General features: G+C 48.9%; 2 protein-coding genes across 6 annotated transcripts in view; both read left to right on the forward strand.

Annotated features, from left to right (window-relative positions):
- Positions 1–26,672: 26,672 nt before the first annotated feature.
- On the forward strand, positions 26,673–105,915 carry LOC139230088 (glycogen [starch] synthase, muscle-like). 5 transcript variants are annotated; one of them, XM_070861897.1, is made up of 16 exons: positions 26,673–26,782; positions 28,179–28,360; positions 40,840–41,031; positions 47,184–47,372; positions 55,578–55,722; positions 56,558–56,675; positions 60,578–60,698; positions 61,289–61,395; positions 73,541–73,600; positions 79,133–79,211; positions 82,115–82,228; positions 86,140–86,266; positions 98,001–98,096; positions 98,426–98,589; positions 101,470–101,550; positions 102,387–105,915. In XM_070861897.1, exons 2-16 carry the CDS (start codon positions 28,253–28,255, stop codon positions 103,002–103,004), a joined length of 2,319 nt encoding a protein of 772 aa, XP_070717998.1. In that variant the 5' UTR covers positions 26,673–26,782; positions 28,179–28,252; the 3' UTR covers positions 103,005–105,915. The 5 variants fall into 5 exon arrangements, with proteins under 5 accessions (XP_070717998.1, XP_070717997.1, XP_070717999.1 ...); XM_070861896.1 differs by lacking the exon at positions 26,673–26,782 and adding an exon at positions 27,267–27,539; XM_070861898.1 differs by lacking the exons at positions 26,673–26,782; positions 47,184–47,372 and adding an exon at positions 27,267–27,539.
- Positions 105,916–118,159: 12,244 nt separating this feature from the next.
- The window catches only part of LOC139230552 (circularly permutated Ras protein 1-like), a 189,922-nt gene continuing 163,902 nt past the window's right edge, over positions 118,160–144,179 (forward strand). Inside the window, exon 1 of the mRNA XM_070862386.1 lies at positions 118,160–118,417. The gene's annotated coding sequence lies outside the window, so the exon portion shown is untranslated. The remainder of the gene's footprint in view (positions 118,418–144,179) is intronic.

Consider the following 144,179-nt stretch of genomic DNA (forward strand, 5'->3'; position numbering starts at 1 on the left):
GGACAAAAGCCCAGATTTGTCATACTGGGCTGAGCCCAAGGTTTGGTGCCATATAAATGACTCGACCCTTAACGAGCTGAGAGTTAACACTAACTTGCTCCTGTTACTGGCTCACTCTGGTTAGTCAAGCTGTTGAGGTGACATGCTTTCCAATGTCCAATATCTAAGCTCTCACCACTGAGGTGTATGTTAATAAAATCCCAGCTTTAACTAACTGATTCCACTTCCTTTAGCAGACAATCGAACTTTTATCTTGACCCAGAAGTACTCTGTACCCCCCTGCACCTACTTCTCCCCTGGGCCAGCAGAACATGCCTATCAAATGGGACCCAGCATTGCTTGCAAGAATGGCAGCTGTATTGAACATGTGTTGCCAGGACAGAGCTTCAGGTAAGTGTTTCTAGCCAAAGAAGAAAAGATACATTCTGTGCCATGGTGTTTCCCCACCAAAAGGACTGATGCAAGTTGGCTTCTTGCTGCCATAGTGTGGGGAATTGATCTATTTTCTTGAACAACTTTTAACTTTGTAATACCTGTTATTTTTGATTTATTTATTCCTAGGTTGCTTTTTTTAGTGAAGGAATTGAATCAGATACAATATAGAGGGCAGTGACCTCTCGGTCTTGCCAATAAAACGTGTCTTTGGTCACCTCCACTGTCTTTTTTCAGGATTCGCTACACCCTTTTGGACTTGTCTGAGAAACCCCTGGTGATGACCCGGTGGTCTGGCTCCATTGCAACGAGAGGTGAGGTGGTTCCATTCTGGGATCGAGGTGACCATATCCCTTGTGGCCAGTCTCTTCAGTTTTAGATAAAGTCACTAAGCTGGGAGATATTAAAAGGGATACTTGGTCTTGTAACCTAACCTGCAAAGTCCGAAATCTGATTTGGGTTTATTAAATTAATTTAATTGTACTTGAAAGAGGTTGAAGGAAACTCCTGCACAAGTCTGGAGTTCAGCACCTTTCTCCTCCACCCTTGAACTCTGAACTGGGGCACCAGCTGAACTTTATTTCTTTTCCCCCACAGATGACCCTCCAACCTATCTCTCTATCCTAGTTTGGGATGCTGGGATGCGATCTGGGAACATGATTGTAATCACCGTGATCCTGATGGTGGCACTTTCCCTCTTGCTTGTTGCATTTGCTGCCATGGTGACAGTCAGTTAATGGACTCAATTAATGGTGTTAGTAGTGATATTGTGTATTCATCTGACTTCATTCAACTTCAAGAATAAAATCTGCAACAAGTGGCTGTACTGTAAGTTTACGTGGTGTCTCCATCATTTACTCGTGGAGCAGACACTGAGCAAAGCTGCTAGTCTCTGTTAGCACTCTGATAGCTAATTTGATGCTCTGTCCTAATGGCATCAGTGTGTTATGATCAAAACCCAATCCCCATTTGTTCTTTGAATTTTATATGAACAATAACTATTTCAGTAGAAAGTAGGGTTCTATTGTACAGCTGTTGAAATTTGCCCACATTTATAGTCCTGTTGACCAGATATATATCACCGGGTGGTCATTAGCTGGTCACAAACTACAATGACCTTTGGGCTGGTGCCATGTTCATCATTTGAGCATTTCAATCTATAAATTGAAAATTTAATTGTATTTATCAAATCTGTTTAAAATCACTTGTATTAATCATGGTGAGCAGTTGCTCCGAGTGGGAGAACAGTTTGGTAAGTGGGGCAGGAGATGTTGCTTTGCCTTGTATTTCCTAACTCTTTCCGCAGAGCGGTGGTATACCTGAGCGGGAGCAGACAGAGGCCCGAGAGTGGGGATAAGCCACAGCACGCGGCCTGTGACCTACTCGACTAGTTTCAATTGCCTTGTTTGGTCGGTGAGGAATTTTCCCAGATTTTTCCCCAATTGGCCTGGGTTTTTAATCTGGTTTTTGCTTCTCCCAGGAGATCGCACTGCTCTGGGAGGGGAGAACTCTGCTGTGAGATCACAGGTAAGGCAGGTAAATGATTGGTAGTGATTGTGGGCTAAGTTTTTCTTTTAAATTAAAATATAGCATATAACTAAATTCTTAAACCTTTTTTTGTTTAACTAATTTAATAAACTATATAACATAGAAACATAGAAAATAGGTGCAGGAGTAGGCCATTCGGCCCTTCTAGCCTGCACCGCCATTCAATGAGTTCATGGCTGAACATTCAACTTCAGTACCCCATTCCTGCTTTCTCGCCATACCCCTTGATCCCCCTAGCAGTAAGGACCTCATCTAACTCCTTTTTGAATATATTTAGTGAATTGGCCTCAACAACTTTCTGTGGTAGAGAATTCCACAGGTTCACCACTCTCTGGGTGAAGAAGTTCCTCCGCATCTCGGTCCTAAATGGCTTACCCCTTATCCTTAGACTGTGACCCCTGGTTCTGGACTTCCCCAACATTGGGAACATTCTTCCTGCATCTAACCTGTCTAACCCTGTCAGAATTTTATATGTTTCTATGAGGTCCCCTCTCATTCTTCTGAACTCCAGTGAATACAAGCCCAGTTGATCCAGTCTTTCTTGATGGGTCAGTCCCGCCATCCCGGGAATCAGTCTGGTGAACCTTCGCTGCACTCCCTCAATAGCAAGAATGTCCTTCCTCAGGTGAGGAGACCAAAACTGTACACAATACTCCAGGTGTGGCGTCACCAATGCCCTGTACAACTGTAGCAACACCTCCCTGCCCCTGAAATCAAATCCCCTTGCTATGAAGGCCAACATGCCATTTGCTTTCTTAACCGCCTGCTGCACCTGCATGCCAACCTTCAATGACTGATGTACCATGACACCCAGGTCTCTTTGCACCTCCCCTTTTCCTAATCTGTCACCATTCAGATAATAGTCTGTCTCTCTGTTTTTACCACCAAAGTGGATAACCTCACATTTATCCACATTATACTTCATCTGCCATGCATTTGCCCACTCACCTAACCTATCCAAGTCGCTCTGCAGCCTCACAGCATCCTCCTCGCAGCTCACACTGCCACCCAACTTAGTGTCATCCGCAAATTTGGAGATACTACATTTAATCCCCTCATCTAAATCATTAATGTACAGTGTAAACAGCTGGGGCCCCAGCACAGAACCTTGCGGTACCCCACTAGTCACTGCCTGCCATTCTGAAAAGTACCCATTTACTCCTACTCTTTGCTTCCTGTCTGACAACCAGTTCTCAATCCATGTCAGTACACTACCCCCAATCCCATGTGCTCTAACTTTGCACATCAATCTCTTGTGTGGAACCTTGTCGAACGCCTTCTGAAAGTCCAAATATACCACATCAACTGGTTCTCCCTTATCCACTCTACTGGAAACATCCAGTAAATTAACTAAAAATAATGGGAAAACAGGATGTGTTGCTGCTGCAATATGTGGGAGCTTCTGTACGTTTTGGTCCAGGGTGACTACATCTGCAGTAAGTGTCTGTAGCACGACGAACTTTGGCTCAGTTGAGGAGCTGGAGTCTGAGCTGCAGACATTGCGAGATATCCGGGAGGGAGAAAGTGACCTGGACCTTTTGCTCCAGGAAAGAGCCACACCCTCTAGATTAAACACTTTAGAATTGACACGTGGTCAGGAATGGGAGGGTGTGACACCGAGTGAGGTGGTGTGTGTGTGTATATTTGCTATTTAGGAAGGACAGGCAAAAAGGAAGAGGGTGTGGTGTGGTGTTAGTAAAGGATGAAATCAGAGCAATAGTGAGAGGATATTGGCTCAAAGTCAAGATGTAGAATCAGTCTGGGTGGAGCTAAGGAGCACCAAGGGGCACATTGGTGGGAGTTGTCTATAGGCCTCCAAACAGTAGTGGTAGTGTAGGGGATGGCATCAAACAGGAAATTAGAGATGTGGCAAGGTACTACAGTAATTGTAGGTGACTTTAATCAACATGTAGACTGGTCAAACCAAATTAGTAATAATACTGTGGCATATGAATTCCTGGAGTGTGTATGAGATGGTTTTTTAGACCAGTATGTTGAGGAGCCTGCTAGGGAACAGGCAATCCTAGATTGGGTATTGTGTAATGAGAAGGGGTTATTTAACAGTCTTGTTGTGCAGGGTCCTTTAGGGAAGAGTGACCATAACATTATTGCATTCTTGAGATGGAAAGTGAAGTAGTCCAATCCAAAACTAGGGTTCTAAAATCTAAACTAAGGAAACTACGAAGGTATGAGGAATTAATTGGCTGATTGATTGGGAAAATGCATTAAAAGACATGACGGTGGATAGGCAATGGCCATCATTTAAGGAACGAATGCATGAATTGCAACAGTTATACATCCCTTTCTGGTGTAAAAGCAAAAGTGGCCCAACCATGGTTAACAAAAGAAATTAAGGATAGTATTAGATTCAAAGAGGAGTTGTACAAAGTCGTCAGAAAAAGCCTGAGGATTGGAGCAGTTTAGAATTCAACAAAAAAGGACTGATTGATTGAGGGGGGAAAAAAGAGTATGAGAATAAACTTGTACAAACTTGCAGTTTTTTATGTTCTTTGCAAGTATGGAAAAAGAAAAAGATTAGTAAAGACAAATGTAAGTCCTTTACAGACAATTGGGAGAATTTGTAATGGGGAACAAGGAAATGGCAGAACAGTTAAATAAATACTTTGGTTCTGTCTTCACAGAAGAGGACACAAAGTCCTAGGAATGCTAGGGAACCAAGGGTTGAGAGAACAAGAGGAATTAAAGGAACTTATTATTGGTAAGAAAATAGTGCTGGAGAAACTAATGGGACTGAAGGATGATAAATCCTCAGGGCTTGATGATTCTGCATCCCAGAGTACTAAGGTAGCCACATAAATAGTGGACTCATTGGTTGTCATCTTCCCAAATTCTATAGATTATGGAACAGTTTCTGTGGATTGGAGGGTGGCAAATGTAACCCCACTATTTAAAACATAGAAACATAGAAAATAGGTGCAGGAGTGGGCCATTCGGCCCTTCAAGCCTGCACCACCATTCAATGAGTTCATGGCTGAACATGCAACTTCAGTACCCCATTCCTGCTTTCTCGCCATACCCCTTGATCCCCCGAGTAGTAAGGACTTCATCTAACTCCTTTTTGAATATATTTAGTGAATTGGCCTCAACAACTTTCTGTGGTAAAGAATTCCACAGGTTCACCACTCTCTGGTTGAAGAAGTTTCTCCTCATCTCGGTCCTAAATGGCTTACTCCTTAGACTGTGACCCCTGGTTCTGGACTTTCCCAACATTGGGAACATTCTTCCTGCATCTAACCTGTCTAAACCCGTCAGAATTTTAAACGTTTCTATGAAATCCCCCCTCATTTTTCTAAACTCCAGTAAATAAAAGCTCAGTTGATCCAGTCTTTCTTGATAGGTCAGTCCTGCCATCCTGGGAATCAGTCTGGTGAACCTTTGCTGCACTCTCTCAATAGCAAGAATGATTCTGTTTCTATAGAATCAGGGGAAGTCATAATGGGGAACAAAGAAATGGCAGACCAATTGAACAAGTACTTTGGTTCGGTATTCACTAAGGAGGACACAAACAACCTTCCGGATATAAAAGGGGTCCGAGGGTCTAATAAGGAGGAACTGAGGGAAATCCTTATTGGTCGGGAAATTGATTGGATTGAAGGCCGATAAATCCCCAGGGCCTGATGGACTGCATCCCAGAGTACTTGGCCTTGGAAATAGCGGATGCATTGACAGTCATTTTCCAACATTCCATAGACTCTGGATCAATTCCTATCGAGTGGAGGGTAGCCAGTGTAACCCCACTTTTTAAAAAAGGAGGGAGAGAGAAAACAGGGATATTGGACCGGTCAGCCTGACATCAGTAGTGGGTAAAATGATGGAATCAATTATTAAGGATGTCATAGCAGCGCATTTGGAAAGAGGTGACATGAGAGGTCCAAGTCAGCATAGATTTGTGAAAGGGAAATCATGCTTGACAGATCTTCTGGAATTTTTTGAGGATGTTTCCAGTAGAGTGGACAAGGGAGAACCAGTTGATGTGGTATACTTGGACTTTCAGAAGGCTTTCGACAAGGTCCCACATAAGAGATTAATGTGCAAAGTTAAAGCACATGGGATTGGGGGTAGTGTGCTGACATGGATTGAGAACTGGTTGTCAGGCAGGAAGCAGAGTAGGAGTAAATGGGTACTTTTCAGAATGGCAGGCAGTGACTAGTGGGGTACCGCAAGGTTCTGTGCTGGGGCCCCAGCTGTTTACATTGTACATTAATGATTTGGACGAGGGGATTAAATGTAGTATCTCCAAATTTGCGGATGACACTAAGCTGGGTGGCAGTGTGAGCTGCGAGGAGGATGCTATGAGGCTGCAGAGTGACTTGGATAGGTTAGGTGAGTGGGAAAATGCATGGCAAATGAAGTATAAAATGGATAAATGTGAGTTTATCCATTGGTGGTAAAAACAGAGAGACAGACTATTATCTGAATGGTGACAGATTAGGAAAAGGGGAGGTGCAACGAGACCTGGGTGTCATGGTACATCAGTCATTGAAGGTTGGCATGCAGGTACAGCAGGCGGTTAAGAAAGCAAATTGCATGTTGGCCTTCATAGCGAGGGGATTTGAGTACAGGGGCAGAGAGGTATTGCTACAGTTGTACAGGGCCTTGATGAGGCCACACCTGGTGTATTGTGTACAGTTTTGGTCTCCTAACTTGAGGAAGGACATTCTTGCTATTGAGGGAGTGCAGCGAAGGTCCACCAGACTGATTCCCGGGATGGCGGGACTGACATATCAAAGACTGGATCAACTGGGCTTGTATTCACTGGAGTTCAGAAGAATGATAGGGGATCTCATTGAAATGTTTAAAATTCTGACAGGTTTAGACAGGTTAGATGCAGGAAGAATGTTCCCAATGTTGGGGAAGTCCAGAACCAGGGGTCACAGTCGAAGGATAAGGGGTAAGCCATTTAGGACCGAGATGAGGAGAAACTTCTTCACCCAGAGAGTGGTGAACCTGTGGAATTCTCTGCCACAGAAAGTTGTTGAGGCCAATTCACTAAATATATTCAAAAAGGAGTTGGATATAGTCCTTACTACTAGGGGATCAAGGGGTATGGTGAGAAAGCAGGAATGGGGTACTGAGGTTGCATGTTCAGCCATGAACTAATTGAATGGTGGTGCAGGCTCGAAGGGCCGAATGGCCTACTCCACCTATTTTCTATGTTTCCTCAAGTTAGGAGACCAAAACTGTACACTATACTCCAGGTGTGGCCTCACCAAGGCCCTGTACAACTGTAGTAACACCTCCCTGCCCCTGTACTCTAATCCCCTCGCTATGAAGGCCAACATGCCATTTGCTTTCTTAACTGCATGCCAACCTTCAATGACTGATGTACCAAGACACCCAGGTCTCGTTGCACCTCCCCTTTTCCTAATCTGTCACCATTCAGATAATAGTCTGTCTCTCTGTTTTTACCACCAAAGTGGATAACCTCACATTTATCCATAGAAACATAGAAACATAGAAAATAGGTGCAGGAGTAGGCCATTCGGCCCTTCTAGCCTGCACCGCCATTCAATGAGTTCATAGCTGAACATGCAACTTCAGTACCCCATTCCTGCTTTCTCACCATATCCCTTGATTCCCCTAGTAGTAAGGACTTCATCTAACTCTTTTGAATATATTTAGTGAATTGGCCTCAACAACTTTCTGTGGTAGAGAATTCTACAGGTTCACCACTCTCTGGGTGAAGAAATTCCTCCTCATCTTGGTCCTAAATGGCTTCCCCCTTATCCTTAGACTGTGTCCCCTGGTTCTGGACTTCCCCAACATTGGGAACATTCTTCCTGCATCTAACCTGTCTAAACCTGTCAGAATTTTAAACGTTTCTATGAGGTCCCCTCTCATTCTTCTGAACTCCAGTGAATACAAGCCCAGTTGATCCAGTCTTTCTTGATAGGTCAGTCCCGCCATCCCGGGAATCAGTCTGGTGAACCTTCGCTGCACTCCCTCAATAGCAAGAATGTCCTTCCTCAAGTTAGGAGACCAAAACTGCACACAATACTCCAGGTGTGGCCTCACCAACGCCCTGTACAACTGTAGCAACACCTCCCTGCCCCTGTACTCAAATCCCCTCGCTATGAAGGCCAACATGCCATTTGCTTTCTTAACCGCCTGCTGTACCTGCATGCCAACCTTCAATGACTGATGTACCATGACACCCAGGTCTTGTTGCATCTCCCCTTTTCCTAATCTGTCACCATTCAGATAATAGTCTGTCTCTCTGTTTTTACGACCAAAGTGGATAACCTCACATTTATCCACATTATACTTCATCTGCCATGCATTTGCCCACTCACCTAACCTATCCAAGTCGCTCTGCAGCCTCATAGCATCCTCCTCGCAGCTCACACTGCCACCCAACTTAGTGTCATCCGCAAATTTGGAGATACTACATTTAATCCCCTCGTCTAAATCATTAATGTACAGTGTAAACAGCTAGGGCCCCAGCACAGAACCTTGTGGTACCCCACTAGTCACTGCCTGCCATTCTGAAAAGTCCCCATTTACTCCTACTCTTTGCTTCCTGTCTGACAACCAGTTCTCAATCCATGTCAGCACACTACCCCCAATCCCATGTGCTTTAACTTTGCACATTAATCTCTTGTGTGGTACCTTGTCGAAAGCCTTCTGAAAGTCCAAATATACCACATCAACTGGTTCTCCCTTGTCCACTCTACTGGAAACATCCTCAAAAAATTCCAGAAGATTTGTCAAGCATGATTTCCCTTTCACAAATCCATGCTGACCTATCATATCACCTCTTTCCAAATGCACTGCTATGACATCCTTAATAATTGATTCCATCATTTTACCCACTACCGATGTCAGGCTGACCGGTCTATAATTCCCTGTTTTCTCTGTCCCTCCTTTTTTTAAAAAGTGGGGTTACATTGGCTACCCTCCACTCCATAGGAACTGATCCAGAGTCAATGGAATGTTGGAAAATGACTGTCAATGCATCCACTATTTCCAAGGCCACCTCCTTAAGTACTCTGGGATGCAGTCCATCAGGCCCTGGGGATTTATCGGCCTTCAATCCCATCAATTTCCCCAACACAATTTCCCGACTAATAAGGATTTCCCTCAGTTCCTCCTCCTTACTAGACCCTCCGACCCCTTTTATATCCGGAAGGTTGTTTGTGTCCTCCTCAGTGAATACCGAACCAAAGTACTTGTTCAATTGGTCCGCCATTTCTTTGTTCCCCGTTATGACTTCCCCTGATTCTGACTGCAGGGGACTTACGTTTGTCTTTACTAACCTTTTTCTCTTTACATATCTAGAAACATTTGCAATCCGTCTTAATGTTCCCTGCAAGCTTCTTCTCGTACTCCATTTTCCCTGCCCTAATCAAACCCGTTGTCCTCCTCTGCTGAGTTCTAAATTTCTCCCAGTCCCTGGGTTCGCTGCTATTTCTGGCCAATTTGTATGCCACTTCCTTGGCTTTAATACTATCCCTGATTTCCCTTGATCGCCACGGTTGAGCCACCTTCCTTTTTTTATTTTTACGCCAGTCAGGAATGTACAATTGTTGTAGTTCATCCATGCGGTCTCTAAATGTCTGCCATTGCCCATCCACCGTCAACCCCTTCAGTATTATTCGCCAATCTATCCTAGCCAATTCACGCCTCATGCCTTCAAAGTTACCCTTCTTTAAGTTCTGGACCATGGTCTCTGAATTAACTGTTTCATTCTCCATCCTAATGCAGAATTCCACCATATTATGGTCACTCTTCCCCCAAGGGGCCTCGCACAACGAGATTGCTAATTAATCCTCTCTCATTACACAACACCCAGTCTAAGATGGCCTCCCCCCTAGTTGGTTCCTCGACATATTGGTCTAAAAAACCATCCCTTATGCACTCCAGGAAATCCTCCTCCACCGTATTGCTTCCAGTTTGGTTAACCCAATCTATGTGCATATTAAAGTCACCCATTATAACTGCTGCACCTTTATTGCACGCACCCCTAATTTCCTGTTTGATGCCCTCCCCAACATCACTACTACTGTTTGGAGGTCTGTACACAACTCCCACTAACGTTTTTTGCCCTTTGGTATTCTGCAGCTCTACCCATATAGATTCCACATCATCCAAGCTAATGTCCTTCCGAACTATTGCTTTAATTTGCTCCTTAACCAGCAATGCTACCCCACCTCCTTTTCCTTTTTATTCTATCTTTCCTGAATGTTGAATACCCCTGGATGTTGAGTTCCCAGCCCTGATCATCCTGGAGCCACGTCTCCGTAATCCCAATCACATCATATTTGTTAACATCTATTTACACAGTTAATTCATCTACCTTATTGCGGATACTCCTTGCATTAAGACACAAAGCCTTCAGGCTTGTTTTTTTTAACACCCTTTGTCCTTTTAGAATGTTGCTGTACAGTGGCCCTTTTTGTTCTTTGCCTTGGGTTTCTCTGCCCTCCACTTTTCCTCATCTCCTTTCTGTCTTTTGCTTTTGCCTCCTTTTTTGTTTCCCTCTGTCTCCCTGCATTGGTTCCCATCCCCCTGCCATATTAGTTTAAATCCTCCCCAACAGCACTAGCAAACACTCCCCCTAGGACATTGGTTCCAGTCCTGCCCGGTTTGTACTGGTCCCACCTCCCCCAGAACTGGTTCTAATGCCCCTGGAATTTGAATCCCTCCCTGCTACACCACTGCTTAAGCCATGTATTCATCTGCGCTATCCTGCGATTCCTACTCTGACTATCACGTGGCACTGGTAGCAATCCCGAGATTACTACTTTTGAGGTCCTACTTTTTAATTTAGCTCCTAGCTCCTTAAATTCGTTTCGTAGGACCTCATCCCTTTTTCTTACCTATGTCATTGGTACCAATGTGCACCACGACAACTGGCTGATCTCCCTTCCTTTTTAGAATGTCCTGCACCTGCTCCGAGACATCCTTGACCCTTGCACCAGGGAGGCAACATACCATCCTGGAGTCTCGGTTGCGGCCGCAGAAACGCCTATCTATTCCCCTCACCATTGAATCCCCTATCACTATTGCTCTCCCACTCTTTTTTTTTTTTTTTTCCTGCCCTCCTGTGCAGCAGAGCCAGCCACGGTGCCATGAACTTGGCTGCTGCTGCCCTCCCCTGATGAGTCATCCCCCTCAACAGTACCCAAAGCAGTGTATCTGTTTTGCAGGGGGATGACCACAGGGGACTCCTGCACTACCTTCCTTGCACTACTCTTCCTGTTGGTCTTCCATTCCCTATCTGGCTGTGGACCCTTTCCCTGCGGTATGACCAACTCGCTACACGTGATACCCACGTCATTCTCCGCATCGTGGATGCTCCAGAGTGAATCCACCCTCAGCTCCAACTCCACAACGCGGACCGTCAGGAGCTGGAGGTGGATACACTTCCTGCACACATAGTCGACAGAGACACTGGAGTCATCCCTGAGTTCCCACATGGCACAGGAGGAGCATAACACCCGACCGAGCCGTCCTGCCATGACTTAACCCTTAGATACACTTAAATTGGCAACAACAATGTTAAAAGTTACTCACTGATATAGAAGAGAAAAAAGAAAAAGTACTCACCAATCACTTACCCTCTTGGCTGTGATGTCACCTTTTGATTTATTTCTACTTTTTTGCCTTCTCCCTGTAGCTGCACAAGTCCCGCCTTTTATAGGCCTCTCCACGCACCTCCTCGACGCTGCTCCCGACTGCCATATTATACTTCATCTGCCATGCATTTGCCCATTCACCTAACCTATCCAAGTCACTCTGCAGCCTCATAGCCTCCTCCTTGCAGCTCTCACTGCCACCCAATTTAGTGTCCTCTGCAAATTTGGAGATCCTACATTTAATCCCCTCGTCTAAATCATTAATGTACAATGTAAACAGCTGGGGCCCCAGCACAGAACCTTGCAGTACCCCACTAGTCACTGCCTGCCATTCTGAAAAGTACCCATTTACTCCTACTCTTTTTGCTTCCTGTCTGCCAACCAGTTCTCAATCCACATCAGCACACTACCCCCAATCCCATGTGCTTTAACTTTGCACATTAATCTCTTGTGTGGGACCTTGTTGAAAGCCTTCTGAAAGTCCAAATACACCACATCAACTGGTTCTCCCTTGACCACTCTACTGGAAACATCCTCAAAAAATTCCAGAAGATTTGTCAAGCATGGTTTCCCTTTCACAAATCCATGCTGACTTGGACCTATCATGTCACCTCTTTCCAAATGCGCTGCTATGGCATCCTTAATAATTGATTCCATCATTTTACCCACTACCGATGTCAGGCTGACCTATCTATAATTCCCTATTTTTTTCTCTCCCTCCACTCCATAGGAACCGATCCAGAGTCTATGGAATGTTGGAAAATGACTCTCAATGCATCTGCTATTTCCAAGGCCACCTCAAGTAGTCTGGGATGCAGTCCATCAGGGCCTGGGGGAAAAAAAGGGAGAAAATGGGGAATTACATCAGCCTAACATCAGTAGTAGGGAAAATGCTAGAGTCTATTATAAAGGATGGGATTAGATCAAGCCAACATGGATTTGTGAAAGGAAAATCATGTTTGACAAACCTACTGGAGTTTTTTTTGAGAATAGATAAGGGAGAACCAGTGGATTTAATGTATTTGGATTTTCAGAAGGCCTTTGATAAAGTCCCACATGAGGTTAGTGTGCAAAATTAAAGCACATAGGATTGGGGGGTAATGTCCTGGTATGGATTGAAAATTTATTTACTGACAAATAGGAATAAACAAGTCTTTTTTGGGGTGGTAGGCAGTGATTAGTGGGGCACCACAAAGATCAGTGCCCAGCTATTCACATATATAATTTCCAAGTTTGCTGACAACTGGTAGGAAAATAAGGACAAAGTATTTAAATGGTGATCTCTTGGGTGATTGATGTACAGAGGGACCTGGGTGTCCTTGTACACCAGGCAGTGAAAGCAGTTAGGGGCAAATGGTATGTTGGCCTTCATTGCAAGAGGATTTGAGTACAGGAGCAAGGATGTCTTACTACAATTATACAGGGCCTTGGTGAGACTGCACCTGGAGTATTGTTTGCCATTTTGGTCTCCTTGCCTAAAAGGATATACTTGCCATAGATGGAGTGCATCAAAATTTCACCAGACTGATTCCTAGGATGGCAGGACTGTTGTATGAGGAGAGATTGGGTCGACTAGGCCTGTATTCACTGGAGTTTAGAAGAATGAGAGGGGACTTCATTGAAATGTGTAAAATTCTGACGGGGTTGGACAGACTGGATGCGGGGAGGATATTTCCCCGGGGCTGGGAAGTCTAGAACAAGGGGTCACAGTCTCAGGATATGGGGTAGGAAATTTAGGACCGAGATGAGGAGAAACTTTTTCACTCCGTGTGCTGAACTTGTGGAATTCTCTACCACAGAAGGCTGTGGAGGCCAAGTCACTGAATATATTTAAGAAGGAGATTGATAGATTTGTAGACACATGGGATTAAAGGGTTATAGGGGAAAAAGCAGGAATGTAGTGTTGAGATAGAGGATCAACCATGATATTGAATGGTGGTGCTGGCTTGAAGGACCAAATGGCTGACTTACTGCTCCTATTTTCTATGTTTCTATGATTGGAATCAGTGAGCGGTCTCTTGGGCTGTACAACTCCATCTGCGATAGGGAGCAAAATGTTCCTCCAGGAATGGAAGAGGCCAACATCAGTACATCTTTAAACCCTTCTCCTTATTGCACTCAATCTTACAATGACTGAGTGTGACAGAACCTCTAGTCACTGAGCGTGTCCTGTATAAGTATAATGTGTATCACCATCGGTGTACACCCACCCCAACCAAAACCATGTGATCTCCTGGCACAGTCAAAAATTCGCAGGCCCATTTTAAAGGGGAAAATTCCGCTCCGATCTAGCTAGGTGATCGAAGTTAGTTTAGGGCATCTCTGTGGCCCTGCATTACCTTCCTTCTGCAAGTCTGCATTCACCACACGATGGCTTCCTGTTCTAGAGGTTCACCATTCTCCTGATATCTAACCTAGATCTAGCTTTGTACAACTTAAATTTGTGAGCACTGGTCCTCCCTAACCTCCTTTAATTGAAACAAACTGTTAACTAGAAAGCCATCTATTTCCTTCATTATCTTAAACCTCGATCAGACCAGCCTCAATATCCCCCACTGAGAGCAGACTAAAATTGGACAAAATATTCCAAGTGCAGCCTGACTAAGGTCTTGTATAAAGATAAAACAGTATGCCTTGTCTTGTACACAATTATCCTACCCTATTTGCTCTAGCTACACAGCATTACTCGTGTACCGTAAGGATGTATGCACTAGAACTACCAAATCTCTTTCTACCTCCACCATCCTTAATGCCTTTCCCTGAAGGGTGTATGAATGAGCATGTGACCTGCCCACATGTGTAACACTGCACTTATCTAAGTTATACATAATTTCCCAATCATGAAACCAATATCCAACACTGATCTGCCTGAAGCAGACAAGCAGCATTTACAATCCTAATACACATCGTTAACATCTGGAAATTTGCAGATTGCACTCAACACTTGCATCCAGAACATTAATAAAAATAGTTGAGTTCCAACAGTGATTCCTGCGGGACACCACTGGTGACCGGTCTCCAACCGATCCGAATCCATCTATAACTATTCTTTGCCTATGTCTTGCCAGCCAGTTCTCAATTCAGCTCAATATATTATCACTGATATCAAAGGCTTCCAATTAATAGAGAAGCCTCTTATGCTGTACATTATCACAAGCTTTTTGGAAATCTAAGTAGACAATGTCTACTGGACTTCCCTCATCCACCAACTTTGCTTCAAAACATACAATTAGATTGGTAAGACATGACCTTTTAATGAAGCCATGATGGGTGTCCCAAGTCTCAAGTACAATATACTTAGCTGACTACAATGAAATAAACCCTATGTAGATTCAGCTGATAAGTGGTTGGAAAACTCCTACAGCTACTCTAGTACATTTACACTTGCCGATTAGTCACCAGTAGATAAGTGGCAGTGTTTAAATGGCTAAAGTTTCTGTTGGGAATGGGGTTTGTAATAATGAGCATTTCTGCTGCCCGCTGTGGCAGTTAATGCTTACAGAAGGTAAAATACTTTACAACTTTGAGAATTCCATTTAAAAAAAAAAAAATGAAAATATGTATTGTGTAAGGAAGGGGCGAGCGATTGGGGATGGGGTATACTCTGAGATGGGGTATACTCTGGGCACGGGTGCTGGGTGAGCACCAGACTATGGGGGTCATTTTGACTGGGTGCTATCAATTCTTCCTGTTAATGTCTTTTATAATAAAAAAAAATAAAAACATTTTTTTTTTAATTTTTCATGGGATGTGGGTGTTATTGGCAAGGCCGGCATTTATTGCCCATCCCTAATTGCCCCGTGAGACGGTAATGATGAGCTGCCGCCTTGAACCGCTGCAGTCCGTGTGGTGAAGGTGCTCCCACAGTGCTGTTAGGGAGGGAGTTCCAAGATTTTGACCCAGCGACGATGAAGGAATGGCCGATATATTTCCCAGTCGGGATGGTGTGTGACTGGGAGGGGAACGTGGAGGTGGTGGTGTTCCCATTGCTGCTCTTGTCCTTCTAGGTGGTAGAGGTCGTGGGTTTGGGAGGTGCTGCCGAAGAAGCCTTGGCGAGTTGCTGCAGTGCATCTTGTAGATGGTGCACACTGCAGCCAGGGGGCGCCGGTGGTGGAGGGAGTGAATGTTGAAGGTGGGGGATGGGGAGCCGATCAAGTGGCCTACTTTGTTGAGTTTCTTGAATGTTGTTGGAGCTGTCATCCAGGCAAGTGAAGAGTATTCCATCACACTCCTGACTTGTGACATGTAGATGGTAGAAAGGCTTTGGGGAGTCAGGAGGTGAGACACTCATTGCAGAATACTCAGCCTCTGACCTGCTCTTGTTGCCATAGGACCTATGTGGCTGGTCCAGTTAAGTTTCTGGTCAATTGTGACCCCCAGGATGTTGCTGGTGGGGAATTGGGCGATGGTATTGCAATTGAATGTCAAGGAGCAGTGGTTAGACTCTCACTTGTTGGAGATGGTCATTGCCTGGCACTTGTGTGGTGCGAATGTTACTTGCCACTTATCAACTCCAGCTTGAATGTTGTCCAGGTCTTGCTGCATGTGGGCACGGACTGTTCCATTATCTGAGTCGTCGCGAATGGAACTGAACACTGCAGTCATCCGCGAACATCCCCACTTCTGCCCTTCTGATGGAGGGAAGGCCTTTTGATGAAGCAGCTGAAGATGGTGTGGCCTAGGACACTGCCCTGAGCAACTCCTGCAGTGATGGGCTGGGGTGATTGACCTCCAACCACCACAACCAACAATATTTCTCTGTGCTAGGTATGGCTCCAGCCAGTGGAGAGTTTTCCCCCTGATTCCCATTGACCAGTTTAGTCGGGCTCCTTGGTGCCTCACTCCATCAAATGCTGCCTTGATGTCAAGGGCAGTCACATTACAACAGTGACTACACTCCAAAAGTACTTCATTGGCTGTAAAGTGCTTTGAGACGTCCAGTAGTCATGAAAGGCGCTATATAAATGCTTTTCTTTTTTTCTCTTTCTGCTAAACATTTTATAAATCACTGGAGTGCCACAGGGATCGAATGCCTTCTGGAAATCCAAATACACCACATCCCGCAGTTCTCCTTTATCCACCCTGATCATTACATCCTCAAAAAACTCCAGAAAATTTGTCAAACATGATTTCCCTTTCATAAAACCATGCTTGATTAAATTATGCTTTTCCAAATGTCCTGCTATTGCCTCTTTAATAATGGACTTTAACATTTCCCAACAACTGATGTTAGCCTAACTGGTCTATAGTTTCCTGCTTTCTGTCTGCCTTCTTATTTAAAAAGGTTTCTTATGTTCTTCTTCTAGGCACCACACTTTGAGAAGAATGTGAAGGCCTTTAGGGAGGGTACAGAAGAGATTTACAAGTATCATACCAGGGATGAGGGACTTCAGTGATGTGGAGATTAGAACTGGGATTATTGTCTTTAAAGCAACAGCACCTTTAATGTAGTAAAACATCCCAAGGTGCTTCTCAGGAGTGTTGTAATACAAACATTTTATACCAAGCTACATAAGAAATTATGGTAGATGACCAAAAGCTTGGTAAGAGGTAGGTTTTAAAAAACGCCTTGAAGGGGGAAAGAGAGCTGGAGAGGTTTAAGCAGGGAGTGCGAGAGCTTGGGGCCCAGATAGCTAAGGCACAGCCACCAATGGTTGAGCGATTATAATCAGGGATGCTCCAAGAGGGTAGAATTAAAGGAGTGCAGCTATTTTCAGGGGTTGTGAAGTTGAAGGAGATTAGAGATGGGGAGGGGCAAGGCCATGGAGGGATTTGAAAATACGGATGAGAATTTTGAAATCGAGGCGTTCGGACACGGGTCAGCGAGCACAGGGGGTGATGGGTGAGTGGGACTGGGTGCGAGTTAGGACACGGGGTAAGTGAGCACAGGGGGTGATGGGTGAGTGGGACTCGGTGCGAGTTAGGACACGGGGCAGTGAGCACAAGGGGTGATGGGTGAGCGGGACTGGTCAGCGAGCACAGGGTGATGGGTGAGCGGGACTCGGTGCGAGTTAGGACACGGGGCAGTGAGCACAGGGGGTGATGGGTGAGTGGGACTCGGTGTGAGTTAGGACACTGGTCAGCGAGCACAGGGGGTGATGGGTGAGTGGGACTAGGTGTGAGTTAGGGCACAGGCCGAGGTTTGGATGAGCTTAAGTTTATGTTGGGTGCAATGTGCCAGGAGTGTGTTGGAATAGTCGTCTCGAGGTAACAAAGAATAAAGCCGAGAAAGTTAAAGGTAGATTTAAGAGATGGTCAATATTGAAGAGTTGCGGTGGAGAGAAAGTGTTCCCAATGAAAGGAGGCTTGATATTCAGAAGACACAGATTTAAGGTCATTGATTAAAAAACCAGAGGGGAGATTTTTTACGCAACGAGTTCTGATCTGGAATGAGCTGCCGGGAAGGGTGGAACAGTAAAAATTTATGGGGAAAGGGCAGGGGAGTGGGAATCATTCGATAGTCTTTTGTACTGGGGTGTGGAGCTGAATCCTGTAAAGGGCTCCGGCTTATTCTGCACCTGGTGGGACGGAGCGCGGGTGCGAGACGTGCAGTTTTTGGGGGGGCGGGGAGCTGATCGCAGAGTAGCGAGTGATGGAGGTTCTCCCAGGTAGGATTTGTCCGATTCTGACTGCTCTGTTGGCAGGTTCAGGGCTGGCGCAGGGGTAATTGGTTCACCTGGCACCCCGCCATCCCCCTCCACCTCAGCTCAAGTTATCCCCATGTACTGGTCCTCGTCCATGGCTCTCTCGGAGGCGGACAGGGAAAGCAAGCTGCTCGATCGCCGGGACCAGGATCCCTGCAACCGAACTCTGCACAAGACCTGACCAAACCAAGTGGCACTGCCTAGGGCAAGTGCTTTTCGCTCAGCGATCTGTTCACAAAGGATGTGATCGGCTGACAGTGGAGAGACGCTGGCGGGGATGGAGCGAGTGGGCTTGGCAGGTCCCTGCTGGACCTGGATGTGATTGCTGCAGAGCGGGGTCTCACCCCGGGTCTCTTTTCCTCTCTAACCACACCCAGTGGGATCCCCGCTCCCACATCAGCGGCCTGGTTATTGATTGATTTTAAGGGCAGGTATGTTCCGATGGCTTTTTATAAGGTAGGGCCTCTGCTAGCCGACTGGCTGAGCTCATCTCCATATGTGTACTATAATGCGTGAAAGGCGGGAATTAAATAACCTGCCAAAGGGGGATTAATTCATCAATGGGAACTTCCACTCAACATAAACCCCCATTCTCAATATCACAGGACGTCTGTGTTAGGTACCTTTCCGGCCAAATTAATCCGGGTAACTTGACATTTGACATTTTAATAATGGATCGCAATACTAATATGGCAGGGGAATGGGAACCAATGCAGGGAGACAGAGGGAAACAAAATGGAGACAAAAGCAAAAGACAGAAAGGAGATGAGTAAAAGTGGAGGGCAGAGAAACCCAAGGCAAAAAACAAAAAGGGCCAATGTACAGCAAAATTCTAAAGGGTCAAAGTGTAATAAAAAGGCAAGCCTGAAAGCTCGGTGCCTCAATGCAAGGAGTATTCGAAACCCAGGAGAGGGCTCTGAGCTAGTTAGAGTGGGTGAGAGCTCAGATGAACAGGACCCCAAGAAAGAATGCAAAAGGCAGGAGGCAACAGAGCAGAGTAGCACTGGGGTAAGTGTAAACCACAAGGTGATAGGAAGGGACAATATGTATGAAGAAAAAGGGGCTGCAGGAGGGGTCAAAACTAAAAATCATGGTTTAAAAACTAGTATTAAAACACTCCACCTAAACGCACGCTGCATTCGAAATAAAGTAAATGAGTTGACGGCACAAATCATTACAAATGGTTATGATTTGGTGGCCATTACAGAAATGTGGTTTCAGGGTGGCCAAGACAGGGAATTAAACATACAGGGGTATCTGACAATTCGGAAGGATAGACAAGAAGGGAAAGGAGGTGGGGTAGCTCTGTTAATAAAGAATGATATCAGGGCAGTTGTGAGAGATGATATTGGCTCTAATGAACAAAATGTTGAATCATTGTGGGAGGAGATTAGAGATAGTAAAGGGAAAAAGTCACTGGTAGGCGTAGTTTATAGGCCCCCAAATAATAACTTCACGGTAGGGCGGACAATAATCAAGGGAATAATAGAGGCACGTGAACAAGGAACGGCAGTAATCATGGGGGATTTTAACCTACATATCGATTGGTCAAATCAAATCGCACGGGGTAGCCTGGAGGAGGAATTCATAGAATGCATACGGGATTGTTTCTTAGAAAGTATGTTACAGAACCTACAAGGGAGCAAGCTATCTTGGATCTGGTACTGTGTAATGAGACAGGAATAATAAACAATCTCCTAGTAAAAGATCCTCTCGGAATGAGTGATCACAGTATGGTTGAATTTGTAATACAGATTGAGGGTGAGGAAGTAGTGTCTCAAACGAGCGTACTATGCTTAAACAAAGGGGACTACAGTGGGATGAGGGCAGAGTTGGCTAAAGTAGACTGGGAACACAGACTAAACGGTGGCACAATTGAGGAAGAGTGGAGGACTTTTAAGGAGCTCTTTCATAGTGCTCAACAAAAATCTATTCCAGTGAAAAAGAAGGGCGGTAAGAGAAGGGATAACCAGCCGTGGATAACCAAGGAAATAAAGGAGAGTATCAAATTAAAAACCAATGCGTATAAGGTGGCCAAGCTTAGTGGGAAACTAGAAGATTGGGAAAATTTAAAACGACAGCAAAGAAAGACTAAGAAAGCAATAAAGAAAGGAAAGATAGATTACGAAAGTAAACTTGCGCAAAACATAACAGCAGATAGTAAAAGCTTTTCCGTTTTATATATCGGTAAGAGAGTGACTAAAGTGAATGTTGGTCCCTTAGAAGATGAGAAGGGGGATTTAATAATGGGAAATGTGGAAATGGCTGAGACCTTAAACAATTATCTTGCTTCGGTCTTCACAGTGGAAGACACAAAAACCATGCCAAAAATTGCTGGTCATGGGAATGTGGGAAGGGAGGACCTTGAGACAATCACTATCACTAGGGGGGTAGTGCTGGACAGGCTAATGGGACTCCAGGTAGACAAGTCCCCTGGTCCTGATGAAATGCATCCAGGGTATTAAAAGCGATGGCGGAAGTTATAGCAGATGCATTCGTTATAATCTACCAAAATTCTCTGGACTCTGGGGAGGTACCAGTGGATTGGAAAGCAGCTAATGTAACACCTCTGTTTAAAAAAGGGGGCAGACAAAAGGCAGGTAACTATAGGCCGGTTAGTTTAACATCTGTAGTGGGGAAAATGCTTGATGCTATCATTAAGGAAGAAATACCGGGACATCTAGATAGGAATAGTGCAATCAAGCAGATGCAGCATGGATTCATGAAGGGGAAATCATGTTTAACTAATTTACTGGAATTCTTTGAGGATATAACGAGCATGGTGGATAGAGGTGTACCGATGGATGTGGTGTATTTAGATTTCAAAAAGGCAATATATAAGGTGCCACACAAAAGGTTACTGCAGAAAATAAAGGTACGCGGAGTCAGAGGAAATGTATTAGCATAGATCGAGAATTGGCTGGCGAACAGAAAGCAGAGAGTCGGGATAAATGGGTCCTTTTCGGGTTGGAAATCGGTGGTTAGTGGTGTGCCACAGGGATCGGTGCTGGGACCACAACTGTTTACAATATACATAGATGACCTGGAAGAGGGGACAGAGTATAGTGTAACAACATTTGCAGATGACACAAAGATTAGTGGGAAAGCGGTTTGTGTAGAGGACACGGAGAGGCTGCAAAGAGATTTAGATAGGTTAAGCGAATGGGCTCAGGTTTGGCAGATGGAATACAATGTCGGAAAATGTGAGGTCATCCACCTTGGAAAAAATCAGTAAAAGGGAATATTATTTGAATGGGGAGAAATTACAACATGCTGCGGTGCAGAGGGACCTGGGGGTCCTTGTGCATGAATCCCAAAAAGTTAGTTTGCAGGTGCAGCAGGTAATCAGGAAGGCGAATGGAATGTTGGCCTTCATTACGAGAGGGATGGAGTACAAAAGCAGGGAGGTCCTGCTGCAACTGTACAGGGTATTGGTGAGGCCGCACCTGGAGTACTGCGTGCAGTTTTGGTCACCTTACTTAAGTAATGATATACTAGCTTTGGAGGGGGTACAGAGACGATTCACTAGGCTGATTCCGGAGATGAGGGGGTTACCTTATGATGATAGATTGAGTAGACTGGGTCTTTACTCCTTGGAGTTCAGAAGGATGAGGGGTGATAGAAACATTTAAAATAATGAAAGGGATAGACAAGATAGAGGCAGAGAGGTTGTTTCCACTGGTCGGGGAGACTAGAACTAGGGGGCACAGCCTCAAAATACGGGGGAGACAATTTAAAACCGAGTTGAGAAGGAATTTCTTCTCCCACAGGGTTGTGAATGTGTGGAATTCTCTGCCTAAGGAAGCAGTTGAGGCTAGCTCATTGAATGTATTCAAATCACAGATAGATAGATTTTTAACCAATAAGGGAATTAAGGGTTACGGGGAGCGGGCGGGTAAGTGGAACTGAGTCCACGGCCAGATCAGCCATGATCTTGTTGAGTGGTGGAGCAGGCTCGAGGGGCTAAATGGCCTATGATACGTCCTTACTATACAGTATAAATGCACACGAGGCCCATGCTTGAGAGAAGGTCAGTCTGTGACCTGTCCTTTATTCCTTAGCACTCAAGTGATGGAAGTGGGTGGAGCTTCCCCTTTTTTATATCTGAAGGTTTAGGTTAGGAGTGTCTCCCCAAGTTCACCACCTAGTGGTCAGTGTTCTCACGGTGTACAACTTAGGTCAGATTATACATGGGTTACAATGCTGGTTGAATACATGACATCACCTCCCCCCCCCCCAAAGTCTTATTGGGATCACAGGTTGAGTCTCTCTGGTGGTTTACGCTCCCTTGTAGAGCGCCTGAGTTGGGGCTCCGGTTGTTGGGTGCTGGCCTGAGTGTCTGCTGTTTGCGGTGCCTCAGGCCTGTCCGGACTGCCCACAGTGACTGGGCTCTCCTCCCTTTGGCTCCGGTGTTCGGTCACCTGTGGTGGAGTGAACTCTACATCGTGTTCTTCCTCTGCTTCTTCTATGGGGTTGCTGAACCTCCTTTTTGTTTGATCCACATGTTTGCGGCAGATTTGTCCATTGGTAAGTTTAACTACCAGAATCCTCTTTGGCAACCACAGTGCCTGCGAGCCATTTGGGCCCTGTAGCGTAATTGAGGACAAAAACAGGGTCATTTACATCATCACATCTCGCCCTCGCATTCCCATGGTAGTGATATTGTGACTGGCGTCTGCTCTCGACAATTTCTTTCATGGTGGGGTGTATAAGGGATAACCGGGTTTTGCGCGTCCTTTTCATTAGCAGCTCTGCGGGTGGAACCCCTGTGAGCGAGTGTGGTCGGGATCTGTAGGCCAACAGGAGGCGTGATAAGCGGGTTTGTAGGGAACCCCCTTGGATTCTGAGCATCCCCTGTTTGATTATCTGCACTGCTCGTTCTGCCTGGCCGTTTGAGGCCGGCTTGAACGGTGCCGTTCTAACATGGTTAATTCCATTGCCTGCCATGAAGTCCTAGAATTCAGTGCTTGTGAAGCATGGGCCATTGTCGCTGACCAAGATGTCTGGTAGACCGTGGGCGGCGAACATTGCCCGTAGACTTTCTACCGTGGCAGAGGATGTGCTTGAATTTAAAATGTCACACTCGATCCATTTGGAGTAGGCGTCTACTACAACCAAAAAAAATTTCCCATGAAAGGACCTGCGTAGTCCACATGAATGCGTGACCAAAGCTTGGCGGGCCATGGCCAGGGGCTAAGGGGGGCTTCCCTGGGCGCATTGCCCAGCTGGGCACTCGTGTTGCACCTGCGAACACAAAGTTCCAGATCTGCGTCTATCCCTGGCCACCAAACGTGTGACCTGGCAATTGCCTTCATCGTGACAATGCCCGGTTGCTCATTGTGGAGTTCTCTGATGAACACCTCTCAAGCCCATCTGGGGCATGACAACGCGGTTTCCCCATAGTAGACAATCGGCCTGAATCGAGAGTTCATCCTTGCGCCTGTGAAATGGTTTAAATTTCTCAGGGCATGCCCTGTACGTGGCTGCCCAGTCCCCATTCAGGACACATTTCTTGACTAGAGACAATAGCGGGTCTTTATTTGTCCAGACTTTAATCTGACGGGCTGTCACGGGTGAGCCTTCGCTTCTGAAAGCTTCAACAGCCATGACCATCTGAGCAGCATGCTCGGTAGCCCCCTCAGTGGTGGCTAGTGGGAGCCTGCTGAGTGCATCGGCGCAGTTTTCGGTGCCCGGTCTGTGCCGAATTGTGTATTCATAGGCGGCTAACGTGAGTGCCCACCTCTGTATGCGGGCCGATGCGTTTGCATTTATGGCCTTGTTGTCGGCCAAAAGGGACGTTAGGGGTTTGTGATCTGTCTCCAGCTCAAATTTCCTGCCAAACAGGTACTGGTGCATTTTCTTTACCGCAGAAACACATGTGAGCGCCTCCTTTTCTACCATCCCGGGATAGACTTCTGGAGGCATAAGCTACCGGCTGTAACTGACCCTTGGCATTGACATGCTGCAACACACAGCCGACACCATAGGACGACGCATCGCTCGTTAACACAAGTTTCTTACATGGGTCATATAGCGTTAACAGAGTGTTGGAACATAACAAATTGCGTGCTCTATTAAAAGCCCTTTCCTGGCTGTCCCCCCAGACCCATTCGCGACCTTTGCATAGGAGCACGTGTAGCGGCTCTAGCAGCGTGCTCAATTTGGGAAGAAAGTTATCAAAATAGTTCAGGAGCCCCAGGAATAAACGCAGCTCCGTCGTGTTACGGAGTCTGGGTGCTCTCTAGATCGCTTCCGTCTTGGACGCAGTAGGGCTGATCCCATCTGCTGCTATCCTCATCCCCAGGAATTCTACGTCTGGAGCTAGGAAGACGCACTTCGCCTTTTTCAGTCGCAGCCCTACCCGGTCCAGTCTGCGTAGCACCTCCTCCAGGTTGTGGAGGTGTTCTTCAGTATCGTAACCCGTAATGAGGATGTCGTCCTGAAAAACCACAGTCCCTGGAATCGACTTGAGGAGGCTTTCCATATTTCGTTGGAAGATCGCGGCGGCCAAGCGAATCCCGAACGGACATCTGTTGTACTCAAACAACCCCTTGTGTGTCGTGATGGTGGTCAGCTTCTTCGACTCACTCACCAGCTCCTGGGTCATGTAAGCTGAGGTCAGATCCAATTTTGAAAAAAGTTTGCCACCGGATAGCGTCGCAAAGAGGTCCTCCGCTCTCGGTAGCGGGTACTGGTCTTGGAGTGACACCCGATTGATGGTGGCCTTGTAATCGCCACATATCCTGACCGACCCATCCGCCTTGAGCACCGGCACAATCTGGCTCGCCCAGTCACTGAATTCGACTGGCGAGATGATGCCTTCCCTCAGCAGGCGGTCCAATTCGCCTTCTATCTTTTCCTGCATCACGTACGGCACCGCTCTGGCCTTGTGGTGTACTGGCCTGGCGTTCGGGTTTATGTGAATCACTACCTTGGCCCCCATGAAAGTGCCAATGCCGGATTGAAATAATGAGTTAAATTTGTCCAGGATCTGTGAGCATGATACTCGCTCCACAGAAGAAATTGCATTGACATCGCTCCATTTCCAGTTCATGACAGCAAGCCAACTCCTCCCCAGTAGTGCGGGACCGTCCCCTGGGATAATTCAGAGTGGCAACCTGTTCCCCGAATCTTTGTGGGTCACGACTACCGTGGCGCTGCCGAGCACCGGAATGATCTGCTTTGTGTAAGTCTGTCGCTGTGCGTCAATCGGCGATAATTTTGGCCTCCTGGCCTTGGACGCCCACAACTTTTTGAACTGTTTGATACCCATCAGGGACTGGCTGGCCCCCGTGTCTCACTCCATTGAGGAGCACTTTCATCATTATCGGTGACGTCCTGGTGTATGAACTGTATACGTGCTCCACATGAACTCGCTGAACTTCAGCTTCCAGCGATTTCCCCCAGCTTTCATTTCTGCAATTTCTGCAGGTATTTTGCTCATCTCTGCAAACTCCGGCTGAGTGTATGCCTCCACGCCTCCAGCATGAGCTGCTGTTTGAAACAAAAGGTCCCTTGCCAGTCGATTGTCCCTGACTGCCCCTGTTATTGCCCTTGAGTGCACCATTAACAGGTGTTGATGGCCCCATTACTGGCCGCATTGTCCCTTGCAATGGCTTGAATCGCTGTTCAGCTTGCCATTGTCTCTGTCGAACTCCCCCTCTGGGTTCGACTACATGTTGGGGCATGCCTGACTGCCCTTGTCTGCCTAGAGAACTGTGTGCTGCTTTAACAATGTTGAATCTCTGTCCCAACCATTCCTTAACACAGTACTTCTCGTCTGTTCTGCTAGTGGCCATGCTCACGTGGTTTAAATCCCAGTTTCTTGTCGCCATTGATAGGTCCTTACTACACAGTATAAATGCACACGAGGCCCATGCTTGAGAGAAGGTCAGTCTGTGACCTGTCTTTTATTCCTTAGCACTCAAGTGATGAAGGTGGGTGGAACTTCCCCTTTTATATCTGAAGGTCCAGGTTAGGAGTGTCTCCCACCTAGTGGTCAGTGTTCTCACGGTGTACAATTTAGGTCAGATTATACATGGGTTACAATGCTGGTTGAATACATGACAGCCTACTCCTGTTCCTAATTCTTATGTTCTTATAACTGTTTTCTTTCGGTTTTATTTCTGTGTATATGTTTTACTGTGTGCTCACTGTTGTATCTCTTTTCATGGCTTGCTTGTGAGTTTCGGGCTATATGTGGTTTCCTCAAAAGTTCCTCTATAAAAGCATAGCCAGGTAGTAAAGCGGCTGGTTACACTGAGCACCCTGATTACTGAGCACAAGGTGTCCCTTTCCTCACACGTGGGACGGTGCGGGGATGGCCCTTTATTGAAACACCTGTGAACTCATCCCTTTTTGGCAAGCAAGTTATCCTCGCTTCGAGGAACCGCCTATGAATGACAGACCCCCGGCGCCAAGAATCCTCAGCTAAATGATCATTCTGCAACCAACATCGGCAGGATATTCAACTGTGGAGGAAGCCCCAGACGAGCCCAGTGCCCATGTCCACACACAGCATCTCCAGCCTGGGGCAGCAACACGGTTAAAAGGGACGAGGTGAATCAGAAGTAATATATAAAATATATATCTATCAGGTCCGGCCAAGCTTGGGTCTTAAATATTTGTGGATTATTGGAGGAAGGTAATTAAGGGACGTGACCAATTCTCCCGTTTCCTTGGCCAGGAAGAATTTCAGTTTTGAAGTTTATCTTGTTTCCATCTATTGGGAGATTGCCAGAAACTTTACTAAAGTTAATGATGGCCGACGAAGCCTCCGGTTTCAGCCCAGCGGCAAACTTCCGCTCAGTCCATTATTATTGCCACATCAAATATCATTGCACAACTAAAAATGAGCCTTGAAGAGATATTCACCTCCCGCCGGGTTTTATGAGGGCATCTGATTGACATGAGTATCAGCCACTCACATTAGTGGTCCCGCCCCTCACATGGACTTGATTGGTTAGGCATTCTCCCTCAGGTCAGTGATTGGTCTCGGGCTCTGTCAGTCACAATGATGAGGAGTTCCTGATTGTCAGTAACATAGTCGCCAGTGCCGGTGTGAAAGTGTCGCCCCCTCCGTACTACAGTGTAACATTGCCCAGGACTTGCTCTCGTTCTGTGCAAGGTCAGCCCCTGGTCCGAGGGCTTCTGCTTAGCGCCGCTTCCACCTCCTTTCCAGTGTTGTTCTGATGCATTTTGATTACTCTTCCCAGTGTCTCGAAGATGTCCTCAATCAGTCTGCTGGAGGACTACGAGGCACTGCCTCATGACAATGTGGTCCTGATTGAGGTGGCCTGGGAAGTGGCGAACAAAGGTAAGGAGCTACCCAGGCAAGACTAACCTGGGTCTGTCTGTGGGACAGTCTAACAGTACCTGGGTCTGTGGGACAGTCTAACAGTACCTGGGTCTGTGGGACAGTCTAACAGTACCTGGGTCTGTGGGACAGTCTAACAGTTCCTGGGTCTATGAGACAGTCTAACAGTTCCTGGGTCTGTCTAACAGTTCCTGGGTCTGTGAGACAGTCTAACAGTACCCGGGTCTGTGAGACAGTCTAACAGTACCCGGGTCTGTGAGACAGTCTAACAGTTCCCGGGTCTGTGAGACAGTCTAACAGTTCCCTTGTCTGTGAGACAGTCTAACAGTACCCGGGTCTGTGAGACAGTCTAACAGTTCCCGGGTCTGTGAGACAGTCTAACAGTTCCTGGGTCTGATAATGAGACAGTCTAACAGTTCCCGGGTCTGTGAGACAGTCTAACAGTTCCCGGGTCTGTGAGACAGTCTAACAGTTCCCGGGTCTGTGAGACAGTCTAACAGTTCCCGGGTCTGTGAGACAGTCTAACAGTTCCCGGGTCTGTCTATGAGACAGTCTAACAGTTCCTGGGTCTGATAATGAGACAGTCGAACAGTTTGTGGGTCTGAGACAATTTAACCGTTACTGTGTCTGTCTCTTTAGTTGGAGGCATCTACACTGTGATTCAAACCAAGGCGAAGATCACAACTGATGAATGGGGCGAGAACTATGTACTGATGGGCCCGTATTTTGAGCAGAATGTCAGGACACAGGTGGAGCTGGTTGAACCTATGAACCCTGCTATCAAACGGACCATTGATTTGATGAACTCCAAAGGCTGTAAGGTACCACACTGGGAGAGGTGTGAAACTACAACTCATAGGGTTTAATCACATCAGACACTGAGACTCACAACTTCCATTCGCATTTTCAATCATAATTGCATGTTATAGAAACCACATGATCTTAATTTTCATCATTTCTATAACAGGTGGGCAGGCAACTCAAAATTAGATATTAGCCTGACCCCCGTTAGCCTGGTGCCCAGGGCACTGGCCCCCATCAGCCTGGCCAGTCTGTAGTTACCTACTTTATTCCTCTTACTCTTTTTGAACAGACTGAGACACTGTCAAACCTCCAGTTCTCTGGTACAGCATCCATTTCCAAAGGACTTTTGACAGATTATAGTCGGTGTTATGTATGCAAATCTCACCAATGTGGAACACTTGCCACCAGGGGGCACACCTGTGGGAGACCTAAGGGTCACCTGTGCACCCTGGGCAAGCAGGTATAAAAGGCAATCCACCATGCTGCTTCCTCACTTTGGCATTACATTAAAGAGACCAAGGTCACAATGATTTGAGCTTACAACACAGTCTTGCGGAGTTATTCTGAACATAACAATTGGCGACGAGTTACAGATCACGAACTTTCACGTGGTAATGGCTGCCGTTGGTATTGAGAGATTTGTTGAGGGTGATAAGAACATAAGAACATAAGAATTAGGAACAGGAGTAGGCCATCTAGCCCCTCCAGCCTGCTCCGCCATTCAATAAGATCATGGCTGATCTGGCCGTGGACTCAGCTCCACTTACCCGCCCGCTGCCCGTAACCCTTAATTCCCTTATTGGTTAAAAATCTATCTATCTGTGACTTGAATACATTCAATGAGCTAGCCTCAACTGCTTCCTTGGGCAGAGAATTCCACAGATTCACAACCCTCTTGGAGAAGAAATTCCTTCTCAACTCGGTTTTAAATTGTCTCCCCCGTATTTTGAGGCCGTGTCCCCTAGTTCTAGTCTCCCCGACCAGTGGAAACAACCTCTCTGCCTCTATCTTGTCTATCTATTTCATGATTTTAAATGTTTCTATGAGATCACCCCTCATCCTTCTGAACTCCAACGAGTAAAGACCCAGTCTACTTAATCTATCACCATAAGGTAACCCCTTCATCTCCAGAATCAGCCTAGTGAATCGTCTCTGTACCCCCTCCAAAGCCAGTATATCCTTCCTTAAGTAAGGTGACCAAAACTGCACACAGTACTCCAGGTGCGGCCTTACCAATACCCTATATAGAAACATAGAAAATAGGTACAGGAGTAGGCCATTCAGCCCTTCTAGCCTGCACCGCCATTCAATGAGTTCATGGCTGAACATGAAACTTCAGTACTCCATTCCTGCTTTCTCACCATACCCCTTGATCCCCCGAGTAGTAAGGACTTCATCTAACTCCCTTTTGAATATATTTAGTGAATTGGCCTCAACTACTTTCTGTGGTAGAGAATTCCACAGGTTCACCACTCTCTGGGTGAAGAAGTTTCTCCTCATCTCGGTCCTAAATGGCTTACCCCTTATCCTTAGACTGTGACCCCTGGTTCTGGACTTCCCCAACATTGGGAACATTCTTCCTGCATCTAACCTGTCTAAACCCTTCAGAATTTTAAACGTTTCTATGAGGTCCCCTCTCATTCATCTGAACTCCAGTGAATACAAGCCCAGTTGATCCAGTCTTTCTTGATAGGTCAGTCCCACCATCCCGGGAATCAGTCTGGTGAATCTTCGCTGCACTCCCTCAATAGCAAGAATGTCCTTCCTCAAGTTAGGAGACCAAAACTGTACACAATACTCCAGGTGTGGCCTCACCAACGCCCTGTTGCAGCAGGACCACCCTGCTTTTGTACTCCATCCCTCTCGCAATGAAGGCCAACATTCCATTCGCCTTCCTGATTACCTGCTGCACCTGCAAACTAACTTTTTGGGATTCCCGTACGGGGAGGCAGTTGCTTCAAAATGTTGATCTTTACTTCTGGTTCTTGGTAGAGATACATATTAAAAATTCCAGAGCTATATCGAACTGTAAAAATACAGGTGGAGGAGTTTGCCTCTTCCAGATTTTCCAAAAGAGTTTCATGCACAAGGACCCCCAGGTCCCTCTGCACCACAGCATGTTGTAATTTCTCCCCATTCAAATAATATTCCCTTTTACTGTTTTTTTTCCCCAAGGTGGATGACCTCACACTTTCCGACATTGTATTCCATCTGCCAAACTTTAGCCCATTCGCTTAACCTATCCAAATCTCTTTGCAGCCTTTCTGTGTCCTCTACACAACCCGCTTTCCCACTAATCTTAGTGTCATCTGCAAATTTTGTTACACTACACTCTGTCCCCTCTTCCAGGTCATCTATGTATATTGTAAACAGTTGTGGTCCCAGCACCGATCCCTGTGGCACACCACTAACCACCGATTTCCAACCCGAAAAGGACCCATTTATCCCGACTCTCTGCTTTCTGTTCGCCAGCCAATTCTCGATCCATGCTAATACATTTCCTCTGACTCTGCGTACCTCTATCTTCTGCAGTAACCTTTTGTGTGGCACCTTAACGAATGCCTTTTGAAAATCTAAATACACCACATCCATCGGTACACCTCTATCCACCATGCTCGTTATATCCTCAAAGAATTCCAGTAAATTAGTTAAACATGATTTTCCCTTCATGAATCCATGCTGCGTCTGCTTGATTGCACTATTCCTATCTAGATGTCCCGCTATTTCTTCCTTAATGATAGCAGCAAGCATTTTCCCCACTACAGATGTTAAACTAACCGGCCTATAGTTACCTGCCTTTTGTCTGCCCCCTTTTTTAAACAGAGGCGTTACATTAGCTGCTTTCCAATCCGCTGGTACCTCCCCAGAGTCCAGAGAATTTTGGTGGATTATAACGAATGCATCTGCTATAACTTCCGCCATCTCTTTTAATACCCTGGGATGCATTTCATCAGGACCAGGGGACTTGTCTACCTTGAGTCCCATTAGCCTGTCCAGCACTACCCCCCTAGTGATAGTGATTGTCTCAAGGTCCTCCCTTCCCACATTCCTGTGACCAGCAATTTTTGGCATGGTTTTTGTGTCTTCCACTGTGAAGACCGAAGCAAAATAATTGTTTAAGGTCTCAGCCATTTCCACATTTCCCATCATCTTCTAAGGGACCAACATTTACTTTCCGTTTTATATATCTGTAAAAGCTTTTACTATCTGTTTTTATGTTTTGCGCAAGTTTACCTTCATAATCTATCTTTCCTTTCTTTATTGCTTTCCTAGTCATTCTTTGCTGTTGTTTAAAATTTTCCCAATCCTCTAGTTTCCCACTAACCTTAGCCACCTTATACACATTGGTCTTTGATTTGATACTCTCCTTTATTTCCTTGGTTATCCACGGCTGGTTATCCCTTCTCTTACCGCCCTTCTTTTTCATTGGAATATATTTTTGTTGAGCACTATGAAAGAGCTCCTTAAAAGTCCTCCACTCTTCCTCAATTGTGCCACCGTTTAGTCTGTGTTCCCAGTCTACTTTAGCCAACTCTGCCCTCATCCCACTGTAGTCCCCTTTGTTTAAGCATAGTACGTTCGTTTCTGACACAACTTCCTCATCCTCAATCTGTATTACAAATTCAACCATACTGTGATCACTCATTCCGAGAGGATCTTTTACTCGGAGATCGTTTATTTTTCCTGTCTCATTACAGGACCAGATCTAAGATAGCTTGCTCCCTTGTAGGTTCTGTTATATACTGTTCTAAGAAACAATCCTGTATGCATTCTATGAATTCCTCCTCCAGGCTACCCCGTGCGATTTGAGTTGACCAATTGATATGTAGGTTAAAATCCCCCATGACTAATGCCGTTCCTTTTTCACATGCCTCCATTATTCTCTTGAGTCTTGGCCACCCTGCAACCATGTTTCTGTAATGGCCACCAAATCATACTCATTTGTAATAATTTGTGCCGTCAACTCATTTACTTTATTTCGAATGCTGTGTGCATTTAGGTAGAGTGTTTTAATCCTAGTTTTTAAGCCATGATTTTTAGTTTTGACCCCTCCTGCAGCCCCTTTATATTCAGTGGCCCTTTTTGTTTTTTGCCTTGGGTTTCTCTGCCCTCCACTTTTACTCATCTCCTTTCTGTCTTTTGCTTTTGTCTCCTTTTTGTTTCCCTCTGTCTCCCTGCATTGGTTCCCATCCCCCTGCCATATTAGTTTAACTCCTCCCCAACAGCACTCGTTAACACTCCCCCAAGGACATTGGTTCCGGTCCTGCCCAGGTGCAGACCGCCCGGTTTGTACTGGTCCCACCTCCCCCAGAACCGGTTCCAATGCCCCAGGAATTTGAATCCCTCCCTGCTGCACCACTGTACCACTGATGATTGGAAAGCCTTCGCTGAGCGCCTCAACCAGCACTTCATGGCCAATGAGCTGGACACGGCTGAGACGGCGATCAAGCACAGAGCGATTCTCCTCACCATATGTGGGTCTTCGATATATAGCCTCGTCAAAAATCTGCTGGCACCGGTCAAGCCAATGGACAAGACTTACACAGGGCTGTGTACGCTGGTTCGGGAACACCTCAAGCCGAAGGAGAGCATCCTAATGGCCAGGTATCGCTTTTACACGCACCATCGCTCCGAGGGCCAGCACATGGCGAGCTTTGTCGCCGACCTAAGACGCCTTGCGGGACAGTGCGAATTTGCCGGATCTTTGGGGGAAATATTGCGGGACTTTTTCGTGCTTGGAATCGGCCACAAGGTCATTCTTCGCAAACTGCTGTCTGCCGAATCCCTAGATCTGAGCAAGGCCATCACAATAGCCCAGGCTTTCATATCCACGAGCGACAACACGAAACAGATATCTTCACAGCATCGAAGCTCACCGGCAAGTACTGTGCATAAAATAAAGCCTTCAGCAGGAGGAACTGTACATGGCAGGGCCTACACGACCGCAGAGGCCAGGCCTAGGGTGACTCAGAGGCCGCTGTGGGGTGTGAATGCTTATCCATTAACATCATGTTGGCGCTGCGGGGACAGTCATAGAGCCCATCAATGTCGATTCAAGCACTATGCATGCAAGGGCTGTGGAACAATGGGGCACCTTCGCCTCCATAGAAACATAAAATTCTGATGGGACTGGACAGTTAGATGCAGGAAGAATGTTCTCGATGTTGGGGAAGTCCAGAACCAGGGAACACAGTCTAAGGATAAGGGGTAAGCCATTTAGGACTGAGATGAGGAGAAACTTCTTCACTCAGAGAGTTGGTAACCTGTGGAATTCTCCACCGCAGAGAGTTGTTGATGCCAGTTCATTGGATATATTCAAGACGGAGTTAGATTATGGCCCTTATGGCTAAAAGGATCAAGGAGTATGGAGATTAAGCAGGAAAGGAGTACTGAGGTGAATGATCAGCCATGATCTTATTGAATGATGGTGCAGGCTTGAAGGGCCGAATGGCCTACTCCTGCACCTATTTTCTATGTTTCTATGAATGTGCAAAGAACCTCTGACTCACCATGTGGCAGAGTCAGCAGAGGACGACCGATCCAGTGCGGATCACGTTGAACAAGCAGGAGAGGCTACTCAACCTAAGGATGAAGAGGAAATGTATGGGGTACACACCTTCACCATCAAAAGCCCTCCGATAATGTTAAGTTTAACTATTAACGGCATTCTAGTCTCCATGGAATTGGACACGGGCAAATCAATCAATCATGAGCCCGAAGGCTTTTGAGAAACTGTGGGGCAACAAGGCACAGAGGCCAAAACTGAGCCCGATTCACACAACGCTGTGCACTTACACCAAAGAGCTCATACCTGTTATCGGCAGTGTGGCAGTGAAAGGATCGTACGATGGAATGGTGCATGATCTACCACTATGGATTGTACCAGGCGATGGCCCAATGCTGTTCGGCAGAAGCTGGCTAGGAAAGATCCGATGGAACTGGGACGACATCAAAGCACTGTCTTCGGTGGATGACTTCTCATGCGCCCACCGCTAAACAAATTCCCGGCGTTATTTGAGCCAGGCATCGGCAACTTCACAGGCGCCAAGGTGCAGATCCATCTTGTTCCTGGGGCACGGCCCGTTCATCACAAGGCCCGAGCAGTCCTATATATGATGCGAGAGAAAGTCGAGATAGAGCTGGACAGACTTCAACGAGAGGGAATCATATCGCCAGTCGAGTTCAACGAGTGGGCCAGTCCAATCGTGCCGGTGCTAAAGAGCGATGAGACGGTCAGAATCTGCGGGGACTACAAGGTAACGATCAACCGAGTCTCGTTACAGGACCTATTCACAATGCTAGCAAGGGGAAAGTCGTTCACCAAGCCAGATCTAACTTCTGCTCCATGACAGGAGCTGGCTGAACTGTCAAAGAAATTGACGTGCATTAACATGCACAAAGGACTGTTCGTGTACCACAGGTGCCCCTTTGGGATTCGCTCTGCTGCGGCCATCTTCCAGAGGAACATGGAGAGTCTGCTGAAATCGGTTCCATGCACCGTGGTGTTCCAAGATGACAACTTGATCACTGGTTGCAACATCACCGAACACTTGCACAATTTGGAAGAGGTTCTAAAGCGACTGGACAGAGTGGGACTCAGGCTGAAACGCTCCAAGTGTGTTTTCCTGGTGCCAGAGGTCGAATTTCTGGGGAGAAAGATTGCGGCAGACGGCATCAGACCCACGGACTCCAAGACAGATGCCATTAAGAATGCATCCAGACCACAGAATGTGATGGAGCTGTGTTCATTCCTGGGACTCCAACTATTTTGGTAACTTTCTACTGGGATTGAGCACTTTGCTGGAACCCTTGCATTTATTGCTACGCAAGGGTGATGACTGGGTTTGGGGTAAATCTCAAGAGATAGCCTTCCCGGGGAAATGTAAGATGAAATTAAGCCGTTCCACCGACGTAAGGATGAATTGTCCATCCAATCGGATTGTCTCCTATGGGGGAATCGCGTGGTTTTGCCAAAAAAAGGCAGGGAAACGTTTATACACGACCTACACAGTATCCACCCAGGCTTAGTCATGATGAAGGCTATCGCCAGGTCGCACGTTTGGTGGCCTGGCATTGACTACAAATTGGAGTCATGCATACACCAATGCAACACTTGCTCACAGTTGAGCAATGCACCCAGGGAGGCCCCACTGAGCCTGTGGTCATGGCCCTCCAAACCATGGTCCAGGGTCCACGTAGATTTTGCTGGCCCTTTTCTAGGAAAGATGTTTCTAGTAGCAGTGGACACTTACTCTAAATGGATTGAATGTATAATAATGTCATCATGTACGTCCACTGCCAGCATTGAAAGCCTCAGGGCCATGTTCACCACCCATGGTTTGCCCGACGTCCTTGTTAGTGACAATGCCACCAGCTCGGAATTCAACAAGTTCATGACCCGCAATGGCATTAAGCATGTCCGGTCTGCCCCATTTAAACCCGCATCCAATGGTCAAACGAAATGGGCAGTCCAAACCATCAAGCAAAGCTTGAAACGCGTAATGGACGGCTCCTTGCAGACCCGGTTATCTCGGGTCCTGCTCAGTTACTGGACGCGCTCCCACTCGCTCACCGGGGTTCCCCCTGCAGAATTGTTAATGAAGAGAGCACTCAAAACCAGGCTCTCCTTCATCCACCTGGATCTCAATGATCATGTGGAAACCCGGCGTCACTGGCATAACGCGTACCACGATCGCACGGCTGTATCGCGTGACATTGAGGTTAATGATCCTGTGTTTGTTCTCAATTACGGTCATGGTCCCAAATGGATTGCTGGCACTGTTTTAGCCAAGGAGAGAAATAGAGTGTTTGTTGTTAAACTGTTGAATGGACAAACGTGCAGAAAGCACTTGGATCAGACCAACCTGCGATTCACTGACAACCAAGAATAGTTTGAAGAAGACTTTACCATCTATGATCCACCAACACATACCCAACCAGCAATTGACCTCGCGGTCAACCTCGAGGGTGAACCTATCATGCCCGACAGTCTGATTAGACCAGCCGCGCTGCCGTACAGCAATGATCCGACCAACACACCCAGGCCAGGACTTCAACTCAGGCCATTGACCCGGGAACGCAGAGCGCCAGATCGCCTCAACCTGTAAATAACTTGTACATAAGACTTGGGGGTTGGGGGGGGGGGCGGGGGTTAGTGATGTTATGTATGCAAACCTCACCAATGAGTAAGACTTGCCACCAGGGGGCACACCTATGGGAGACCTAAGAGTCATCTGTGCACCCTGGGCAAGCAGGTATAAAAGGCAGTCTATCATGCTGCTTCCTCACTCTGGAGTTACATTAAAGAGACCAAGGTCACAATGGTTTGAGCTTACAACAAGTCTTGTGGAGTTATTCTGAACATAACAGTTGGAGCTTGCACTCTTCCCGCTCTGACGTCCCTTATTATTCTGGGATGCAGCCTGGGTCCTTTTCTACTTTGAGTTCAGTTTTTATCAGTAAAGTTACTCAGGACATTCTCTGTAACTGCCCATGGTGCTTTATCCCTCCTTGACCTCCTTAACCTCTCTGAAGCCTTTAACATGATTGACCCCACCATCCTGCATTGTCTCCCTCCATTGTCCAACTGTCCTTATATTTACATTTCTTGTGTTCCAGTGCTTTTTAATGTGTTGATCTACCTGCGAGTCCTGGTACATAAAGCCATTAACTGGCCAACAGCATTTTGGATTTTATAAATAAAGGCGTAGAGTACAAGAGTAAGGAAGTTATTTTAAATCTGTACAAAACATTGGCCAAACTACAGTTATGTTCTGTGTGCAGTTTGAGGAATCTCATTGTAGAAAGGACATTAAAACTGAGAGTGTACAGTGCAGCTTCCCGGGTTGATGTATAGCTGGCCAAAGGTGGACGCTACTGCTGGTATACAGGGCTGGAAGATGGGTTGAGATGCTGGAGGGATTTCTAAACCAGGATTAGGATGAGTACTTTGCACTTGTCTTCACCAAGGAAGAAGATGCTGCCATAGACATAGTGGAGACACTTGATAGGATAAAAATTGATCAAGAAGAGGTATTAGAAAGGCTGGCTGTACTTAAAGTAGATAAATCACCAGGAGCGGATGGGATACATCCGAAGATACTGAGGGAATTGAGGGCGTAAATCGTGGAGGTGCTGGCCACAATCTCCCAATCCTCCATAGATATGGACGGGATGGTGCTAGAAGACTGGAGAATTGCAAATGTTACACATTGTTCAAAAAAGGGTGTAAAGATAAACCCAGCAGCTACAGGCCGGTCAGTTTAACCTCGGTAATGGGGAAGCTTTTAGAAACAATAATCAGGGACAACACTAACAGTCAGCTGGACAAGTGTGGATTAATTAAGGAAAGCCAGCCCGGATTTGTTAAAGGTAAATCGTGTTTATCCAACTTGATCGAGTTTTTTGATGAGGTAACAGAGAGGGTTGATGAGGGCAATGCAGATGACGTGGTGTACATGGATTTCCAAAAAGTGTTTGATAAAGTGCCACATAATAGGCTTGCCAGCAAAGTTGAAGCCCATGGAATAAAAGGGACATGGAGAGGGAATTGTCTCAGTGACAGGAAACAGAGAGTAGGGGTGAACGGTTGTTTCTCGGACCAGAGGGAGGTATACAGTGGTGTTCCCCAGGGGTCAGTACTGGGACCACTGCTTTTCTTGATATATATTAATGACTTGAATGTGGGTGTACAGGGCACAATTTCAACATTTGCAGAGGACACAAGACTTGGAAGTGAGGAGGAGAGTGATCGACTTCAAGAGGACATAGAAAGGCTGTTGGAATGGGCGAACACGTGGCAGATGGAATTTAACGCAGAAAAGTGTGAAATTATACATTTTCGTAGAAAGAATGAGGAGACGAAATATAAACTAAAGGGTACAATCCTAAAGGGGGTGCATGAACAGAGAGATCTGGGGGTATATGTGCACAAATTGTTGAAGGTGGCAGGGCAGGTTGAGAAAGCCGTTAAAAAGGTTTACAGGATCCTCGGCTTCATAAATAGAGGCAGACACAAAAGTGTGGAAATGATGATGAACCTTTTATAAAACACGGGTTCAACTCCAACTGGAGTATTATGTCCAATTCTGGGCACCGCACTTTAGGAAGGAAGTGAAGGCCTTAAAGAGGGTGCAGAGGGAGATTTACCAGAATGGTTCCAGGGATGAGTTACGTGGATAGACTGGAGAAGCTGGGTTTGTTCTCCTTGGAGCAGAGAAGGTTGAGAGGAGATTTGATCGAGGTGTTCAACATCATGAGGGGTCTGGACAGAGTAGATAGAGAGAGACTGTTCCCATTGGTGGAAGGGTGGAGAACCAGAGGACACAGATTTAAGGCAATCGGCAGAAGGCCCAAAGGCGACACAAGAAAAACGTTTTTACGCAGCGAGTGGTTAGGATCTGGAATGCACGGCCTGAGAGGTAGGTGGAGGTAGTCTCAATCACTACTTTCAAAAGAGAGTTGGATAAGTACCCGAAGGAAAAAAAATTGCTGGGCTACGGAGAAAGGGCGGTGGAGTGGGACGGAGTAAGAATTGGCACGTGCTTTAACCATTCTATGATTCTGTTGTATTGGGTGATGGGGAGCCAGTGAAGACTGGTGAGAATAAGGGTGATAGGTGAATAGGACAGGTTGTGGGAATCAGTGTTTTGAACAGATTGGAGTTGAGTTGGCTGGTTGAGAGGGTGTTTCACAAGCCAAGCACAAAGGTAACTAAAACGTGGTTCCTGATTTCAGTAGCAGTGGGGGCTGAGGTAATAGCAGTGTTGGGAGATGTTGCTGGGGTGGAGGTTGTCTGCCTTGGTGATGGATAGAATATGGGGATTGAAACTTAGTCCAGGATCAAATAATAAACCAAGGCTCCACGCAGGCTGGTTCAACCGCTGGCCAGCCAGGGATAAGGATCAAGTCAGGGGTAAAGGTACTAGAGTTTGAATCAATTTTAAATTGGAGCACATTCTGTTCATCTACGACTTAATAGCAGACAAGAAATCTGACCTCACAGTGGTGTTCATGCAGTCTAGGCATGGAGTCCAGAACTAATTCCACTCGGTAACCAACAATAAGCCTGGCGATTGAAGGTCCTGAGGGTTGCGAGATACAATATGGCAGTAGAAAGGCCTGGATTCATCTTCAATGCATTTATTTATTTTTAATTTATTTTTTATTTCTCTAGGAAGAACTTGCATTTATAATCACGCATTTCACATCCTTGGAATGTTCAAAAGTGCTTCATAACCAATAAATTATTTTTGAAGTGCAGTCACTCTTATTTTAGCAGCTAATTTGCGCACAGCAGGGTCTGACAGTAATGAAATAAATGACCAGTTAATCTGTTTTGGTGGTGTTGGTTGAGGTCACCTGGAGAACTCCTTGCTCTTTGAAAAAGTCCCATGGAATCTTTTACATCCATCTGAGCGGGCATACGTTTATCGTCTCATCCAGACAGTGTAGCACTCCCTCAGTACTGTCCCTCAGACAGTGCGGCACTCCCTCAGTATAGTCCTTCTGACAGTGCAGCGCTCCCTCAGTCATCATCATCATAGCCTCGAAATTGAAGAAGACTTGCTTCCACTCTAAAAGTGAGTTCTCAGGTGGCTGTAGAGCTGTACACAGGAATTACAATCTCTGTCACAGGTGGGACAGACAGTGGTTGAGGAAAGGGAGGGTGGGACTGGTTTGCCGCACGCTCCTTCCGCTGTCTGCGCTTGGTTTCTGCATGCTCTCGGCGATGAGACTCGAGGTGCTCAGCGCCCTCTCAGATACTCTTCCTCCACTTAGGACGGTCTTTGGCCAGGGACTCCCAGGTACCAATGGGGATGTTGCACTTTATCAAGGAGGCTTTGAGGGTGTCCTTGAAATGTTTCCTCTGCCCACCTGGGGCTCGCCTGCTGTGCAGGAGTTCCGAGTAGAGCTCCCTCAGTACTGCCCCTCACACAATGCAGCACTCCCTCAGTACTGCCCCTCCGACAGTGCAGCGCTCCCTCAGTACTGCCCCTCCGACAGTGCAGCGCTCCCTCAGTATTCCCCTTCCGACAGTGCAGCGGAAAGCTCCCTCTGTACTGCCCCTCCGACAGTGCAGCGCTCCCTCAGTACGGCCCCTCCGACAGTGCAGCACTCCCTCTGTACTGCCCCTCCGATAGTGCAGCGCTCACTCAGTACGGCCCCTCCGACAGTGCGGCGCTCCATCAGCACTGCCCCTCCGACAGTGCAGCACTCCCTCAGTACTGCCCCTCAGACAGTGCAGCACTCCCTCAGTACTGCCCCTCAGACAGTGCAGCTCTGCACTGGGAGTGTCAGCCAGGATTACATGTTTAAACCCTGGGCTGGGATTTGAATTTGCAACCTTTTGACTCGGAATCAAGTGCTGGCACTGAGCCATGGCTGAAACCTCTTTCCCTGGATAATACAAGATCAAACAGGAATAGAGATGTGATGTAGCTTGAAGTTTCAGTACAATAATCCGAGCTGTTTTACAATGTGTTTTTGTGTGCAGGTGTACTTTGGGCGCTGGTTGATCGAGGGGAATCCTTGTGTTATCCTATTCGATGTTGCAGCTACATCTTGGAACTTGGACCATTGGAAGGCGGAACTGTGGGAGTGTTGTTCTATCGGGATCCCCTGGTATGACCGAGAGGCAAATGATGCTGTTCTCTTTGGCTTTCTCATCACCTGGTTCCTGGGAGAGGTCAGTGAAATCCACGTGGGATCACTCCTAGCTCTGGGCTTTCACATCAGCTTTGTAAACTTGGTGTGATGTACCTTATTTCCAAAAGACTTTTGTTAAAATTCCAGCTGAAAGCTGGAGGTAGTGAGTCCCCAGGTAAATAAGGCAAAAGGCAATGGTCATGGGAAAGGTTGGTCTGGGAATGTGCACTGAGTGGGCTGTCCAGGACTCGGTGCCAGTATCTCTACCGTTTCTAATCTTAGAGCACTGCCATATTATAAAAAGGCACTGAGAGGGTGCAGAGAAGATTTACAAGGGTGATACCAGAAATGTGAGGGTATACATACCAGGAAAGGATGAACAGGCTGGGTCTCTCTTCTCGAACAAAGAAAGCTGAGGGGGTGACCTAATAGAGGTCTTTAAAATTATGAAAGATTTTGATAGAGTGAATACAGAGAATGTTTCCACTTGTGGGGAAGAGCATAACTAGAGGCCATCAATATAAGATAGTCACCCAGAAATCCAATAGGGAATTCAGAAGAAACTTCCTTACCCAGAGAGTGGTGGGAATGTGGAACTCAGGAAGTGGTTGAAGTGAATAGTATCGATGCATTTAAGGGGAGGCTGGACAAGTATATGGGGGAGAAGGGAATAGAGGGTTATGCTGATAGAGTTAGATGAGGAAAGATGGGAGGAGGCTCGAGTGGAGCATAAACGCCGGCATGGACTGGTTGGGCTGAATGACCTGTTTCTGTGCTGTATATCCTGTGTAATCTACATAACATCATCAAAATACCTTAAACAGGTGATGTAGCACTGATCAAAGCCTGTCTGGTGGTGGTGGGGAGTTTGATTGACAGCTGTATCAGATGGCCGGTGGGGGGGGTGATTGACAGCTGTATCAGATGGGGCGTGGGGGTCGGGGGGGGGTGATTGACAGCTGTGGCGAGAAGCCTCTGATTGGAGGTTTATGTACATTTGCATGCCGTGTTCAAGGTGCTATATTAATAAATGTTGAGTCTTCGGGCAACAGAAGGTCTGGGTTAGTTTCAGTTGTTGGTTTTGTTTCACCACGAAAGAAATGAGCAAATATTTTCATGGATTTAGTACCATGAAAGGTAGCTCATAGATCCTTCTTTTGATGTATTATGATGGGAGGAGATTTACCAGAGTGGTACCAGAGATGTGGAAAGACTGGGGTGGTTCTCCTTAGAGAGAGAAGGTTGAGAGGAGATTAGATCAAGGTGCTCAAAATCATGAGGGGTCTTGATAGAGTGAATAAGGAACTGTTTCCAGTGGCAGAAGAGTCGGTAACCTGAGGGACACAGATTTAAAGTGACAAACGACCCAGAGGCAGCGAGTTGTTGTGATCTCGAACACGCTGCCTGAAAGGGCGGTGGGAGCAGATTCAAAGTAACATTCCAAAGGAAATTGGATAAATACTTGAAGTGAACATTTTTATAGGGCTATGGGAAAGAGCAGGGAGTGGGATTAATTGGATCGCTCTGTCACAGAGCCGACACAGGGCCGAATGGCCAGCCTCTTTCTGTGCTGTGTCATTCTATGGATAAGCAGAGTGCACAATAATGCAAATGCACTGAGTACTGTTCATTTATTGTAAATAAATTGTTTGGCTTGGAGCCTAAGTCTTGGACTGATAGACTGTTCACACAATGTGAGGTGCATGTGGTATTGAGGGATATGGAGTTAAAATACAAATCAACCATGATGTAATTGAATTACGGGACAAACTTGGGGGGCTGAATGGCCTCCTCCTGTTCCCATGATACATTCAGTAAGCTGGTGAACATTGACAAGACTCCTTGCTATTGCTTATCTGGATATTGGACAGGTAAATAGGGTCCACAGAATCTGCTTCTGGGAGTTCCTGGTGATACGGAACCCAGGTAGAATATCTAGCATAAACTCTTAAATAACAGGGACGTTAGAAGAAATGTTTGTGTCATCATCATAGGTGGTCCCTTGAACGAGGATGACTTGCTTCCACATGAGTTCACTGATGTTTCAATGAAGGACCCAGTATTCCAGTCCTGAACTCCAGGGGTGGAAGATGCCTGTGGGTGGATTTTTTTAACGTGTGGTGACCGTTGCACACCAGCCACCACACGGGCTTGACAGAGCTAGGCCTTTATCCAGGGGCAAGGGTTAACCAGGACGACTGGTGACCTGCTCTGCTGCACGGACCTAGTGCGCGCACATATCGCAGTGTGGGCTGGGCCGTGGGCCTTGTGTCTTCTGGGCCCCGTACCCTCATTCGCCACACCTCCGCCACGATCCCTCACTGCTCCTCCGCCACAAACACTCGCCGCTCCTCCGCCACAAACACTCACCGCTCCTCCGCCTCAAACACTCGCTACACCTCCGCCACAAACACTCGCCGCTCCTCCGCCACAAACACTCGCCGCTCCTCCGCCACAAACACTCGCTACACCTCCGTCACAAACACTCACCGCACCACCGCCACAAACACTCGCCGCTCCTCCGCCACAAACACTCGCTACACCTCCGCCACAAACACTCGCCGCTCCTCCGCCACAAACACTCGCCGCTCCTCCGTCACAAACACTCGCTACACCTCCGCCACAAACACTCACCGCACCTCCGCCTCAAACACTCGCTACACCTCCACCACAAACACTCACCGCACCTCCACCACAAACACTCACCGCACCTCCGCCACAAACACTCACCGCACCTCCGCCACAAACACTCACCGCACCTCCGCCACAAACACTCGCCACACCTCCGCCACAAACACTCACCGCACCTCCGCACCAAACACTCACCGCACCTCCGCCACAAACACTCGCTACACCTCCGCCACAAACACTCGCCGCTCCTCCGCCACAAACACTCCGCACCTCCGCCACGATCCCTCCCTGCTCCTCCGCCACAAACACTCACCGCACCTCCGCCTCAAACACTCGCCGCTCCTCCGCCACAAACACTCCGCACCTCCGCCACGATCCCTCCCTGCTCCTCCGCCTCAAACACTCGCCGCTCCTCCGCCACGATCCCTCCCTGCACCTCCGCCACAAACACTCGCCGCTCCTCCGCCTCAAACACTCGCCGCTCCTCCGCCTCAAACACTCGCCGCTCCTCCGCCACGATCCCTCACCGCTCCTCCGCCACAAACACTCGCCCCACCTCCGTCACAAACACTCACCGCACCTCCACCACAAACACTCACCGCACCTCCACCACAAACACTCGCCGCACCTCCGTCACAAACACTCGCCCCACCTCCGTCACAAACACTCGCCCCACCTCCGTCACAAACACTCGCCGCTCCTCCACCTCAAACACTCGCCGCACCTCCGCCACGATCCCTCACCGCACCTCCGTCACAAACACTCGCCCCACCTCCGTCACAAACACTCGCCCCACCTCCGCCACAAACACTCACCGCACCTCCACCACAAACACTCACCGCACCTCCACCACAAACACTCGCCCCACCTCCGTCACAAACACTCGCCCCACCTCCGTCACAAACACTCACCGCACCTCCACCACAAACACTCGCCGCACCTCCACCACAAACACTCGCCCCACCTCCGTCACAAACACTCACCCCACCTCCGTCACAAACACTCGCCCCACCTCCGTCACAAACACTCGCCCCACCTCCACCACAAACACTCGCCCCACCTCCGTCACAAACACTCGCCCCACCTCCGTCACAAACACTCACCCCACCTCCGTCACAAACACTCGCCCCACCTCCGTCACAAACACTCGCCCCACCTCCACCACAAACACTCGCCCCACCTCCGTCACAAACACTCGCCCCACCTCCGTCACAAACACTCGCCCCACCTCCGCCACAAACACTCGCCGCTCCTCCGCCTCAAACACTCGCCGCACCTCCACCACAAACACTCGCCCCACCTCCGTCACAAACACTCGCCCCACCTCCGTCACAAACACTCGCCCCACCTCCGTCACAAACACTCGCCCCACCTCCGTCACAAACACTCGCCGCTCCTCCACCACAAAGACTCACCGCACCTCCACCACAAACACTCACTGCTCCTCCGCCACAAACACTCGCCACACCTCCGCACCAAACACTCACCGCACCTCCACCACAAACACTCACCGCACCTCCACCACAAACACTCACTGCTCCTCCGCCACGATCCCTCACTGCTCCTCCGCCACAAACACTCGCCGCTCCTCCGCCACAAACACTCGCCATACCTCCGCCACAAACACTCGCCGCTCCTCCGCCACAAACACTCGCCACACCTCCGCCACGATCCCTCACTGCTCCTCCGCCACAAACACTCGCCGCTCCTCCGCCACAAACACTCGCCGCTCCTCCGCCACGATCCCTCACCGCTCCTCCGCCACAAACACTCGCCACACCTCCGCCACAAACACTCGCCGCTCCTCCGCCACGATCCCTCACTGCTCCTCCGCCACAAACACTCGCCGCTCCTCCGCCACGATCCCTCACTGCTCCTCCGCCACAAACACTCGCCGCTCCTCCGCCACAAACACTCGCCACACCTCCGCCACAAACACTCGCCGCTCCTCCGCCACGATCCCTCACTGCTCCTCCGCCACAAACACTCACCGCACCTCCGCCACAAACACTCGCCGCTCCTCCGTCACAAACACTCACCGCACCTCCGCCACAAACACTCGCCGCACCTCCGCCACAAACACTCGCCGCTCCTCCGCCTCAAACACTCGCCGCTCCTCCGCCTCAAACACTCGTCGCTCCTCCGCCTCAAACACTCGCCGCTCCTCCGCCACGATCCCTCACTGCTCCTCCTCCACAAACACTCGCCGCTCCTCCGCCACAAACACTCACCGCACCTCCACCACAAACACTCACTGCTCCTCCGCCACGATCCCTCACTGCTCCTCCTCCACAAACACTCGCCGCTCCTCCGCCACAAACACTCACCGCACCTCCACCACAAACACTCACTGCTCCTCCGCCACGATCCCTCACTGCTCCTCCGCCACAAACACTCGCCGCTCCTCCGCCACAAACACTCACCGCACCTCCGCCACAAACACTCACCGCACCTCCGCCACAAACACTCGCCGCTCCTCCGCCACGATCCCTCACTGCTCCTCCGCCACGATCCCTCACTGCTCCTCCGCCACAAACACTCGCCACACCTCCGCCACAAACACTCACCGCACCTCCGCCACAAACACTCACCGCACCTCCGCCACAAACACTCGCCGCTCCTCCGCCACGATCCCTCACTGCTCCTCTGCCACAAAAACACTCGCCGCACCTCCGCCACAAACACTCACCGCACCTCCGCCACAAACACTCGCCGCACCTCCGCCACAAACACTCACCGCACCTCCACCACGATCCCTCACTGCTCCTCTGCCACAAAAACACTCGCCGCACCTCCGCTACGATATCCTGCCACACCTCCGCACCAAACACTCATCGAACCTCCATCACAAACACCCACCAAATCTCAGCCACGATCCCTCATCATTCCTCCTCCCGAGTCACTCGTCGCAAGACCTTCCCGTTCCCCTGCATTACCAGGGCCCCGCCGATGTTCCTGCCCACGCTCCAAATGACGACCTGGGTCCTGATGACGTCACCCAGTCGCCCACCTTGAAGGACCACATTTCCTGTGGGTTTTTTGTGCCTTAATGGAATGTATGTTTGTTGTAAATGATGTATTCTTTAAATACATTGTGGGCCACCCTGACCTGCGAGAGAACATCGCCCGGGTTATAAATACAGCTGGACACCAAGCCCTGGAACGTGTTTATGTAATGGGCTAATAGGATGAGGAATAAATCTCTATATTGCACACTAATCTCTAGGTTTCACAGAACTGGATGAGCAGTTGCAGAAACATATGAAAGGGTTGAGGGAAAGAGCAGGAAATGAGAGGAGTTGGTAGTTGAGCTGCTAATCTCGCTGTGAGCTGACAGACTCCTGTACTTGATTCTATTTACCCAGTCTGTACTGTGCATGTGTTGGAAATCATTCTGAGACATACATGAGCCACACAATACCAGTGCAGAGTAAAGTATTCCCTTTTGCCTGCTAGGTGCTAACACTGAGATGCATATATGATATATAAGACTTGATAAGATTGAATATTTAGAGAGCTACGTTTTCTGTCCTTGTCTAATCAGGTTTCTTTCCTGTTTAGTTTGTTGTTCAGTGTAAGGGGGACTGCCCGTTTATCATCACTCACTTCCACGAATGGCTGTCTGGTGTTGGTTTGATTATGTGCAGAAACCGCAAGATTCCTGTTGCCACAATCTTTACGACACACGCCACATTATTGGGACGCTATCTCTGTGCTGGAAACGTCGATTTCTACAACAACCTTTCACACGTGCGTACACATTCTTCCCAGTTCATTCAGTTAACAACAGCTATAAACTTTCCCAAATATCCTTAGTATACAATCCCTCTTTGGTTTAAATGGTCCTAAATGTAGAAGTATAGCCCGCACTGAACTAAGGCTGACTTTTTAAAGTCCCATTTTTGTGCTTGGTCCCTTTTATATTTTACTAAGTAACAATCGAGTACCTTTCTGCAATCAATCAATCACCACTTGTGGCAAAGCATTGCACATTCCAGTAACATTTCACATTGTGAAAGTTTCACCGACTCTCCCTCTTTATATCTGGAATTTCTCCGGTGTGGTCCCAAGGGAAACAGCCAAAGCTCAGAGTGAGGACATAAATAGCAATGTACACTTGTTCTGGGAGCCCCACAAAACCTGCTGAAGATACAACACGATATTCGGGGCCCAGATGTTCCATTGCAATCACGCTCTCTTGACTTTCATTTCCTTAAATACTATGTCTATCTGTTTTAATACCTCCAGCCAAGCTCCCTCAATGTACCATTGTGAGAATACAACATTATCACCTTCCTCCTCTCTGTGAATCTATGCTGCACTTTCTCCAACTATTGCATTCCTTCAAAAGTAAGGAGTCTACAACTGTTTTGTGTTGTATAGTCATTATGACTTTGCTTTTTTTTCACTCCCTCTCAATCGAAATCCCAAATCTCATTTGCCTTGTTAATGGCCATTTGTTAATCTGTGGATCCAGCTGTGACTGGGACCCTTTCCTCACTCACTACATTGACGATTTACCATTTTAAGTATATTTTCATTCTTTATTCTTGTTCCCAAAATATATTACCTCATATTTTCTTATATGAAATTGTATAACAATAAGTTGTATTTATATAGCACCTTTAACGTAGGAAACGTCCCAAGGTGCTTCACAGGAACAATTATCAAACAACATTTGACACGAGCCACATAAAGAGATAATAGGGCAGGTGATTAAAAGCTTGGACAAAGAGGTAGGTTTTAAGGAGCGTCTTAAAGGAGGAGTGAGAGATAGAGAGGTTTCGGGTGGGAATTCCAGAGATTGGGATTCAGGGCTCCTCCTCCAATGGTGGTGCAAGAGGTCAGAATTATAGGGCTGGAGGGGCGAGGCCAAAGAGGGAGAGAATTTTAAACTCGAGGCTTTGCCAGACTGGGAACCAATGTATGTCAGTGAGCACAGAGTTGATGTGTGAATGGTACTTAGTACGAAGTAGGATACGGCAGAATTTTGGATGAGCTCAAGTTTACAGAGGGAACAAGGTAGGGGCCGGCTAGGAAAATATTGGAACAGTTGTGTCTAGAGGTAACAGAGGCATGGATGAGGGTTTCAACAGCAGATGAGCTGAGACAGAGGAGGAGACGATGATGAGCTGAGACAGAGGAGGAGACGATGATGAGCTGAGACAGAGGAGGAGACGATGATGAGCTGAGACAGAGGAGGAGACGATGATGAGTTGAGACAGGGGAGGAGACGATGATGAGTTGAGACAGAGGAGGAGACGATGATGAGTTGAGACAGATGAGGAGACGATGATGAGTTGAGACAGATGAGGAGACGATGATGAGTTGAGACAGAGGAGGAGACGATGATGAGCTGAGACAGGGGAGGAGACGATGATGAGTTGAGACAGAGGAGGAGACGATGATGAGTTGAGACAGATGAGGAGACGATGATGAGTTGAGACAGAGGAGGAGACGATGATGAGTTGAGACAGGGGAGGAGATGATGATGAGTTGAGACAGGGGAGGAGATGATGATGAGTTGAGACAGAGGAGGAGACGATGATGAGTTGAGACAGAGGAGGAGACGATGATGAGTTGAGGCAGAGGAGGAGACGATGATGAGTTGAGACAGAGGAGGAGACGATGATGAGTTGAGGCAGAGGAGGAGACGATGATGAGTTGAGGCAGAGGAGGAGACGATGATGAGTTGAGACAGAGGAGGAGACGATGATGAGTTGAGGCAGAGGAGGAGACGATGATGAGTTGAGGCAGAGGAGGAGACGATGATGAGTTGAGACAGAGGAGGAGACGATGATGAGTTGAGACAGAGGAGGAGACGATGATGAGTTGAGGCAGAGGAGGAGACGATGATGAGTTGAGGCAGAGGAGGAGACGATGATGAGTTGAGGCAGAGGAGGAGACGATGATGAGTTGAGACGGAGGAGGAGACGATGATGAGTTGAGACAGAGGAGGAGACGATGATGAGCTGAGACAGAGGAGGAGACGATGATGAGTTGAGACGGAGGAGGAGACGATGATGAGTTGAGACAGAGGAGGAGACGATGATGAGTTGAGACAGGGGAGGAGACGATGATGAGTTGAGACGGAGGAGGAGACGATGATGAGTTGAGACAGAGGAGGAGACGATGATGAGTTGAGACAGAGGAGGAGACGATGATGAGCTGAGACAGGGGAGGAGACGGGTGATGTTACGGAGGTGGAAGTAGGCAGCCTTGATGACGGGGAGGACATCAGGTTGGAAGCTCAGCTCAGGGTCAAATAAAATGCCAAGCTTGCGAACAGTCTTGTTCAGCCTCAGACAGTGTGCAGGGAGAGGGATGGAGTTGGTGGCTAGGGAAATGAGATTATATCTTCCACCTATCAACGTTCTCCCAGTTTATCTATATCCTCTGGGCATCTGTATTTTTCTTGGCAGTTTGCTACTTCCAATTTGGTATCATTATCGAGCGTTGACAGCCAGCCTTTATCTGTAAATACAGTTTTTATATATATATATATATATAAAATATCAAAAGTCGTCCATACACCAATCCTTGGAAAAGCTGCCAGTTTAAGAGGCATCCATTAATTGCAACCATTTGCTGTCTCTTCTACCACACTCCCTTTTATGCCATGAATTCTACTCTCAACCAATTTCTAATGAGCACTTTATCAAATGTGTTATATATGTGGACTTGTATTTACTCTGTACAGCCACCAGAGGGCTCATCCCCTGGAGTCTCAAGAATCCCATAATCCCTTGGGAGCACAGGTATTTAAGGAAACCTCACAGGTTGGAGAGGCACTCTGGAGACCTGCAATAAAAGACTACGATCACACTTTACTTTGAGCTCACAATGTTCAGGCTAACTCTTTCTCCATACACAACAACTGGCGACGAGATACAGATAGTGAACCCAAAGATGCAGAGAACAGTGGGCAACCGGGAGACATTTTCAGAGGGAGATGATTGAGAGCTAGATGGGGAAGAGAGCGCTGCCAAATGAAGGGCGATCCTCACCATCTGTGGGGCACCAACGTATGGCCTCATGAAGAATCTGTTCACTCCAGTGAAACCCACTGAGAAATCGTACGACAATTTGTGCACACTGGTCCGAGAGAATTTGAATCCGAAGGAAAGCGTTCTGATAGCGAGACACCGGTTCTACACCTACAAAAGGTCTGAGGCCAGGAAGTGGCGAGTTATGTCGCCGAGCTAAGACACCTTGCAGGACATTGCGAATTTGGAGCACATGCTTAGAGACTTTTTCATACTTGGCATTGGCCACGAAACCATACTTCGCGAACTTTTGACTGTAGAGACCCCAACCTTGAGTAAGGCTATAGCGATAGCCCAGGCGCTCATTGCCACCAGTGACAATACGAAGCAAATCTCTCAGCACACAAGTGCTGCTAGAAGTACTGTGAACAAAGTGATGTGTTTTCGAATCGTAACGTAAAGGGCAGGTCACACATACCTGCAGCTGTACGTCCGCAGATGACTGAGTCCACCATCAAGGGTGATGAATGCAAGGCCACTATCACCTTGTTGGAGCTGCGGGGCAGATCATCGTTTCCATTCATGCCGATACAAAGAGTACGTTTGCAAGGGCTGTGGAACAATGGGACACCTCCAACGAGTGTGCAGATGAGCTGCAAAGCCTGTTAAACCTGCAAACCACCATGTTGCAGAGGAGGACAGATCCACGGAGGATCACGACGAACCAGAGCCTCTCATAGAGGAGGCAGAGGTACATGGGGTGCACCCATTCACCATGAATTGTCCCCCGATAATGCTGAATGTTGAACTAAATGGACTCCTGGTGTCAATGGAGCTGGACACGGGCGTGAGCCAGTCCATCATGGGCAAAAAGACTTTCGAAAGGTTGTGGTGCAACAAGGCCTCAAGGTCAGTCTTAACTCCAGTTCGCACGAGACTAAGAACTTACACTAAAGAACTGATCCCTGTAATTGGCAGTGCTACCGTAAAGGTCTCCTACGATCAAGTGGTGCACAAGCTACCACTCTGGGTGGTGCCGGGTGATGGTCCCATGCTGCTCGGCAGGAGCTGGCTGGGAAAGATACGCTGGAACTGAGATGACGTCTGAGCGCTGACGGCACTTCATGTGCCCAGGTCTTAAACAAATTTCCTTCACTTTCGAACCAGGCATCGGGAAATTCCAAGGAGCAAAAGTGCAGATCCACCTAATTCCGAGGGCGTGACCCATCCATCACAAGGCGAGAGCAGTATCGTACATGATGAGAGAAAGGGTAGAGATCGAGCTAGACCGGCTGCAAAGAGAGGGCATCATTTCACCGATCGATTTCAGCGAGTGGGCCAGTCATATTGTCCCAGTCCTCAAGGGAGACGGCACTGTCAGAATCTGTGGCGATGACAAAATAACTATCAATCGTTTCTCCCTGCAGGACCAATACCTACTACCAAAGGCTGACGATGACTTTGTAACGCTGGTGGGAGGAAAGACGTTCACGAAGCTGGATCTGACCTCAGCCTACATGACGCAGGAACTGGAGGAATCATCGAAGGCCCTCACCTGCATCAACACGCACAAAGATCTTTTTGTTTATAACAGATGCCCGTTTGGAATCCGATCAGTGGCGGCGATATTCCAGAGAAACATGGAAAGTTTACTGAAGTCGGTCCCCCACACCGTGGTCTTCCAGGACGACGTCTTGGTCACAGGTCGGGACACAGTCGAGCATCTGCAGAACCTGGAGGAGGTTCTTAGTCGACTCAACCGCGTGGGGCTCAGGTTAAAACGCTCGAATTTTGCATTTTCCTGGTGCCTGAAGTGGAGTTCTTGGGAAGGAGGATTGCGGCGGACGGCATCAGACCCACCAGCGCGAAGACGGAGGCAATCAAGAACGCACCGAGGCCACAGAACGTGACGGAGCTGCGGTCATTCCTGGGACTCTTGAACTACTTTTGTAACTTCTTACCGGGTCTCGGCACACTGTTAGAACCACTACATGTGTTATTACGAAAAGGGGCCGAATGGGTTTGGGGCAAAAGCCAAGAAAATGTCTTTGTACAAGCGAGAAAATTGTTATGCTCAAACAAATTACTTGTGTTGTATGATCCATGTAAGTGTTTGGTACTAGCATGTGATGCGTCGTCATATGGCGTCGGGTGTGTATTGCAACAAGCTAATGATTTCAGGAAACTTATTCATCCAGGAGTCTGTCTAAGGCTGAGAGAGCTTACAGCATGATTGAGAAAGAAGCATTAGCGTGTGTCTATGGGGTAAAGAAAATGCATCACTACCTGTTTAGGCTAAAATTCGAATTGGAAACTGACCATAAGCCACTGATATCCCTGTTCTCCGAGAATAAAGGGATAAATACAATGCACCGGCCCGCATCCAGAGATGGGCGCTCACGTTGTCCGCATAAAACTACGCCATCCGCCACAGGCCAGGCACAGAAAACTGCGCCGATGCTCTCAGTAGGCTGCCATTGCCCACCACGGGGTGGAAATATTGCAGCCCGCAGATCTAGCCATGGTTATGGAAGCATTTGAGAGTGAGCAATCACCCGTCACTGCCCGGCAGATCAAAACCTGGACAAGCCAGGATCCCTTATTATCTCTAGTCAAAAGCTGTTTGCTTCACGGGAGCTGGTCCAGTGTCCCAGTGGAAACGCAGGAAGAGATAAAGCCGTTCTTGCGGCGCAAAGCTGAAATGTCTATACAGGCAGACTGCCTTCTGTGGGGCAATCGAGTAGTGGTCCCCAAGAAGGGCATAGACACCTTCATCAATGACCTCCACAGTACCCACCCAGGCATCGTAATGATGAAAGCGATAGCCAGATCCCCCCGTGTGGTGGCCCGGTATCGATGCGGACACAGATGTTCACAGATGTAATACTGCTCGCAGTTAAGCAATGTACCCAAGGAGGCACCGCTAAGTTTATGGTCTTGACCCTCCAAACCGTGGTCTAGGGTACACGTCGACTATGCAGGCCCGTTCTTGGGTAAAATGTTCCTTGTAGTTGTAGACGCGTACTCCAAGTGGATTGAATGTGAGATAATGTCGGCTAGCACGTCCGCTGCCACCACTGAAAGCCTGCGGGCCATGTTCACCACACATGGCTTACCCGATGTCCTGGTGAGCAACAACGGGCCATGTTTTACCAGTGCTGAGTTCAAAGAATTCATGACCCGTAACGGGATCAAACATGTCACATCTGCCCCGTTTAAACCAGCGTCCAATGGTCAGGCAGAGAGAGCAGTGCAAACCATCAAGTTTGAAGAGGGTAACTGAAGGCTCACTGCAGACTCGCCTATCCCGAGTCCTGCTTAGCTACCGCACGAGACCCCACTCACTCATCGGGATCCCACCTGCTGTTCATGAAAAGAGCACTTAAGACAAGGCTCTCGTTAGTTTACCCTGATCTACATGAACAAGTAGAGAGCAGGCGGCTTCAACAAAGTGCATACCATGATAGCGCAAATGTGTCACGTGAGATTGAAATCAATGATCCTGTATTTGTATTAAATTATGGACAAGGTCCCAAGTGGCTTCCCGGCACTGTCGTGGCCAAAGAGGGGAGCAGGGTATTTCAGGTCAAACTTTCAAATGGACTCATTCATCGGAAACACTTGGACCAAATCAAGCTCAGATTCACGGACTACCCTGAGCAACCCACCTTGGACCCTACCTTTTTAGATCCCCCAACACACACACCAGTGGCAACCGGCACTACAGTTGACCACGAAGCAGAACCCATCATCCACAGCAGCCCTGCAGGGCCCAACATACCAGGCAGCCCAGCAAGGCCAGCTGCACCGCAGCCCAGCGAGGGCCCAACAAATGATTCAACACCACCAGCTTTCACACCGAGACGATCAACCAGGGCAAGAAGGGCCCCAGATCGACTCGCGTTGTAAATAGTTACACCATTGACTTTGGGGTGGGGGGTGGGGGGTTGTGGGGTTGGTGGAGTGTTCTATATGTGGACTTGTATTTACTCTGTATAGCCACCAGAGGGCTCATCCCCTGAAGTCCCAAGGGATCCCGTAATCCCTTGGGAGCACAGGTATTTAAGGAGGCTTCACAGGTTGGAGAGGCACTCTGGAGACCTGCAATAAAAGACTACGGTCACACTTTACTTTGAGCTCACAGTGTTCAGTCTGACTCTTTCTCCATACACTACAAAATGCTTTCCTGAAATCCATATAAACTACTTCTATACATAGAATATTTAGAGAAAATAATAAAATCATGTTAGTCCTACATAACTAACCCATCATAAATCTTTGCCAGTTATATCAGGTCCAACGCGAACCCTACAATTTCCTTGTAGGTATTTGTTTATCTTACCTGTAATACAGTTTAATGATGCTCCTGCCAGTCGTTGCCTGCCTTTATCCCTTTCCCGGTTTTGAACAGATGTGCAGCATTTACCTCCCCTTTGCCTCTAATAAACTTCTAAAAAGTAGTTTGTCCCTCCGCTATTCATTGGGTGATTGAGGGTGTGTGTCACATGGTCACATGGTGATTGAGGGTGTGTGTCACATGGTCACATGGTGATTGAGGGTGTGTGTCACATGGTCACATGGTGATTGAGGGTGTGTGTCACATGGTCACATGGTGATTGAGGGTGTGTGTCACATGGTCACATGGTGATTGAGGGTGTGTGTCACATGGTTTTGGAGCTTGACCAATTTTTTAGGGCCCTCAACCCTATAAGATCCGATTCTTAATGGATTTGTTGGTTGCCTTTCTGCGTCCTTGTTCGCAAGCCTTGGAAGATTTCCTTCACGCTCTCCTGTAAATACTGAAGGAAACAAATCTGAGAGCCCAGCAGGAGTCCATTGGAACCCTTCAGGAAATCCAGGGCCAAGGAAGTCATGTCTACACTTCAAGGAACTCGCTAGTGACCATTTGTTGGGTGTTTGGACACTGCTGGGACCCATGTGATGGCGATACTGATGGTCTCTGTTTCAGTTTGATGTAGATCGCGAGGCAGGAGAGAGGCAGATCTACCATCGGTACTGCATGGAACGTGCTGCTGTTCATTGTACTCACGTCTTTACTACAGTGTCAGAAATCACAGCGGTAGAGGCAGAACATCTACTGAAATCTAAACCTGGTGAGTCCAGCTAATTATTGCAAATTAATTAGGGGAACATCAGATGTATCCTTAAATTATCTCAGTTACAGGTTGTGTTATACAAGGGCCCTGTAATCCTTTGTGAATCTCAGCTTCAGGACAACCCTAATCAAAACCACAAACCATATTCTCTGATTCTGCTGCATTATCCCTCCTCATCTTCCTCAACCTCACTTAGCCTTTGACACTGACAACCACATCATCCTCCTCCTTTCCCCCATTGTCCAGTTCCATTAGACAGTCTTCACTTGGTTCCACTCTTATCCGGTGCGCGGGTTGGGCCAATGTGTGCTGGAACGGCTCTGGGGCAGGGGTTGAGCGGGGGGCGGGGTTTGGGCGTGGGGCGGGGGTTGAGGGTGGGGCAGGGGTTGGGCACGGGACGGGTGGGGGTTGACTGGGGCGGGGGTTGGGCACAGAGCGGGGGTTGGACATGGGGCGGGGGTTGGGCATGGTTTGGACACCGGGCGGGGGTTGGACACTGGGCGGGGGTTCGGGACGGGTGGGGGTTGACTGGGGCATGGGTTGGGGCAGGGGTTGGGCACGGGTTGGCGTGGTTTAGGCAAGGGGCGGGGGTTGGGCGTGGTTTAGGCACGGGTTGGGTTTGGGCATGGGTTGGGCGTGGCTTGTCTGCAGGGCTCGGGTTGTCTGTGGTGCCCATTAAGTTGTGGAATCTAAGCTGTAAATTCAGGCAAGAGCTGCGACCTTGAATTGTGAAGTCCATCACGAGTTTGCTAAGCTAACAGTTCCTCTCACAGTTATTTATTCCTCCATGTTCCTCTCCTCTCCATAATCCAGTTCCATCTTCTTTCCACAGATGTAGTGACTCCAAATGGACTGAACTTGAAGAAATTCTCTGTAATGCATGAGTTCCAGAATTTACACTCCAGGAGCAAGATGCGCATTCAGGAGTTTATCAGAGGCCATTTCTATGGGTAAGACAAGAAGTTTCTTTTGTCAGACTGATCTTAGATATCTCGAGACCTGGAGACAAAGATGCTTTGTGCTGTTAGTGGCTGTGCTCCCTCATATGGCTAGCATCGAATCTCATTTTCCTGCTCTCACTCCGTATCTTTTAATACTTTTCTCTACGTATTTATTGAATTCTCTGAAATTATTCAACTTTAGTTGTCATTATGGTAATGCAGTCCATATTCTAATTATGTGAAAAATTTGAACCTCGCCATCCTAATATGTTTTGAGTATTGATTTAGGTTTATGGCCCTTCTTATCAGGGGAAATAATTGTGAAAACTTCCTACCCTTCCCTGCAGCAGCATATATCGCCCTAATTGTTCATAACCGCACCCTCTCATTCCTGTTCCCAAACCAGTCAACCTATTTTCACCTTCCCCATGGCTCCAATATTCTCTCTGTACTGGGTTGGCCAACATTGTATGAAAGATGGATTTCAATGCCTGTAAATCGGGCCTGGAATTAAAATGGGAGTAGCTGGAAAAACAGGATAGAGAACTGTCCCACAAAGGGAACTAACACAGAGCAGCACCGGTTGTTGACTCCCCACTGGGGCTCCGTGATCTACACACCTTGGAAACATCTTTTCACCCCTTCCTTGGCTTTGCCTGTCTCTGATGTGAAATTCGTCCATCAGTCTTGGGTCACTAGTCATCTCAACTTTTATTTCTGCTTTCCTTTTTTCTGGTTCTATTAAGATGCATGTTTCATTTTTCATTTTTTCAGTTCTAATGAAGGACTGACCATTTGTTTTCCCCCTGCTCTCTGTATTTTCAACATAATAATGTGCTCTCGCCCCTACACCCTAGATCCATACTCCCGAGATCCATACTCCCACCCCTACACCCTAGATCCATACTCCCGAGATCCATACTCCCACCCCTACACCCGAGATCCATACTCCGACCCCTACACCCTAGATCCATACTCCCGAGATCCATACTCCCACCCCTACACCCGAGATCCATACTCCGACCTCTACACCCGAGATCCATACTCCCACCCCTACACCCGAGATCCATACTCCGACCTCTACACCCGAGATCCATACTCCCACCCCTACACCCGAGATCCATACTCCCACCCCTACACCCGAGATCCATACTCCGACCTCTACACCCGAGATCCATACTCCGTCGGCTACCTAATCTGTATTTGGAACACACTGACTGTTACGCTCATAATAAAGGATGAAATTGAGTACTGTGAGCAATGAACAAGTGTGACCTTAGCTCCTTTAATAAGACTCCAGAGTGCCGGTACTGCATGGGTGACCTGCTTATATACAGTGCTCCCAAGGGATGCTGGGATCCCTTGGGACTCCAACAGGTAGGCCCTCTGGTGATGTGATACAGGTTGCCAAGGGATAAATACAGAACATCACTCCCTTGTAAAGTCAACAGTACACTTATTTACAGAGTGAGACGATCTGGGGCTTTTCGCTCCCTTGTCGATTGTCTCGGTACAAGTGCAGGTGTGGGTGAGTTGGTTGGTTCTTCACTGGGCAGCTGGCCTTGCCGGGCTGCTGGGGATGATGAGTTCGGCTTCATGGTCAACCATGATGTCAGTTGCCACGTGTGTGTGTGTGTGTGTGTGTTGGAGGGTCGAAGTTGGTGATGTCCTCTTCGCTCGTTGCTCGTAGCTGTTAGTGAACTGCAATTTGATTTGGTCCAAATGCTTTCTGCATGTTAGTCCATTGGTCAATTTGACCTGAAACATCCTACTCCCTTCTTTTGGCTATGACCGTGCCAGCGAGCCATTTGGGACCATGTCTATAATTGAGTACAAACACAGGATCATTGACCTCAATATCGCGTGACAAATTTGCGCGATCATGGTACATACTTTCTTGATGCTGCCTGCCCTTGACGTGATCATGGAGATCAGGGTGAACAAGAGAGAGCCTTGTTTTGAGCGCCCTTTTCATGAACAGCTCGGCTAGGGGAACCCCGGTGAGTGAGTGGGGTCTGGTGCAGTAGCTGAGCAGAACTCGGGACAGCCGGGTCTGCAGGGAGCCTTCCGACACGCGTTTCAAGCTTTGCTTGATGGTCTGAACTGCCCGTTCTGCCTGGCCGTTGGATTCGGGCTTGCACGGGGCAGATGTGACGTGCTTGACCCCATTGCGAGTTATGAGTTTCTTGAATTCAGCACTGGTGAAACACGACCGATTGTCGCTGACTTTATGACATCAGGCAGGCCGTGTGTGGCAAACACGGCTCGTGGGCTTTCGATGGTGGCAGTGGACGTGCTTACAGACATTATTACACATTCAATCCATTTTGAATAAGCATCTATGACAACCAAGAACATTTTGCCTAGAAATGGGCCCTTGCAGTCAACGTGGATCCTAGACCACGGGTTTGGAGGGCCACGACCAGAAACTTAGCGGTGCCTCTCTGGGTGCATTGCTCAGTTAAAAGCAAGTGTTGCACTGGCGCACGCATGTCTCTAAATCTGAGTCGATGCCGGGCTACCACACATGGGATCTGGCCATGGCTTTCATCCTTACAATGCCTGGGTGGGTGCTGTGTATGTCACGGATGAACGTTTCTCTGCCTTTTTTGGACAAGACCACTCGATTACCCCACAAATGACAGTCCGCCTGCAAGGACATTTCGTCTTTGCGCCTGTGGAATGGCTTAATCTCTTCCTGCATCTCCGCTGGGACCCAGGACCAGCTCCCATGGAGGTCACAGTTTTTTGCCAGGGACAGTAAAGGATCCTGCCTGGTCCAGGACCTGATCTGGCGGGCCGTAACGGGTGACTTTTTGTTTTCTAATGCATCCATCACCAAGAGCAAGTCTGCAGGCTGTGCCATTTCCACCCCGGTGGTGGGCAATGGTAGCCGACTGAGAGCATCAGCGCAGTTCCCTGTGTCTGGTCTGTGGTGGATTACATAGTTGTATGCCAACAGTGTGAGCGCCCATCTTTGGATGCGGGCAGAGGCATTAGCGTTGATCCCTTTGCTCTCTGAGAATAGCTATGAGCGGCTTATGGTCAGTTTCAAGCTCAAACTTGAGACCAAAGAAATACTGGTGTATTTTTTTCACCCCGTAAATGCACGCCAGAGCTTCTTTTTCAATCATGCTGTAGGCCCTTTCGGCCTTGGACAGACTCCTGGACGCATAAGTGACCGGTTGCAAAATCCCTGATTCGTTAGCCCGTTGTAACACACACCCGACCCTGTATGACGACACATCGCAAGATAGCACTAATCGTTTACATGGGTTATACAGAACAAGCAGTTTGTTTGAATATAACAGATTTCTGGCTTTTATCAAAGGCAGCCTCTTGTGAATTCCCCCGTACCCAGTCGTCTCCCTTGTGCAGTAGCACATGTCGGGGTTCTAGCAAGGTGCTTAACCCGGGTAGGAAATTACCGAGATATTTGAGGAGTCCCAGGAACAACCGCAGCTCCGTCACGTTCTGTGGTCTCGGCGTGTTCTTAATGGCCTCCATTTTGGCGTAAGCAATGAGTGCGACCTTAGCTCCTTTTAATTAGACTCCAGAGTGCAAGTACCTCGTGGGGGGGCCTGCTTATATACCCTGCTCCCAAGGGATGCTGGGATCCCTTGGGACTCCAATAGGTAGGCCCTCTGGTGGTAGTGTGATACAGGTTGTCAAGGGATAAATACATAACACTGACCAACTGTAACTGGGAGGAGATGGTGAATGGTTTCAAGTCCTTTGGGCCGGCTGTCCACAACAAAGGGAGCGGGGAGACCATCAGTGAAAGGCTCAAATGGAGGAACCCAATGGGATGAAGAGGAAATTGTTTCCTGGTTTGGATTAGACACGAATAAAACCAATTCTAAAAAGTTTGGGTATTAAATTTAAAATGTTTGTATCTTGATTCTTTCTAGTCATTTGGATTTTGACCTGGATAAGACCGTATATTTCTTCATTGCTGGGCGCTACGAGTTCACCAACAAAGGGGCGGATGTTTTCCTGGAGGCATTGGCACGACTCAACTATCTCCTCCGGGTAAAACAATATGTTCCTGTATTTTAAACTTAGATTCTGAATGTGTTATCTGTAGGTGATTGGAGGGGAGACACTGTCAGCTGCTGATTGGTGGAGAGACTGCCAGCAGCTGATTGGAGGAGACACTCTGTCAGCAGTTGTGGTTCATTCTGTCCTGTCGTGTGATTTTAGGGAGTATTGCTTTCCCAGTTAATGATTAGATGACCCAGGGAAAGCTATGCTTCAAAGGCAACAGAAGCTGTCCTGATAGCTCAGTGAAATTATTCAGTGAGATGCTGAACTGTACAGAGCAGGAAAGTCTACCTTTGTTTCTGTAATCTGTGCTGAGTATTTGAACAGTGACGCCTGCAGTGCTGAGCTTGGTGCCTTTGTGATGGTCCCAGCGAGAATCAGGACATCAGCTGGGATGAGAAATTGCAAGCTCCGTTCAGACTGCTATCCATTCCCGTTAATGGAGAGCTCAGATAAATGAATCTTGCCTGGCCCGTGTCTTTAAATACATTTTGTTACAGATGTAACTGTTATCCCAGTGAGTGTGAGGTTGTATGCGAGATCTGTGAATGACTCATTTAAAACCTCTGTTGTTGCAGGCTCATCAAAGTGCTGTGACGGTTATTGCATTCTTCATCATGCCTGCACGTACCAACAACTTCAATGTGGAGTCGTTGAAAGGACAAGCAATCCGTAAACAGTTGTGGTGAGTGGCTGACTGGCTGAGAGCCAGATTAGAATGGAGCGAGGGCAGGGAAAGGGCCACCTGCAAGGGTGGAGCCCAGGAGGCAGCTATCTGACCACTGATTCAGTCACCTCCCCTCCGCCTGATGTCTCATTTACTGCAGCAGTGCCGGTCACATCAGGGGCTTTGAGCTGACGGAGCTCATGTGAAGGCGAGAATCTATGATATTTGTAATAAAATAGTAGGTGGACAGCACAGTGCATGTCAAATAGCTGCTGCATCAACCCATTTTAATCCCAGTCTTGTATTTCCTATTCTGGTGTGATATACACACTCTCTCTCTCTCTCTCTCTCGTGTATTCAACTATTATTGTAACCCATGTATAAGCTGACCTAAGTTGTACACCTTGAGAACACAGGGGGCGAACTTGTGGGAGATGCTTCTAACCTGGACCTTCAGGTATAAAAGGGGAAGCTCCACCCACCTTCATCACTTGAGGTCTTGTTAATAAAGGTAACTGGTCACAGAGTGACCTTCTCTCAAGTATGGGCCTCGTGTGCATTTATACTGCATAGTAAGGACAGATTAGGAAAAGGGGAGGTACAATGAGACCTGGGTGTCATGGTACATCAGTCATTGAAGGTTGGCATGCAGGTACAGCAGGCGGTTAAGAAAGCAAATGGCATGTTGGCCTTCATAGCGAGCGGATTTGAGTACAGGGGCAGGGAGGTGTTACTACAGTTGTACAGGGCCTTGGTGAGTCCACACCTGGAGTATTGTGTTCAGTTTTGGTCTCCTAACTTGAGGAAGCACATTCTTGCTGTTGAGGGAGTGCAGCGAAGGTTCACCAGACTGATTCCCGGGATGGCGGGACTGACATATCAAGAAAGACTGGATCAACTGGGCTTGTATTCACTGGAGTTCAGAAGAATGAGAGGGGATCTCATAGAGACGTATAAAATTCTGATGTGTTTAGACAGGTTAGCTGCAGGAAGAATGTTCCCAATGTTGGGGAAGTCCAGAACCAGGGGTCACAGTCTAAGGATAAGGGGTAAGCCATTTAGGACGAGATGAGGAGAAACTTCTTCACCCAGAGAGTGGTGAACCTGTGGAATTCTCTACCACAGAAAGTTGTTGAGGCCAATTCACTAAATATATTCAAGAAGGAGTTAGATGAAGTCCTTACTACTATGGGGATCAAGGGGTATGGCGAGAAAGCAGGAATGGGGTACTGAAGTTGCATGTTCAGCCATGAACTCATTGAATGGCGGTGCAGGCTTGAAGGGCCGAATGGCCTACTCCTGCACCTATTTTCTATGTTTCTATGAAATATCATTGACAATGAGAAACTGGGTCGGTCAGGATATGTGGCGATTACAAGGCCACCATCAATTGGGTGTCACTCCAAGACCAGTACCCGCGACCGAGAGCGGAGGACCTCTTTGCGACGCTATCCGGTGGCAAACCTTTTTCAAAATTGGACCTGACCTCAGCTTACATGACCCAGGAGCTGGCGAGTGAGTCGAAGAAGCTGACCACCATCACGACACACAAGGGGTTGTTTGAGTACAACAGATGTCCGTTTGGGATTCGCTCGGCCGCCGCGATCTTCCAACGAAATATGGAAAGCCTCCTCAAGTCGATTCCAAGGGACGGTGGTTTTTCAAGACGACATCCTCATCACGGGTTACGATACTGAAGAACACCTCCACAACCTGGAGGAGGTGCTACGCAGACTGGACCGGGTAGGGCTGCGACTGAAAAAGGCGAAGTGCGTCTTCCTAGCTCCAGAGGTCGAATTCCTCGGGATGAGGGTAGCAGCAGACGGGATCAGACCTACTGCGTCCAAAACGGAAGTGATCCAGAGAGCACCCAGACCCCGTAACGCAATGGAACTGCGTTCGTTCCTGGGGCTCCTGAACTATTTTGGTAACTTTCTTCCCAAATAAGCACGCTGTTAGAGCTGCTACACGTGCTCCTACGCAAAGGTCGCGATTGGTTCTGGGGGGACAACCAGAAAGGGCTTTTGATAGAACACACAATTTGTTATGTTCCAACAAACTGTTAACATTATATGACCCGTGTAAGAAACTTGTTTTAACGTGTGATGCGTCGTCCTATGGTGTCGGGTGTGTGTTGCAGCATGTCAATGCCAAGGGTCATTTACAGCCGGTAGCTTATGCTTCCAGAAGTCTGTCCCAGGCAGAAAGGGGCTTCGGGACGGTAGAAAAGGAGGCGCTCGCATGTGTATATGCAGTAAAAAAGATGCACCAGTACCTGTTTGGCAGGAAATTTGAATTGGAGACAGATCACAAACCCCTAACGTCCCTTTTGGCCGACAACAAGGACATAAATGCGAATGCATCGGCCCGCATACAGAGGTGGGCACTTACGTTAGCCGCCTATGACTACACAATTCGGCACAGACCGGCACTGAAAACTGTGCCGATGCACTCAGCAGGCTCCCACTAGCCACCACTGAGGGGGCAACTGAGCATGGTGCTGAGATGGTCATGGCTGTTGAAGCTTTCGAAAGCGAAGGCTCACCTGTGACAGCCTGTCAGATTAAAGTCTGGACAAATAAAGACCCGCTACTGTCTTTAGTTAAGAAATGTGTCCTGAATGGGGACTGGGCAGCCACGTACGGGGCATGCCCTGAGGAATTTAAACCGTTTCATAGGTGCAAGGATGAACTCTTGATTCAGGACGATTGCCTACTATGGGGAAACCGTGTAGTCATGCCGCAGATGGGCAGAGAGGTGTTCATCAGAGAACTCCACAATGAGCAACCGGGCATTGTCATGATGAAGGCAATTGCCAGGTCACACGTTTGGTGGCCAGGGATAGACGCAGATCTGGAACTTTGTGTTCGCAGGTGTAACACGTGTGCCCAGCTGGGCAATGCACCCAGGGAAGCCCCCCTTAGCCCCTGGCCATGGCCCGCCAAGCCTTGGTCACGCATCCATGTGGACTACGCAGGTCGTTTCATGGGGAAAATGCTTTTGGTTGTAGTAGACACCTACTCCAAATGGATTAAATTCAAGCACATCCTCTGCCACGGTAGAAAGTCTACGGGCAATGTTCGCCGCCCATGTTCTACCGGATGTCTTGGTCAGCGACAATGGCCCGTGCTTTACAAGCACTGAATTCCAGGACTTCATGGCAGGCAATGGAATTAACCATGTCAGAACTACACCGTTCAAGCCGGCCTCAAACGGCCAGGCAGAACGAACAGTGCAGATAATCAAACAGGGGATGCTCAGAATCCAAGGGGGTTCCCTACAAAGCCGCTTATCACACCTCCTGTTGGCCTACAGATCCCGACCACACTCGCTCACAGGGGTTCCACCCGCAGAGCTGCTAATGAAAAGGATGCTCAAAACCAGGTTATTCCTTATACACCCGACTATGAAAGAAATTATAGAGAGCAGGCGTCAGTCACAATGTGACTACCATGACAGGAATGCGAGGGCGCGATGTATTGATGTCAGTGACCCTGTTTTTGTCCTTAATTATGCTGCAGGGCCCAAATGGCTTGCAGGCACTGTGATTGCCAAAGAGGGGAATAGGGTTTTGGTAGTTAAACTTACCAATGGCCAAATCTGCCGCAAACACGTGGATCAAACAAAAAGGAGGTTCAGCAACCCCATAGAAGAAGCAGAGGAAGAACACGACGTAGAGTTTACTCCACCACAGGTGACCGAACACCGGAACCAAAGGGAGGAGAGCCCAGTCACTGTGGGCAGTCCGGACAGGCCTGAGGCACCGCAAACAGCAGACACTCAGGCCAGCGCCCAACAACCGGAGCCCCAACTCAGGCGCTCTACAAGGGAGCGTAATCCACCAGAGAGACTCAACCTGTGATCCCAATAAGACTTTGGGGGGGGAGGTGATGTCATGTATTCAACTGTCATTGTAACCCATGTATAAGCTGACCTAAGTTGTACATCTTGAGAACATTGACCACTAGGTGGTGAACTTGTGGGAGACACTCCTAACCTGGACTTTCAGGTATAAAAGGGGAAGCTCCACCTACCTTCATCACTTGAGGTCTTGGTAATAAAGGTAACTGGTCACAGAGTGACCTTCTCTCAAGTATGGGCCTCGTGTACATTTATACTGTATAGTAAGGACATATCTCTCTCTAACTCTGATGTGATGCTCTCTCTCTCTCTCTCTCTTTCTGTCTCCCTCTCTCTCTCACTCTGATGTGATGCACTCTCTCCCTCTCTCTGGTGTGATGCATTCTCTCTCTCTCTCTCTCTCTCTCTCACTCTCACTCTCACACACACACACACTGGTGTGATGCACTCTGTCTCTCTAGTGTGATAGAAACATAGAAAATAGGCGCAGGGGTAGGCCATTCGGCCCTTCAATCCTGCACCACCATTCAATATGATTGATATGTCCTTACTACACAGTATAAATGCACACGAGGCCCATGCTTAAGAGAAGGTCAGTCTGTGACCTGTCCTTTATCCCTTAGCACTCAAGTGATGAGGGTGGGTGAAGCTTCCCCTTTTATACCTGAAGGTCCAGGTTAGGAGTGTCTCCCACCTAGTGGTCATTGTTCTCACAGTGTACAACTTAGGTCAGTTTATACATGGGTTACAATGCTGGTTGAATACATGACATCACCTCCCCCCCCCCAAAGTCTTATTGGGATCACAGGTTGAGTTTCTCTGGTGGTTTACGCTCCCTTGTAGAGCGCCTGAGTTGGGGCTCCGGTTGTTGGGCGCTGACCTGAGTGTCTGCTGTTTGCGGTGCCTCAGGCCTGTCCGGACTGCCCACAGTGACTGGGCTCTCCTCCCTTTGGTTCCGGTGTTCGGTCACCTGTGGTGGAGTGAACTCTACATCGTGTTCTTCCTCTGCTTCTTCTATGGGGTTGCTGAACCTCCTTTTTGTTTGATCCACATGTTTGCGGCAGATTTGTCCATTGGTAAGTTTAACTACCAGAATCCTATTTCCCTCTTTGGCAATCACAGTGCCTGCGAGCCATTTGGGCCCTGCAACGTAGTTGAGGACAAAAACAGGATCATTTACATCAATACATCGCGCCCTCGCATTCCTGTCATGGTAGTGATATTGTGACTGGCGCCTGCTCTCGACAATTTCTTTCATGGTGGGGTGTATAAGGGATAACCGGGTTTTGAGCGTCCTTTTCATTAGTAGCTCTGCGGGTGGAACCCCTGTGAGCGAGTGTGGTCGGGATCTATAAGGCCAACAGGAGGTGTGATAAGCGGGTTTGTAGGGAACCCCCTTGGAATCTGAGCATCCCCTGTTTGATTATCTGCACTGCTCGTTCTGCCTGGCCGTTTGAGGCCGGCTTGAATGGTGCCGTTCTAACATGGTTAATTCCATTGCCTGCCATGAAGTCCTGGAATTCAGTGCTTGTGAAGCACGGGCCATTGTCGCTGACCAAGATGTCCGGTAGACTGTGGGTGGCGAGTATTGCAAGTAGACTTTCTACTGTGGCAGAGGATGTGCTTGAATTTAAAATGTCACACTCGATCCATTTGGAGTAGGCGTCTACTACAACCAAAAACATTTTCCCCATGAAAGGACCTGCGTAGTCCACATGGATGCATGACCAAGGTTTGGCGGGCCATGGCCAGGGGCTAAGGGGGGCTTCCCTGGGCGCATTGCCCAGCTTGGCACACGTGTTACACCTGCGAACACAAAGTTCCAGATCTGCGTCTATCCCTGGCCACCAAACGTGTGACCTGGCAATTGCCTTCATCATGACAATGCCCAGGTGCCCATTGTGGAGTTCTCTGATGAACACCTCTCTGCCCATCTGGGGCATGACTACACGGTTTCCCCACAGTAGGCAATCGGCTTGAATCGAGAGTTCATCCTTGCGCCTGTGAAATGGTTTAAATTTCTCAGGGCATGCCCTGTACGTGGCTGCCCAGTCCCCATTCAGGACACATTTCTTGACTAGAGACAATAGCGGGTCTCTGTTTGTCCAGACTTTAATCTGACGGGCTGTCACGGGTGAGCCTTCGCTTCCGAAAGCTTCAACAGCCATGACCATCTCAGCACCATGCTCGGTAGCCCCCTCAGTGGTGGCTAGTGGGAGCCTGCTGAGTGCATCGGCGCAGTTTTCGGTGCCCGGTCTGTGCCGAATTGTGTAGTCATAGGCGGCTAATGTGAGTGCCCACCTCTGTATGCGGGTCGATGCGTTTGCATTTATGTCCTTGTTGTCGGCCAAAAGGGACGTTAGGGGTTTGTGATCTGTCTCCAGCTCAAATTTCCTGCCAAACAGGTACTGGTGCATTTTCTTTACCGCATATACACATGCGAGCGCCTCCTTTTCTACCATCCCGTTGCCCCTTTCTGCCTGGGACAGACATCTGGAGGCATAAGCTACCGGCTGTAACTGACCCTTGGCATTGACATGCTGCAACACACACCCGACACCATAGGACGACGCATCGCACGTTAACACAAGTTTCTTACATAGATCATATAGTTAACAGAGTGTTGGAACATAACAAATTGCGTGCTCTATTAAAAGCCCTTTCCTGGCTGTCCCCCTAGACCCATTCGCCTCCTTTGCGTAGGAGCACGTGTAGCGGCTCTAGCTGCGTGCTCAATTTGGGAAGAAAGTTACCAAAATAGTTCAGGAGCCCCAGGAACGAACGCAGCTCCGTCGTGTTACGGGGTCTGGGTGCTCTCTGGATCGCTTCTGTCTTGGATGCAGTAGGGCTGATCCCGTCTGCTGCTACCCTCATCCCCAGGAATTCTACCTCTGGAGCTAGGAAGACGCACTTCGCCTTTTTCAGTCGCAGCCCTACCCGGTCCAGTCTGCGTAGCACCTCCTCCAGGTTGTGGAGGTGTTCTTCAGTATCGTAACCCGTAATGAGGATATCGTCCTGAAAAACCACCGTCCCTGGAATCGACTTGAGGCTTTCCATATTTCGTTGGAAGATCGCGGCGGCCGAGCGAATCCCGAACGGACATCTATTGGACTCAAACAACCCCTTGTGTGTCGTGATGGTGGTCAGCTTCTTCGACTCACTCGCCAGCTCCTGGGTCATGTAAGCTGAGGTCAGGTCCAATTTTGAAAAAAGTTTGCCACCGGATAGCGTCGCAAAGAGGTCCTCCGCTCTCGGTAGCGGGTACTGGTCTTGGAGTGACACCCGATTGATGGTGGCCTTGTAATCGCCACATATCCTGACCGACCCATCCGCCTTGAGCACCGGCACAATCGGGCTCGCCCAGTCACTGAATTCGACTGGCGAGATGATGCATTCCCTCAGCAGGCGGTCCAATTCGCCTTCTATCTTTTCCCGCATCACGTACGGCACCGCTCTGGCCTTGTGGTGTACTGGCCTGGCGTCCGGGTTTATGTGAATCACTACCTTGGCCCCCATGAAAGTGCCAATGCCGGGTTGAAATAATGAGTCAAATTTGTCCAGGACCATGAGCGTGATACTCGCTCCACAGAGGAAATTGCATTGACATTGCTCCATTTCCAGTTCATGACAGCAAGCCAACTCCTCCCCAGTAGTGCGGGACCGTCCCCTGGGACAATCCAGAGTGGCAGTCTGTTCTCCGAATCTTTGTGGGTCACGACTACCATGGCGCTGCCTAGCACCGGAATGATCTGCTTTGTGTAAGTCCGTAGCTGTGCGACAATCGGCGATAATTTTGGCCTCCTGGCCTTGGATGCCCACAACTTTTCGAACTGTTTGATACCCATCAGGGACTGGCTGGCACCCGTGTCTAGCTCCATTGATACTGGGATGCCATTGAGGAGCACTTTCATCATTATCGGTGGCGTCCTGGTGTATGAACTGAAAACGTGCTCCACATGAACTCGCTGAACTTCAGCTTCCAGCGATTTCCCCCAGTGTCCATTTCTGCAATTTCTACAGGTATTTTGCTCATCTCTGCAAACTCCGGCTGAGTGTGTGCCTCCACGCCTCCAGCATGAGCTGCTGTTTGAAACAAAAGGTCCCTTGCCAGTCGATCGTCCCTGACTGCCCCTGTTATTGCCCTTGAGTGCACCATTAACAGGTGTTGATAGCCCCATTACTGGCCGCATTGTCCCTTGCAATGGCGTGAATCGCTGTTCAGCTTGCCATTGTCTCTGTCGAACTCCCCCTCTGGGTTCGACTACATGTTGGGGCATGCCCGACTGCCCTTGTCTGCCTGGAGAACTGTGTGCTGCTTTAACAATGTTGAATCTCTGTCCCAACCATTCCTTAACACAGTACCTCTCGTCTGTTCTGCTAGTGGCCATGCTCGCGTGGTTTAAATCCCAGTTTCTTGTCGCCATTGATAGGTCCTTACTATATAGTATAAATGCACACGATGCCCAGGCTTGAGAGAAGGTCAGTCTGTGATCTGTCCTTTATTCCTTAGCACTCAAGTGATGAAGGTGGGTGGAGCTTCCCCTTTTATACCTGAAGGTCCAGGTTAGGAGTGTCTCCCACCTAGTGGTCAGTGTTCTCACGGTGTACAACTTAGGTCAGTTTATACATGGGTTACAATGCTGGTTGAATACATGACAATGATAAAAGCTGATCATGCAACTTCAGTCCCCCATTCCTGCATTCTCGCCGTACTCCTTGATCCCTTTAGCTATAAGGGCCAAATCTAACTCCCTTTTGAATATATCTAACAAACTGGCCTCAACAAGTTTCTGTGGTAGAGAATCCACAGGTTCATAATCCTCTGAGTGAAGAAGTTTCTCCAAATCTCGTTCCTAAATGGCTTACCCCTTATCCTTAGACTGTGACCCCTGGTTCTGGACTTCCAATACATTACCCCCAATACCATGTGCTTTGATTTTGCACACTAATCTCTTTTGTGGGACCTTGTCAAAAGCCTTTTGAAAATCCAAATACACCACATCCGCTGGTTCTCCCTTGTCCACTCTACTAGTTACATCCTTAAAAAATTCTAGAAGATTTGTGAAGCATGATTTCCCTTTCATAAATCCATGCTGACTTGGACTGATTCTGTCACTGCTTTCCGAATGCGCTGCTATTACATCTTTAATAATTGATTCCAACATTTTACCCACTACTGATGCCAGGCTAACCGATCTATAATTCCCTGTTTTCTCTCTCCCTCCTTTTCTAAAAAGTGGTGTTACATTAGCTACCCTCCAGTCCATAGGAACTGATCCAGAGTCTATAGAATGTTGGAAAATGGCCACCAATGCATCCACTATTTCTAGGGCCACTTCCTTAAGTACTCTGGGATGCAGACTATCAGGCCCCGGGGTTTTATCGGCATTCAATCCCTTCAATTTCCCTGACACCATTTCCTGACTAATAAGGATTTCCTTCAGTTCCTCCTTCTCGCTAGACCCTCGGTCCCCTAGTATTTCCGGAAGGTCTTCCTTAGTGAAAACAGAACCAAAGTATTTGTTCAATTGGTCTGCCATTTCTTTGTTCCCCATTATAAATTCACCTGATTCTGACTGCAAGGGATCTACATTGGTCTTCACTAATATTTTTCTCTTCACATATCTATAGAAACTTTTGCAGTCAGTTTTTATGTTCCCTGCAAGCTTCCTCTCATACTCTATTTTCCCCCTCCTAATTAAACCCTTAGACCTCCTCTGCTGAATTCTAAATTTCTCCCAGTCCTCAGGTTTGCTGCTTTTTCTGGCCAATTTATCTGCCTCTTCCTTGGGTTTAACACTATCCTTAATTTACCTTGTTAGCCACGGTTGAGCCACCTTCCCCGTTTTATTTTTACGCCAGACAGGGATGTACAATTGTTGAAGTTCATCCATGTGATCTTTAAATGTCTGCCATTGCCTATCCAGCGTCAACCCTTTAAGTATCAGATACTTAAGGATGAGGGTTTCGGGAGCACTTAAACATTAACTGAAAGGAAGTTCTCTCTGTTTAAGGGGTGCCAACTACCATACCCTGCAATTCCATGAAGGTTTTCTGCCTTGTCCAGCTGTTGCCTCCTTGCAAACAAAGCATCTGTAACTCATTCTATGCATTGCTAAGTGGCTGAGTTAGCAGATGTGTCATGTGATGGCTTGGGAGAATTGGTAACATAACCGCTCAATGCTGTGGTACTTTTCATAGCCACAGAGTAGCCCTCCTTGTGGTAAAGTTTGTCTGCAGATCAGCTTGCAGCAGCAGTCTCTGTAGTGAAGTGGGGGTGGAAACGTCAGGTCCTGGAGTGCAGACACAACACCTCGGGGGCCAAAATTGCCCACCGCTCGAAATGAGCCTTAAAGTGTACCGACCACCCCAGTGAAATTCAGCACTTGGTGCTATTGTTTGAAGCGGGGTAGAAGTGGCTATCACTGGCAGGGGCGGGGGCTGGAGTGGAGCGGGGGCATGGCGGGAGTGGCCCCAACATGGGGCGGGGCGTGGGCGGGGCTGGTCGGGGGCGGGGCGGGAGTTGGCGGGGGCGGGGCGGGAGTTGGTGGGGGCGGGGCTGGTCGGGGGCGGGGCGGGAGTTGGTGGGGGCGGGGCGGGAGTTGGTGGGGGCGGGGCGGGAGTTGGTGGGGGCGGAGCAGGAGTTGGTGGGGGCGGAGCAGGAGTTGTCGGGGGTGGGGGCGGGGCTGGTCGGGGGTGGGGGCGGGGCTGGTCGGGGGTGGGGGCGGGGCTGGTCGGGGGCGGGCCGGGGTGGAGTGACGGACGCTGTGAGGCTCAGCGCGTGCTGACACGTCACAACGTCTCTCCCCATCAGTTAAAGGGGAGGGCCACTGAGAACTCAGCAGCCACTTTAGTGGCAAACATTGGGCCATCAGGAGGGAGGGTTTTGGCCGGGCCAGGGGCCTGGCACCGAGAGGAGTGCCAGGCTGCCTGTTGGCGGCCCGACCTGGCAGTTGGCCGACAAAAAGAAATAGCACGGCGTCACCGGCAGCTCCACCTCCCCTTTAAGGGCGGCCGTGCCACCAAACCAGAGAGTACCGGCGGCACTGCCACTCCCGCGGGGCACCGGCCGGCGGCACTGCCACTCCCGCGGGGCACCGGCCGCCGGCACTGCCACTCCCGCGGGGCACCGGCCGCCGGCACTGCCACTCCCGCGGGGCACCGACCGCCGGCACTGCCACTCCCGCGGGGCACTGACCGGTGGCACTGCCACTCCCGCGGGGCACCGGCCGCCGGCACTGCCACTCCCGCGGGGCACCGGCCGCCGGCACTGCCACTCCCGCGGGGCACTGACCGGTGGCACTGCCACTCCCGCGGGGCACCGGCCGCCGGCACTGCCACTCCCGCGGGGCACCGGCCACCGGCACTGCCACTCCCGCGGGGCACTGACCGGTGGCACTGCCACTCCCGCGGGGCACCGGCCGCCGGCACTGCCACTCCCGCGGGGCACCGGCCGCCGGCACTGCCACTCCCGCGGGGCACTGACCGGTGGCACTGCCACTCCCGCGGGGCACCGGCCGCCGGCACTGCCACTCCCGCGGGGCACCGGCCGCCGGCACTGCCACTCCCGCGGGGCACCGGCCGGCGGCACTGCCACTCCCGCGGGGCACTTTTGGGAAAGAGGTCGGCGTGTGCTCACCGCTTTGGGACAACGGGCGGAGAGGTCCCCGACACCGCTCCGAACCTGAGGAAGGGCAGTGTCTAAAACGGCGGAGACCCGCGGCCGCTGCTTTCAGGAAAGGGGCACTTTCTTTTCTTTGCTTATAAATGTTTATTCAGGTTGGATTTATTTGTAGAAGTATAAATAAGGATTGATTGTAGAATTTAATGAGTTCCCTTCCCCCCCACCTCGTTCTGGACGCCTAATTTGTAACCTGCGCCTGATTTTTTAATGTGTAGAATAGGTTTTTTCAGTTCTACAAAAATCTTCACTTGCTCCATTCTAACTTAGTTTGGAGTACGTTTTCACTGTGGAAACTTTGAAATCAGGCGTCAGTGGCCGGACACGCCCCCTTTTGAAGAAAAAATTCTGTTCTAAAAGTAGAACTGTTCTACCTGACTAGAACTGCAGAAAAAAAAATGTGGAGAATTGCGATTTCTAAGATAGTCCGCTCTCCACCAGTTGCTCCTAAAAATCAGGCGCAACTCATGTGGAAACTTGGGCCCCTAGAGTTATGCTGTAAAGATGAACTGCTGAAGAATATTCTATATGCTTCACATTACACAATGGACATTATATGTTGCCTGAAAGATTTTGTTGTATGTGGAGGACAATCTCTTTCTGCTTTTTCTTTATCTCCAGGGATACTGCAAACAGAGTGAAGGAGAAGTTTGGGAGCAAGCTATACGAATCATTGCTGGTGTAAGTACTGTTGGACATGAGTGATGAAAGGAGCTTGGTGTTAGAAGGGATTCCAGAGTCCAGATTTGCACTATGGGCCAGCTGTAAACCTATGCAGGTTTTATACAAACACTTTGCACCCAATTCTTTACGCTCAGCTCATTTGGTTGAGGAGTAAATTTCGATCCTTCCACTGAACATGCCATATGGCCAATGAATGACATTCAAAGGGAAACGAATGATTAATGTCAGAAAGTTCAGAAAACATCTCAACCCAGTAAGTCGCCTTTGGCAAGGCTGAAGGGTGAGGGGAGTAACAAGGGACAGTCAACCATTGAGGGAGTCTTCTGGGATGTGACAGAGTAGCTGAACAATCATACCATCTAATGGCTGTTAAACTGGGAACGATGCTGCAGGCGATAATTGTGAGAAAAGTGGACCTCTGCCATTGCACAACACCAACAGAGGACATTGCCGATGCCAACAAGGAGGTGCAGCCAGGCTTCAGGTACAATTAACTGTTGGAGTCAGTGGCTGTTCCAGTCCAATCCTGCATAACAGCTGCAGGTGTCCTTGTAAACACGGCTTCTCTGAGGGTCTGGCCCTGTGGGCAGATGCCCAGTGTCATTGTCAGGTACGTGTACCAGAGTCTGTAGATATGATTGGTGGTATCTTGGCAAGTTTGGGCAGTTAGGAGATGCTGACTGATCATGCTGGTGTGCCTCTCTTTATGTAGTGCACACTGTGATTGGGGGCTTATGAGAAAGTATCCGATATAACGGGTAGCCAGGTGTTCACATATCTCAATGGTATCAGTAGTTCCAGCTTTCAACTCTCTAATTGCTGTGATTTGTTCAACCTCAATGTTGATACCTTTGTTCCCAGAAAAACCTTCCTTGTCCTCCATCCTGATGTTTTCCCTGTTACGGCCTATATCTCTGCTTCCTCATGTCAAGTGGCACAGGCCTGAGCATATCTAACATACAGCTGCTGTATCCATCCATCAGCAGATCTGGCTGGATCACATCAAACTCCACCAAGGCTCACTCTCATCTGCCAAAACTACCCACGACTCCACGGTCATCCTGGAGACCTTAATCTGAATCTCTGGCTTTTCTCCACTACTGACCATCTTCTTAAATCTCTCCCCTACCCTGTCCACACAAAGGGCAATGGAAATCTAGAACTCTCTTCCCCCAAAAAGTTGTTGAGGCTGGGGGTCAATTGAAATATTCGAGAGTGATAGATTTTTGTTGGGTAAGTGGATGATGTTATATATGCAGACTATAGATATACTCTCTGTGTAGTCACTGTATAGTTGCATAAGATGGAGACTTGTTACCTGATGTACTGTCAATAAGGTTTACACTGTGTATATACTATGCTGGCACCACTAGAGGGTGCAACTGGTGGAGACCAGGGTTTCCTGCCTCTGTGTCAGAGGCTGTTCGCTAGAGGGCACTGCGATGGGAGACCTGAGGTTCACCTGCATAGGTGTGCAGGGCCCAGTATAAAAGGCTTGTGCCTCACTCTGGAATTACGAATAAAGGACCAAGGTCACTACAGTTTGAGTACAACACATTGTCTCATGGAGTCATTCATAAGTGCATTACAGACATAACAACTGGCAATGAGAATACGGACTTTCACGCGATTATGGCTATCTTTGGCACACTAAAAATACTTCGCAGAGGGCGATGATTGGGATGCCTTCATGGAAAGGCTCGAACAATATTTTGTGGCAAACGACCTGGCAGGGGAGACGGACACATTGGCGGAGAAGCACAAGGCTGTACTGCTGACCAGTTGTGGGCCCGAGGTCTACCTCCTCGATGGGACTTGCTGCACCCACGAAAGCTAAGGATAAGATATACAATGAGCTGACTGAACTAATTCGCGACCAACTAAAACCAAAAGAGAGCATCCTCACGGCCAGGCACAGATTCTACACTCACCGCACACCTGAGGGCCAGGATATTGCAAAATATGCTGCTGACCTCGAGACTTGCGGCACCGTGTGATTTCGGCACACACCTCAACGAAGCATTGCGAGACATCTTCATTATGGAATTGGCCACGAGGGCCTCCTTCACAAGTTATTATCTGCTGACACCAGAGTCAACCTGCAGAAGGCCATCAGCATCAGTCAGGCGTTCATGACCTCGACCTGCACACCAAGCAAATTATTCATCCTGTGGACTCAAACCCGGCAAGTACTGTACACAGAATGGTGCCTTTCACAGGCAAGACTGTAGAACGTGGCACTGCCCAGGGCAGAGAGCACAGACCTCAGGGTTCCAGAACTCAGAGACTGCCGAGGGGTGCTAATCGAGTAGCACCATGCTGACGTTGCGGAGGAAACCATAGGGCTCACCAGTGTCGGTTTGCTGAGTACGTATGCAAAGCCTGTAACACGAAGGGCCACCTCCAGCATATGTCTAAAAGAAATACGACTCACTATCTAGCAGAGGAGTCGGTAGATGACTTTGAATCCAGCGGGGAGGATGATGATTTGGCCAGAGAGGCAGCTCAGCCCCAAGAAGAAGTGTATGGAGTGTATACCTGCACCACCGATTGTCCTCCAGTGAAGACGGAAGTTGAGATAAACGATGTTCCAGTCTTCATGGAAGTGGACACTGGAGCAAGCCAGTCAGTGATGAGCCAGGATGCCTTTGAGAGACTATGAAACGAAAAACGACCCGAGCTGGTTCCAGTACAGGAAACCTACATCAAGGAGCTGATCCCAGTCCTTGGTAGCGCGGATGGAAGTGTAATCCATAATGGCGTGGTGCACAAGTTACCTCTGTGGATTGTTGCAGGTGACGGTCCAATGCTACTTGGAAGAAGGTGGATGGGGAAGATCCAGTGTAGTGGCAGAATCGCGGGAGAGAAGGATCAAGGCAGTCGACCGAGGGCTGAGACAAGATGGAGTCCCTGCTGCAGCGAGGTGCAGCGTGGCTAAAAAAAAAAGCTGTCCGCGGCCAGACCACGAGGGGCAACGCTGAGGGACCAACACGTGGTGTCGAACAAAGGATTTTATTGGGGTAAAGCCAGCGGGGTTCTCTTAAAGGAAACCTGCAATCAACTGAACTTAAAGAGACATTGTATGCATGGCAATCAATGTAACGAACCGATTAAGATTGTGAACAAAATGTTGTTGCGAGATGTCGGGAATAGTGTGTCCCCAAAAGTAGCAAGCGAGTGAATTCGGGAGGGCAAAGGCGCTGATCCTGAAGCCCTGCCCCAGGTGTCCCCACAAGTTATAGGCCAGCGACCTCAGGAGGGTGAAGGCACTGATCCTGATACCCTGCCCCAGGTCTATCCCATGCTGCAGGCACCCGATGGCACTATTCCCCACGGACCTGGAAACAAAAATGGCGCCAATACGCGCAGTCGGCCGCCGTTGCCCAACACCCGGGTGGAGACGGTGCAGCCCCCAGACCCGGTCACTACCTCGGCCATGTCCGGGAGCGAAAGGTCAGAACCAGCGAGTTCCCCAAACGGGACCTGGAACAGCCGGGTTCCCAACACCGTTACAGAGCAGGCAGAAGACTCTGCAGTCCTCAAAGGAGGACAGGGAGGCCACACACATCTGTGGCTCTGCCCACCACTAGGCAACGGCAAAGGCCCTGAGTCCTGGCTAGGTGAGCGAACCTAGCCCCCCCCACTAGCAGGGGGCACAGTGCCGCCATCAGACGACTAGGAACCTGTGTCCTTGCATACCTGTACTGCTACCTCAGTACTGACCATGACTGAACCGTGAATGCAATCTACCCAATCCTGGCGCACGACCGCAAAACGTAACGCATGTAACTCACTGAACCAAGGTGTCACGACACAAACTGTAACTTCCTTTCTTTGTACTTGCACTGTGTCTGATCCTCTACGTTAATGTAACGGGCCAGCTGCATGATCTCACTAGGGGGGAGGAGGGGGGGGGAGGGGGGGGGAAGGATGTATGTAACCATGGACACACACATGGATCACACCCAGAACCCACTGGAACCTCCACTGCATCATCGAACCATCCAAACTGGTAACCACTACCCAACATTGTAGCAAAAGGACTTGGGGGGGTTAACAGGGAGAGAGCCAAGCCAAAGCATAGCCAAAGTGCAAGGGCTATTGGCACTTAAGTCTGGGGAGAGCTGAGCCAGAGCACATAGTGCAAAGGTAATCGACACAATGGACTTGGGGGAGAATGATGTTTTATATACAGACTATAGATGTACTCTCTGTGTAGTCACTGAATAGTTGCATAAGATGGAGACTTGTTACCTGATGTACTGTCAATAAGGTTTACACTGTGTATATACTATGCTGGCACCACTAGAGGGTGCAACTGGTGGAGACCAGAGTTTCCTGCCTCTGTGTCAGAGGCTGTTCACTAGAGGGCACTGCGATGGGAGACCTGAGGTTCACCTGCATAGGTGTGCAGGGCCCAGTATAAAAGGCTTGTGCCTCACTCTGGAATTACGAATAAAGGACCAAGGTCAATACAGTTTGAGTACAACACATTGTCTCGTGGAGTCATTCATAAGTGCATTACAGACATAACAGATTAAGGGATATGGAGTTTAGGTATAGATCAGCCATCATCTAATTGAATGGAGGAACAGGCTCAAGGGTTGAATGGCCTACTACTGTTCCTACGATCCTACCCATCTTTTATCTCTATCTATCTATCTCTGTCTGTCTCTCTTTCAATCTATTTATTTCTCTCTCTCTACTCTCCCCTTGCTCTCATTAACATGTGTTCTATAACAGAGTCTCACTTTGAATATGAGTTCAAATCTATGGTTTTCCGAGCCATAAAGCCAGTGGCCAGCCTCCCAACATACACCCTCCCAACATACACCCTCCAAAAATCTTGGCTCATTCCAAACTCTGTTGCCTGTATCCTGTCCTGTCCCAAGTCTTGTTCACACCTGTGCTCGCTGACCTGCATTGGCTCCCAGACTCCCAATGCCTCCACTCTCAGTAACCTCCTCCAACCTGTCAACCACCACAGATGTTTATGTCCCTCTGATTCTGACCTCATATATCCCTCCGTCCCTTCACCCCACTTTAAGCCGTTTAGGTCCTAAGCTCGAGAATTCAATCCTTAAACATCACTGCCCATCTGTCCATCTCTCTCTTTCCTCCTTTAATAAGCTCCTTAAAACCCACTGCTTGGACTAAGCCACATGTTCACTTATCTAATACAAATGTGGAAATAAATTGAGTCTTTAGAAATTTTTAAAAATAAGTTGCATAAATATTTGTTTGGGAAGAAGATTTGAGTTTGGGGGAGATGTGCGAACAGAGATAGTCAGTGGCAGCTCAGAAGGTGATAACATTCTCTGCTGCAGGTTGTAGGAACGTGTGGAGAGGCAGGGCAGTGTTGATCAATCAAGGAGCATTGATTATGTTAAGATAACAATATATAGATGAGCTATATGTATATATATTATTCCATTGAGGTGGATTGTGCATGGTCTGTGGAAAGAGCAGGCTCGATGGGCTGAATGGCCTTCTCATTCCATACTTCTTTATGTTTTTATTTGAGTGCAGTGGGCAGTTACCAGATGTGAATAGGATGATTGACCGGGAGGATCTCACCATGATGAAGAGAGCCCTGTATTCGACCCAGGTGAGAAAGCTCCATTTAAAAAAATGTCCAAACGTTGGGAGAGAAAACAAGGCTTGTCTTGTCACTGACACTGTGGGAGAGCTCGAGCAATTGGATGAGCCTACTTTGTAAAGGCCAGAGGAACGGGATGACCTCACAACCTGTGTGATGCACTCGCTATGGCTGTGCTCTGTACATCCAGAAATGTTTGCTTAATTCTCTCTCACAATGTGCAGACGGGAATCATAGAATGATGCATAGAAGGAGGCAACTTGGTTGTGTCAGTTCATTGGTAGACCTATCCAATTCTTACTCCTTGCTCTTTCACCATAGGTCTGCAAATCTTTCCCCTTCAAGTATTAATCTAATTCCCGTTTGAAAGTTATTACAGAATCTGCTTCCACCAGCTTTGCAGGCAGTGCATTCCAGCTCAAAACAGCTTACTGCGTGAAATAAATTCTTATCTCGCCTCTGGTTCTGCTGCCAATTACTGTAAATGTGTCCTCAGGTTACCAAACCTTTTGACATTGCAAACAGTTTCTCCTTATTTACTCTATCGACACACTTCATGATTTTGAACACATATCAGATCTCCCTGAACTAGGTTGATTCCGGAGAACTAGGTTGATTCCGGAGATGAGGGGGTTGACTTATGAAGATAGGTTGAGGAGGTTGGACCTATAGATGGAGTTCAGAAGAATGTGAGGTGATCTTATTGAAACATATAAGATAATGAGGGGGCTCGACAAGGTGGATGCAGAGAGGATAGTTCCACTCCTAGGGGAAACTAAAACTAAAACTAGGGGACATAGTCTTGGAATAAGGGGCTGCCCATTTAAAACTGAGATGAGGAGGAATTTCTTCTCTCAGAGGGTTGTAAATCTGTGGAATTCTCTGCCCCAGGGAGCTGTGGAGACTGGGTCATTGAATATATTTAATGCGGAGATAGACAGATTTTTGAGCGATAAGGGAGTAAAGGGTTATAGGGAGCGGGCGGGGAAGTGGAGCTGAGGCCGAGACCAGATCAGCCATGATCTTATTAAATGGCGGAACAGGCTCGAGGGGCCGAATGGCCGACTCCTGCTCCTATTTCTTATGTTCTTGTGTTCTCTTCCCTAAAGAGAACAAATCCAGCTTCTCTAGTCTCTCCACATAACTGAAGTTCTGGAACCCTGGCACCATTCTAGTAAATCCCCTCTGTACCCCCCTGACGTGCAGTACCCGGAATTGGCCACAATTATCCATCTGGAGCCTAACGAGGGTTTTATAAAGGTTTAGATTAACTTCCAGGGTTTTGTACTTTACGTCTATTTATAAAGCCAAGGATCCCATATACCTTTTTAACAGCCGTCTTAATTTGTATACATACGCCCCGAGGTTGCTCCGTTAATATTGTACCATTTAGTTTATATTGTTTCTCCTCATTCTTCCTATCAAAATGTATCATGTAACGCTTCTCTGCATTAACTGTCATCTGCCATGTGTGTGTCCATTTCATCAGCCTGCCTGTGTCCTTCTGAAGTCTGTTACTATGCGCCTCACTGTTTACTATACAGATTGAACCTCCCTTATCGGGCACTACTCCAGCACCATTCCCAACCACCGGGTGGTGCATGCACAGAATGCAGCCAGTCAAAATCACCAATATAATCTCTCTCCTCGATCAGCTGCCTCTCCTTGTCGCCCTGCAGCCACAGTCCTCTGGCCGGCCACTGCTCATCACAGCACTCCCTCCGGGAGGTTGGGCTGAGACTTCAGGGCCCGCTCGGGCCGCTGATCTTTTCCGCCCCCTGCCGATGATCTCCCCTCATCCGTCAAAATCCCTCATCCGGCCTGGTCCCGAGAGTGCCGGCTCAGGGAGGTTCAACCTGTACGTCCGAGTTTTGTGTCATCTGTAAACTTTGAAATGATGCCCTGTATATGTAAGTCTAGGCCATTAGTACAGGTCCTAGCACTGACCCCTGGGGAACACCACTGCACACATCCTTCCAATCTAAAAAGCAACATTCACCACTACTCTCTGCTTTCCGGACCGTAGCCAATTTATGCAGCCACGGTCCCTTGACTCTCCTGAGGTTTAATTTTGTTAACAAGTCTATTATGTGCTACTTTATCAAACACCTTTGGAAAGTCCATATACACAACATGGCAGGGAGCAGCGTGTGGTCCTGGCCTGTAAGACCATCAGTAGGCCGGGGCCTTTGTAACTTTCTGCTCCCATCGACACGCCGTACTGAGCTGCCTAACCTGGTGTCAGAAAACTTGGATCTATGGCTCTCTGTTCCTTCAAGTATGTCATTGATAAATATGGTGAAAAGCTGAGGCCCCAATACAGATCCCTGGGAATCACCACTAGTCACATCAATATCCCTACTTTTTTTTTTGGCGTGGAAGCAATTCATCCTCGTTTCGAGGGACTGTCTATGATGATCCCTACTCTGTCCCTGACCTCCTAACCAATTCCCTACCCATGTATTGCCTGCAATTCCAATATCTTGTGTTGAATCATATTCAATACCTTCTGGAAGTCCATAAAAATGACATCTATAGACACCCCTTTATTTAACACATTAGTTACTCCTCAAAAAATTCACCTAGGTTCGTTAGACTTGATCTATCTGTTACTAGTCTACACTGGCGCTCTTTGATCAGGCCATTTGTCCAAATGCTCAGTCACTCTGTACCTAATAACAGATTCTAATAACATCTTGGATATTGGTCAAAGGTGGGTAAGGTACAGATCAGCCAAAATGAAATTAAATGGCAGAGCAGGCCCGAGAGGCTGAATAGCCGCCTCCTGTTGCTGTAAAGTTTCTGTCTTATATTTTACATTTGGCAGATTTGACAAAAATGAAAATGTGCAAATCTCTGGAGTAAAATTCAACGGGTATTTAATTTAATATTTTCTTCTTCCTGTTTTTCAGCGCCACTCATTGCCTCCAGTCTGCACGCATAACATGCTGGATGACTCCACAGATCCCATTCTGAACACCATTCGACGCCTCAGCTTGTTTAACCATCCCAATGACCGAGTCAAGGTGAGGACATACAGTGGGTGCACGAAGGTTAAAGAGGAGATTAATGCAATAGTTCGGAAGGACATTAGCTTGGATGATGTGGAATCTATATGGGTAGAGCTGCAGAACACTAAAGGGCAAAAAACGTTAGTGGGAGTTGTGTACAGACCTCCAAACAGTAGTAGTGATGTTGGGGAGGGCATCAAACAGGAAATTAGGAGTGCATGCAATAAAGGTGCAGCAGTTATAATGGGTGACTTTAATATGCACATAGATTGGGCTAGCCAAACTGGAAGCAATATGGTGGAGGAGGATTTCCTGGAGTGCATAAGGGATGGTTTTCTAGACCAATATGTCGAGGAACCAACTAGGGGGGAGGCCATCTTAGACTGGGTGTTGTGTAATGAGAGAGGATTAATTAACAATCTCATTGTGCGAGGCCCCTTGGGGAAGAGTGACCATAATATGGTGGAATTCTGCATTAGGATGGAGAATGAAACAGTTAATTCAGAGACCATGGTCCAGAACTTAAAGAAGGGTAACTTTGAAGGTATGAGGCGTGAATTGGCTAAGATAGATTGGCGAATGATACTTAAGGGGTTGACTGTGGATGGGCAATGGCAGACATTTAGAGACAGCATGGATGAATTACAACAATTGTACATTCCTGTCTGGCGTAAAAATAAAAAAGGGAAGGTGGCTCAACCGTGACTATCTAGGGAAATCAGGGATAGTATTAAAGCCAAGGAAGTGGCATACAAATTGGCCAGAAATAGCAGCGAACCTGGGGACTGGGAGAAATTTAGAACTCAGTAGAGGAGGACAAAGGGTTTGATTAGGGCAGGGAAAATGGAGTACGAGAAGAAGCTTGCAGGGAACATTAAGGCGGATTGCAAAAGTTTCTATTGGTATGTAAAGAGAAAAAGGTTAGTAAAGACAAACGTAGGTCCCCTGCAGTCAGAATCAGAGGAAGTCATAACGGGGAACAAAGAAATGGCAGACCAATTGAACAAGTACTTTGGTTCAGTATTCACTAAGGAGGACACAAACAACCTTCCGGATATAAAAGGGGTCAGAGGGTCTAGTAAGGAGGAGGAACTGAGGGAAATCTTTATTAGTCGGGAAATTGTGTTGGGGAAATTGATGGGATTGAAGGCCGATAAATCCCCAGGGCCTGATGGACTGCATCCCAGAGTACTTAAGGAGGTGGCCTTGGAAATAGCGGATGCATTGACAGTCATTTTCCAACATTCCATTGACTCTGGATCAGTTCCTATCGAGTGGCGGGTAGCCAATGTAACCCCACTTTTTAAAAAAGGAGGGAGAGAGAAAGCAGGGAATTATAGACCGGTCAGCCTGACCTCGGTAGTGGGTAAAATTATGGAATCAATTATTAAGGATGTCATAGCAGCGCATTTGGAAAATGGTGACATGATAGGTCCAAGTCAGCATGGATTTGTGAAAGGGAGATCATGCTTGACAAATCTTCTGGAATTTTTTGAGGATATTTCCAGTAAAGTGGACAAAGGAGAACCAGTTGATGTGGTATATTTGGACTTTCAGAAGGCTTTCGACAAGGTCCCACACAGGAGATTAATGTGCAAAGTTAAAGCACGTGGGATTGGGGGTAGTGTGCTGACGTGGATTGAGAACTGGTTGTCAGACAGGAAGCAAAGAGTAGGAGTAAATGGGTACTTTTCAGAATGGCAGGCAGTGACTAGTGGGGTACCGCAAGGTTCTGTGCTGGGGCCCCAGCTGTTTACATTGTACATTAATGATTTAGACGAGGGGATTAAATGTAGTATCTCCAAATTTGCGGATGACACTAAGTTGGGTGGCAGTGTGAGCTGCGAGGAGGATGCTATGAGGCTGCAGAGTGACTTGGATAGGTTAGGTGAGTGGGCAAATGCGTGGCAGATGAAGTATAATGTGGATAAATGTGAGGTTATCCACTTTGGTCGTAAAAACAGAGAGACAGACTATTATCTGAATGGTGACAGATTAGGAAAAGGGGAGGTGCAACAAGACCTGGGTGTCATGGTACATCAGTCATTGAAGGTTGGCATGCAGGTACAGCAGGCGGTTAAGAAAGCAAATGGCATGTTGGCCTTCATAGCAAGGGGATTTGAGTACAGGGAGGTGTTGCTACAGTTGTATAGGGCCTTGGTGAGGCCACACCTGGAGTATTGTGTACAGTTTTGGTCTCCTAACTTGAGGAAGGACATTCTTGCTATTGAGGGAGTGCAGCGAAGATTCACCAGACTGATTCCCGGGATGGTGGGACTGACCTATCAAGAAAGACTGGATCAACTGGGCTTGTATTCACTGGAGTTCAGAAGAATGAGGGGACCTCAGAAACGTTTAAAATTCTGAAGGGTTTGGACAGGTTGGATGCAGGAAGAATGTTCCCAATGTTGGGGAAGTCCAGAACCAGGGGTCACAGTCTAAGGATAAGGGGTAAGCCATTTAGGACCGAGATGAGGAGAAACTTCTTCACCCAGAGAGTGGTGAACCTGTGGAATTCTCTACCACAGAAAGTAGTTGAGGCCAATTCACTAAATATATTTAAAAGGGAGTTAGTTGAAGTCCTTACTACTCGGGGGATCAAGGGGTATGGCGAGAAAGCAGGAAGGGGGTACATTCAGCCATGAACTCATTGAATGGCGGTGCAGGCTAGAAGGGCTGAATGGCCTGCTCCTGCACCTATTTTCTATGCTTCTATGTTTCTATGTCTTCAATCCTGTCTTCCCAGCTCAGACTTCGAGATCAATTCAGTCCAAGATGTTTGAGTGAATTTTGTGCTCATCAATGAAAGGGATGCTACTGCTGGGAAGTAGAACCCGTCCCATTCTGGAATACCAGTGAGAGTATCAAGTTCTCAGGAGGATTAGAAGAGTAAAACACTCACTGAACTGTTCCTACATGACAACAGTAACTACACTTTTCAAGTCCTTCATTGGCTGTGAAGCTCTTTGGGACCTGAGGTGCTGAAAGCTGCTACAGAAATTAAATTCTTTCCTTATTTACCATCCCAGGTCAGATGCAGCAAGCCTTCAGGTCTTCTTTCTGCTTTGCCCCTGAAACTGCATTAGCTTCAGGCCCTGAGAAACATCCCATTGTACCACAGTGAATCTTCCTGCTTCTACCTGACTGGCCATGGTGAATGAGAGTGGCAGTTTATCCGTGGATTGGCTAGAAATGGGGTTCAGGCTGCTGAAAACACATTCCATATAACATCCTTTGCAAGGCTTTTAGTTCGAATTATGTTCTGGCAAAATATTGAGCTATTTATATAAGGATAGAGAAGCTTCCTGTCTCACACCCATCACTGCACTTTCCCCAGAGCCTTCGCACTAGAGCCTATCTGTTTGTTGTACATATATCTTTAAAAATGTAGTGGAAAAACAAGTTTATTTATTTCCCATCAAACTTGAAGCTTAATGCATTCCTTCCCAGGGCCCTCGGGTCCAGCTAGCAAGATATGGGCAACATATCCTTTTGCTCCCTATGGTCATGACAAGCTGCAACTCAACACTTACATTGAAATTGTGAAGGATCAGAGTCAGCCCTTGACACACAAATATTTTCCAATATAAATGTAAAATTTGTGTGGGATGTTAGGCTGCATAGCTGACAGTGAGAGACCATTACTGTCTGTCCAATCCTTTTAATGCTTTCACCTGAGATTACGGTTGAATTCTGCTCAGTGTCATTCTGTTAAGTTGTCACTTTGCTTCTGGCATTGTTGCATTGCAGAGTATGCCAGCGTTTCTCTGATCCTGTCTGGATGGCTCATTCTCGTGCTGTGTGTTACTCCCCAGTTGTAATCGGACCCTTCAGTATCCAGCCATTTCCTCTACATTCTGAATATGTGCACAAGCATTTCTTTTGAGTCTGGAAGATGCAAAAATAACCATTTTTCTCATGTTCAGGTGATCTTCCATCCAGAATTCCTGTCTTCCACCAGCCCATTGCTTCCACTTGACTACGAAGAGTTTGTACGTGGCTGTCATTTGGGAGTGTTTCCCTCGTACTATGAGCCATGGGGTTATACGCCAGGTGAGAGCGGTGATACGCCAGGTGAGAGCGGTGATACGCCAGGTGAGAGCGGTGATACGCCAGGTGAGAGCGGTGATACGCCAGGTGAGAGCGGTGATACGCCAGGTGAGTGCGGTGATACGCCAGGTGAGTGCGGTGATACGCCAGGTGAGTGCGGTGATACAGTCAGCACTTTAACTGGACTTATAATTTAACCGCCTTTTTCCACCACCGTATCATTGCCCGCCACCACCCCTGCCTCAGCTCTTCTGCTGCTGAAACCCTCATTCATGCCTTTGTTACCTCTAGACTCGACTACTCGAACTCACTCCTGGTCGGCCTTCCACACTCCACACTATGTGAACTTGAAGCCATCCAAAACTCAGCAGCCAGTGTACTAACCCGCACCATCAACATCACCCATCACCCCTGTGCTCGCTGACCTACATTGGCCCCCAGTTAAACAACGCCTCGATTTCAAAATTCACATTCTTGTTTACAAATCACTCCATGGACTTGCCCCTCCCGATCTCTGTAATCTTTTTCAACCTCACAACTCCACAAGATGTCTGCACTCCTCTAATTCTGGCCTCTTGACCATCCCTGATTATAATCGCTCCACCATCGGTGGCCGTGCCTTCTGTTGCCTGGGCCCCAAGCTCTGGAACTCCCTCCCTAAATCTCTCCACCTCTCTACCTCTCTCTCCTCCTTTAAGATGCTCGTTCAAACCTACCTCTTTAAACAAGCTTTTGATCATCTGCCTTAATTTCTTCTGTGGCTCGGTGTCAAATTTACCTGTTTGTCTGTAACACTGTTGCGCCTTGGGACGTTTTACTACATTAAAGGCGCTATATAAATAAAAGTTACTATTATTATTGTAATTGGACAGAGGAGACGTTGCTGAGGAACTACTGAGTAGTACAAACCTTGATGAGCGAGCTGCTCTCTGCTGCAACTGCACATTTACAGAAATAATGGGTCGGATTTTGCATAAAGTAACGGTCAGGCTATGAATGCTCACCGTTATTTCTGCATGTATCAGACAGCAACTTCCAGTGAGCGCACATGCAGTTAAACGCGGAAATCTGGAAGTTCCTGTCCGAGATGTACTGCTACTCCACAAGTTTCCCGTAAACGGTATCTTGCTATCTGGCTCCACATTCAAATATATTGAATGAGGTGAAGTTCTTGTACTGATAGTATAGATACAGATTAAACTCACCACACAAAGTTAGGACTTGTCCATTCAGGTCTAAGTATGCTTTTAACGACGTGGTAAGTCTGAATTATTGCCAAACAACCTCTCTTGAACTGAAAATTAACGTTTACAAGTGTGGAGTCTCATTCGTTCAGCTTTTAATTATTGTTGGAGATATCTCTTTTATCTCTCTCTTTCATTCCAATCTTTCTTTCCCTCTCTTTATTCATTTTCTGTATCTGATTTGATACTGAATTCAGATTCCAACTGATACTTCCTGGTTCAGGCTGTGCGCTGCTCATTAACGATTCTTCAGTCTGATTGGTTAAGCAGATGCACAGCGGGTCCCAGGTGCCCTGTAGAGGGCACTGTGCTATTGGATATCCTCATGAGAGCAGCTTGCAGAGTCTGTGAGCAAATGTAATAATGGTGCAGGGCTCCGATGGGAATAGTGCCAGCAATTATCTGTTTGCCCAGGGTGAGAAACCTTAGGCTGCCCATGAGTTGAAGGGGTTCAGCTGCTTAAAGGGCCAAGGAAAGAGGATACAGGCAGAATTTCAGGCAGGACACCTTTGGGAGAGGGGGCGAGCTAATTTTACCAACAGTGAGTTAGAAGTCTTCCTCCAGCTGACGAGGCCGACGTTTGTCATTAGCCAAGCCTTAATGACCCAAAATCGAGCTGGGCAATGGGCTGTCATTATGCAGCAATGGCGACAGCCTGAATATAAAAGAGTCATCAGAGCTCGCAGGAAATGAGCATTCAGATCCAGGTGTTGGTGGTGACAGACCAGCTACACGTTAACAGAGTGTGACCTGTTCTGTTAGCGGAAGCCACAGGATTGATGTGGTCATGTGGCCCCCTGGAATTTGGAGAAGCTGACTGCAACGGTGTCCTGCTGAGCGTCCAGAGAGCTCGATGAAAGCATTATTCACCTGTCCGCTCCATCTGACAATCGGCTCAGAAATGTTACAACCCGACCCCAAAGCAGCTGGTTGCAAAGAGATTGTGTGGTGACCATGGGCAGTGCAATGAGACAGGCCTGCAAATTCCATGAACTTAACTCATGTCTCTCCTGGAACGTCAGTAAATCGCATGCCCTTGCTGAACCACCTCACTTGTTTTTGGCCACTTTTCTTTCTAGGAAATTTGTAACTGCAAAAACGTTCACTTTTCCACCTTAGCATCTGTCTCCCATCATTATCATCATCATCATAGGCAGTCCCTCGGAATCGAGGAAGAGGTGCTTCTACTCTTAACATGAGTCCTTAGATCGCTGAACAGTCCAATACGGGAACCACAGTCTCTGTTGAGGGTAAGGGAAGGTGGGACTGGTTTGCCGCACGCTCTTTTTGTTTTTGATTTCTGCATGCTCTCGGCGATGAGACGCGAGGCGCTCAGCGCCTTCCCGGATGCACTTCCTCCACTTAGGGCGGTCTTTAGCCAGGGACTCCCAGATGTCAGTAGGGATGTTGCACTTTATCAGGGAGGCTTTGAGAGTGCCCTTGAAACATTTCCTCTGCCCATCTTTGGCTTGTTTGCCATGAAGGAGCTTTGAGTAGAGCGCTTACTTTGGGAATCTCATGTCTGGCATGCGGACAATGTGGCCTGCCCAGCGGAGCTGATCAAGTGTGGTCAGTGCTTCAATGCTGGGGATGTTGGCCTGGTCTAGCCTAAGGACTGTGGCTTACTGCATTGTTGGACATCCGTGTCTCCTTGTCCTTTAGCTCTGTGTTCCCAACAGTGGGAGCGATGCCTCCACTTATCAATATAACTGGTCACTTCCCCCCACCCCCCCCTCCGACCTTAACATATAACTGGTCACTTCCCCCCCCCCGACCTTATCAATATAACTGGTCACTTCCCCCCCCCCGACCTTATCAATATAACTGGTCACTTCCCCCCCCCGACCTTATCAATATAACTGGTCACTTCCCCCCACCGCCCGACCTTATCAATATAACTGGTCACTTCCCCCCCCCCGACCTTATCAATATAACTGGTCACTTCCCCCCCCCGACCTTATCAATATAACTGGTCACTTCCCCCCCCCCGACCTTAACAATATAACTGGTCACTTCCCCCCCCCCCCGCCCTTATCAATATAACTGGTCACTCACCACCCCGCCCCCCCCCCTTATCAATGTAACTGGTCACTTCCCCCCCGCCCCTTATCAATGTAACTGGTCACTTTCCCCTCCGTTATAGAAACATAGAAAATAGGTGCAGGAGGAGGCCATTCAGCCCTTCGAGCCTTCACCGCCATTCAATAAGATCATGGCTGATCATTCCCTCAGTACCCCTTTCCTGCTTTCTCTCCATACCCCTTGATCCCCTTAGCCGTAAGGGCCATATCTAACTCCGTCCTGAATATATCCAATAAACTGGCATCAACAACTCTCTGCGGCAGGGAATTCCACAGGTTAACAACTCTCTGAGTGAAGAAGTTTCTCCTCATTTTAGTCCTAAATGGCCTACCCCTTATCCTAAGACTTCCCCAACATCAGGAACATTCTTCCCATATCTAACCTGTTCAGTCCCATCAGAATCTTATACGTTTCTATGAGATCCCCTCTCATCCTTCTAAACTCCAGTGAATAAAAGCCCAATTGATCCAGTCTCTCCTCATATGTCAGTCCCGCCATCCCTGGAATCAGTCTGGTGAACCTTCGCTGCACTCCCTCAATAGCAAGAACGTCCTTCCTCAAATTAGGAGACCAAAACTGAACACATTATTCCAGGTGAGGCCTTACTTAAGGCCCTGTATAACTGCAGTAAGACCTCCCTGCTCCGATACTCAAATCTTATAGCTATGAAGGCCAACATACCATTTGCCTTCTTCACCACCTGCTGTACCTGTGTGCCCACTTTCAATGACTGATGTACCATGACACCCAGGTCTCGTTGCACCTCCCCTTTTCCTAATCTGCCGCCATTCAGATAATATTCTGCCTTCGTGTTTTTGCCCCCAAAATGTATAACCTCACATTTATCCACATTATACTGCATCTGCCATGCATTTGCCCACTCATCTAACCTGTCCAAGTCACCCTACAGCCTCCTAGCATCCTCCTCACAGCTCACCCAGTTTAGTGTCATCCGCAGACTTGGAGATATTACACTCAATTCCTTCATCTAAATTGTTAATGTATATTGTAAAGAGCTGGGGTCCCAGCACTGAGCCCTGCGGCACTCCACTAGTCACTGCCTGCCATTCTGAAAAGGACCCGTTTATCCCGACTCTCTGCTTCCTGTCTGCCAACCAGTTCTCTATCCACGTCAGTATATTACCCCCAATACCATGCGCTTTGAATTTGCACACCAATCTCTTGTGCGGGACCTTGTCAAAAGCCTTTTGAAAGTCCAAATACACCACATCCACTGGTTCTCCCTTGTCCACTCTGCTAGTTACATCCGCAAAAAATTCCAGAAGATTCGTCAAGCATGATTTCCCTTTCATAAATCCATGCTGACTTGGACCGATCCTGTCACTGCTTTCCAAGTGCGCTGCTATTTCATCCTTAATGATTGATTCCAACATTTTCCCGACTACTGATATCAGGCTAACCGGTCTATAATTACCTGTTTTTTCTCTCCTTCCTTTTTAAAAAAGTGGTGTTACATTAGCTACCCTCCAGTCCATAGGAACTGATCCAGAGTCGATAGACTGTTGCAAAATGATCACCAATGCATCCACTATTTCTAGGGCCACTTCCTTAAGTACTCTGGGATGCAGACTATCAGGCCCCGGGGATTTATCGGCCTTCAATCCCATCAATTTCTCGAACACAATTTCCCGCCTAATAAGGATATCCTTCAGTTCCTCCTTCTCACTAGACCCACTGTCCCTTAGTACATTCGGAAGGTTATTTGTGTCTTCCTTCGTGAAGACAGAACCGAAATATTTGTTCAATTGGTCTGCCATTTCTTTGTTCCCCATTGTAATTTCACCTGAAGCCGACTGCAAGGGACCTACATTTGTCTTCATTAATCTTTTTCTCTTCACATATTTATAGAAGCATTTGCAGTCAGTTTTTATGCTCCCTGCAAGCTTCCTCTCGTACTCTAGTTTCCCCCTCTTAATTAAACTCTTAGTCCTTCTCTGTTGAATTCTGAATTTCTCCCAGTCCTCAGGTTTGTTGCTTTTTGTAGCCAATTTATATGCCTCTTCCTTGGCTTTCCTTAAAGCCAAGGAAGAGGCATATCCTTAATTTCCGTAATTTCCTTTGTTAGCCACGGTTGAGCCATCTTCCCCATTTTGTTTTTACTCCAGACAGGGATGTACAATTGCTGAAGTTCATCCATGTGATCTTTAAATGTTTGCCATTGCCTATCCACCGTCAACCCTTTAAGTATCCTTTGCCAGTCTATTCTAGCCGATTCACACCTCATACCGTCGAAGTTACCTTTCCTTAAGTTCAGGACCCTAGTTTCCGAATTAACTGTGTCACTCTTCATCTTAATAAAGAATTCTACCATATTATGGTCACTCTTCCCCAAGGGGCCTCGCACAACAAGATTGCTAATTATCCCTTCTCATTACACATCACCCAGTCTAGGATGGCCAGCTCTCTAGTTGGTTCCTCGACATATTGGTCTAGAAAACCATCCCTAATACATTCTAGGAAATCCTCCTCCACCGCATTGCTACCAGTTTGGTTAGCCCAATCAATATGTAGATTAAAGTCGCCCATGATAACTGCTGTATCATTATTGCACACGTCCCTTATTTCTTGTTTGATGCTGTCCCCAACCTCACTACTACTGTTTGGTGGTCTGTACACAACTCCCACTAACGTTTTCTGCCTTTTAGAATTCCGCAGCTCCACCCATACCGATTCCACATCATCCAGCAATTGTCGCTCCTTACTATTGCATGAATTTCTTCTTTAACCAGCTACGCCACCCTGCCTCCTTTTCCTCTCTGCCTATACTTCCTAAATGTTGAATGCCCTAGCCTTGGTCACCCTCGAGCCATGTCTCCATGATGCCAATTACATCATATCCGTTAACTGCTGTCTGCGCAGTTAATTCGTCCACCTTATTCTGAATACTCCTCGCATTGAGGCACAGAGCCTTCAGGCTTGTCTTTTTAACACACTTTGCCCCTTTAGAATTTTTCTGCAATGTGGCCCTTTTTGTTTTTTGCCTTGGGTTTCTCTGCCCTCCACTTTTACTATTCTCCTTTCTATCTTTTGCTTCTGCCCCCATTTTATTTCCCTCTGTCTCCCTGCATAGGTTCCCATCCCCCTGCCATGTTAGTTTAACGCCTCCCCAACAGCACTAGTTAACTCTTCCCCCCCCCCCCACCACCCCCCTAGGACATTGGTTCCGGTCCTGCCCAGGTGCAGACCGTCCGGTTTGTACTGGTCCCACCTCCCCCAGAACCGGTTCCAATGTCCCAGGAATTTGAATCCCTCCCTGCTGCACAACTCCGCAAGCCACGTATTCATCTGAGCTATCCTGCGATTCCTACTCTGACTAGCTCGTGGCAGTGGTAACAATCTTGAGATTACTATCTTTGAGGTCCTACTTTTTAAATTTAGCTCCTAGCTCCCTAAATTCGTCTTGTAGGACCTCATCCCATTTTTTAGCTATATCGTTGGTACCTATATGCACCACGACAACTGGCTGTTCACCCCCCCTTTTCAGAATGTTCTGCACCCACTCCGAGACATCCTTGACCCTTGCACCAGGGAGGCAACATACCATCCTGGAGTCTCGGTTGCGGTCGCAGAAACGCCTATCTATTCCCCTCACCATTGAATCCCCTATCACTATTGCTCTCCCACTCTTTTTCCTGCCCTCCTGTGCAGCAGAGCCAGCCACGGTGCCATGAACTTGGCTGCTGCTGCCCTCCCCTGATAAGTCATCCCCCTCAACAGTACCCAAAGCGGTGTATCTGTTTTGCAGGGGGATGACTGCAGGGGACCCCTGCACTACCTTCCTTGCACTGCTCTTCCTGCTGGTCACCCATTTACTATCTGACTGTGTACCCTTGACCTGCGGTGAGACCAACTCACTAAACCAAGTCAATATAACTGGTCACTACCGGCCCCCCACACCTTCTCAATATAACTGGTCACTACCCGCCCCTTATCAATATAACTGGTCACTACCCGCCCCCCCCCCTTATCAATATAACTGGTTACTTCCCCCCCCGCCCCCCCCTTCTCAATATAACTGGTCACTTCCCCCCCCTTATCAATATAACTGGTCACTCCCCCTCCCCCCTTTCTCAGTATAACTGGTCACTTCCCCCCCCCCCCCCCCGCATCAATATAACTGGTCACATCCCACCCCCCCCCTTCTCAGTATAACTGGTCACTTCCCCCCCCCCCCCCCCGCATCAATATAACTGGTCACTCCCCCTCCCCTCCCTTATCAATATAACTGGTCATTCCCCCCCCCCCTTATCAATATAACTGGTCACTCCCCCTCCCCCCCCTTCTCAATATAACTGGTCACTTCCCCCCCCCCCGCCCCCCCTTATCAATATAACTGGTCACTCCCCCTCCCCCCCCTTCTCAGTATAATTGGTCACTTCCCCCCCCCCCCGCCCCCCCTTCTCAATATAACTGGTCACTTCCCCCCCCCTTATCAATATAACTGGTCACTTCCCCCGCCCCCCTCCTCAATATAACTGGTCACTTTCCTTCCCCCCCTTGGAGTGTAGATTTAAGAAAAACATGCTCTCCCCATGAATTGGGTCCATCTGGCAAAATGGACCTGGGATGAAACAATAGACTCTCATTGTATCGTGCTAACTGAGACATTTCACAAACTCTTGTGTCTAGCATCAATATCTAACTGCAGCCACTTCAGTTCGCTGCAGAGACTGGAGAAGCTTGGGTTGTTCTCCTTAAGAACATAATAACATAAAAAATAGTAGCAGGAGTAGGCCATTCGGCCCCTCGAACCTGTAATAAGATCATGGCTGATCTGATCATGGACTGAGCTCCACTTTCACTTTAAAGCAAAGAAGGTTAAAGGGAAATTTCATAGAGGTGTTCAAAATCCCGAAGGGTTTTGATTGAGTAAATAAGCAGAAACGGTTCCCCGGGGCAGGAGGGTCGGTAACCAGAGGACACAGATTGACGATAATTAGCAAAAGAGCCCGAGGGGGAGATGGTGAGAGGATTCTTTTACACAGCGAGTGGTTGTGATTGTGAGCGTGCTGCTTGAAAGGGAGGAAGCAGATTCAATAGTAACATTCAAAACTGAATTGGATAAATACTTGAAGGGGAAAATTTGTAGGACATGGGGAAAGAGAAGAGCAGGGAGTGGAGTAATTGGATCTCTCTGTCACAGAGCCGATACAGACACGATGGGCTGAATGGCCTCCTTCTGTGCTGTGTCATTCTATGATTCTATGTATTATTTTTAAACCTCTGTGAAATGTCATTTCAAAAAATGACATTTAAATATAACTCAATCCCAAATCCAACATTTGACAGCTTAATACAAAACGGTGATAATTTGATGGCACTTTTTTCTTAACTATTGCACCACACCAAAGGACAGCCCCTGTTTTATATGGACAGGCCTTGTGTCAAGCCAAATGAAAACGTAATCACAGAAAATGTGATACTTGATGTTATGTCATTATACCTTAATTTACATTTTCCATCGAGTCATAGAAATATACAGCACAGATGGAGGCCGTTCGGCCCATCATGTCCGTACCGGCTGACAAAGAGCTATCCAGCCAAATCTCACTTTCTAGCTCTCGGTCCGTAGCCCCGTAGGTTACGGCACTTCAAGTGTACATCCAAGTACTTTTTAAATGTAGTGAGGATTTCAGGCAGTGAGTTCCAGACCCCCACCATCCTCTGGGTGAAGAAATTTCCCCTCATATTTCCTCTAAACCTTCTACCAATTACTTTAAATCTATGCCCCTGGTTATTGACCCCTCTGCTAAGGGAAATGGGTCCTTCCTATCCACTCTATCTAGGCCTGTGATAATTTTATACAACTCAATAAGCCTCCTCTGTTCCATAGAAAACAAACCCAGCCTATCCAATCTCTCCTCATTGCTAAAATTCTCCAGTGCCAGCAACATCCTGGTAAATCCCCTCTGTACTCTCTCTAGTGCAATCACATCCTTCCTGTAATGCGGTGACCAGAACTGCACGCAGTACTCCAGCTGTGGCCTAACTAGTGTTTTATACAGTTCAAGCTCTTGTATTCTATGCCTCGGCTAATAAAGGCAAGTATTCCATATGCCTTCTTAACCACCTTATCTACCTGGCCTGCTACCTTCAGGGATCTGTGGACCTGCACTCCAAGGGCCCTCTGTTCCTCTACACTTCTCAGTGTCCTACCATTTCATGTGTATTCCCTTTCCTTGTTAGCCCTCCCAAAATGCATTATCTCACACTTCTCCAGATTGAATTCGTTTGCCCCTGTTCTGCCCACCTGACCAGTTCATTGATATCTTCCTGCAGTCTACAGCGTTCTTCTTCATTATCAATCACACAGCCGATTTTAGTATCATCTGCAAACTTCTTAATCATACCCCCTACTTTCAAGTCTAAATCATTGATATATACCACAAAAAGCAAGGGACCCAGTACTGAGCCCTGAGGAACCTCACTGGAAACAGCCTTCCAGTCACAAATACACCCATCAACCACTTTTACTATTCTCCTTTCTATCTTTTGCTTCTGCCCCCATTTTATTTCCCTCTGTCTCCCTGCATAGGTTCCCATCTCCCTGCCATATTAGTTTAACTCCTCCCAAACAGTACTAGCAAACACTCCCCCTAGGACATTGGTTCTAGGTGCAGACCGTCCGGTTTGTACTGGTCCCACCTCCCCCAGAACCAGTTCCAATGTCCCAGGAATTTGAATCCCTCCCTTTTGCACCACTCCTCAAGCCACGTAGTCATCTGAGCTATGCTGCGATTCCTACTCTGACTAGCACGTGGCACTGGTAGCAATCCTGAGATTACTACTTTTGAGGTCCTATTTTTAAATTTAGCTCCTAGCTCCCTAAATTCGTCTTGTAGGACCTCATCCCATTTTTTACCTATATCGTTGGTACCTATGTGCACCACGACAACTGGCTGTTCACCCTCCCTTTTCAGAATGTGCTGCACCGCTCCGAGACATCCTTGACCCTTGTACCAGGGAGGCAACATACCATCCTGGAATCTCGGTTGCGGCCGCAGAAATGCCTATCTATTCACCTCACAATCGAAACCTATATCACTATAGCTCTCCCACTCTTTTTCCTGCCCCCCTGTGCAGCAGAGCCAGCCACGGTGCCATGAACTTGGCTGCTACTGCCCTCCCCTGATGAGTCATCCCCCTCAACAGTACCCAAAGCGGTGTATCTGTTTTGCAGGGGGGTGACTGCAGGGGACCCCTGCACTACCTTCCTTGCACTGCTCTTCCTGTTGGTCACCCATTTATTATGTGACTGTGTACCCTTTACCTGTGTACCCGTCATTCTCAGCATCGTGGATGTTCCAGAGTGAATCCACCCGCAGCTCCAGTGCCGCCATGTGGTCCGTCAGGAGCTGGAGGCGGATACACTTCCCGCACACGTAGTCGTCAGGAACACCGGAAGCATCCCTGACTTCCCCCATAGTACAGGAGGAGCATAACACGTGTCTGAGCTCTCCTACCATGTCTTAACCCTTAGATTAACTTAAATTGGCAACAACAAGGCTAAATGTTACTTACTGATATAGAAAAGAAAAAGAAAAACTACTTACCAATCACTTAGCCCCTTGGCTGTGCCGTCACCTTTTGATTTCTTTCTACTTCTTTTTGCCTCGCTGCTGCACTGACTGACCTCCTGCTCGACGCTTGAACTCCCGAGCCTCCCGACTCCTGGGCCTTTTGTAGGCCGCCTCGATCTCCCCGCTCCGCCTCCTCCTTGACGACGCTCGAACTTGTTTGGGGGCTGCCTGGCCCTTTAAACTTCTGCATAACTTTTAAATGCCAGAACAGCACTCAATTTTCTGCCCCAGCCAGCAATCTTCCAATCAGCATGTTTCTAATCCCTAGAGCTCGCGCACAATATCTTAATGAGGCTGACCCCAAAGATTCCAGCGGTTCGACACTCCTGAGTTCAGATGGCATGAATCGCGCTCCACCACATATTCATCCAGCTTGTGCCTGATCAGAGAATGCAGGCTTGTGTATTAGCCGACAATGTGATCGGTCTTATCCTCTTCTCACTCACTGTCCACACGCAGCTCTCGGGGATCAGGAATTGGAACCCTAAGCCATGAACATTGAGGCCAATTGTACAGCTCTGAATATTAAGATCCCGCAGCCCGGAAATTGAACTCAGGAAATTCTTGTTATCTATGGCACCATGATTGAGAGCCAGTGAACTTCTCTTTGAGTTCTTCACCATTGACACTGAGCACCCAGCAAACCTGGGAGTGCATTTCCCCCAGCAAACAGGAACCTGGTGTTGCAGAGGGTCTGCGTTGATGTTCCACTTTCAGTGCAAGAATCATTAGTTGTTGTGTTTGTGTACTGGAAATTTTTGATGTTTAAATGGTTTTATTGCTGTTTCTGAGGAATCCTTTCTCTCCTAGCGGAATGCACAGTGATGGGAATTCCCAGCATTTCCACCAATCTCTCCGGTTTTGGCTGCTTTATGGAGGAACACATCACAGATCCTTCTGCATATGGTGAGCTTCTGTAATCACTGCTATAGTGTCCTTAGCTCTGTGCCCCTGTCAGTATTCAGTTCTTCTTCCTGCTCTCTTCGTTACCCCATCAAATTAGATTGTCAAGTTTGTGTTGATTCTTGGTATCTGGACAGTGAATCCAACCAAACTAATCTAACTGGGAGCAACAGGGAGAAAAAAATGAAACCCCAGTAGATGGCATTATCGTAAATTCAGTGAATGTTGTCCATAAACTCCATGCGGAACCTGCTCACCTGAAACGCCTTTAAATCGGTCTCGCCTTTCTGAGGGAAGAATATGAACCTAAAATCCTGGCACTACTTTGACAGGGATCTATATTCTGGATCGCCGCTTTAAGGGCCTGGATGAATGCTGCAATCAGTTAACCTCGTTCCTCTACAGCTTCTGTCAACAATCGCGACGGCAACGGATAATTCAGAGAAATCGCACAGAACGACTCTCTGATTTGCTGGACTGGCGATATCTTGGCCGGGTAAGAACTGTATAAGATTGTAGAGTTTTTACAAAGAATTCCCCTCTTCCCCAATGGTGCAGACCCCGCAGTGGGTCAGCTCACAGGCACCCTGAGGAATCTCACTGTGGTCATGCTTCATGCCTTTAACAGCTTGCCACACAGAAGGTTACTGCAAGATTGATGGGCAGATCTTGGGGCAGATAAGGTTGTTATTAATGTAGTGGTTCTGCACTGGAGCCAGTCACTGGAAGAGCAGTACTCTGTTCTCTCAGACATTGTCATTAAACCTGCTGACAAGGGTGGCACTGTTGTTGTTTGGCGAACCGACCTCTACCTTGCGGAGGTTGAATACCAGCTCTGACATCTCCTCCTACCTCCCCCAAGACCATGATCCCACTGCCGAACATCAAGCCATTGTTTCCAAGACTGTCACTGACCTCCTATCCTCTGGAGATTTTCCCTCCATGGCCGCCAACCTTGTCATTCCCCAACCCCACACAGCCCGCTTCTACCTCCTTCCCAAGATCCACAAACAGGATTGCCCCGGTAGACCCACCGTTTCAGCCTCTTCTTGCCCCACAAAACTGATTTCTTCCTATCTCAACTCTATTTTTCTTCCCCGTGCCCAGTCTCTTCCTACCTACACCCGCGTCTCTTCCGACGCCATCCACCACTTTAACAGTTTCCAGTTTCCTGGCCCCGTCTCCTTTTCACCATGGACGTCCAATTTCTCGACACCTCTATCCCCCACCAGGACGGCCTGAGATCGCCGGATCTGCTTCTTCCTTGAACAGAGGCCCAACCAGTCCCCATCCACCAGCACCCTCCGTCCGACTCACATTGAACAACTTCTCCTTTAACTCCACTCACTTCCTCCAAATTAAAGGTGTTGTTATGGGAACCTGCATGGGTCCTAGCTGTGCCTGCCTTTTCGTGGGAAATGTGGAACATTCTTTGTTCCAGTCCTACTCGGGTCCCCTCCCTCACCTCTTTTCCCAGTACTTTGATGACTGTATCGATGCCATTTCCTGCTCTCGCCCTGAACTAGTAAATTTCATTCACTTTGATTCCAATTTCCACCCTTCCTTCACCTTCACATGGTCCATCTCCGACTCTTCCCTTCCTCAACTTCTCTGTCTCCATTTCTGGGAATAGGCTTTCGACAAACATTCTCTAAAAACCGACTGACTCCCACAGCTACCTGGACCACACTTGCTGCCACCCTGCTTGCTGTAAGGACTCCATCCCATTCTCACAGCTTCTCCGTCGCACCTGTTCTGACGACGCCACCTTTCACACTAGTGCCTCTGACATGTCTTCCTTTTTCCTCAACCGAGGATTCCCCTCCACCGTGGTTAACATGGCCCTCGACTGTGTCAGTTCTATTTCCCGCACCTCTGCTCTCACCCCTTCCCCTCCCCCAGAACCACGACAGGTTCCCCTTGTCCTCACCTTTCACTCCACCAGCCTCCACATTCAACGGATCATCCTCCGCCATTGTCGTCACCTCCAGCGTGATTCCACCACCAATCACATCTTCCCCCACTGTCCCCCACTCAACTCAACATTCTGAAGGGATCGCTCCCTCCGCGACACACCCTGGTCCATTCCGCAGTCACCCCCAGCACCCCCTCCCCTTCCCACAACACCTTCCCGTGCAAGCACAGGAGATGCAACACCTGCCCTTTTACCTCCTCCCTTCCCACGATCCAGGGCATTCCAGGTGAGACAGCGATTTACTTGTACTTCTTTCAATGTAGTATATTGTATTCGCTACTCACGATGTGGTCTCCTCTACATGGAGGAGACCAAACGCCGTCTGTTCAGTCCACAAGTGTGACCCTGAGTTTCCGGTCGCCTGTCACTTTAATTCTGCACTCTGCTCCCACTCTGACCTCTCCGTCCTCTGTAAGCTCGAGGAACAGCACCTCATCTTTCATTCAGGCACTTTACAGTCTTCTGGACTCAACATCAAGTTCAACAATTTCAGACTGTAACCCCTGCCCATATTTTGCCCTGATGTATTTTTTCTCTCTCCGTGTTTCCCACGACAGCTGGTCATTATCCTGTCATTCACACCCTATCTAAACAAATCTTTTTCTAACATCTGCCATTACCATCTCAAGTCGACCCATCATCCCTTTTGTGTCTCTAATCTCTCCTGCCTTCCACCCTATTGCAGACCTTCCCTTTTGTTTTTTCTTCCCCTCCCCCTTTCAGTGCTCCTTAACAATCTGTTACATCTCAAACTTTCCCAGTTCTAACGAAGGGTCATCGACCTGAAACATTAACTCTGTTTCTCTCTCCACAGATGCTGCCTGACCCGCTGAGTGTTTCCAGCATTTTCTGTTTTTATTTCAGATGCCAGAATCCACGGTATTTTGCTTTTGTACTGAAGGAGTCCCACATGGATCAGTGTTGGCTCCGTTGCTGTTCACCATTGTGGTGTATGTAGCACACAAATCACCGACTCCACACGGTCTGGTGTAAATCTAACTGCTGTGACCTTCGTCCTTTATTGTTCAGCTCCAGAGTGCCTCTCAGGTGTGGTGGTCAGCCTTTTATTGCCTGTTGCAGGTACGTCCAGGTTTCCCACCACAGCGCCCTCTGTGGTGTACCGTTGTGCTTACATTACATTTAAGGTACCAGGACGATACACACATCAATACATAACAGCCATCTTTATTAATTATCTGGATTGGAGCAGTTTGACGGATATAAATTGGTGTCAGTGGTGGTGTGTTTGGAACTTTGATGAGAGGCCTCGAAATGTTGCCTCGAAGGGCTGTATCCTGGGGTAGATCTAGCTGTGTTTGGCACTATTGATCGTTGTACTAACTCCTGTCTCCCTGGTTGTATTGTTGATTAAATTTTATATGTGGCCTTTCTCTCCTTCAGTACTACACCCATGCCAGACTCCTGGCCCTTGCCAAAGCCTTTCCCAGCAACTTCAGCCAGGATATAACAAGAATGTCTGCTGTAAGTATAGATTAAAAATGCACAAACATTGGAGGGGCATTTCCCGGGAAATGTCTGCCCTCAGTCACAGCAACAGCTGGCAGATAGCACCCGTACTGAATGTAGCCAATGTTCATAAGGACAGATGTCACCATTACAACTTGTGCCTCTGCACTGATAGACAACACCTACACTGACAGCATAAAAAACATCCTTAACCAAGAATTGGAGCTGCTGCTGTTTGTAAGCAGTTACCAGCGAAGTGTAGGAATGCAGTGGTTGTAGGAGGTTCAATGGTCAGGGGTTTGTGCAACCCCCAATGTGGGCCCCACATGGTGCATTGCCTCCTGATGCCATGGTAAAGCACTTTGATAGTGAATGTTAAACTGAGAGATTAATTACTGCCGATTCCCATCTTGTCCAGACACAGGCACATCCCGGGGTCATTGACTAGTGATTAGGATCAGGAACCTTGGTATTTTTCCCACTCTCTATCTCTGGGTGGTGAGCTCAGTTGTTGCCTTTCTGACATCAGCAAGTGCCACACCATGAAACAATCTGACATGGGTTCAGTTTGATTTTTTAAATTCTTTTTGTTTTAATAATGTGTTGATGACCTGATGAAGTGAATTAATTTGGAGAAGTGACTGAGTAAATGAAGCTGAATTAACACATGGTTGAAATGTTCAGAATATTAAAAGGATCCTCAGTTACTTTTCAATGTCAAAAAAAATGACAATTTTCTTTGTGTTATAAAGAGGTCCTGATGTTAAAACTTCTCTAAAATGGATCCTGTTCATCCCTTTCGAGCAGAAGCTGGACAGTCTTGTCAATAATCTTTGTTCTTATTGTTTCAGAGTTTCCACTATCCACAGCCCAATTCCCCCTCCTCCTCCTTCCACTCCAGCCCTCGTTACAGCGAAAGTAATGACGTTCGTTACAATGAGGAAGAGGAGGATGAGAAAGATCGCAAGAATATCAAACTGAGCTCCTCGATGGATCTAGTGCCTGAACAGAACAAAAGTTTAAATGACGTTTTAGCATCTAGCAATTACAACATCATTAATCACACCATACCAGCTAGTGCCATGCCAACCAATCCCAGCAGCTCAACCAATCCCAGCAAGCCTTCCAATCCCGGCAGCTCAACCAATCCCAGCAGCTCAACCAATCCTAGCAAGCCTTCCAATCCCGGCAGCTCAACCAATCCCAGCAGCTCAACCAATCCTAGCAAGCCTTCCAATCCCAGCAGCTCAACCAATCCCAGCAAGTCTTCCAATCCCAGCAGCTCAACCAATCCCAGCAAATCTCCCAATCCCAGCAGCTCAACCAATCCCAGCAAATCTCCCAATCCCAGCAGCTCAACAAATCCCACCAAACCGGCCAATCGCAGCGATGCCAGCAAACCGGCCAATCCCGGTGATACTAGTTCGCCGAGCAATTCCACTGAGGCTAGAAAATCTACTCCAGGATAATGCAGGGGGGCCCGATTCCTTTAACTTTTAACCTCACATCCAGCCCAAACAGGGAGCGCGAGAAAGGATAGAAATATTCAATAAACAGCCATGCTCACTGGTGCAACAATGTGTCCTTTGACAGTTGATGCATATTAACCATGCTGACGTAGAATAAACATTATGTTGGCCCAGTTGATGTAGAACGAGCTCTATATTGGCCACTTCATGTAACAGCAGCTATATCTTAACCCTGTTGGTGTTGGGGGAATTCTACATTGGCCACTGATATAGAGGATCTCTATTTGGGCCTGTTAGTGTAAGAGGAGCTCTACATTAAACTTGTCATGTAGGAAAGAAAGAAACACTTGGATTTATATAGCACTTTTCACGACCACAGGACTTCTCAAAGCGCTTTACAGCCAATGAAGTACTTTTGGAGTGTAGTCACCTTTGTAATGTGGGAAATGCAGCAGCCAATTAGTGAACAGCAAGCTCCCACAAACAGTAATGTGATAATGACCAGATAATCTGTTTTATTGTTATGTTGTTTGAGGGATAGATATTGGCCAGGACAACGGGGAGAACTCCCCTGCTCTTCTTCGCAGAAGTGCCGTGGGATCTTTTACATCCACTTGAGAGAGCAGATTTAACTTGGTTTAACGTCTCATCTGAAAGATGGCACCTCCAACAGTGCAGCACTCCCTCAGTACTGCCCCTCCGACAGTGCAGCGCTCCCTCAGTACTGCCCCTCCGACAGTGCAGCGCTCCCTCAGTACTGCCCCTCCGACAGTGCGGCACCCCCTCAGTACTGCCCCTCCGACAGTGCGCCGGTCCCTCAGTACTGCACCACGGACAGTGCGGCGCTCCCTCAGTACTGCCCCTCCGACAGTGCGCCGGTCCCTCAGTACTGCCCCTCCAACAGTGCGCCGGTCCCTCAGTACTGCCCCTCCGACAGTGCGGCGCTCTCCCAGTACTACCCCTCCGACAGTGCGGCGATCCCTCAGTACCGCCCCTCCGACATTGCAGCACTCCCTCAGTACTGCCCCTCCAACAGTGCAGCGCTCCCTCAGCACTGCCCCTCCGACAGTGCAGCGCTCCCTCAGCACTGCCCCTCCGACAGTGCAGCACTCCCTCAGCACTGCCCCTCCGACAGTGCAGCACTCCCTCAGCACTGCCCCTCCGACAGTGCAGCACTCCCTCAGCACTGCACTGGAGTGTCAACTTAGACATTTTTGTGCTCAATTCCCTAGAGTGGGACTTGAGCCCACGACCTTCTGACTCAGAGGTGAGAGTACGACCCACTAAGCCACAGCTGACACTCTTAAGTTGAACTCTTAAGTTGAGGAGAACTTTTAAGTTGACTCTGTTGATTTGTGTGTGGGCTGGATGGTGTAGAGGGAGCTGTTGATTTCAGGGTAAATGTACACCGAGGCTTTAACTGAGCGTGATTAACAACAGTTATCCATTGCCCTGTCACTGCTGCTCTTTTTATTTAATGAGATAGTAAAATTCAAGAGGGAGAAAACTGACTAACAATATCTAGACCAAAAAATTCAATTCAACAAAAATCAACTAAATTATTTATGGAAAATTAAGAACGTATCCTTTGTGATGGTGTTTTGATCATTGCAGAATTCGCTCCCAGTGCTTCATCAGTTGTGCTGTAAAACCTCTGACCCCAACCACAGATTTTATATTTCTGCCCTTTCGATTTCTTAAATTGGCAGAAAGAGAGGCCTGATTTTTGTGGTTAGTTTAGTTTTGAACGATTGTTTTATGTTGAGTTGGAGCAACGGGGCTTATCTACGCACTGCCACCATGTATCAGCAGCCTGATTCTACCGACATTGCACCAACCAAAAGGCTCCATCAGTGGTCAATTCCAAAATGTATTCATACTTAGGGAGTGAGAGGAAAATCCTACTAATCCAATCCTGGTCCCAGCAGCACAGTGACCCAGACTCCCTGAACAGAAGAACATAAGAATTAGCAGCAGGAGTCGGCCGTTCGGCCCCTCGAGCTGCTCCGCCATTCAGTGAGATCATGGCTGATCTTCTACCTCAACGCCACTTTCCTGCACTATCCCCATATCCCTTGATTCCCTTAATATCCAAAAATCTATCGATTTCTGTCTTAAAGATACAGAAAGACTGAGCCTCCACAACCCTCTGGGGTAGAGAATTCCAAAGATTCACCACCCTTTTCCTCACTGGTTCTAGACTCTCCAGTCAGAGGAAACATCCTCCCTGCATCTACCCTGTCAAGCCCTCTAAGAATGTTGTATGTTTCAGAAGAACATAAGAAATAGGAGCAGGAGTCGGCCATTTGGCCCCTCGAGCCTGCTCCGCCATTCAATAAGATCATGGCTGATCTGATCTTGGTTTCAGCTCCACTTCCCTGCTCACTCCCCATAACCCTTCACTCCATTATCACTCAAAAATCTATCTCCACCTTAAATATATTCAATGACCCAGCCTCCACAGCTCTCTGGGACAGAGAAATCCACAGATTTACAACCCTCTGAGAGAAGAAATTCCTCTTCATCTCAGTTTTAAATGAACGACCCCTTATTCTGAGACTATGCCCCTTAGTTCTGGATTCCCCCAAGAGGGGAAACATCCTCTCTGCATCTACCGTGTTGAGCCCCCTCAGTATCTTATATGTTTCGATAAGATCACCTCCCATTCTTCTAAACTCCAATGAGTAGAGGCCCAACCTATTCAACCTTTCCACATAAGTCAACCCCTTATCAACCTAGTGAACCTTCTCTGAACTGCCTCCAATGCAAGTATATCCCTCCCTAAATACGGAGACCAAAATCGTACGCACTATTCTGGGTGTGGCCTCACCAATACCCTGCACAGTTGTAGCAGGACTTCTCTGCTTTTATACTCCATCCCCCTTGCAATAAAGGCCAACATTCCATTTGCCTTCCTGATATCTTGCTGTACCTGCATACTAACTTTTTGTGTTTTATGCACAAGGACCCCCAGGTCCCTCTGTACTGCAGCATTTTGCAATTTTTCTCCATTTAAATTATAATTTGCTTTTTTATTTTTTCCACCAAAATGGATAACCTCATATTTTCCTACATTATACTCCATCTGCCAAATTTTTGCCCACTCACTTAGCCTGTCTATATCCCTTTGCAGATTGTTTGTGTCCTCCTCGCAACTTGCTTTACCACCCATCTTTGTATCATCAGCAAACTTGGCTACATTACACTTGGTCCCTTCATCCAAGTCATTAATATAGATTGTAAATAATTGAGGACCCAGCACCGATCCTGCGTACCCCACTAGTTACAGTTTGCCAACCGTAAAATGATCCATTTATCCCGACTCTCTGTTCTCTGTTAGTTAGCCAATCCTCTATCCATGCTAATATATTACCCCCAACCCAGTGACCTTTTATCTTGCGCAGTAACCTTTTATGTGGCACCTTATCGAATGCCTTCTGTAAAATCCAAATACACCACATCCACTGGTTCCCCCTTATCCACCCTGCTCATTACATCCTCAAAGAACTCCAGCAAGTTTGTTAAACATGATTTCCCTTTCATAAAACCATGCTGACTCTGTCCAAAAGTTTCGATGAGATCACCTCTCATTCTTCTAAACTCTAGAGTTAGAGGCTTAGTCTACTCAATTGCTCCTCATCGGACAATCCCCCCATCCCAGGAATCAGTCTGGTGATTTGTTGCACTCTCTCAAACCTTTGTCAAAGTTCTGAAGAAATGGTGGCTACTTGAACTAAAGCCGCTTTGAACTCAAGACAAAGCCTGGGATGGAGGAGGAGGTGGTGGATATTTGTTTGAGAGTGATGTGGTGATGGTGGCGCCGCACGGGGGAGACGGTGCACGGGGGAGACGGTGCACGGGGGAGACGGTGCACGGGGGAGACGGTGCACGGGGGAGACGGTGCACGGGGGCAACGCCGCACGGGGGCAACCAACGCCGTACGGGGGAGACGGTGCACGGGGGAGACGGTGCACGGGGGAGACGCCGCACGGGAGAGACGCCGCACGGGGGCAACGCCGCACGGGGGAGACGCTGCACGGGGGCAACAACGCCGCACGGGGGAGACGCCGCACGGGGGCAACAACGCCGCACGGAGGAGACGCCGCACGGGGGCAACAACGTCACACGGGGGAGACGCCGCACGGGGGCAACCAACGCCGCACGGGGGCAACGCCGCACGGGGGCAACCAACACCGCACGGGGGGGACGGTGCACGGGGGCAACCAACGCCGCACGGGGGGGACGGTGCACGGGGGCAACAACGCCGCACGGGGGAGACAGTGCACGGGGGCAACAATGCCGCATGGGGGCAACAACGCCGCACGGGGGAGACGCCGCACGGGGGAGACGGTGCATGGGGGCAACAACGGCGCACGGGGGAGATGGTGAACGGGGGCAACAACGCCGCACGGGGGAGACAGTGCACGGGGGCAACAATGCCGCATGGGGGCAACAACGCCGCACGGGGGAGACGGTGCATGGGGGCAACAACGGCGCACGGGGGAGATGGTGAACGGGGGCAACAACGCCGCACGGGGGAGACGCCGCACGGGGGAGATGGTGCATGGGGGCAACAACGGCGCACGGGGGAGACGCCGCACGGGGGAGATGGTGCATGGGGGCAACAACGGCGCACGGGGGCAACAACGCCGCACGGGGGAGACGGCGCACGGGGGCAACAACGCCGCACGGGGAGACGGCGCACGGGGGAGACGGTGCACGGGGGCAACGCCGCACGGGGGCAACCAACGCCGCACGGGGGAGACGCCGCACGGGGGAGATGGTGCATGGGGGAGACGCCGCACGGGGGCAACAACGCCGCACGGGGGAGATGCTGCACGGGGGCAACAACGCCGCACGGGGGAGACGCCGCACGGGGGCAACAACGCCGCACGGGGGAGACGCCGCACGGGGGGGCGGTGCACGGGGGCAACAACGCCGCACGGGGAGACGGCGCATGGGGGAGACGGTGCACGGGGGCAACAACGCCGCATGGGGAGACGGCGCACGGGGGCAACAACGCCGCACGGGGGCAACCAACGCCGCACGGGGGAGATGCCGCACGGGGGAGACAGTGCAGGGGGGAAACAACGCCGCACGGGGGAGACGCCGCACGGGGGAGACGGTGCAGGGGGGAAACAACGCCGCACGGGGGAGACGCCGCACGGGGGAGACGCCGCACGGGGGCAACGCCGCACGGGGGAGACGCCGCACGGGGGAGACGCCACACGGGGGCAACGCCGCACGGGGGCAACAACGCCGCACGGAGGAGACGCCGCACGGGGGCAACAACGCCGCACAGGGGAGACGCCGCACGGGGGCAACCAACGCCACACGGGGGGGCGGTGCACGGGGGCAACAACGCCGCACGGGGGGGACGGTGCACGGGGGCAACCAACGCCGCATGGGGGAGACGGTGCACGGTGGAGACGGTGCACGGGGGAGACAGTGCACGGGGGCGACAACGCCGCATGGGGGCAACAACGCCGCACGGGGAGACGGCACACGGGGGCAACAACATCGCACGGGGGAGACGGCGCACGGGGGCAACAACGCCGCACGGGGAGACGGCGCACGGGGGAGACGGTGCACGGGGGCAACGCCGCACGGCGGCAACCAACGCCGCACGGGGGAGACGCCGCACGGGGGAGACGGTGCACGGGGGAGATGCCGCACGGGGGCAACAACGCCGCACGGGGGAGACGCCGCACGGGGGCAACAACGCCGCACGGGGGAGACGCAGCACGGGGGCAACAACGCCGCACGGGGGCAACAACGCCGCACGGGGGAGACGCCGCACGGGGGGACGGTGCACGGGGGCAACAACGCCGCACGGGGAGACGGCGCATGGGGGAGACGGTGCACGGGGGCAACAACGCCGCATGGGGAGAAGGCGCACGGGGGCAACAACGCCGCATGGGGGAGACGGCGCACGGGGGCAACAACGCCGCACGGGGGAGACGGTGCATGGGGGCAACAACGCCGCATGGGGGAGACGGCGCACGGGGGCAACAACGCCGCACGGGGGCAACAACGCCGCACGGGGGAGACGCCGCACGGGGGCAACAACGCCGCACGGGGGAGACGCCGCACGGGGGCAACCAACGCCGCACGGGGGAGACGGTGCACGGGGGAGACGGTGCACGGGGGCAACAGCGCCGCACGGGGGAGACGGCGCACGGGGGAGACAGCGCACGGGGGTAACAACGCTGCACGGGGGAGACGCCGCACGGGGGCAACAACGCCGCACGGAGGAGACGCCGCACGGGGGCAACAACGCCACACGGGGGAGACGCCGCACAGGGGCAACCAACGCCGCACGGGGGAGACGCTGCACGGGGGCAACCAACGCCGCACGGGGGGGGCGGTGCACGGGGGCAACAACGCCGCACGGGGGGACGGTGCACGGGGGCAACCAACGCCGCATGGGGGCAACAACGCCGCACGGGGGAGACGGTGCACGGTGGAGACGGTGCACGGGGGAGACAGTGCACGGGGGCAACAACGCCGCATGGGGGCAACAACGCCGCACGGGGGAGACGGTGCATGGGGGCAACAACGCCGCACGGGGAGACGGCGCACGGGGGAGATGGTGCACGGGGGCAACAACGCCGCACGGGGAGATGGCGCACGGGGGCAACAACGCCGCACGGGGGAGACGGCGCACGGGGGCAACAACGCCGCACGGGGAGACGGCGCACGGGGGAGACGGTGCACGGGGGCAACGTCGCACGGGGGCAACCAACGGCGCACGGGGGAGACGCCGCACGGGGGAGATGGTGCACGGGGGAGACGCCGCACGGGGGCAACAACGCCGCACGGGGGAGACGCCGCACGGGGGCAACAACGCCGCACGGGGGAGACGCCGCACGGGGGGACGGTGCACGGGGGCAACAACGACGCACGGGGAGACGGCGCATGGGGGAGACGGCGCACGGGGGCAACAACGCCGCATGGGGGAGACGGCGCACGGGGGCAACAACGCCGCATGGGGGAGACGGCGCACGGGGGCAACAACGCCGCACGGGGGAGATGGTGCACGGGGGAGATGGTGCATGGGGGCAACAACGCCGCACGGGGGAGACGGCGCACGGGGGAGATGGCGCACGGGGGCAACAACGCCGCACGGGGGCAACAACGCCGCACGGGGGAGACGGCGCACGGGGGAGACGGCGCACGGGGGCAACAACGCCGCATGGGGGCAACAACGCCGCACGGGGGAGACGGTGCACGGGGGAGATGGTGCATGGGGGCAACAACGCCGCACGGGGGAGACGGCGCACGGGGGAGATGGCGCACGGGGGCAACAACGCCGCACGGGGGCAACAACGCCGCACGGGGGAGACGCCGCACGGGGGAGACGGTGCATGGGGGAGACGCTGCACGGGGGAGATGGCGCACGGGGGCAACAACGCCGCACGGGGGAGACGCCGCACGGGGGAGACGGTGCATGGGGGAGACGCTGCACGGGGGCAACAACGCCGCACGGGGGAGACGCCACACGGGGGCAACGCCACACGGGGGAGACGCCGCACGGGGGCAACGCCGCACGGGGGAGACGCCGCACGGGGGAGACGCCGCACGGGTGAGACGCCACACGGGGGCAACGCCGCACGGGGGCAACAACGCCGCACGGGGGCGACGCCGCACGGGGGCAACAACGCCGCACAGAGGAGACGCCGCACGGGGGCAACAACGCCGCACAGAGGAGACGCCGCACGGGGGCAACAACGCCGCACAGGGGAGACGCCGCACGGGTGCAACCAACACCGCATGGGGGAGACGGTGCACGGGGGAGACGGTGCATGGGGGCAACCAACACCGCATGGGGGAGACGGTGCACGGGGGAGACAGTGCACGGGGGCAACAACGCCGCACGGGGGCAACAACGCCGCACGGGGGGGACGGTGCACGGGGGCAACCAACACCGCATGGGGGAGACGGTGCACGGGGGAGACAGTGCACGGGGGCAACAACGCCGCATGGGGGCAACAACGCCGCACAGGGGAGACGCAGCACGGGGGCAACGACGCCGCACGGGGGAGACGGTGCATGGGGGCAACAACGCCGCACGGGGAGACGGCGCACGGGGGAGATGGTGCACGGGGGCAACAACGCCGCACGGGAAGACGGCGCACGGCGGCAACAACGCCGCACGGGGGAGACGGCGCACGGGGGCAACAATGCCGCACGGGGAGACGGCGCACGGGGGAGACGGTGCACAGGGGCAACGCCGCACGGGGGCAACCAACGCCGCACGGGGGAGACGCCGCACGGGGGAGACGGTGCACGGGGGAGACGCCGCACGGGGGCAACAACGCCGCATGGGGGAGACGCCGCACGGGGGCAACAACACCGCACGGGGGCAACAACGCCGCACGGGGGAGACGCCGCACGGGGGGACGGTGCACGGGGGCAACAACGCCGCACGGGGAGACAGCGCATGGGGGAGACGGTGCACGGGGGCAACAACGCCGCACGGGGGAGATGGCGCACGGGGGCAACAACGCCGCACGGGGGCAACAACGCCGCACGGGGGAGACGCCGCACGGGGGCAACAACGCCGCACGGGGGCAACAACGCCGCACGGGGGCAACAACGCCGCACGGGGGCAACCAACGTCGCACGGGGGGGGACGGTGCACGGGGGAGACGGTGCACGGGGGCAACAGTGCCGCACGGGGGGGGACGGTGCACGGGGGAGACGGTGCACGGGGGCAACAACGCCGCACGGGGGGGGACGGTGCACGGGGGAGACGGTGCACGGGGGCAACAGTGCCGCACGGGGGAGACGGCGCACGGGGGAGACAGCGCACGGGGGTAACAACGCCGCACGGGGGGGGCGGTGCACGGGGGCAACAACGCCGCACGGGGGAGACGCCGCACGGGGGCAACAACGCCGCACGGGGGAGACGCCGCACAGGGGCAACCAACGCCGCACGGGGGGGGCGGTGCACGGGGGCAACAACGCCGCACGGGGGGGACGGTGCACGGGGGCAACCAACGCCGCACGGGGAGACGCCGCACGGGGGAGATGGTGCACGGGGGCAACAACGCCGCACGGGGAGACGGCGCACGGGGGAGATGGTGCACGGGGGCAACAACGCCGCACGGGGAGACGGCGCACGGGGGAGATGGTGCACGGGGGCAACAACGCCGCACGGGGAGACGGCGCACGGGGGCAACAACGCCGCACGGGGAGACGGCGCACGGGGGAGATGGTGCACGGGGGCAACAACGCCGCACGGGGAGACGGCGCACGGGGGCAACAACGCCGCACGGGGAGACGGCGCACGGGGGAGATGGTGCACGGGGGCAACAACGCCGCACGGGGGAGACGCCGCACGGGGGAGACGCCGCACGGGGGCAACAACGCCGCATGGGGAGACGGCGCACGGGGGCAACAACGCCGCATGGGGGAGACGGCGCACGGGGGCAACAACGCCGCACGGAGGAGACGGCGCACGGGGGAGACGGTGCACGGGGGCAACAACGCCGCACGGGGGGAGACGGCGCACGGGGGAGACGGCGCACGGGGGCAACAACGCCGCATGGGGGAGACGGCGCACGGGGGCAACAACGCCGCACGGAGGAGACGGCGCACGGGGGAGACGGTGCACGGGGGCAACAACGCCGCACGGGGGGAGACGGCGCACGGGGGAGACGGTGCACGGGGGCAACAACGCCGCACGGGGGAGACGCCGCATGGGGGAGACGGTGCATGGGGGAGACGGTGCATGGGGGAGACGGTGCACGGGGGCAACAACGCCGCACGGGGGAGACGCCGCACGGGGGCAACGCCGCACGGGGGAGATGCCGCACGGGGCGACGCCGCACGGGGGAGACGCCGCATGGGGGAGACGCCACACGGGGGCAACAACGCCGCACGGAGGAGACGCCGCACGGGGGCAACAACGCCGCACAGGGGAGACGCCGCACGGGGGCAACCAACGCCGCACGGGGGGGACGGTGCACGGGGGCAACCAACGCCGCACGGGGGAGACGGTGCATGGGGGAGACGGTGCACGGGGGAGACAGTGCACGGGGGCAACAACGCCGCATGGGGGCAACAACGCCGCACGGGGGAGACGCCGCACGGGGGCAACTACGCCGCACGGGGAGACGGCGCACGGGGGCAACTACGCCGCACGGGGGAGATGGTGAACGGGGGCAACAACGCCGCACGGGGGAGACGGCGCACGGGGGCAACAACGCCACACGGGGAGACGGCGCACGGGGGAGACGGTGCACGGGGGCAACGCCGCACGGGGGCAACCAACGCCACACGGGGGAGACGCCGCACGGGGGAGACGGTGCACGGGGGAGACGCCGCACGGGGGCAACAACGCCGCACGGGGGAGACGCCGCACGGGGGCAACAACGCCGCACGGGGGAGACGCCGCACGGGGGCAACAATGCCGCACGGGGGCAACAACGCCGCACGGGGGCAACAACGCCGCACGGGGGCAACAATGCCGCACGGGGGAGACGCCGCACGGGGGGACGGTGCACGGGGGCAACAACGCCGCACGGGGAGACGGCGCATGGGGGAGACGGTGCACGGGGGCAACAACGCCGCACGGGGGAGACGGTGCACGGGGGAGACGGTGCATCGGGGCAACAACGCCACACGGGGGAGACGGCGCACGGGGGCAACAACGCCGCACGGGGGAGACGCCGCACGGGGGCAACAACGCCGCACGGGGGAGACGCTGCACGGGGGCAACCAACGCCGCACGGGGGGGACGGTGCACGGGGGCAACAACGCCGCACGGGGAGACGGCGCACGGGGGCAACAACGGCGCACGGGGGAGACGGTGCACGGGGGAGATGCCAGACGCCGCACGGGGGCAACAACGGCGCACGGGGGAGACAGCGCACGGGGGCAACAACGCCGCACGGGGGCAACAACGCCGCACGGGGGAGACGGCGCACGGGGGCAACAACGCCGCACGGGGAGACCGCACACGGGGGCAACAACGCCGCACGGGGAGACCGCACACGGGGGCAACAACGGCGCACAGGGGAGACAGTGCACGGGGGAGACTGTGCACGGGGGCAACAGCGCCGCACGGGGGAGACGGCGCACGGGGAGACAGCGCACGGGGGTAACAACGCCGCACGGGGGAGACGGCGCACGGGGGCAACAACGCCGCACGGGGGAGACGGCGCCGGCAGTGTTGCACAGGGGTGTTTTTTCTGCATTAAATGCTCCATGGGCCGTTCTTCGTATCCCAATGTATTCAGAGCAGACACCAACCCTGGAGATGTTTCAATTTGTGGATTGGAGTTGCCGACTCTGTTTGGACATATTCCTGGAGGTTTCATCACATGATCCCTGCCTTCAACCATCCAGCTCCTATACTAATGCCATTTGTTGCCCAACAAGTCCATCCTTGCAGTGTTCCACTTGCCCACGGCCAATTGGAAAGTGAATAGACTCTTCATTATCTGATTGGATGATTCTTGACTGTCAGTCAAACTGTTTTTAGCCCCCCCCCAATATTTTTATAACTAATAAACAAAAGTGTTTAAAGATTTTTTTTTAAAGAAAGACTTAGAATCATAGAATGGTATACAGCACAGAAGGAGGCCTTTCAGCCCATCGAGACTGTGCCGGCTCTTTGCAAGAGATCCTCAGCTAGTCCCACTCCCCCACCTTGTCCCCATAGCCCTGCAAATGAAAGCCACTATTGAGTGTGCCTCCATCACGTGTACTGGGGAAAGGGAGAGCTCCATTTAAATTGGACTGAGACCAGGGTCCTGGTGAACCGAATAACTAGGGTGGTGGTTAGGGCTTTAAACTAATGAAGGGGGACGGGATGATTTAGGAAAGGGAAAATTCAAAAGCATTAAGAGAAATGTCAAGACTGTAGAGCAGAGTAGCGATCTGGGTAAAGAGTTGGTCAGGAAGCGACAGAAAGATTAATAAAGGTAATAGGACACCAATGACTAAAGTGACATCAGGGAGAAATAGAAACCAGTTAAAGCAAAAGTATTAAGAGAATATCTGAATGCATGAAGCATTTGCAACAAAATAGATGAATTAATAGCACAGATAGAAATAAATGGGCTTGATCTTAATAGTCATTACAGAGATGTGGTTGCAGACTGACCAAGGTTGGGAACTAAATATTCCAGGATATTTGACTTTTGGAAGAAACAGGCAGAATGGAAAAGGAGTGTAAGCCCTGATCATAAAGGAGGGAATAAAGACAGGAGAGGGAAAGGATATTGGCTCGTAGAAACAAAATGTAGAATCAGTTTGGGTGGAGCTAAGAAAGAAGAGGCAGTTGGGAGTTGTCTGTCGGCCCCCTAACAGTGGTTGTAGTGTCGGACAAAGTATAAATCAGGAAATGAGAGATGCATGTAACAAGGGTAATACAGTAATCATGGGGGACTTTAACTTTCATCTACACTGGGCAAACCAAATTTGCAGAAATAGTGCAGTGGAAGAGTTTATGGAATGCATTCAAGATAGTTTTCTAGATCAGTAGACTCTCCAGCCAGGGGAAACAACCTTTCAGTATCTAATCTGTCAATCCCCTCAGAATCTTATATCTTTCAATGAGATCACCTCATTCTTTTAAACTGCAGAGAGTATCGACTCAATCTATTCAATCTCTTCTCATAGGACAACCCTCTTCCAGGGACCAATCTAGTCAACTTTTGATGCACCGCCTCTCGTAAGGAGACCAAAGCCCTGTACTCTTGTGCTCCAACCCCATTGCAATAAAGGCCAACATGCCATTTGTCTTCCTCATTGCTTGCTGTACCTGCATGCAGGTACTTCTGTGTTTCCTGTCTGAGGACACCGAAATCTCCCTGAACAGCAACGCCTTTTAAAACAGATTCTATTTTTCTATTCTTCATACCAAAGTAAATAACCTCACATTTCCCCAAATTATACTCCACCTATTTCCCCACATTATACTCCACCTATTTCCCACTCTCTGAAACTGTCTATATCCCTTTGCAAGCTATTTGCATCCTCCTCACAGCTTACTTTCCCACCTAGCTTTGTATTGTCAGCAAACTTGGATATGTTACCCAACAAAAATCAGTTGATCACAGTCTTGAAAATTTGAATTGAACCCATTATACCTTTAACCTATCAGCCTGATGAATCTGCACTGTTCCCCTCCAAGTCCAGGGGTAAGGTGGCCAGAACTGGACACAGTTTACCAGCTGGGATCTAACCATGGCTCTGTATAACTGAAGCATCACCTCCTCCCCGAGATAAGGGCCAACATTTCATCAGATGTTTTGATTGTTTTATGTACCTGTCCACCATCTTTTAGTGATTTGTGCACCCAGATTCCTTGCTCGTCCACAGTTCCCAGTCTCTCGCCAGAATATTCCGACTTGTCTTTCTCGGGACAAAAGTGAATGACCTCACACTTCCCCACATTGAACTCCACCTGTCGCAGTTTTGTCCACTTCCGTCACTTTGTAATTTCCTGCTATCCATCTACACAATTTACTATCCCTCCCAATTTAGTGTAATCTGCAAATTTAGATATACAGTTCTCTCTTCCTTCATCCAAGTCTGTGATATATATATGGTGATAAGCTGGAGCCTCCATACAGACCCCTGGGGAAAACCATTAGCTATTTGGGAGAACAGGGGGGGCAAAATTGCCCCTCCTGACAAGGCCTCTGGCACGGAATGGTCGCTGATTCTCTGTGGGGAAATTGTCCTTCCTCAGTCTTGGAGCGGTGTCCAGGGCTGCTCCGCCCGTTTTCCTGCTGCGACCTCCACGTCCCGACCCTTTAACGACTGGCAGGAACCCTTCGTGAAATTGCCCTGTCGGCATGGGCCCGCCACCAATCGGTCACTCCGACAGCTTTTGCTGCTGGGACACTCTCTGTGGCATGGCCAAAGGACTCCCTAGTGACCCAGTGTTTGCCATTAAAGAGGTTGCAGAGTTCACAGCGACCCCCCCCTCCTTTAACTGACGTTCAGCGCCATGACTAACGGTGGCGGCTACTCCACCCGCCCTGCCTCCGCCCCATGATGAGGCCACTTCCTCCGCACTCCAAAAAAATCCCCAAAGTGCTGAATTTGGATGGACAACAGTAATCACTGTGACACAAAGTCACATATAAAGGCACTTGAAGAGAATCAAATGGTGGTCTAGGTGGCCTGAGACAAGGGACTGAAGGAAGTGGCTAACAACATTGGCTATGGTCTGGTAAAACATTATGCAGTGGAGAATGGGGAATTATACCAAAGGATTGGAGGGAAGGGAAACACAACAGCTGTAAGGAAATGACAGGCTGCCATGGCAACATCTGTTGCACAGAATCACAGCGAATATACAGCACAGGGTGATCACAGAGACTAATATTTACAGAAGAACGATCTCGGGAAACACCTAGAGGACTATGAACTTATCAAGGCGACTCAGGATTTGAAATGTTAAAATGAATTGAGGCGGTGTTAAAGCTGTGAGTGAAGGAAGCTCGAGCTATTTTGCAGCGAGACCGCAGCAAGACTTTTGATACAGTTGTGTGTAGCAGACTAGCCCATAAAGCACGGAATGGGTGAGCAATTGTTCAAGCAGAATGGCAACTAGTTGCGTTAAAGGAGCTGGGTTGTGGTGCCCTTAGAATCAGGTGGGCGAGAAATGGCAAATTAAAGTTAGCATTAACAAAAATAAAGTGAGAATTGACTAAATGATGTCATCTGCAGGACACAGCACTAGGGATCTGGGGTTGTCAGCCGCAGTGTGTACCAACAATAAATAAGGAAACTATTTCAGAAGTGGGAAGGTGAATGGACAGATCAGGTATAATTGTTTGACATAGAGATTAGTGAATGTTTGCAATTAATGTCTCGGAAGTTATGGAGGCTGAGCAGGCTTTGAGGGGTTTAAGTACTGAAATATGCTCAATTCCCCACTTCCCTCTAGCATCAGCGGCAAGAAATAAAGCTAACAAATATTAATTCTGTGCACTAATTAATATTTAAAATAGAAAAGGTTAATCTGTGTATCTGCCTGCGGTGTTTAGTGTCCCGCTTGAACTCAAACCCATGACTCGATAAAGGTGGAGTCCTTGTATCTATCACCTTGGCTGAATTTCAACAGCCACAACCAAATTGCATTGAGGTTCCAGATTAGTCTCGGCCTAAAACACCAAGTAACAAAACAACAGCCGCCGTGACACGCAGCGCGCTTGTTGCAGTACTGCGGCTGTCGGGCAGGGGACAGCCTGCAGAAGTTTACCTGGGCAGGTGTGTGTCACCTGGGCAGGGACAAGTGTCAGACACCCCCAGCAGCCAGGAAAACGAAACTCGACAAAGAGCCGGAAGGCTGCTGATGTGCCACAGGTCTGTGGGTTCTCGGCTGAGAAATTCTCTCCACATTCGCCCGAATTCGAGCAGTCTTGGTTTTAACTATATCACAAACAGTAAGTACAAAATGTCAGAAAACTGCAGCCAAACTCAGCGGGTTACAGGCCGCGTTCACTTCAATTCCGATCATTATTTGGCAGGAAGTGCAATACGGATGTAATCGGATTTCTATCCAGCCACAATGTAACACTTTAAAATTAAGGATCACCCTTTTTACAATCCATTTCTGTAATGGGCTGTAACCTGGAGCAGGCCAATGTTACAATGTAAAGATCAATAACCGTGTAATATTCAGTCTGCGCAGGGTACCAGCACAGTCCGGCACCAGATCCCATTCCCTATCACCCCCCGTCCCTGTTCCCTATCACCCCCCGTCCCTGCTCCCTATCACCCCCTGTCCCTGCTCCCTATCACCCCCCGTCCCTGTTCCCTATCACCCCCTGTCCCTGTTCCCTATCACCCCCCGTCCCTGCTCCCTATCACCCCCCCGTCCCTGCTCCCTATCACCCCGTGTCCCTGTTCCCTATCACCCCCCGTCCCTGCTCCCTATCACCCCCCGTCCCTGTTCCCTATCACCCCCCGTCCCTGCTCCCTATCACCCCCTGTCCCTGCTCCCTATCATCCCCTGTCCCTGCTCCCTATCACCCCCTGTCCCTGCTCCCTATCACCCCCCGTCCCTGCTCCCTATCACCCCCCGTCCCTGCTCCCTATCACCCCCCGTCCCTGCTCCCTATCACCCCTGTCCCTGCTCCCTATCACCCCCCGTCCCTGCTCCCTATCACCCCCCGTCTCTGCTCCCTATCACCCCCTGTCCCTGTTCCCTACCACCCCCCGTCCCTGTTCCCTATCACCCCCTGTCCCTGCTCCCTATCACCCCCCGTCCCTGCTCCCTATCACCCCCCGTCTCTGCTCCCTATCACCCCCGTCCCTGCTCCCTATCACCCCCTCTCCTTGCTCCCTATCACCCCCTGTCCCTGCTCCCTATCACCCCCCGTCCCTGCTCCCTATCACCCCCCGTCTCTGCTCCCTATCACCCCCGTCCCTGCTCCCTATCACCCCCTCTCCTTGCTCCCTATCACCCCCTCTCCTTGCTCCCTATCACCCCCTGTCCCTGCTCCCTATCACCCCCTGTCCCTGCTCCCTATCACCCCCCTGTCCCTGTTCCCTATCACCCCCCCCCGTCCCTGCTCCCTATCACCCCCCCGTCCCTGTTCCCTATCACCCCCTGTCCCTGTTCTCCTATCACCCCCTCTCCTTGCTCCCTATCACCCCCGTCCCTGTTCTCCTATCACCCCCCGTCCCTGCTCCCTATCACCCCCCGTCCCTGTTCCCTATCACCCCCTGTCCTGTTCTCCTATCACCCCCCGTCCCTGCTCCCTATCACCCCCCGTCCCTGTTCCCTATCACCCCCGTCCCTGTTCCCAATCACCCCCCGTCCTTGCTCCCTATCGCCCCCCCGTCCCTGCTCCCTATCACCCCCCATCCCTGTTCCCTATCACCCCCTGTCCCTGCTCCCTATCACCCCCTGTCCTTGCTCACCTACATTGGATCCTGATCACCCAAATGACACCTCTGTAAGATTCCAATATTGTATTTAAATCCCTCCATGGTCTCACCTGTCCCTATCACTCTAACCTCCTTCAGTCCTAGAACTCTCCTCTAACTGTGCCCTCCCTTCACCCCATTGGCACTCATGCCTTCAGTTAGCTATATCCCTCGCTGTGAATTCACACCAGAAACCATTCCACCTCCCTCTCCACTTTTCTCTTTGACCAAGCTTTAGGTTGCCCCATCTAAAATCTCCTTCATTGGCTCTGTCTATTTGTCTAATTCAGCTCCTGTGAAATTCCTTGGTTAAAAACATTGTTCCAGGTTAAAAACATTATTTAAATTCAAGTTGCCTTTGTTGGTTTAGAGGTGCTTATTTGTACTGACAAAATGGCCACCATGCTCCACCATTTGTTTCTGATTGGTTCCCTTGGAGGATAAGCCACACCCTGAAGTTTCAAAGGAATGTGTCACTGGAAGTGCCCATCTCAAGGTCTCACTGACTTTGCAAATTGTAACTCGATCCACTTTGACTTCCTGAAGCTACAGAAGACAGAGCTCCCCAGAAGACAGCAAGGGTCAACCAAAGTCCTGTACCTCAGTCCAAGTACATCCCTCCCCCAGCCCAAGTGCCTCTCCCTTTCTCCACACTCTCCCCCCTGCCTCTCTCTTCCCCCCCAGCCTCTCTCTTCCCCCCCCCAGCCTCTCTCTTCCCTCCCAAGCCTCTCTCTTCCCCTCCCAGCCTCTCTCTTCCCCTCCCAGCCTCTCTCTTCCCTCCCAAGCCTCTCTCTTCCCCTCCCAGCCTCTCTCTTCCCTCCCAGCCTCTCTCTTCCCCCCCGCCCCCCAGCCTCTCTCTTCCCCTCCCAGCCTCTCTCTTCCCCTCCCAGCCTCTCTCTTCCCTCCCAAGCCTCTCTCTTCCCCTCCCAGCCTCTCTCTTCCCTCCCAAGCCTCTCTCTTCCCCTCCCAGCCTCTCTCTTCCCCCCCCCAAGCCTCTCTCTTCCCCCCCAGCCTCTCTCTTGCCACCCCCAGCCTCTCTCTTCCCTCCCAAGCCTCTCTCTTCCCCTCCCAAGCCTCTCTCTTCCCCTCCCAGCCTCTCTCTTCCCTCCCAAGCCTCTCTCTTCCCTCCCAAGCCTCTCTCTTCCCCTCCCAGCCTCTCTCTTCCCCTCCCAGCCTCTCTCTTCCCTCCCCAGCCTCTCTCTTTCCCCCCAGCCTCTCTCTTCCCTCCCCCCAGCCTCTCTTTTCCCTCCCCAGCCTCTCTCTTTCCCCCCAGCCTCTCTCTTCCCTCCCCAGCCTCTCGCTTCCCTCCCCAGCCTCTCTCTTTCCCCCCAAGCTTCTCTCTCTCTCTGCCCCCCCCAGCCTCTCTCTCTCTCTCTCTCTCCCCCCCCAGCCTCTCTCTCTCTCCCCCCCCCCAGCCTCTCTCTCTCTCTCTCTCTCTCTCTCTCTCGCACCCCCCCAGCCTCTCTCTCACTCGCTCCTCCCAAGCCTCTCTCTCTCTCCCCCCCCCCAGCCTCTCTCTCTCTTCCCCCCAGCCTCTCTCTCTCTTCCCCCCCAGCCTCTCTCTCTCTCTCTTCCCCCCCCAGCCTCTCTCTCTCTCTCTCTCTCCCCCCCCAGCCTCTCTCTCTCTCTCTCTCTCTCCCTCTCTCCCCTCCCCAGCCTCGCTCTCTCTCTCTCTCTCTACCCCACCAGCATCTCTCTCTCTCTCTCGCTCCCCCCCAGCCCTCTCTCACTCGCTCCCCCCCAGCCTGTCTCTCTCTCCCCCCCAGCCTCTCTCTCTCTCTCTCTCTCTCTCCCCCCCAGCCTCTCTCTCTCTTCCCCCCCAGCCTCTCTCTCTTCCCCCCCCCGAGCCTCTCTCACTTCCCTCCCCCCCCCCCCCCCCCGCAGCCACTCTCTCCCACCCCCCCCCAGTCTCTCTCTCTCTCTCTGTCTCTCTCCCCCCCCTTCCAGGCTCTCTCACTCTTCCCCCCCACCCCACCCCAACCCCTCTCACTCTCTGCCTCCCCCTAAAAAAATGTTCGACTGACAATAAGTGTCAATGCCTCATGCTGTAAACTGGAAGATCTGAAGGTTTGCAATGGATATGAAGCTGGCAGATAATGTATTAATTCAGCTGGGTGACAGAGAGAAGGGTCACTTTTCTGCTCTTTGTGGAGTTGGCTGTTCTAGCTGCTACAATCAATATCTGGAGTCAGGGTTGCTGTTCCTGATCCCTATCCAGTGTCCTTGGCTGCAATTGCTTCAGGACAGAATCAGGATTGGATGTGAAGCTTAACATAAAATCTCTGGCAAAATGACTGAAAATAGAACAATGTTTTTGTCTCATTCAGTTAAAACTTCAGCTTGTTGTCTCTAAATTGTCACATTGCTTGTCTGACCAACAGCCAGTATTGAGTGAGCAGAAATTTCTTCCAACTAAATATTAGGAAGACCGAAGCTATTGTCTTCGAGCCCCGCCACCAACTCCATTCCTCTCCCTGGCACTTGTGTGAGGCTGAACCAGTGTTTGCAAATTTGGTGTCATATTTGACCCCGAGATAAGTTTCCGACCACATATTCGCACCATCACCATGACCACGTATTTCCACCTCTGATATCATAAGAACATAAGGATTAGGAGCAGGAGTTGGCCATTTGACTCCTTGAGCCTGCTACGCCATTCAATAAGACCTCAGCTGATCTTCTACCTCAACTCCACTTTCCTGCACTATCTCCATATCCCTTGATTCCATTAATATCCAAAAATCTAGCGATCTCTGTCTTGAATACTCTAAAGACTGAGCCTCCACTGCCCTCTGGGGCAGAGAATTCCAAAGATTCACCACCCTCTGAGTGAAGAAATTCCTCCTCATCTTGGTCCTAAATGGCTGACCCCTTATCCTGAGACTGTGACCCCTGGTTCTAGACCCCCCAGCCCGGGGGAAACACCCTCCCTGTATCTACCCTGTCAAGTCCTGTAAGAATGTTGTATGTTTCAATGAGATCACCTCTCATTCTTCTAAACTCTAGAGAATATCGGCCTAGTCTGCTCAATCTCTCCTCATTGGACAATCCCCCCATCCCAGAAATCAGTCTGGTGAACCTTCGTTGCACTCCCTCTGTGGCAAGTATATCCTTCCTTAGGTAAGGAGACCAGAACGGTGCACAATACTCCAGGTGTGGTCTCACCAGGGCCCTGTATAATCGCAGTAAGATATCTTTACTCTTATACTCAAATCCTCCTGTAACCATTTGCTTTCTAATTGCTTGCTGTACCTGAACGTTAACTTTCAGTGATTCGTGTACAAGGGCACCCAGGTCCCTCTGAACACCAACATTCCCCAATCTCTCACCATTTAAACAATACTCTGCTTTTCTATTTTCCCAGCGATGTGGATAATTTCACACTTATTCACATTATATTCCATTTGCCATGTTCTTGCCCACTCACTTAGCCCGTCTATATCCCCTTGAAGCCTCTTTGCATCCTCCTCACAACTTGCTTTGTATCATCAGCAAACTTGGATATATTACATTTGGTCCACTCATCGAAGTCATTGATATAGATTGTGAATAGCTGAGGCCCAAGCACTGATCCTTGTGGCACCCCGCTAGTTACAGCCTCCCAACCCGAAAATGACTCGTTTATTTCTACTCTTGTTTTCTGTCTGTTAACCAATCCTCAATCCATGCTAGTATATTACCCCCAATCCCATGAGCCCTAATTTTGTTTAATAACCTCTTGTGTGACACCTTATCGAATGCCTTAGGAAAATACAAATACAAATACATTGGTTCTCCCTTATCTATTCTACTAGATACAACATCAAAAAACACTAACAGATTTGTCAAACATGATCTCCCTTTTTCATAAATCCGTGTTGACTCTGCCCAATCTTTTTATAATTTTCTAAGTGCCCTGTTACCGCATCCTTAATAATAGATTCTAGCATTTTCCCTACTACTGATGTCAGGCTAACTGGTCTGTAGTTCTCTATTTTCTCTCTCCCTCCTTTCTTAAATATTGCCTGACTCCGCACCCTGCATCAGTGTATCTGCTGTTGAAACCCTCATCCACGCCTTTGTCACCTCGACTCGACTATTCCAATGGTCCCTTGGCCAGTCTTCCATCTTCCACCCTCCCATAAACATGAGGTCATCCACAACTCTGCTGCCGTGCTGATCGCATGAAGTCCCACTCACCCATCACCCCCTGTGCTCGCTGCCCCGTGTCCTAACTCACACCGAGTCCCACTCACCCATCACCCCCTGTGCTCGCTGCCCCGTGTCCTAACTCGCACCGAGTCCCACTCACCCATCACCCCCTGTGCTCACTGCCCCGTGTCCTAACTCACACCCAGTCCCACTCACCCATCACCCCCTGTGCTCACTGTCCTGTGTCCTAACTCACACCGAGTCCCACTCACCCATCACCCCTTGTGCTCACTGCCTCGTGTCCTAACTCGCACCGAGTCCCACTCACCCATCACCCACTGTGCTCGCTGCCCCGTGTCCTAACTCACACTGAGTCCCACTCACCCATCACCCCCTGTGCTCACTGCCTCGTGTCCTAACTCGCACCGAGTCCCACTCACCCATCACCCCCTGTGCTCACTGACCCCGTGTCCTAACTCGCACCAAGTCCCGCTCACCCATCACCCCCTGTGCTCACTGCCCCGTGTCCTAACTCGCACCGAGTCCCGCTCACCCATCACCCCCTGTGCTCACTGCCCCGTGTCCTAACTCGCACCAAGTCCCACTCACCCATCACCCCCTGTGCTCGCTGTCCTGTGTCCTAACTCGCACCAAGTCCCACTCACCCATCACCCCCTGTGCTCACTGTCCTGTGTCCTAACTCGCACCGAGTCCCACTCACCCATCACCCCCTGTGCCCCGTGTCCTAACTCGCACCAAGTCCCGTTCACCCATCGCCCCCTGTGCTCGCTGTCCTGTATCCTAACTCACACCGAGTCCACTCACCCATCACCCCCTGTGCTCACTGCCCCGTGTCCTAACTCGCACCGAGTCCCACTCACCCATCACCCCCTGTGCTCGCTGTCCTGTGTCCTAACTCACACCGAGTCCCGCTCACCCATCACCCCCTGTGCTCGCTGCCCCGTGTCCTAACTCGCACCGAGTCCCACTCACCCATCACCCCCTGTGCTCGCTGCCCCGTGTCCTAACTCACACTGAGTCCCACTCACCCATCACCCCCTGTGCTCACTGCCCCGTGTCCTAACTCGCACCGAGTCCCACTCACCCATCACCCCCTGTGCTCGCTGTCCTGTGTCCTAACTCACACCGAGTCCCGCTCACCCATCAACCCCTGTGCTCGCTGTCCTGTGTCCTAACTCGCACCAAGTCCCGTTCACCCATCACCCCCTGTGCTCGCTGTCCTGTGTCCTAACTCTCACCGAGTCCTGCTCACCCATCACCCCCTGTGCTCGCTGTCCTGTGTCCTAACTCTCACCGAGTCCCGTTCACCCATCGCCCCCTGTGCTCGCTGTCCTGTGTCCTAACTCGCACCAAGTCCCGTTCACCCATCACCTCCTGTGCTCGCTGTCCTGTGTCCTAACTCGCACCAAGTCCCGTTCACCCATCGCCCCCTCTGCTCGCTGTCCTGTGTCCTAACTCGCACCAAGTCCCGTTCACCCATCACCCCCTGTGCTCATTGACCTACATTGGCTACCGATTAAGCAACACCTCGAGTTCAAAATTCTCAAATCGCTCCCTGGCCTTGCCCTATCTCTGTAATCTCCTGAAGTCCCAAAACCCCCCGAGATATCTGTGCTCCCCCACTTCTGGCCTTTTGAGTATCCCTGATTTTAAAATCTCCACCATTGGAGGCGGTGCCTTCAGCTGTCAAGGCCTTAAGCTCTGAAATTCCCTCTCTAACTCTCTCTCCTCCTTTAAGACACCCTGAAAAATTTGATCAAGCTTTTCGTCATTTGTCCTAATATCACATGTGGCTTGGTGTCAAATTTTATTTGAAAATAGTCCTGTGAAGTGCCTCAGGACATTTTACAATATTAAAGGCGGTATTAAAATGCAAATTGTTGTTGCTTTGTGAGGGGTTAAGGCTCCGTGTTTAAAGGTTATTTCTTTCCATTTTCAGAGTGTTTGATTTTAACTCGGCTCTGAATGTGAAGAAGACACCCCTCCCTGATCGATGATAAAACACGCACACACATTTGTTCCTTTTATTTTGTTGCTTTCTGATGTGGAGACAGCAGCCCACATCATGTTTGCTTTTCAGACTTAATAGATGGTTGTGATTGTGTTTAAATTGAATAGGCTGTGAAATAATTGTAAAAATCTGCAGTACTTTGTTCCAGAAATAATCACAGAGTAACTATCTGAAACCATATCATTTAATAGATACCCTTCAGATTTCAGCACCCTGGGCGATTACTTTTGGTTTGCTAATTGTTTAGAAACCTGGTTGTCATGGTATCATCCAACATGTATAACAGGTTCAGCAAGATATAGATCCTGAAGTCCCAATTTGAAGGACTCCAACCAACTCCTGAAAGGTGTGTCTTCAGGAAAACAAATGTGCTAAACTATTTTAAAAATGTATTTATACACAGCACATTGCAGCGTTTAAATGCACAATTGCAGCACTTGTGCGAGACATAATTATACACACAACAACCCTTAGCTTGCTGGCTCTCCCTTTCATATAAAAAGGTTTAGGTTCGCAAAGCACTTTTCATTAAAGTTGATGCTCATTAATATTTAGTGCGCTGGATAACAAAGTGTTCAGTATTGAAATGGTTATGTTACAGTTATGTCTATAGTCAAGATCTAAATTGTTTAGATTATTGCTCTTGTGCTGCACTACGGCCGAGAGCATGCAGAAAACAAACGCAGGCAGCGGAAAGAGTGTGTGGCAAACCTGTCCCACCCACCCCTTCCCTCAACCACTATCTGTCCCACCTGTGACAGAGTCTGTGGCTCTCGTATTGGACTGTTCAGCCACCAAAGAACTCACTTCAGAAGTGGAAGCAAGTCTTCCCTGATTCCGAGGGACTGTCTATGATGATGATGATTATGCTACACCTCATTCCTAGTCTACAGGCTGGCATGTTTTCGGCTAACCCAACTCTACATGACTTCTTCCATCAGAAATTCTTTTATACCCTCACTTTTGTAACTCTCTTCCCCAAAGTGCTGTGGATGCTGTCGAAATCTCGACTCTCAATTTAACTAAAAATATGAAACTCTGACACAAACAGCTCCGGTAGATGTCCCTTTAATAGTTTTACTTGCTGCAAGGAAAAGTCTCACTAAGTCAAAGGCTCAGCAAAGACTTCTCCAGAGGTACAAAATCACATTATCTTTATACAGAAGAACAAACAAAGAAATTATGGTCCCATCACGCGTATCAGTTCTGCCCTTGTGGTCAGTAAATACAGATAAGGAGTTCTTCAATCACTTAATTAACATCACATCCTTGTTTTAGTTCTTTACATATCTATACAACCTTTATCTAGTACTTCTAAGGTTTAGCATAGCAACAGTAGTACACGGGAGTATAATTCCAACAGGACATGCTTTCTGTTAGGGAGGGTAAATTCGAGGTTCCCTCGCTCACACACAGATGGCTCTTGCCTTTCTTTAATTAGCGATCAGTCAAGGTTAATGTGTTTATGCAGAAGCAAACTGTCTGCTGCAGGGGCTTCTGGGAGAACTGAGACTCCATTTTGTTTTATTACAAAAAGGTAAACATAGAAACATAGAAACATAGAAAATATGTGCAGGAGTGGGCCATTCGGCCCTTTGAGCCTGCACCACCATTCAATGAGTTCATGGCTGAACATGCAACTTCAGTACCCCATTCCTTCTTTCTCGCCATACCCCTTGATCCCCCTAGTAGTAAGGACTACATCTAACTCCTTTTTGAATATATTTAGTGAATTGGCCTCAACAACTTTCTGTGGTAGAGAATTCCACAGGTTCACCACTCTCTGGGAGAAGAAGTTTCTCCTCATCTCGGTCCTAAATGGCTTACCCCTTATCCTTAGACTGTGACCCCTGGTTCTGGATTTCCCCAACATTGGGAACATTCTTCCGGCACCTAACCTGTCTAAACCCGTCAGAATTTTAAACGTTTCTATGAGATCCCCTCTCATTCTTCTGAACTCCAGTAAATACAAGCCCAGTTGATCCAGTCTTTCTTGATATGTCAGTCCTGCCATCCCAGGAATCAGTCTGGTGAACCTCAATAGCAAGAATGTCCTTCCTCAAGTTAAGAGACCAAAGCTGTACACAATACTCCAGATGTGGCCTCACCAAGGCCCTGTACAACTGTAGTAACACCTCTCTGCAACTGTATTCAAATCCCCTCGCTATGAAGGCCAACATGCCATTTGCTTTCTTAACCACCTCCTGTACCTGCATGCCAACTTTCAATGACTGATGTACCATGACACCCAGGTCTCGTTGCACCTCCCCTTTTCCTAATCTGTCACCATTCAGATAATAGTCTCTCTGTTTTTACCACCAAAGTGGATAACCTCACATTTATCCACATTATACTTCATCTGCCATGCATTTGCCCACTCACCTAACCTATCCAAGTCATAGCATCCTCCTCGCAGCTCACACTGCCACCCAACTTAGTGTCATCCGCAAATTTGGAGATACTACATTTAATCCCCTCGTCTAAATCATTAATATGCAGTGTAAACAGCTGGGGCCCCAGCACAGAACCTTGCGGTATCCCACTAGTCACTGCCTGCCATTCTGAAAAGTACCCATTTACTCCTACTCTTTGCTTCCTGTCTGCTAACCAGTTCTCAATCCACGTCAGCACACTACCCCCAATCCCATGTGCTTTAACTTTGCACATTAATCTCTTGTATGGGACCTTGTCGAAAGCCTTCTGAAAGTCCAAATACACCACATCAACTGGTTCGCCCTTGTCCACTCTACTGGAAACATCCTCAACAGGAAATGTAACTTTAAAAGTAAATTTCCACATTCTCCCTTTTATCCTTCACAAGGACAACTTAATCCATTCTTATCTTACTTAGTCTCTCTATTTCCGTTTCCATACAAGTACCTTCAGTAGTTGTTGCTACCATAACCCTAGCAGTGGTCTCAATTGGTAACATTGTTTCTCCCAACCTGGCACAGCAGCACTTAACTAATACAAACAAAAGGTAGAGGTTAAAGATTATCAGCAAGAATATGATCAGTCCCCATAGTCCATACAGTTCCTTATTCATTCCTCCTTGTCGGGTGCCCTTTTGCAATGGGACGCATGGATCCATGTTGGTCTTTCTTTTCTCTTGATTGCAGTATTAGTTGTCAGCAAAACCTGGTATGTCCTTTAAATCTTGGTTGTAGACTGCTTTTTCTTTTAAAGATTTTGACGTAAACGAAATGTCCAGGCTCCAGATTATGACACTTTCCTTCTGTTGGTTCGACTTGAGCTTCTTTTACCTGTGAATGAAAGCTGGAAATACATTTGGTTAGTGCAATGCAATAATAATTCAACATATTTTCTTCCATTTTGTGGATGTCCATTTGTTTTGCAGTAAATGGTGCAGTAAAAGGCATCCGTTGGGGACGTCCCATAACTATCTCATGTGGTGACAGGCTTGTTGTTCTGTTAGTTGCAGATCACATTATCATCAAGGTTAAGGGCAGAAGTTCTACCCATTTTAGTCCAGTGTCATTGCATAATTTCGCCAGCTTATTTTTAAGCATTCTATTATATCTTTCACCAAGTCCAGCTGCTTGTGGATGATAACTGCAATGAAAACGTTGGTAGATCTGTAATGCTTTACACATTTCTTTTATAACAGTTCCTGTGAACTGTGTCCCATTATCACTAGAAAGCTTAGCTGGAATTCCGAAGCGCGGTACGATTTCCTTTAACAAACATTTAGCAACAGTAATGGCATCGGCCTTTTTACATGGAAAGGCTTCAATCCATCTAGAGAACACATCTACAATAACTAATACATACTTGAATCCCATACACATAGGTAATTCAATAAAATCCATTTGTAAATGTACAAAAGGCCCCATTGGATTTGGGTGGGAGGCAGATTCTACTTTTTCTGTTTTACCTGGATTCATTTTCACAGATTTGTTTTGCAATTGCCGAAATACCTGGTGCATACCAAGTTGCCTAAATATAATCTGCCAATCCCCCTTTGCCTGCATGTGTGAATGTATGAACACATCGGGCAATCCATGGAGTAAGGATCTAGGGGCCACCACGCGGCCGTCGTGGTGAACCCATATTCCTTCTGGATTTTTATAACATTGATCCTTCGTCCAGGTCACCACCTCCTCCGTACTGGCCTGTGTCTGAAAGGCCAGCACATCATAAATAGTGGGTGGCGGGTCTGTCTCCACCTCCTCCGTACTGGCCTGTGTCTGAAAGGTCAGCATGTCATTAATAGTGGGTGGTGGGTCTGTCTCCTCCTCCTCCGTACTGGCCTGTGTCTGAAAGGTCAGCATGTCATTAATAGCGGGTGGTGGGTCTGTCTCCTCCTCCTCCGTACTGGCCTGTGTCTGAAAGGTCAGCATGTCATTAATAGCGGGTGGTGGGTCTGTCTCCTCCTCCTCCGTATTGGCCTGTGTCTGAAAGGCCAGCACGTCATTAATAGTGGGTGGCGGGTCTGAGCAATTATTGTTCCTTAGTGGGAACAATGACACCTGCATCCCCCCTTTTGACAGAGCTGCTGACTTAGCTGCATTATCAGCTCTGGCGTTTCCAAGCGCTATTTCATTCAACTGGCCCGTATGTGCTTGGCATTTGATAATGGCAAGTTTTAAGGGGCATTGAATGGCTCGCAGAAGATTTTCTACTTGTTCTGCATTCTTAATAGTGGTTCCTGAAGAAGTTAGGTATCCACGAATTTTCCAAATTTGTCCATAGTCATGCGTTACCCCAAAGGCATACCTGGAGTCAGTGTAGATATTAACTATTTGTCCTTCAGCCAGAATACAGGCTCGAGTTAATGCAAATAGTTTGGCTTGTTGGGCTGAAAAGGAATCTGGAAAAGAAGCTGTTTCGACAACATTAAACTGGGTTACAACTACATAAGCCGCTCTAGGTTGGCCCTTATAATTTCGTAAGGCTGATCCATCAACATAGTACACTAGATCAGGGTTACACATTGGTACATCTGTTAAATTGATACGTGGTTTAGTCACTAATTCGCTTACCATTTCACATAACTGGGGTTTGCCGTCTTCTTCCGTGGGGAGTAGAGTGGCTGGATTTAAGGTAGTGCATCTTTTGATGATAAGGTTCGGATTTGATAACCGTTCAACTTCATATTTAGTGGTTCTTGCAGAAGTTAGGTTTTGGGTGGCACATTTAGTAAGTAAAATCTCGACAGAGTGTGGGATATATAAAACGGTTTGATGATTTAGAGTTATTGTCTGAGCCTGTTGTACAGCGTAATAAGCTGCTGCCAAAGAGGGAAGACATCCTGGTAGTCCGCGTGCCACTGGGTCTAGTTGGGTACTGAAATACGCTACCGGTCGCTGCCTGTCCCCATGTAACTGAGTCAGAACAGATTGTGCAAAAACCGACTTGTGATGGACAAATAAGTTGAATGGCTTAGTGTAATCTGGCAATCCTAAGGCTGGTGCTGAAGTGAGGGACTGCTTAAGATTCTGGAAAGCAGAAATCTGGGATACTTAATTCCAAATCCTTCTTTAAGCATTGTGAGAATATAGTATTTATGCTTATAGTGATTCACAGATCACAGAATGCAAAGTACTTGTTTTATAATTGTGTGCCCAACTTCTAATTTAGAAGCTGAACATCAAAAACTCCAATCTTTTGCTCTGTAACTTCAATTTTATGATACAGTGTCTCATAAATTACAACCTTTTAAGCTACAGCTTCTGACGCAGTAGTTGTGTAATTTTATTTAAAAAAAGGCTTCCAAACCCAAGATTTTTCCAATACACCCAAAATGTTTATCAAGGAGAATCACCTGAAATATCTCAAAATCCCAATTCAAATATTGCACTGCCAATCTTTTATTTAAAAATCTTCTTACTGAGCTAGAAGCTTTCGCATCAAGGTTTTACACAAGAGAAAATGGGAGCGTACTCCCCCAGCCTGCAGCCTCGAGAGACCCACGCTTTAAAAAAAAAGGTATTACAATTTCCCATCCCCGTTCTTTATCTCATTCCTAGACTAAATTTATGTCTTTCAACCCAATGTAATCAATGATTGCGTGTCTTCCTTCGACAAGTAAGTGTGCGTGTCAAATAGATTCTCCTTTTTTTTTTAAACCACTGGGACCTGTATTTTTATCTTTTGCTCAACAAACCTATCCCTTGTGCATTTCCTAGCTCCGTAACTTCTCATCCGAATAAATCCACACCTGCGTTTCTAACTTAAAATGTAATTCAATAAGGTTCACACTTTCTTAAACTTCCCACATACAGGACAACACTACGAAGGGTTAAAAAAAAACTTCACTCTGTTTGAAAAAGTGGGTGGAGCTAAAACAAACAGACAGCTCCACCACCTTTTCAAACAGGCTTTCAGACACATGAAAAATCACACAAGCACTCTCATTCAAAGACAGACATTCACAAAAGTCTCTCTCTTCATTCAACAAAGCTTATTGTTTGGCCAGCTCTATTTTTGGATCCATACGTCACTATCAGGTTTTCTTTTTTTTCTTTTCTTACATATTGATTTACTTCCTCTGTTAATTTTACGTGGGCTCGAAGAATCGGAACCCAGGCCTTTTCTATTACTTTCTTTTTACCTCTTCTACCTGGGTCTCTGTCTATAAGACACTCCCCTAGACATATTATTCTTTCTAAGTTAAATGAATCATCGGGTGGAAATGGCCTGTTTGAATCCTTGGTCCATTTTACCCATTTTTTTAGTTGATCAATTGAAGACTGACCACAATTCTGGAGCATAAAATAGGCTGGTGTGCCCTTTGGTGGTGTTTTACTTGTTCCTGCACCCATTCTGGATGATTAAGATTTTTCACAGTTTCTGATCTCACAATCCTTTCGGTCAACGAGTTCTCTACGCCCACTTCTCCTAGCCATTACGTCGCCTAAAAAGGCTCTTAATTCGGGCTCAGTCTGGGTTTGTGAGATAGTTGACATGAATGTAGTTGATCACTCAGTTACTGTTTCTTTTCTCAATCAATTTTTGTTTTTCCGAATCACAATTTTCCCTAGTGACTCTTCCTGATTCGTTAATTGCAATATCGCACAAAAGTACTGAACACAACAGTATAACAAGGGCAACTAAAACAAACAACATCCACGCGGGTATACAAATCATAGCCTTAAACTCTATCTAAACATATAGTCAATTCTCAGTCTGCGTTGTACGCCACTACAGACCGAGTCCTTAACTTATTTAAAAATGGTCCTATCTCACAAGGACCCTCTTAACTTCTGGTTCTATCTCACAAGGACCTTGATCCTATCTTCCAAGGATCACCTTAATTCTGGTCCTATCTTGCAAGGACCTTGATCCTATCTTTCAAGGATCACCTCACTCGATCGATAGCACTCTTTTTACCTTATACTAATGAAAATCTTCCCAGGCTGTTTCCAGATCGGATATTTTCAGGATCAGATCCCTTCTGCCTACAAGCTGAGAAGGAAATGATTATAAAATAACTTTAGCTCTTAAATGTCGAGTCTCGTAGATCGCAGTTCCTCCACTGTGGACAACAGATTACATATGCGATTCAATAGTAAAGAGTCCCTTTGCGAGCAAAAGGCTCACCTTATTCTGGCCAGTTAAGCCCTTCACTGAAGAAGCACTATGTCTGCATCTGTCACTCACAGAATACAGGGGAAGCGATCTCGGTGGAACCTCCAAGAAGTAATTGTTAAAATCTCGACTCTCAATTTAACTAAAAATATGAAACTCTGACACAAACAGCTCCGGTAGATGTCCCTTTAATAGTTTTACTTACTGCAAGGAAAAGTCTCACTAAGTCAAAGGCTCAGCAAAGACTTTTCCAGAGGTACAAAATCACATTATCTTTATACAGAAGAACAGACAAAGAAATTATGGTCCCATCACGTGTATCAGTTCTGCCCTTGTGGTCAGTAAATACAGATAAGGAGTTCTTCAATCACTTAATTAACATCACATCCTTGTTTTAGTTCTTTACATATCTATACAACCTTTATCTAGTACTTCTAAGGTTTAGCATAGCAACAGTAGTACACGGGAGTATAATTCCAACAGGACATGCTTTCTGTTAGGGAGGGTAAATTCGAGGTTCCCTCGCTCACACACAGATGGCTCTTGCCTTTCTTTAATTAGCGATCAGTCAAGGTTAATGTGTTTATGCAGAAGCAAACTGTCTGCTGCAGGGGCTTCTGGGAGAACTGAGACTCCATTTTGTTTTATTACAAAAAGGTAAACATAGAAACATAGAAACATAGAAAATATGTGCAGGAGTGGGCCATTCGGCCCTTTGAGCCTGCACCACCATTCAATGAGTTCATGGCTGAACATGCAACTTCAGTACCCCATTCCTTCTTTCTCGCCATACCCCTTGATCCCCCTAGTAGTAAGGACTACATCTAACTCCTTTTTGAATATATTTAGTGAATTGGCCTCAACAACTTTCTGTGGTAGAGAATTCCACAGGTTCACCACTCTCTGGGAGAAGAAGTTTCTCCTCATCTCGGTCCTAAATGGCTTACCCCTTATCCTTAGACTGTGATCCCTGGTTCTGGATTTCCCCAACATTGGGAACATTCTTCCGGCACCTAACCTGTCTAAACCCGTCAGAATTTTAAACGTTTCTATGAGATCCCCTCTCATTCTTCTGAACTCCAGTAAATACAAGCCCAGTTGATCCAGTCTTTCTTGATATGTCAGTCCTGCCATCCCAGGAATCAGTCTGGTGAACCTCAATAGCAAGAATGTCCTTCCTCAAGTTAAGAGACCAAAGCTGTACATAATACTCCAGGTGTGGCCTCACCAAGGCCCTGTACAACTGTAGTAACACCTCTCTGCAACTGTATTCAAATCCCCTCGCTATGAAGGCCAACATGCCATTTGCTTTCTTAACCACCTCCTGTACCTGCATGCCAACTTTCAATGACTGATGTACCATGACACCCAGGTCTCGTTGCACCTCCCCTTTTCCTAATCTGTCACCATTCAGATAATAGTCTCTCTGTTTTTACCACCAAAGTGGATAACCTCACATTTATCCACATTATACTTCATCTGCCATGCATTTGCCCACTCACCTAACCTATCCAAGTCATAGCATCCTCCTCGCAGCTCACACTGCCACCCAACTTAGTGTCATCCGCAAATTTGGAGATACTACATTTAATCCCCTCGTCTAAATCATTAATATACAGTGTAAACAGCTGGGGCCCCAGCACAGAACCTTGCGGTATCCCACTAGTCACTGCCTGCCATTCTGAAAAGTACCCATTTACTCCTACTCTTTGCTTCCTGTCTGCTAACCAGTTCTCAATCCACGTCAGCACACTACCCCCAATCCCATGTGCTTTAACTTTGCACATTAATCTCTTGTATGGGACCTTGTCGAAAGCCTTCTGAAAGTCCAAATACACCACATCAACTGGTTCGCCCTTGTCCACTCTACTGGAAACATCCTCAACAGGAAATGTAACTTTAAAAGTAAATTTCCACATTCTCCCTTTTATCCTTCACAAGGACAACTTAATCCATTCTTATCTTACTTAGTCTCTCTATTTCCGTTTCCATACAAGTACCTTCAGTAGTTGTTGCTACCATAACCCTAGCAGTGGTCTCAATTGGTAACATTGTTTCTCCCAACCTGGCACAGCAGCACTTAACTAATACAAACAAAAGGTAGAGGTTAAAGATTATCAGCAAGAATATGATCAGTCCCCATAGTCCATACAGTTCCTTATTCATTCCTCCTTGTCGGGTGCCCTTTTGCAATGGGACGCATGGATCCATGTTGGTCTTTCTTTTCTCTTGATTGCAGTATTAGTTGTCAGCAAAACCTGGTATGTCCTTTAAATCTTGGTTGTAGACTGCTTTTTCTTTTAAAGATTTTGACGTAAACGAAATGTCAGGCTCCAGATTATGACACTTTCCTTCTGTTGGTTCGACTTGAGCTTCTTTTACCTGTGAATGAAAGCTGGAAATACATTTGGTTAGTGCAATGCAATAATAATTCAACATATTTTCTTCCATTTTGTGGATGTCCATTTGTTTTGCAGTAAATGGTGCAGTAAAAGGCATCCGTTGGGGACGTCCCATAACTATCTCATGTGGTGACAGGCTTGTTGTTCTGTTAGTTGCAGATCACATTATCATCAAGGTTAAGGGCAGAAGTTCTACCCATTTTAGTCCAGTGTCATTGCATAATTTCGCCAGCTTATTTTTAAGCATTCTATTATATCTTTCACCAAGTCCAGCTGCTTGTGGATGATAACTGCAATGAAAACGTTGGTAGATCTGTAATGCTTTACACATTTCTTTTATAACAGTTCCTGTGAACTGTGTCCCATTATCACTAGAAAGCTTAGCTGGAATTCCGAAGCGCGGTACGATTTCCTTTAACAAACATTTAGCAACAGTAATGGCATCGGCCTTTTTACATGGAAAGGCTTCAATCCATCTAGAGAACACATCTACAATAACTAATACATACTTGAATCCCATACACATAGGTAATTCAATAAAATCCATTTGTAAATGTACAAAAGGCCCCATTGGATTTGGGTGGGAGGCAGATTCTACTTTTTCTGTTTTACCTGGATTCATTTTCACAGATTTGTTTTGCAATTGCCGAAATACCTGGTGCATACCAAGTTGCCTAAATATAATCTGCCAATCCCCCTTTGCCTGCATGTGTGAATGTATGAACACATCGGGCAATCCATGGAGTAAGGATCTAGGGGCCACCACGCGGCCGTCGTGGTGAACCCATATTCCTTCTGGATTTTTATAACATTGATCCTTCGTCCAGGTCACCACCTCCTCCGTACTGGCCTGTGTCTGAAAGGCCAGCACATCATAAATAGTGGGTGGCGGGTCTGTCTCCACCTCCTCCGTACTGGCCTGTGTCTGAAAGGTCAGCATGTCATTAATAGCGGGTGGTGGGTCTGTCTCCTCCTCCTCCGTACTGGCCTGTGTCTGAAAGGTCAGCATGTCATTAATAGCGGGTGGTGGGTCTGTCTCCTCCTCCTCCGTACTGGCCTGTGTCTGAAAGGCCAGCACGTCATTAATAGTGGGTGGCGGGTCTGAGCAATTATTGTTCCTTAGTGGGAACAATGACACCTGCATCCCCCCTTTTGACAGAGCTGCTGACTTAGCTGCATTATCAGCTCTGGCGTTTCCAAGCGCTATTTCATTCAACTGGCCCGTATGTGCTTGGCATTTGATAATGGCAAGTTTTAAGGGGCATTGAATGGCTCGCAGAAGATTTTCTACTTGTTCTGCATTCTTAATAGTGGTTCCTGAAGAAGTTAGGTATCCACGAATTTTCCAAATTTGTCCATAGTCATGCGTTACCCCAAAGGCATACCTGGAGTCAGTGTAGATATTAACTATTTGTCCTTCAGCCAGAATACAGGCTCGAGTTAATGCAAATAGTTTGGCTTGTTGGGCTGAAAAGGAATCTGGAAAAGAAGCTGTTTCGACAACATTAAACTGGGTTACAACTACATAAGCCGCTCTAGGTTGGCCCTTATAATTTCGTAAGGCTGATCCATCAACATAGTACACTAGATCAGGGTTACACATTGGTACATCTGTTAAATTGATACGTGGTTTAGTCACTAATTCGCTTACCATTTCACATAACTGGGGTTTGCCGTCTTCTTCCGTGGGGAGTAGAGTGGCTGGATTTAAGGTAGTGCATCTTTTGATGATAAGGTTCGGATTTGATAACCGTTCAACTTCATATTTAGTGGTTCTTGCAGAAGTTAGGTTTTGGGTGGCACATTTAGTAAGTAAAATCTCGACAGAGTGTGGGATATATAAAACGGTTTGATGATTTAGAGTTATTGTCTGAGCCTGTTGTACAGCGTAATAAGCTGCTGCCAAAGAGGGAAGACATCCTGGTAGTCCGCGTGCCACTGGGTCTAGTTGGGTACTGAAATACGCTACCGGTCGCTGCCTGTCCCCATGTAACTGAGTCAGAACAGATTGTGCAAAAACCGACTTGTGATGGACAAATAAGTTGAATGGCTTAGTGTAATCTGGCAATCCTAAGGCTGGTGCTGAAGTGAGGGACTGCTTAAGATTCTGGAAAGCAGAAATCTGGGATACTTAATTCCAAATCCTTCTTTAAGCATTGTGAGAATATAGTATTTATGCTTATAGTGATTCACAGATCACAGAATGCAAAGTACTTGTTTTATAATTGTGTGCCCAACTTCTAATTTAGAAGCTGAACATCAAAAACTCCAATCTTTTGCTCTGTAACTTCAATTTTATGATACAGTGTCTCATAAATTACAACCTTTTAAGCTACAGCTTCTGACGCAGTAGTTGTGTAATTTTATTTAAAAAAAGGCTTCCAAACCCAAGATTTTTCCAATACACCCAAAATGTTTATCAAGGAGAATCACCTGAAATATCTCAAAATCCCAATTCAAATATTGCACTGCCAATCTTTTATTTAAAAATCTTCTTACTGAGCTAGAAGCTTTCGCATCAAGGTTTTACACAAGAGAAAATGGGAGCGTACTCCCCCAGCCTGCAGCCTCGAGAGACCCACGCTTTAAAAAAAAAGGTATTACAATTTCCCATCCCCGTTCTTTATCTCATTCCTAGACTAAATTTATGTCTTTCAACCCAATGTAATCAATGATTGCGTGTCTTCCTTCGACAAGTAAGTGTGCGTGTCAAATAGATTCTCCTTTTTTTTTTAAACCACTGGGACCTGTATTTTTATCTTTTGCTCAACAAACCTATCCCTTGTGCATTTCCTAGCTCCGTAACTTCTCATCCGAATAAATCCACACCTGCGTTTCTAACTTAAAATGTAATTCAATAAGGTTCACACTTTCTTAAACTTCCCACATACAGGACAACACTACGAAGGGTTAAAAAAAAACTTCACTCTGTTTGAAAAAGTGGGTGGAGCTAAAACAAACAGACAGCTCCACCACCTTTTCAAACAGGCTTTCAGACACATGAAAAATCACACAAGCACTCTCATTCAAAGACAGACATTCACAAAAGTCTCTCTCTTCATTCAACAAAGCTTATTGTTTGGCCAGCTCTATTTTTGGATCCATACGTCACTATCAGGTTTTCTTTTTTTTCTTTTCTTACATATTGATTTACTTCCTCTGTTAATTTTACGTGGGCTCGAAGAATCGGAACCCAGGCCTTTTCTATTACTTTCTTTTTACCTCTTCTACCTGGGTCTCTGTCTATAAGACACTCCCCTAGACATATTATTCTTTCTAAGTTAAATGAATCATCGGGTGGAAATGGCCTGTTTGAATCCTTGGTCCATTTTACCCATTTTTTTAGTTGATCAATTGAAGACTGACCACAATTCTGGAGCATAAAATAGGCTGGTGTGCCCTTTGGTGGTGTTTTACTTGTTCCTGCACCCATTCTGGATGATTAAGATTTTTCACAGTTTCTGATCTCACAATCCTTTCGGTCAACGAGTTCTCTACGCCCACTTCTCCTAGCCATTACGTCGCCTAAAAAGGCTCTTAATTCGGGCTCAGTCTGGGTTTGTGAGATAGTTGACATGAATGTAGTTGATCACTCAGTTACTGTTTCTTTTCTCAATCAATTTTTGTTTTTCCGAATCACAATTTTCCCTAGTGACTCTTCCTGATTCGTTAATTGCAATATCGCACAAAAGTACTGAACACAACAGTATAACAAGGGCAACTAAAACAAACAACATCCACGCGGGTATACAAATCATAGCCTTAAACTCTATCTAAACATATAGTCAATTCTCAGTCTGCGTTGTACGCCACTACAGACCGAGTCCTTAACTTATTTAAAAATGGTCCTATCTCACAAGGACCCTCTTAACTTCTGGTTCTATCTCACAAGGACCTTGATCCTATCTTCCAAGGATCACCTTAATTCTGGTCCTATCTTGCAAGGACCTTGATCCTATCTTTCAAGGATCACCTCACTCGATCGATAGCACTCTTTTTACCTTATACTAATGAAAATCTTCCCAGGCTGTTTCCAGATCGGATATTTTCAGGATCAGATCCCTTCTGCCTACAAGCTGAGAAGGAAATGATTATAAAATAACTTTAGCTCTTAAATGTCGAGTCTCGTAGATCGCAGTTCCTCCACTGTGGACAACAGATTACATATGCGATTCAATAGTAAAGAGTCCCTTTGCGAGCAAAAGGCTCACCTTATTCTGGCCAGTTAAGCCCTTCACTGAAGAAGCACTATGTCTGCATCTGTCACTCACAGAATACAGGGGAAGCGATCTCGGTGGAACCTCCAAGAAGTAATTGTTAAAATCTCGACTCTCAATTTAACTAAAAATATGAAACTCTGACACAAACAGCTCCGGTAGATGTCCCTTTAATAGTTTTACTTACTGCAAGGAAAAGTCTCACTAAGTCAAAGGCTCAGCAAAGACTTTTCCAGAGGTACAAAATCACATTATCTTTATACAGAAGAACAGACAAAGAAATTATGGTCCCATCACGTGTATCAGTTCTGCCCTTGTGGTCAGTAAATACAGATAAGGAGTTCTTCAATCACTTAATTAACATCACATCCTTGTTTTAGTTCTTTACATATCTATACAACCTTTATCTAGTACTTCTAAGGTTTAGCATAGCAACAGTAGTACACGGGAGTATAATTCCAACAGGACATGCTTTCTGTTAGGGAGGGTAAATTCGAGGTTCCCTCGCTCACACACAGATGGCTCTTGCCTTTCTTTAATTAGCGATCAGTCAAGGTTAATGTGTTTATGCAGAAGCAAACTGTCTGCTGCAGGGGCTTCTGGGAGAACTGAGACTCCATTTTGTTTTATTACAAAAAGGTACATTTAACAGAAAATGTAACTTTAAAAGTAAATTTCCACAATGCTGAGTTTTTGAGTATGTTCGAGGCTGAGGTAGGGAATTAACAGAATGTATTTATATAGCTCCTTTAACATAGGAAAATGCCCCAAGGTTCACAGAAGCGTTATAAGACAAAATATTTGAAACTAAGGCACATAAGAAGAAATTAGGGCAGATGACCAAAAGCTTGACCAAAGAGGTAGATTTCAAGGAGTGTCTTAAAGCAGGAGAGAGAGGTTTAGGCAGGGAATTCTGGAATGGCGGAGCAGATCTGAGGGACAGTATGGCCTACTCATGTTCTTATACCAGATATTCAGGTGAAGGGCTAATAGAGCTGGAGATAGCAAGTCTAAAAGGAATAAAAGAGAAGTCGAGGTAAGTCAGGATTTTAGAAGCCTGTAGATTGTTGAGGGAAGGGATGACCAGAGGAGTTGAGGAGTTGCATTGTTTTGAGGTATTGAGACAGAATGAGTTTGAGGTATTGTTCCCTGTCATTTTTTAAATTGTGTGGCTCATTCAAAATTCCGCGTGTCGCAGTTTTTCTATTTGCGTGGGAGCTTCAGATAGCTGCGGGCCATGCAGCCTAAAGGGAACACTGGTATTCACACCCAGGTGACTCAGTTAATGCAGAAACTGAATCATAACAGGAAGTGCCAGGTTCTGTCCTTGACCTGTGCAGTGTAAGCTGACGTCAGCCAGTTCAATTGTGATGCTATTCATCCTCCAGTAGCTGAGGTGAGGAACAGAGGTATGGGGAAATTTTAATAGGAAAGCCGCAGAGATTTGGGTTCAGGAGGGTTGATAAAATGGGCAGTGTGTCCAGAAGCCAGTTCCAAAGTACAGACGTCCAGGTTTAACTGGGGCACATTTTGATGTGTGTGCTTAGCCCCTCTGGAAAGGCAGGTAGCTGCTTATAATATTTAACTGAGTCATTTCAGATGGGATTATGACTGGTATGTAAATTTAACTTCACATGCACGGGCTCCCGGGTTTCCTGAAACCTGCCATCGAAACCAAGGCAAGGGGATTGAACAGCAATTCATGAGGCTCACTAAAGGTCATCACTACAAAAAGGACAAACCCAATCCAGCCACTTACCGCCCCATCAGTCTACTCTCAATCAGCAATGTGATGGAAGGTATGGACAGTGCTATCAAGCGGCACTTACTCACCAATAACCTGCTCACCGATGCCCAGTTTGGATTCCGCCAGGACCACTCGGCTCCAGACCTCATTACAGCCTTGGTCCAAACATGGACAAAAGAGCTGAATTCCAGAGGTGAGGTGAGAGTGACTGCCCTGTCACTGACATCAAGGCAGCATTTGACCGAGTGTGGCATCAAGGAGCCCTAGTAAAACTGGTCAATGGGAATCAGGGGGAAAACTCTCCACTGGCTGGAGTCATACCCAGCACAGAGGAAGATGGTTGTGGTGGTTAGAGGTCAATCATCCTGGCCTCAGGACCTAGGCCCAACCAGCATCAGTTGCTTCATCAATGGCCTTCCCGCCATCATAAGGTCAGAAGTGGGGATGTTCGTTGATGACTGCACAGTGTTCAGTTCCATTCGTAACTCCTCAGATAATGGAACAGTCCGTGCCCACATGCAGCAAGACCTGGACAACATTCAGTTTGGGTTGATAAGTGGTAAGTAGCATTTGCGTCACACAAGTGCCAGGCAATGACCATCTCCAACAAGCGAGAGTCTAACCACTACCCCTTGACATTCAGTGGCATTACCATCACCGAATCCCCCACCATCAACATCCTGGGGGTCACCATTGACCAGAAACATAACTGGACTAGCCACATAAATGCTGGGGCTACAAGAGCAGGTCAGAGGCTGGGTATTCTGCAGCGAGTGTCTCACCTCCTGACTCCCCAAAGCCTTTCCACCATCTACAAGGCACAAGTCAGGAGTGTGATGGAATACTCTCCACTTGCCTGGATGAGTACAGCTCCAACAACACTTGAGAAGCTCAACACCATCCAGGACAAAGCAGCCGCTCGATCGACACGCTACCCACCACCTTCAACACTCACTCCCTCCACCACCGGCGCCCCCTGGCTGCAGTGTGTACCATCTACAAGATGCACTGCAGCAACTCGCCAAGGCTTCTTCGGCAGCACCTCCCAAACCCGCGACCTCTACCCCCTAGACGGACAAGGGCAGCAGGTCCATGGGAACACCACCACCTCCACGTTCCCCTCCCAGTCACACACCATCCCGACTGGGAAATATATCGGCCGTTCCTTCATCGTCGCTGGGTCACAATCCTGGAACTCCCTCCCTAACAATACTGTGGGAGAACCTTCAACGCAAGGAAGGTTAACAATCCTGCATTATTTGACCATCAGGAATAATCCTTTATTAATTGACCATCAGGAACCAATCTGCCCACTGCTGCAATTTCTTTCCCAATTTCTAGAATTGTTTCAATTTGGTGTTAAAGTTTTACGCAATTTTTTCCTCCTATCTGATTCTTGTATGGTACAATTACACTGGCACTGACTGACTGCCCTGGGGTACAATTACACTGGCACTGAGTGCCCTCGGGTACAATTACACTGGCACTGACTGCCCTTGGGTACAATTACACTGGCACTGACTGACTGCCCTGGGGTACAATTACACTGGCACTGAGTGCCCTCGGGTACAATTACACTGGCACTGACTGACTGCCCTGGGGTACAATTACACTGGCACTGAGTGCCCTCGGGTACAATTACACTGGCACTGACTGACTGCCCTGGGGTACAATTACACTTGCACTGAGTGCCCTCGGGTACAATGACACTGGCACTGACTGCCCTGGGGTACAATCACACTGGCACTGAGTGCCCTCGGGTACAATTACACTGGCACTGACTGCCCTCGGGTACAATGACACTGGCACTGACTGCCCTCGGGTACGATTACACTGGCACTGAGTGCCCTCGGGTACAATTACACTGGCACTGACTGCCCTCGGGTACGATTACACTGGCACTGCCCACGGGTACAATTACACTGGCACTGACTGCCATGGGGTACAATTACACTGGCACTGAGTGCCCTCGGGTACAATTACACTGGCACTGACTGCCCTCGGGTACGATTACACTGGCACTGACTGCCCTCGGGTACGATTACACTGGCACTGACTGCCCTCGGGTATGATTACACTGGCACTGCCCACGGGTACAATTACACTGGCACTGACTGCCCTCGGGTATGATTACACTGGCACTGACTGCCCTCGGGTATGATTACACTGGCACTGACTGCCCTTGGGTACATC

The sequence above is a fragment of the Pristiophorus japonicus genome, chromosome 19, assembly GCF_044704955.1.
Source record: "Pristiophorus japonicus isolate sPriJap1 chromosome 19, sPriJap1.hap1, whole genome shotgun sequence".
Classification (NCBI taxonomy): Eukaryota; Metazoa; Chordata; class Chondrichthyes; family Pristiophoridae; genus Pristiophorus; species Pristiophorus japonicus.

Bases quoted from the DNA above. Each gene is read 5' to 3' on its own strand.
- LOC139230088 (XM_070861896.1), top strand. From the start codon at position 27,449: ATGTCCTCAATCAGTCTGCTGGAGGACTACGAGGCACTGCCTCATGAC. The intron at 27,540-28,178 runs GTAAGGAGCTAC...CTGTCTCTTTAG, and splicing joins CTGGGAAGTGGCGAACAAAG to TTGGAGGCATCTACACTGTG. The intron at 101,551-102,386 runs GTAAGTATAGAT...TTATTGTTTCAG, and splicing joins ATATAACAAGAATGTCTGCT to AGTTTCCACTATCCACAGCC.